This window comes from Gorilla gorilla, chromosome 14 (genome assembly GCF_029281585.2).
Source record: "Gorilla gorilla gorilla isolate KB3781 chromosome 14, NHGRI_mGorGor1-v2.1_pri, whole genome shotgun sequence".
NCBI classification, from domain to species: Eukaryota; Metazoa; Chordata; class Mammalia; order Primates; family Hominidae; genus Gorilla; species Gorilla gorilla.
In genome coordinates, this window is record NC_073238.2 from 69,519,598 (window position 1) to 69,663,776 (window position 144,179).

A 144,179-nucleotide genomic window follows, 5' to 3' on the forward strand; every position below is an offset into this window, starting at 1 on the left:
CTGCATTTAGATTTTAATGTAAATTAAAATCATTTTTAAATCATTGGTTTTAAAGTAATTTGATTATGATTTGAATTAATTTTTTTCTTTCATTTCTTGTTCTCAGAGTTTTTCAATATTTTTGAATCTCTGAGGTAATACTTGTCATTTAATGTGGCAATTTTCCAGCAAGTATTTTCTTAAAAAAAAGTTTGCTTTCTCTACCACATCACTCTCTGCTATGATGACTAATAAATCACAATTTTACTAAGACTTTTCTGGTTTTGAACCTAGAAGTCCCACATCAGTGGAAATTCCATTCTTGGCAAGACTAGATAGTGTAGTCACTCTATGCTTTCTTCTTTCCTTTGGGACATTCTACATACATTAGACTATTGTATTTTTTTCATGGCACACTGATGCTGTTTTCAAATTTTAAAAAAGTATTTTTTCTTTTTATTTTTCCTTTTGCATGGGTTTTAATGCTATGTCATCAAATTTATTAATATTTTCTTCTGCAATTTCTAGTCTGCTATTAATACAAATCATTATATATTTCACTTCAGATAGTGCATTTTTCATATCTAGAAGTTTGGTTTCATTCTGCTTTTATATCTCCCATGTTTCTAAATAGCTTTTCAACATATGGAACACAATTATAATACATTTTTAATTGCTTTGTATGGTAGTTCTAACATCTGTGTTAATTCTTGGGAAGTTTCAATTGATTATCTCCTCATTGGGTTGTAGTTTCCCATTTCTTTTCATGACTGTTAATTTTCTATTGGATCCCAGATGCTGTGAATTTTACCTTGTTGGATTCTGGATATGGATGTTTTACAATCTTATGTATATTCTTGAAATTTATTGTGAGATAAAATACTTGACTTGGAAACATCTTTTATCCTTTCAGGTGTTGCTTTTATTTTTTTCTATTGGAATGAAGCAGTGTTCTGTCTAAAACAAATTATATCTCACTACTGAGGCAGAAGTTTTCTGTTTACTCTACCCAATGTCCCATGAATAATGAGATTTTACAGGCTGACTGATGGGAACAAGCATGATTTCCAGCTCCGTGTGAGTGCTGTACACTGTTAGCTTTAGTCTTTATAATTGTTCTTTCCTTGGCCTTGGATTGTTTCCTCGTGTTCATGAGCTCATTGGTATTCATCTGAATACTTAAGAGGGATCTTCTGAAAATCTTTGGAGATTTTTCTCCTTCCTAGTCTCTCATTTGTTATACTCAGTTCTGCAAATTCTAGATCTCTTGTTATTCCTGCATCCGCAGTTTGTCTCCTCAACTTAGGGAGTCCACTGGTCTATGCCTGTCTTTCCTCCTTGCCATGTGGCTTGGAAGTTCTTTCAAGTCTGTGGCTTAGTTCATCACAGTGCTCATTTCCTTTGGTTTTTACTTCTCAAGAACCAGTGCGTTTCAAAGCCTTATGTTCGGTATCCTGCAAACCCTTGTTTTATATATTTGGCTATTTATTTTCATTGTTTTATCTGGAAAAGTAAATCTGGGTCCTGTCTTTTTCATTTTGATCAGAAGTAGAAGTCATATATGTATAATTTTAATTGTTTGTTTTATTAATTCTGCAAACCAAGGAGTAGTTTAAAAGGTCATACTAGGCCGGGCACGATGGCTCAGGCCTGTAATCCCAGCATTTTGGGAGGCCGAGGCAGATGAATCACCTGAGGTCAGGAGTTTGAGACCAGCCTGACCAACGTGGAGAAACCCCATCTCTACTGAAAATACAAAATTAGCTGGGCGTAATGGCACATGGCTATAATCCTAGCTGCTTGGGAGACTGAGGCAGGAGAATCACTTGAACCTGGGAGGTGGAGGTTGCAGTGCCCCGAGATCATGCCATTGCACTCCAGCCTGGGCAACAAGAGTGAAACTCCATCTCAAAAAAAAAAAAAAAAGGTCATACTAACTATATTACACAAATCGTGATCAAAGTTAATTTATATATACTTCATCAAATGAACTAAAATGCCAATCTGTATATATCACTTTTAATGTGTTACTTATTAGTATATGCTTAATGTTATGTCATATATGTATATTTGTATACATACATATACTTCTAATTATTGTTATGTATATATATACTGAATGACAGCTGTGTGCTTAGGTTTATGTCCTGAGAATACAAAAACCAACAGGCTTGTGATCAGTCAACTTTGTAATCTGCACAATTTTTATGGAAAGCGGTCTTGTTACATAAAAGTTAAATAACTTGAAGAGCAAGGTAAATGAGTAGTAATGAGAAAGAGAGATGAATACTTTTTGCAGAAGTTCTGAAGACAAATTATGAGAAATTATTAATGGATTTAATCCTTTATGCTGTTCTTTTTTGCTTGAAAATATTTATGTTCATGTATATATTTTTCATTTAGTAACACATTAGTGTAAGTAAGTGCAGGGATAAGGGATGGAGGATTGTCTGTGATATTTCTTCTCCTTTCGTACTTAGTAATTTTACCTCAATTTTTAGGTGATCAGCAACAGTTCAAAATAGAGACTACATTGCTCTATCATCCTTGAAGCTAAGTGTGATCATTTGACTAAAGTTAATTCAAGTTAAATATAAGTGAAAAGTGATATGGTAATTTCCATGAATGATCCGTAAGAGATAGTTGGAGCCTAAGCTGAGCCCACACTTATTTGTTTCTGCTTTCATCCTCTTTACTTGGATATGAATCCCACCAAGTTATCTTTCAAATCCTAAAGGTGGCAGATTGGTTAAGTGAAAGGAGTCAGGATTTCCAAGGATATTGTACCATTGCTGCTTACTTAATGACATTGATCTCAGAGAAGAATCAACTTCTATCTTGTTTAAGCTGTTGCATTTTTTGTCTCTGTAATTATCAGCTAAACTAATTTTTACTGATATACTGTTACCAGCTTATACTTAATTGATTAATGTTTCTTATCTAGATTATAAAAGTCTTTTTAACCAGTAAAATCTGTCCTTACAGTCAAACATTGCATATTTTAAAAGTCCCATCATTGATGATTAAATACTTAATATATTTAAGACTCTTTCTGGGGTTCTAGAAGAAAAAATACAAAGTTGACCAGCTGAGGGAATCACTGGGCATGAGGAAAGAGTTCTCTTTTTTGTGTATAATAAAGATTTCACTTGTAAGGCATCACTAAATTACAACATGTATGGGCATTAGCCTGGAAAAGCAAATGATTTGTCCACAGTTCCTCTGGCTTATAATTTACCTGGAGCAACCATTAGGTAGATGCCGGACATTGTTTATTCTTTACTTCTGGTGTTCAATGACTATAACAATGAGGCTAATACATCTCTGATCACAAATTAATCACTTTACAAATCACTTTTGAGAGAAAGGAGTTTTCCTCTGGGCTATACTAGAAAGTTAACTTTGTTAGTCAATTAGTTTTGTGCATTTTCACAGTGTGGGGAAAAAAAGTTGGTAGATATATTTCTAGACAGGATTATTTTCCTATAGTTCAGAGTTATTTTGTTATTCACTCATTAATATTTAAAACCATCACAATCACATAGACAAAAAAGATTTGATACAATTTTCAGAAAAAAACACTAACAGTAAGCATAATAAATAAACTAAATGAAAAAAGGAACAATATCAGAATTTAGTAATCTTTCTCTTCTCAGGTTGAAAAGAGGTTACAGGCTCTTATCTTCAAATTTTAGCCCCCCTCAGTATTCAAGAAGAAATTCTAAGATTTTTTTGATAAAATAAAAAACCTCCCACCACCACAGTTTGTATAGAGAATAATCCTTGGATGCTTTAATATAGAATGTTTCCTTACATAAAATGTTTATCCTATAATAGATTGCTTGTCCTACCCTGACTCTGAAATTCAACTCTAAAGCAAATTTTGTTATGCAGGACTCTCACACAAAACTGCTTACACATCTGTCATTGTCCTCTGCAAGGCAAGCTTTGAGTCTGTACTATATTTATTATGCAAATTTCTTTGAAATCTGTGTGCAGGTGTCTTTTGCCTTTCAAAATTAGTTTGCATATTAAATGTTGCATAGAAAATGATGGCCCACAAACTCTCACAGTTTTGATCTTAATGAGAGACTGTAGAATAAAATGTATTGGATATTCAGGGTAATTCACACACAGTGGAAACAATGAAAAATACTCTAGCAAGTCCTCTGTTTCACGCTATACAAGTTGAAGAAAGCAGATATTACTCAACATGTTTTTCTCAATTATTGCATTTTATTTGTAAAATATCTGAATAAGCAGAAATAGTACAATCCTTGCTAGAAGCATTTTTGTACGATTGTTTTTGTTTTTTCTCCAAATTTACTTTTTTTCCAAGTGGCAAAATTGCTTCAAGATGTCAAATATACTTATGAACGTACTTTAAAAATGACTAAATCCTTTATAAAACATTTATAAGAACAATAAAGCATTGGAGCATTGTTGTAATAAAAGATTTTAAAGAAATAAGGTATAAGTCAGCAAATAAATTAATATATAATTTTAAACATTACAGAAATGAACTAATCACCCTAGTCCTTTTTTCTTTGATAAAACCTGAATTACATGATCATGAGTAAAAAATACATTTTTTTAAATACTTGTATGTAATATTTAAATACCATTTAAAAAGCAATTCAGGACTTTCTGTTTTAGCTCCAACATGTAAAATGCTTGGAAGTGAGCTCTCCCATTCTTTCAATAAGAAAAAATGATGAATACATTGGAAATGAATTTTCTTGGGTCCATTAAAGAAAATAACTGAGATTTCAGGGCAAATCACCACCTGAGAATCTGAAGAGACAGGCAAATTCACAGAGTGACAATTCAGATCAGGTTACTTGGAGCAGGAACTGCTGGAGCCATTAACTGCTAGGAACAATTAAATGATATTGTTGACAAATTGCTGGAGGCTGAGTGTAGACTAGTATGAGAGTAAAAAACTACTGTAGGGAGCAAAAAGTTGGGGAGAGTCCACACTTTTGTAGGTTTAACCTCCAGGAACCCCACCATGTTCAAGTGCAAATTGGACAAAGATCCCATCTTGGCTCTTGCAAGGCAAGTGGAAAAGGTATCATTGTGAAATACACATATAATGTTCTTCAAAACAAAGACCTACTGTCCAGGGAAAAAGGCTCTACCTGGTCCTTAACATACTTGGGTGAAAGTCATTTCTTTGTCCCTAGCCCTCTCTAGCTTACTTCAACCTAAGGAGATTGGAGCGATTTGGGTAACAAACAAAAAACTTGTTCAGGTCATAGTTGAGGGGCACAGGATCACTAAACAATTAACATTAAATCATAAGATTATATAATGCTTCACTTCTCCAATATTTTAGCCCCATATCAATAGAGTTCCTATATAAAAACAGTGGACTACAACTAAAAGAACCGGAAGAATCAGACTCAATCTAAGAGTTCTTAGGGAAACCTACAGTAACAGTGGAGGCAAAAACAAGGATTCCAGCAGCATCAGATACCTCTGACTCCTACAGTTATAGGAAGAATTAATCATAGCAGAATGCGTACTCAGAACAACCTAAACCTCACACTAAAGAACCTGCTAACTCATTTTGCACTATTTAATACATAATAATAATTATTATAATTGTTAGTATAATTATTACAAATACTTGCAAAGCATCTAAAAGACAAGGAAATGACATACAGTTTGAAGGGACAAGACAGGCATCAGAATTAGCCTTAGATATTCTACAGATTTTAAAATTGACAGGAAGCTGAAATAACTATGATTAATATGTTAAAAACTCTAATGGCACATAAGTAGACAGTAGGCAAGAATAAACAAATAATGTAAGTAGAGAAGTGAAAAATCTTAAAAAGAATCAAAAGTGAAATACACGAAGAATGAAAAAAACGAAGAGAAATGAAAATTGCCTATGATAGATTTATCAGTAGACTGGAAATAGATAAGGCAAGAATTTGTGAGCTGGAAGGTAAAATTGAAATTTTGCAAATGGAATTGCAGGAAGAAAATATAAGGTAGAATTCTGAACAGAATATCCAAGTACCAAGAACAGTGGTATAGTTTCAAAAGGTATAGCATACATGCGATGGGGATACCTGAAGGAGAAAAAAGTAATACAGAAAAAGAAATAATATGTATAGTAATAATGGCTGAAAACTTTTGAAAATTAATGACAGAAATTAAAACATAGATCCAAGAAACTCAGCAAACCCAAAGCAGGATAAATAACAAAAAATATACTCCTAGGCATATCATTTTCAAACTGAAGAAAATGAAAGACCAACAGTACATCTCAAAAGAAGCTGTGGGGTAAGGAGCATTACCCAAACAGTAACAAGAGTAAGAATTATTGTGAACTTTATGTCAGAATCCATGCAGTAATAAGACAGTTCAGTGAAATATTTTAAATGCTGAATGAAAAAAATAACATCAATGTAGAATAATAAATCCAGTGAAATTATCCTTGTTTACTCATGAACAAGAAATGAACTTTCTCAGATAAGCCATAATGGTGGAAATTTATCAATAGACCTTCCTATTAAGAATTTTAAATACTTTTCTTTAGGCAGAGGAAAATTACGTAGTTCTTGGATGTACATTAGAGAGAGAGAGAGTGAGAGAGAGAAAGCGAGAAAGGAAAAGGGGAAGAGAACATTGGAGAAGTAAATGAAGGCAAATAATTATTTAAAATTCCTAATTAACTTAAGAATAATACTGTTCCTTTAATTGATAATATAATAATATACTGGAAGATTATAGCATATGGATAATTTAGATGAATGACAGGAATGTCATAAATGATGGTAGGAAGGAATTGGAACTACTCTGTTAAAAGATACCTGCACTACTCATAAAGTGAATAGTATTATCTGAAGATAGACATAAATTAGTTAAAATTGTATATTGCAAGCTATATAGGGCAAACAGGAAAATAAATTAAAAAATAACTCATTGATATGCTAAGGCAAAAGTTAAAAGCAAATCATAAAATTCTCAATTAAAACCAGAGAAGAAAGAAAAATACTAGGAATTAAAATGAAGCACAGAACACATTCAACGAATAGAAAACTGTTACAAATATGAAAGGTATTAATCCAACTCTACCAATTATCACTTTAAATAGGAATCATGAAAATATACCAACTAAAAGAGAAAGCTTTTCAGAATAATAAAAAAAGTCTCTATTATATGTTGTCTAAAGGAAATCTACATTAAATATCAACGCAGCTTAAAAGTAACGGTTTAGAGAAAGATACCACTTCAATACTAATCAGAAGAGACCCAGAGCAGCTCTATTAATTTCAGACAATGCATACTCCAGAACATTGAAAAAATATCCTATTCAAACGAGGAATGGAAAAAATTATCAGTTTAAAAGGTATTATAAAATAATGACAAAAGGGTCAATTCTCTAAGGTATCATGACAATCTTTAATATGTATGCGCCTAATAGCAAGACATTAAATTATAAATGGCAAAACTCATAGAAATTCAAACAGAAATAGACAATACTACCATTATAGTTGGAAACTTTAACAATTTTTCTTTTAAAAATTGATAAATCAAGGAAGTAAAAAAATAAGAATAGAATATAATTGAATGAAAAACACCATTAATTAATTTCATCTAATTGACATTATACCACATCCAATGACATCAGAGTACATATTCTTAAGCTTGTATGCAAGATTTAGACTACATTCTGGGCCAGAAAAACATGCCTTAACAAGTTTCAAAAAGCAGAAATCATAGAAGACAGATTTCCAGATAGCAATACAATTAACAAGATATAAATAAAAGGAATAGAGCTGGAAAATGCCCTAATGTTTGGAAATTAAATAAAACATTTCCAAATAACATCTGGATCAAAAAATTCTCAAGATAAATTTTAAAATGTATTGAAGTAAAAGAAAATGTATCAAAATTTGTGGGATGCAACAAAAACAGTGCGTAGAGAGAAAATAGAGGCATAAAATGTATATGTAAGAAAAGAAAAATTAAAAATCAATAATTTGTACGCTTACCTTAGAAAACTAGAGAAATAAGATAAATTTAAGTCTACAGCATGCAGGAAAAAATGAATATTAGAGCAGAAATTAATAACATTGCAAATAGGAAAACAATAGAGAAAAAGAAATAAAAAAACAAAAGCTATATTTTTAAATCAATAACTAATAAACTTCTCCCAAAAGTTCAAGACCCAGATGACTTCACTACTGAATTCTATATAACAATTAAGATAAAAATAATATCAATTCTCTAGAATATTTTCTAGATAATGAAGCAAAGGGAAAAATTCTCTGATTTTAGGATATTTTATCACCCAAATATTCAAATCAGAAAAAGTCATTACGAGAAAAAAAAAGATTATGGTAATGTCTCTCGTTAATGTAGATGCAAAAATCTTGAACAAAATATTAGAAAATTGAGCCTAATCCTACAATGGAATCGAACACAACAATCAATATGCATTTATTCCAGGTATGCAAGGCTGGTTAAATATGAAAAATATCTTAAATTTTATTAAACCTTAAATTCAACCAATGTAATCCCCCACATCAGTATGCTTAAAAAGAAAAATTATACTATCACATCAATTCATGCAAAAAAGAATTTGACAAAATTTTACAATAATATATGATAAAATTCTCAACAAAGTAAGAGTAGATGGGAACTTTAACTTGATAAAGAACATCTACGAATAACCTACATTTAACATTAATGGTAAGAAACTAGATATTTTCCCATTAAGATCAGGAAAAAGCCAAGATTTTGTCTACTCATCATCATACTAAAAATTCTAGGCTATGCAGTAAAAATAAAAAAAGTAACTAAAAATAGAGTTCAAAAAGGATGAAATAAACTGTCTTTGTTTGCAGATTACATGACTATCAAAATAGAAAATCATACTCATGTAACAAACCTGCACATGGACCCCCATATCTAAAATAAGTGTTGAAATGAAATAAAAATTATAAACAAAATCAAAGGAATAGAACAAATTGACATTAATAGATGAGCACTTTAAGGTCATAGGATACTGTGTTAATGTACAAAAATAAACTGTTATTCTCTACAACAGAAATGAACAATTGAAAGTAGAAATTAAAAGAAATTAATAGCTTCCAAACATGAAACACTTAAGTAACAATTTAATAAAATATATAAAAGTTCTACATGTATCAAAAACTACAAATATTGTGTGACAAAAGTAAAAGAAGATATAAATAAACACAGGCATATTTATAATATGTATTGAAAGACTAATCTATTGTGAAGCTGTCAGTTCTTAACTTGACATTCAGATTTAATTTAATCCCAAATAAAAACCTTGCAAGCTATTTTGTAGATATTTGCAAATTCTAAAATTTGTCAAGGTGAAAGACCTAGAATAGCCAACAAAATATTGAAGAGAAGGCATCTTCCCCTCCCCCCTTTTCCCTTATCCCTTCGCTTTCACCTAAAAAAAAAAAATACTGAAGAGAAGAAAAATGTTGGAGGATTCCCACTACCTGCTTTTGGCAATTATGAAGCTATTGTAATCTAGACAGTGTGGTATTAATGAAAGAAGAGATATATGAAGTTATAGTAATCCAGACAGTGTGATAGTGGTGGAAGAATAGAAATATGGATCACTGATAAAATATGGAGAGCCTAGGAATAGAATTATGCAAATATAGTCAGTGGAGTTTTTACCAAGTGGTAAAATCTTCCCAATCAATGAAGCTAGGACAACTGGATATCCAAATGCACAAAAAATTAACTTAGACACAAATTTTACATTTACCACAAAAATTAACTCAAAATGAATTGTAGACCTAAATATGAAATACACAACTATGAAACTTGTAGAAGTAAACATAAGAAAAATCTATAAGGCCTTGGGTTAGTGATGAGTTTTTAGATACAATATAGAAATTATATCATGATTCATGAAAGAAAAAAATTGCTGAGTTAGACTGTATTAAAATTTAAAACTTGTTGAAGAGACACTGTTATAAAATGAACAACAACACTAAAAGCTAGCCACAGAATGAGATAACATGTTGGCAAACATTTCTGATATAGGACTTGTATCACAAATATACAAATCTTTAAAACTGAGGAGTAAGAAATCAAAAAAGCAAGTGTATTATTTTATTCAAAATTTACATATATCTAATCTTAGCAGAAACTAGAATAAGGCTTGAAAAAGGATCTATCTTATCAAGCTCATGTTATTCAAATTTATTTCTAATTGCATTTTAGATAAAACAAAAATATAGGCAGACAAGGCTAGCTATAAGGAGGGAATGGGAAAGATGAATTTAGAATTACAGATTTTGTTTCATCAATTTAGAATAATGAGATCATCAGCTAATTTCATGAAGAACAAGAAGTTCATGTATAGCAAGAGAATTCCTGACCTATTGCTATCTAATTATTTTAAAAATTGTATTTTAAAATATTTGTGTATGAAAAGATGCTTCACATCATATAGAGAAATATAAATTAAAAGAATGAGAACCTATACGCCTGTTAAAATGGCCAAATCCAGAACACTTAACAGCATCAATTCCTGGGAATAATGTGGAGCAATAGGAATTAATTCACTGCTGGTGGAAATGCAAGATGATCCAGGTACTCGGAAAAACAATTGGGCAGTTTCTTGCAAAATTATACATACTCTCACCATACGATCCAGCATTTGCGCTCAAAATGAATTGAAAACTCACACAAAAGTCTGCACACAGAAATTTTAAAGATCTCTTTATTTTTATTTACCGTGTCATTTTTATTATGTTTGATTTATTCCAAAAGTCAGTGTCTCTTTCCTCTTAGCCATATCAACCTTTTTTTTTTTTTTTTTTTCTGAGGCGGAGTTTCGCTCTTGTTGCCCAGGGTGGAATGCAACAGCGCGATCTCGGCTCACTGCAACCTTTGCCTCCCCAGTTCAAGCTATTCTCCTATCTCAGCCTCCTGAGTAGCTGGGATTATAGGCGCCTGCCACTATGCCTGGCTAATTTTTGGTATTTTTAGTAGAGACGGGGTTTCACCATGTTGGCCAGGCTGGTCTCGAACTCCTGACCTCAGTTGATCCGCCCGCCTTGGCCTCCCAAAGTTCTGGGATTACAGGCGTGAGCCACTACGCCCAGCCTATAGTTTTTAGAAAGTTTGACCTACACATCCCCTCCCCTCCCTTTTTTTTTCTTCTTATTTTTCCCTCCTTTTAATTTTATGGAATTGTCCTCTTTTTGCATTCCTCTTGCTCTCTGATTATCCTTCTCTATTTTTGCTTAGTATTTTGATTCCAACATGCTGCATGTTAACGTTTCCCTGGCTTCTCTTTTCTACCATCTTGCCTAACTGATTCTGTATTGATGATGTTAAGCACGTTATAGCTTTATCTGTTTTCTTTCTGCATATGATTCTTTCCTTCTAGAATGTAAGCTTCACCAGGGCGCTTGTTTTTTCCATTTGTTTGTTTGTTTTTTTTCCTCCACTCATGTTTTCCAATAACAGTGGCTGCCACTGTTATAATAGGCAATCAGCAAGTAATTGCTCATGGAATCACTTCCAAATGTACACTCCCAATGAATCTCAAAACTTAACATGCATCAGAATCACCTAGGGTGTATGCTTCAGATGCATACTTCCGAGTCCCATACTAAAGGATTCCTGTTCAGTGGTGCAAACAGGAAATCTTCATTTTTAACAAAGTTGCTTGGTAACAGATGCTGTTCTTGCTTTGAGAAACACTGGATTAGATATGTATTTTTAACTGCTATTAACCCAACATCTTTGGCTCAATATACTTTTAATACTTTAAAATAAATATTTGTAAATCCACACTTTTTATTTCATAAATATTTGCCTTTTTGTTTCTATGAGTGTAGTCTGTCTCACTTTTCTCCCATATTAAAAAAAGGCCTCCATTTTTCTGTATACATTTAAGATTTTGTCACTATCTCTTCCTTCCTTTGGGTATTTATTTGCCTCCACTGCCATTTTATTATTTTAGAAACTCATAGAATTTTAGAATGTTATAACTGAAGATATTATTACTACATAGACAATTTTATGTTCTTGAAGAATTTGAAAATAAAGATTAAAATAACTCACCGTAAATTTAGAACAGGAGGCTAAAACTAGAAATATGTAAACATTCCCTAAGTGAACAAATTAATTATTAGACTTTGGTTCCTGACCTAAAATTTTTATTTATATTATATTTAGTATTATATTACATTATATTGCACTAAATTATAGTGTATTTTATTGTTTCTATTTTGAATTTAGTCATATTACTTTTAAAATTTATTTTTAAGAAGAAAATATATACACAAGATAGTATTTTAAGTACTTTGGGGGTTATGTGGATAAAATCAGCAAAAAGATCATATATTCATGTACTTTATAGACTTAAAGAAAAGGGAAACATAGGGAGACAACTCTGTTAAAGAGAAGAATGCTTTAAGTATTACAAAAAAAGAATAAAAAGTTCAACTTTTGTGTTTGTATGTGTATGTGTTATGTGTATATATGACATTACACATTTGTGAAAGCATATGTTCACTGATTAACTCAATTAACAATTTGGAATAAAGAAAAAATAATCATTTAATTTCTGACAATATAATGCCTGCCTGTCATTATGGCAAATGAAACATTAAACTTATTTTTAAATTTTGAATACTCTCCTTTACTTTTTCTCTGTAGAAATATGAAAAATATCTCTTCTACTTAAACAAAAAGCTTTGCACAAAATGAACAGACATGTATGTTAAATGGAGACGATGCTAGAAAAAATCAATCAATAGGAATGGAATAGCAGTAGATATTTATAGTAAAGCAGTAAAAAGATAAATTCAAATATTCTTTAACTTTAGCTCCCTTGAAGACTACTTCTATTATGAATAGCAATATATTCAGCTTAAATATGAAAAAAATGCTCAGTATGTATATCTATTTAGTTTGATTCTTACTCTGAAGCACTAGGTGCATAAGATAAAATTTTAAAATTCAAATTTTACATGATTTTAGTAATGACCAACTGTTTTGCTTTTCCATTATGCTAACTCCATTTGTCAGTTTTACCTTTGAATGGTGGAGGAAAATAAGTAAATGGTGATTTAATAGAAAATCACCTTGAAAGTGTAATAAAGTAATGTTTTTAGTCAATTTATTTTAATTTACATTTTCCTTTTCAGATATGGCTTTCTCTCTGGACATTCTAAGACATTCATCTGCCCTGCTGGGGATGTGGGAAATGAGCAGTTTGAATAAATCTGATGTAGCAGATGTGAAATAAGGCATTCATATTTTAATCACGAAATGTACATCTTTATTGAAACAGTAGTTTTAAATCCAGTTTTTGTTAGGAAAGAAAATAATTTCTAAACTTTCTAACTTCCTTGAATGCTAGTAAACATATTATAATTAGGTCTGGTGGACTCAATCACACAGGTTTTTATAGAACATAGAGTGTAGGCTGGGCGCAGTGGCTCACGCCAGTAATCCCAGCACTTTGGGAGGCCAAGGAGGGCAGATCACAAGGTCAGGAGATCAAAACCATCCTGGCTAACACGGTGAAACCCTGTCTCTACTAAAAATACAAAAAATTAGCCGGGCTTTGTGGTGGGCACCCATAGTCCCAGCCATTCCAGAGGATGAGGCAAGAGAATCATTTGAACCCGGGAGGTGGAGGTTGCAGCGAACCGAGATCACGCCACTGCACTGCAGCCAGGGCGAGAGAGCAATACTCTGTCTTAAAAAAAAAAAAAAAAAAAGGAACATAGAGTGTATATTTTCTGCAATTTCCCAAAGTAGTCAATAGACTTCAGATTTACAAACTTTTCTAAGTACTACCTTGCTTGTTTAATTTTAACTGTCTCTGTGGCATAATGTTCTATTTGTTATGGTGTTGTCCATTTCTTTATCGCTAAAAAGGCCTGACTTGAAGCTTAGTTCAGTGAGACCGAACTCAATCTTTTAGTGAAATTTGATGTCACAGCATATGTATATAACCTGCCCTTTCTGATGCAGCTTATTATGGAGTATATCTGAAAGATAGAAATAGAATAAGAACATATTGAGACACATGTTTTGCAGCCCTCTCATTCTGTATACTTCCTAGAGAGAAGTGTTTAAAAAATTGAGAGTAATTCTAGGAAAAATGTTTGAGACACAGGAAATGAACAAATGCCAACTTGGGATTAAAATAAACTTAGCAGAAGAGCATGTTTAGGTCTTTATTTTCCCCTAGCTGCCAATGCTTGGTTTCTGGGTGTGTGAACTCCCATAGGCCCTTAGGGAGTTTATGTGAAAGTTGGTTGGGCTTGACTGATAATCTTTTCAGAAGGTGTCAAAGTGTTGCAGTGGTAATAGAACTTAAAGGCAAGCCAACTGGATGGAGAAAAATGTGAATTATATCCGAGGTGTGGGAAACTCCAGGAGCTGACATGGAGTTTCAGGGAAAATTGTTGGGCATGACTCCATTGAGAGGGAATAGACCCATGAGAATCAGATACACAGTCTTAAATCTCCAAGTTCCAGAAAGATGAACAGTGGAAGGTGGAAAAGGACCATTGCTGGAGAAATCATACAAGTTCATGGACAATATAAGCATCTAATATGGATTTAATATAGGAGGTTATATCTTTACCACCCCTACGAGCTCATGCAAGATCTTCTTCATACATGAAAACATCAGTAACAGGGAGAAAGAGAAGGAAAGCCTGGATATTTAAACAAAACAGGCTGAAGTACCCAAAGAGAAAATTTAGATCTTTGAAATAAACCGTGAATGTTGGACTGATCTCAATTTATTTATTTTTTATTCTTATACTGCTCAGTAGGGTGAGGACCTCAAAAGGAGAACCAAATTGATTATAGAAAAAAAAGTGTTACAGTTTATTTTTTGTATTTTTAAATGTACTGTAATTGGATTTACAATGTTGGCATATAGTACATTCTTAACATGCATGTCTATAACCAAATCTGTGTCTATCTATCTATCTATCTATTAATCCATCCATTCATCCATCCATCCATCCATCCATTCATTTATCTATATTTCTCTTATAACTATATGTCACTTGGGAAGAATTGGACATTTTATATGTAATGTCAATGATTTTTCTTAGGTTAAAATAAAAGCTAGAATTAAAAACCTAAATAGGTCAAAATTCAAATACTGAAAACGATAAAATTAATACATTACATTTATATATTGGAAAGCCCCTTTATTTTATTTAAAACATATTCAAACTCTATACCTCAACATTATTAACTCTTTGTTCTTCTTACAGTATATCATTATTTAGAAAATTATTTTAATAATTAAAAAATACATTTATAACAATTTTATTTAGAAAAATTGGTTCTTTCGCAGAACACTCTGGATGGTTTATAAAAAATTCTTTATTTTCCTGTAGACAAAATGTTTTAATGCTCTGTATAAAACAAACTAAATAATATAAAAATATAATTTCCTACAAAAATTTATTGCAACATACAATCAGGTTTTATATATGTAGCATGAATGACTTACATTAGCTATAATCCACTGTCTTTTGATATTGTGCTTTTCCATATTTTACTTTAGACAAATATTGACATATTCAATATCATCTCTCATTTTAGGGAATAATCATCTATATTTTGTGGTTTCTGTGTTTTATTAATCCCTTCTTGTTTATAAACTAAAAAGTCAGAATGTCTCTTGATATTATAAAATTATTAATAACTAGTAAGAGAAGACTTTTTAATAGGATTTCATTTTTCAAAGTAATAAAATGCTTAATTTACTACTCTTGAATAATGATCTTTTGGAAAGTCATGTAGACAATGGGGTTTCATGTGTTAATTATTAAAACATAATTGCAATTAAAATTATTGTTACATTTGAACATTGTATTTATTTGTTATGTGAGAATTTTAAATAAGACTTGACGTTTAATAGTTCCTGGCTATAAAACAAAGAAACAATGAATTTTAAAAATAGAATTCTAATTAATGTGTCTTGAAATTCAGAGGTCTGAAAATTAACATCAACAGACTTTACTTTCAAAGAAAATAAGAACTTTAACTTTCCACCATTAGTTAATTTCAAAATTCAAAGAAAGGTGTATTTGATATAGCATATATACCTAATTTAAGATGTGTTCACTATTCTTTAAATGTTGTAATAAAGTATTTCTTTTATGGAAGGAAATTCTACATATATACTGAGGAGTTAGCAGAATATGTTCTTAGACGGACAGGGACTTCAGTATGCAATGATACTTCCTTTCTTAGCACTGGTTCATTATTCTCAGATGGCACAGACAGACACTCGGAAGACTTTAGTTCTTTGCCCAAAGTCACACAACTGCTGTCAAAAAGAACAGAAGAGCCCAGAGCCTGGGCTTCTAACCACTGTATCTGATGATCTCCCCTTGATATCTCTTCTTTACAGAAAGAAAATGTCTACTTCCTGAGAAAGACTGCTAAGAATCTACAAGGCATAATTTTCTCATAAAAGGGTAAGCATGAGCCAAACATGAAAACAGTTCCTCAATGAGGAGATAGCTAACTAATAGGGAACTTGATGTGGCAATAGTTGACATCACTGAGATTATAGAGGACATGAGTCTTACTAACTAGAAATTGTCATTTTTATGGAGGATGAATTAGAAGCAGAAGAGAAACATTCTTGGACATGAATCACAGTTCATGTTCTCAAGAATTGTTAAGAGGCTATAACGGTGAAATTCTTGAGTCTTAGGTTTTGTATATAGTTGATTTTATTACATAATCAAATTGTTTAATATATTAATCTCACTAATTTTCACATTAGTAGATAAATGTAAACATTGCTCTATATTCCCGTTATTCCTTGACTTCATAAATTTTTACATTTTGTGTCATGTAAAAGGGTATAATTTTTAAACAAGTATCTATCGAGGTTTTTTGTCCATTTTACTACTGTGGTACTTCCCTTATTCTTCTTTTCCCCTGGAGATTTTTTAAAATGTTGATTATTAATTACTTTTCAGTTATCTATTAAATAAGTGGCTTCTACCGTTTAGGGATAGCTGTTTCACTGTTCTATGGGGTCTATTTACTTTATTAAAAAAAGTTAATCGATTTTAATTTAATAAGACTTATTTAACTTTGTTAATACTTAGATATAATGTACTTTGTAGAAAAATTAAGACCGGGCAATCGGAAGCTCCCATCAAAAAGGTACAAAACAGTGTGCAAATCCTGCACCAGCAATCGAGGTATCCAGATTGTGTCATTGGGACTGACTAGGTAGCTGGCATGACCACGGTCCACCTAAGAGCCACACAGGGCAGGGAAGCCCCCACCCCCAGCCAAGAGAGGTGGTGAGTGAGTGTGCTACCCAGCCTGGGAAACCATGCTTTTTTCATGGAACTGTACAACCCATGGATTGGAAGATCCCACTCATGAGCCCATGACGCTAGGGTCTTGGGTTCCAAACACAAAGCCACACAGATTCTCAACAGCCAGCCACTGGCTAGAATCGGCCTAAGCCTGCCATATTACCAGGGAGAGGGGAGGCCATCACCACTGCTGCCGCTGCCTGCTGTCTAAGCCTTCTGAGCTCCTTGTGGGAGGGGCAGCAGCCAACACTGTGGTTGCAGGGTCTCCCTGTAGGAACTCCAAATCTAGCCAGGGTCTCAGGAACAGAATTCCACCAGAAGTACAAAGAGGAGCTGGTACCCCTCCTTCTGAAACTATTCCAAGCAATTGAAAAGGAGGGACTCCTCCCTAATTCATTTTATGAGGCCAGTATCATCCTGATACCAAAACCTAACAGAGACACAACAAAAAAAGAAAACTTCAGGCCAAAATCCCTGATGAACATTGATGGAAAAATCTTCAATAAAATACTGGCAAACTGAATCCAGCAGCACAGCCAAAAGCTTATCAGCCACAATCAAGATGGCTTCATCCCTGGGATGCAAGGCAGATTCAATATATGCAAATCAGTAAAAGTAATCCATCACATATACAGAACCAACGACAAAAAACACATGATTATTTCAATAGATGCAAAAAAAGCCTTTGATAAAATTCAACTTCCCTTCATGTTAAAAACTCTCAATAAACTAGATATTGATGGACCATATCTCAAAATAGTAAGAGCTATTTATGACAAACCCACAACTAATACCATACTGAATGGGAGAAAGCTGGAAGCATTCCCTTTGAAAACTGCCATAAGATAAGGATGCCCTCTTTCACCACTCCTATTCAACATAGTATTGAAAGTTCTGGCCGGGCAGTCAGGCAAGAAAAATAAAAATAAAAGGTATTTAAATAGTAAGAGAGGAATTCAGATTGTCTCTGTTTGCAGATGACATGATCCTATATTTAGAAAACCCCATGTCTCAGCCTCAAAACTCCTTAAGCTGACAAGCAACTTCAGCAACGTCTCAGGATACAAAACCAATGTGCAAAAAATCACAAGCATTCCTATATACCAACAATAGACAAGCAAGAGAGCCAAATCATGAATGAACTCCCATTCACAATTGCTACAAAGAGAATAAAATACCTACGAGTACAGCTAACAAGGGATGCGAACGACCTCTTCAAGAAGCACTACAAACCACTCTTCAAGGAAATAAGAGACAGCACAAACAAATGGAAAAACATTCCATCCTCATGGATAGGAAGAATCAATATAGTGAAAATGGCCATAATGCCCAAAGTAATTTATAGATTCAATGCTATTCCCATCAAACCACCATTGACATTCTTCACAGAAGTAGAAAAAAACTACTTTAAAATTCATATGGAACCAAAAAGGAGCCCACATAGCCAAGACAATTCTAAGCAAAAAGAACAAAGCTGAAGGCATCACGCTACCTGACTTGAAACTATACTACAAGGCTACAGTAACCAAAACAACATGGTACTGGTACCAAAACAGACATATAGACCAATGGAACAGAATAGAGAACTCGCAAATAAGACCACACATTTAAAACCACCTGATCTTTGACATACCTGGCAAAAACAAGCAATGGGGAAAGGATTCCCTACTTAATAAGTGATGCTGGAAAAACTGGCTAGCCATTTGCAGAAAACTGAATCTGGTGCTGTTCCTCACACCTTATACAAAAATTAACTCAAGATGGATCAAAGACTTAAATGTAAAACCCCAAACCATAAACATTCTTGAAGAAAACCTAGGCAATACCATTCAGGACACAGGCATGGGCAAAGATTTTATGATGAAATCATCAAAAGCTATTGCAACAAAAGCTAAAATTGACAAATGGCATCTAATTAAACTAAAGAGCTTCTGCACAGCAAAAGAAACTATCATCAGAGTGAACAGACAGCCTACAGAATGGGAGAAAAATTTTGCAATCTACCCATCTGACAAAGGTGTAATATTCAGAATTTACAAGGAACTTAAAAAATTTACAAGAAAAAACAAACAACTCCGTCAAAAAGTGGGCAAATGATATGAATAGACACTTTTCAAAAGAAGACATTTCTGGGGCCAATAAACATGAAAAAAAACTCAACATCACTGATTATTAGATAAATGCAAATCAAAACTACGATGAAATACCATCTCAAACCAGTTGGAATGGTGATTATTAAAAAGCCAAGAAACAACAGATGCTGGTGAGGCTGTGGAGAAGTAGGAACACTTTTACAATGTTGGTGGGAATGTAAATTAGTTCAACCATTGTGGAAGACAGTGTGGTGATTCCTCAAGGATCTAGAACAGGAAATACCAACTGACCCAGCAATCCCATTACTGGGTATATACCTAAAGGAATATAAATTTTTCTGTTATAAAGACATATGCTTCTGTATGTTCATTGCAGCAGTATGCACAGTAGCAAAGACATGGAACCAACCTGAATGCCCATCTATGATAGGCTGGATAAAGAAAATGTGGTACATATACCCTGTGGAATACTATGCAGCCACAAAAAGGAATGAGATCATGCTCTTTGCAGGGACATGGATGAAGTTGGAAGCCATCAGCCTCAGAAAAATAACCAAAGAAACAAAAACCAAACACCACATGTTCTCAATTATAAGTGAGAGTTGAACAATGAGAACACGTGGACACAGGGAGGGGAGCAACACACACTAGGGCCTGTTGGTGGGTGTCAAAGGGAGGGGGAGCATCAGGACAAATAGCTAATGCATGAGCTGCTTAAAACCTAGGTGACTGGTTGATAGGTGCAGCTAACCACCGTGGCACATGTTTACCTATATAACAAACCTGCAAGTTCTGCACATGTATCTCACAACTTAAAGTAAAAAAATTAAGACCCAGGTTTTAGACATGGTCTAAAGTTATTCCTTAAGTCAAATTTATACAGTTATTCTTCTACAATGTTTTCTAAATATTTGATAGCTCTTTTTTTTTTTGGTAATGATAATCAAAATTAACAAACCATTAGCTATACTAATTTAAAAAAGAGAGAAGACCAGCTGGGCACAGTGGCTCACACCTGTAATCCCAGCATTTTGGGAGGTTGAGGCAGGTGGATCACCTGAGGTTGGGAGTTCAAGACAAGCCTGACAAACATGGAGAAACCCCATCTCTACTAAAAAAATACCAAAAAGTTAGCCGGGTGTGGTGGTGCATGCCTGTAATCCCAGCTACAAGGGAGCTGAGGCAGGGGAATCACTTGAACCCAGGAGGCGGGGGTTGCAGTGAGTTGAGATTGTGCCATTGCACTCCAGCCTGGGCAGCAAGAGTGAAACTCCATCTCAAAAAAAAAAAAAAAAAAAAAACAAAGAAAGCCAAAATAAATAAAACCAGAAAAAAAAAAAGGGAGCCATTATAACGGACATGAGAGAAATACAAAGGATCATTAGCTCCTACTGTAAACAACTATATGTCAATAAGTTAGAAAACCTAGAGGAAACGGATGAATTCCTGGACACAAATAACCTACCAAGATTGAAGCAGGGAGAAATATAAAACTTGAGCACTCAATAAGGAGCAATAAGTTTGAATCAGTAATAAAAGTCTCCCAACAAATAAAAGCCCAGAACTGGATGGCTTTACTGATGAATTTGACTAAACATTTAAGGAAGAATTAACAAATTAACAAATCTTCTCAAATTATTCCTAGACATTTAAGAGAAATTAATTCTTCCTAACTCATTTTATAAGGCCAACACTGACCTGGCACCGAAACCAAAGACAACAAAAAGAAATCTACAGGCCATATCCATGATGAATCCAGATACAAAAATTCTCAGGAAAACACCTCAGCAAACCAAATGTAACAATACATCCAGAAGATAATTAACTGCAAACCAATCAGATTTATTTTAGTCATTCAAAGATGGTTCAGTATTTGCAATCAATCACTGTGATACATCACATCAAGAGAATGAAGGGAAAAAAACATGATCATCTCCATAGATGCAAAAAAAAATCATTTTATAAAATTCAACATCCTTTCATGATAAAAATTCTTAACAAATTAGGTGTAGAAGAAACATCCCTCAAAACCATAAATGACAAACCTATCACTTACATGATACTAAATTATGAAAAGCTGAAACTCTTTTCTCTAATAATTGGACCTAATCAAAGATTTCCACTTTCACCAATTTTATTCAACATAGTACTGGAATTACTAGCAAGAGCAATTAGGCAAGAGACAGAAATAAAGGGCATTCAAATTGAAAGAGAGGAAGACAAATTGTTCTTTGCAGATAACATAATATTACATGTAGAAATACCTAAAGACTCCAGCAAAAAATGCTTGGAACAGATTAACAAATTCAGTCAAGTTTTAGGACAGAAAATCAACATACAAAAATAAGTAGCATTTCTAAATATGGCTAATGAATTTGCTGAAAAAGGAATCAATAAAACAATCCCATTACAATAGTTACAAAAAATCAAAATAAAATACCTAGGAGTAAATTTAACCAAGAAAACAAAAGGTCTCTATAATGAAAAATTAAAAACACTGATAAGAGAAATAGGAGGAGACCCCCAAAATGGAAAGACATTCTGGGTTCACAAGTTGGAAGAATTAATATTGTTAAAATAATCATATTATCCAAAGCAATCTACAAATTCAATGCAATACCTATCAAAAAGCCAATAACATTCTTTAAATAAAAAGAAAAATAATCCTAAAATTTATCTGGAACCACAAAAGACTCCAAATAGCCAAAGCAATTCTGAGTAAAAGAACAAAGCTGGAGGTATCACACTACCCAACTTCAAAATATACTACAAAGATATGATAACCAAAACAGCAAGGTATCAGTCTAAAAAAAGAACCAAAGATCAGTAGGACAGAGTACAGAACCCAGAAATAAATCCATACATTTACAGGCAACTGATTTTCAACAGGCAATTGATTTTCAACAAAGGTGCCAGAAACATACATTGGTGAAAGAACAGTCTCTTCAGTAAATGGTGCTGGGAAAACTGGACATGCATATGCAGAACAATAAAACTAAACCCTTTCTCAAACCACATACACAAATAAACCTCAAATGGATTAACTACTTAAACATAAGTCCCCAAATTATAAAACCAACAGAAAAAAAAGAAAAGAAAAAACACAGGAAAATGCTTCAGGACATTGGTGTAGGCAAATGTTTTATGACTAAGACTTAAAAGAACCAGTAACAAAAACAAACATAGACAAATGGAGCTGTATTAAACTAAAAAGCTTCTGTACAGCAAAGAAACCAATCAACAGAGTTAAGAGACAACATGTAGAATGGGTTGGAAGAATTAATACTGTTAATTAGTAATTAATGATGAACTAGCTAAAAAAGGAGACAATAAAACAATTTCATGTGCTGGCCGGGCATGGTGGCTTATGCCTGTAATCCCAGCATTTTGGGAGGCTGAGGTGGGCAGATCACAAGGTCAGGAGTTCAAGACCAACCTGGCCAGCATGGTGAAACCCCATCTCTACAAAAAAAGTACAAGAAGTTAGCCGGGCATGGTGGCATGTGCCTGTAATCCCAGCTACTCGGTAGGCTGAGGCAGGAGAATTGCTTGAACCCAGGAGGCAGAGATTGCAGTGAGCCGAGATCGTGCCACGTCACTCCAGCCTGGGCGACAGAGCAAGACTGTCTCAAAAGAAAAAGAAAAACAATCCCATTTGCAATATCTAAAAAAATAGTTAATTTGCAAACTATTCATCTAACTAGGGACTAATATCCAAAATATACAAGAAATTCAAACTCAACAGCAAAACATATCAAATAATCCCATTAAAAAGTGGGCAAAGGATTTGATTAGACATTTCTCAAAAACAAAACATACAAATGGCCAATAGGTATATGAAAAATGCTCAACATCACTAATCATCAGAGAAATGCAAATCAAATCCACAATGAGATATCATCTTATCTCAGTTAGAATGACTATCATTAATAAGATAAAAAATAACAGATGCTGGCAAGGATGTGGAGAAAAGGGAATACTTACACACTGTTGGTGAGAATGTAAATTAGCACAATCATTATGAAAAACAGTATAAAATTTAAACAAAAATAAAAAGAAAACAACCAAAAGTAGAACTATCATAAGAGCTACTGATTATTCATTCAAAGGAAAGGAAATCAGTATATTGAAGGGATCCCTGCACCCTCATTGTTATTGCAGCTATACTCACAATAGCCAAGACAGGAAATCAATCTAAGTGTTCATCAACAGATGAGTGGATACAAAAAGTGGTATATATACACTATGAAATACTATTTGTCCAGAAAAAAAGAATAAAATCTTCTCATTTGCAGCAGCATGGATAGCACTGAGGTCATTATGTTAAGTGAAATAAGCCAGGCCTAGAAAGGCCAATATCATATATTTTCACTCATATTTGGGAGCTAAAAAGGTTGATCTCATGGAGGTAGAGAGTAGAATGATGGTTATCAGAGGCTGGAAAGGGTGGAGGGATAGGGGAAGGTTGCTTAATGGGTACGAATATATAGTTAGATAGAAGGGATAAGTTCTAGTATTCAATAGCACGGTAGGGTGAATATGGTTAACAATAATTTTAGTGTATGTTTTCAGAAAAGTAGAAGAGAAGATTCTGAATAGTCATAACACTAAGAAGTAATAAATGTTTAAGGTGATTGGTATGCTAATTACACTGATTTGATTGTTACATATAGAATACATGTATCAAGATATCACTCTGTATTCCATAAATATGTACAATTATTAAATATTAACTAAAAATAAAAGAAAAAATAATGGTTATATTTAATCTTGTGGTTTGAGTGAGATATTCAGTAGTTAAAATTTTCAAAAATCTTTTAAAATTATTATTTGACAGATTATAATTAAAAATAATTTAATTAATAGCAAATTATAGACAGAAAAATCAACTCTTTAAATTTATAATACCTATGTTCATAAGATTCTAACAATAGACACACAGCTTCAATATTTCAGTATAATACTTATATAGATATGTTTGTGTGTAAATGTGTATGTGTGTGATGCCTAAATTAAAATATAAAAGTAAAAAATTAATTCAACAGACACTTAATGAACATATATGTTTCAGAATCTGAGTTTGCCATCACCTGGTTTGGAACAGATAAAAATATGTACCTCTTGACCTTAAATATTTCCAAAGTTAATGGAGGGAAATTGATTCAATATGATGAGTTCACTGGCTATTCTGTGATGTAACACATGCTAAAATAAAGGTATAAACAAAATGTTTTAGAAGTATCAAGAATGGAATGATTACATGCCAACTCAGAAGATTATATTTAAAATTCATAAAATATATGTCAAAGCTATTTATATAAAAGTGACTAAAAATCCAGGAATTTTGCACTTAAGTCAAAAGATAATGATTACATTTTTTGAATATTCTAGTCTAATATTTTTCAGAAAGTCTTTCTAGCTTTAGACCCATTCAGGTATTAAAATGGAAATTTTAGCTATTGCTCAGAAATTTAACTTAGAAGAGATTTCAAATTCTTATAATTTTGCTGAATATAACATTTGTTCTGAACACCTTCTAACAGAAAGCCTTCTTCATTTATACTTTATTTACCACACAGGGAATTTGTTTTATAAAACACATATACACACATGTAAATGATTTACATATAGTCATGCATATATACAAATAAAATTATTTTCTTTTGCCTCACACATAAATAGAAAATATGATTTAATAAATAATACAAAGCTCTGAGGATTTATCTTGAAAATAAATAAAATGATAGTTTAATAAATTATTAAATAAATAATAAACAATAATATAATTATTATTTATAATTAATAAATAGGATAATTAATAAATAATAATCATTTAATTAATATATATTAATATAGGAACCATGGTGCATATAAAAGTAAACCCAGACATCTTATTTACTAGGAATATAATATTACTGCTATATTTATGATTATATTTAAAAATAATCACTATATGCCAAATACCATATGAATAATGTAGATTTTCATGAAATCAAAGAGGATGAGTTGGTTTGTGATTGGGAGTAAGAGAAAGTTCATATACTGGAGCAAAGCCTTAGAAGGTAGATAAGACCTTTCTACAGATTGGCTGCCTAGGTAAGTAGATTGTAAGATGGATACCTGCAAGAAGAATTTTAGGGACTGCTATTGGAATTATTATTAAGGAAGCAGGGTTACACAGTGGGAGAATTAAGGCTGCCACATTTCAAGAAACCATCAACCAAAGTCAAGGAGATCTTTGGGGCTGGTATAGCCCTTCATATTTTTTGCTGTTGTTGTTTTGAGACAGAACTTTGCTCTTGTCGCCCAGGCCGGAGCTCAGTGGCGCAGTCTTGGTTCACTGCATCCACTGCCTCCTGAGTTCAAGCAATTCTCCTGCCTCAGCCTCCCAAGTAGCTGGGATTACAGGAGCCCACCACCACGTCCAGCTGAACTTTGGGAGGCAGAGGCGGGCGGATCATTTGAGGTCAGGAGTTCCAGACCATCCTGGCCAACATACTGAAAGCCCTTCACTGTTATCATGAGATGAGGCAATAAGCCAGAGAATTTACACTTACTTGTTGATGAGTTCCTGGATGTGGGCTACCCCAAGAAGGAGTCGTAATCATGGGCATGGCAACTCAGACAATTATGATGGCTTACAGCTTCTGTTATCTTACTTTCAACAGCTAGGGCAATACATACTTTAGTCCAAAGAGGGAATATGGATGGCACACATAAGAGCAGCCATTGTAGACTTTAACAACCAGAAATAGTAGGAAACGCAATGCCAGTAAATGCAAACAGCATTAACGTATGTTTCATATATGTAGGAAAGTGCAGATTAGTTTCTGGTTTCCCCTTAGCTTAGAAAGGAGTAAAGAGAATAAAAGGCTAGAAAAGTAATTTTGACCACATTGAGACCCTGGAATATTATTTTTAGGTCTTTGAATCTTGTTTTGAAGACACTTTGTTAGTATAACATTTGCATGGTCATTTAGAGAAGTTGATGAATGGGAGCTAGAATGAGAACTTGAAATGGACACAAAGTGCCTATGGTATTGAAGTATTCCAGGTGGGAGGTAATGAGAATACTTTGTGTATTATCAGTAGATAAGAATGGAAAGTAGCTGATTCCAAATAAAATTCATAAATAATACCAGCAAAAAATTCATAAGAGGTTACTGGATACTAAGCATTTTACATGAATCATTTTATTTGCGCTTCATAATAATGCCAAAAGAAAAATGCTATTATTATTGTTCACATTTTACGGAAGAGAATTCTGAAAAACAGGCTGTTTAAGCAACACAAAGTAAGGTCACATAATTTGTAAGTGGTTGTACCTGCATTCAAACATAGGTGATTGACTCCAGAGTTAGTGTACTTACCGTGTGTGTGTGTGTGTGTGTGTGTGTGTGTGTGTGTTGACGAATTCTCAGACTTGGTAACTAATAGAGTAATAATAATGTGGGAAAAATAAAGAAGTTTCCTTAAGTTCCACACTAGAGTGGCAAATGATATTGTTAAGAAAATTAAAATTATAAGAATAAGACAAGGTTTAAGGATAAAAGTATGAGTTTTGTTTTGATCACATACATATGATCTAAACATATATATATAATATACATATTTGAGAATTCATCTAGGTAAAAAAGAAATATAATACAAAAGAGGAGTTGAGATTACAGTGTAAATTTTCAAAGTTTGCTTATCAGAGATACACTGTCGGCGTTAAGATACTACAGAACACGAATAATTTTACATACAGTCCTGGAAATTTGATCAGTCATAATATTCCAAAATAAATAAATATTAGCATCCCTAGATGCTAATTTACTACTGTTTCATGTGCTATGTTTTCTTTCATTTTATTTTCAGAATTATCTTACCTGTACTACTTGATTCATGATATCTTCTAATTAGACAAGTAATCATCTATTCTGATTTTACTTTGCTTGGCCACCTTTTACATTAGGGGGTATACATTGCTCACTTACAGCTTTCAGAAGCTTCAGGAATGAACATGACCACATTTTCCCTGTATACTTATACTCTCAAGTAATAAAGATATGTAAACCTTTGAGAGTTATGCAGGAAGAAAGGAATAACCTGATTTTTACCCACACCCACCATGATTTGTTCATAGTTGCTCCTCATGTTTTCACCTGATTAATACCTATTATTTGCTTCTTCAGGAGTGCAAATATAACCCGCATAACAATTTGGTGCTTAGGTATTAATTTTTTCATAGAATTGTTTATTGCCTTTAAGAGATAGTAATTTAAAAGCAAACACATTTAATTTGAAGAAGTTTTACTTTATTAAGAGAGAAATTTTGTTGGAATGCTTGCAACTGGACACTTAGCAGTATCAGACAAGCTTGCATGACTGTAAACTGCAGAATTTATACAAAAAAGCCATTAAGTTTATATGAATTATGACATGGATTCTAACCATGCAGAATAAGGAAGAAAACTCTTGTTGAGGCTCAGGAGTAAGAGGAAAGGATTAGAGATCAGAAGTGATTGTTTCACTTTTCTCCTGTCAAAACCCCAGTGAGATGGAGATAGAAACTCAGTTTGGCATAGAGGAATCTGGCCACATTGTGCTTGGTGCTCTTCTCCTCCAGCATATCCTGTGGGTTCTAAAATATTTCAGATGATCAATGCGTTGGTCAGAGTGTCATGTCCAACATAACATAAGAATCCATTATAGTATAAGCACAATAGCAAAAGTAAGGTGATTAAGCATATTGAATGAGCAGGGTGGGTGATAAAAGGTGAATGTTAAATTTCTTGTAAAATTTTGACTTTATTACTATAGAGGCAATGAGAAGTTAAAGTCTGTATATACAGTAGTCTTATGATCTATTTTACTTCCTATACAAAGCACTCTAGTGGCTATAGACAGAAACTATGGAGATGGGAGTGGAGACTGAGACTTGTAAAGGGGAGACTAGCTACTCGTCTGCCACAGTAGTTCATGCCAAAAATGAGAATAGCTTTAACTAGGTTTGAATAAAGACATTGTGGGAGGTAATCAGATACATGAATTATTTTACAGGTAAAATTTAAAAGACAAGTAATGAAATTGTGGTGAGCTATAGAGAAAAGAAGGAAGGTAGATCATATCAAAGTTTTAAGTCCAAGCTTCTGAGTGGGTGGTAGTAAAATGTGTTGAGATGGATTCATAAAGGTATCAGAGTTTACGCTACTAAATATCTAAATTCAATAACTCATCTCTTTGCCTTATTTTCGTGCCTATCCAGCTATCTCCTAGTGATCATTTTTCTTCCCGTGTAGCTTGTCTATAGGGGAAATAAATTAATGGTTAGACAAACACAAAAGTCTGACCTACCTCCCGTAATATCTCTCACTGCAAATTAATTAATTGCCTCTCTGGACTACATACTTTGTGTTTTGTGAGTTAATCAGTGAAGGTTATCTTTTAAAATTCTAATCAACAGTGTGAACTAACAAGTCTTATAGTATAGACTCCTTAGATAATACAGAAAATTTAAAAATACCTTGATGAACTAACTACTGAGTGGAAAAACCCTACACTACCATTCTCTTTCCATTCAATTTTCCATATCCGCCTATCTTCAGTAGACTATACAAGAAATATTAAATTCATATTGAGAACCTTTAACATCCTTTTGCAGAAACTAATGCAGAGTGCACTCAACTGACACAACGAATATAACATTTGGAAAGAAATATCAAAATAAATCTGAATTTCCCCAAGGTCTATAAATTCTTGATGACACATTGCACTATTTTATTCCACTGGAGAATTAGTTGTCTTACACTCAGACCCATTATGTCTCCTCTTTCTCTCTTACTTTTCTCCACTCTGTCCCCTTCCTGAAACGTTTCTGGAATGAATCAGTTTGCCGGCAAATTCTCTTCTTAATCCCTGAAGGCACTGAAGTTTTTCCAGAGATGATTGTTAGTCCAAGCATATAAAAAGGTTTGCTCTTTGGGAGATTCCCATTATTTGTTATTTTGAAAACCAGCTAAAGCTCCATTGCTCCAGTAAAGCAGAAAACATTTGTCAATCATCCGTGGAAATCCCTTATCGGCAGTTTCCTGTCTATAGTTTAAAGGAAAAAAAAATCATGGCTCTTACCATAATACAGTAAAAAGCAGCTCTTTAAGCAAACCTATTGAGCCCACCTCAATTTTCTACAGAAAACATTGTAAAGAGAGGTTGAAATATTTTTATTTTCACTTTTCTGAAGAAAATTTATTAGAGATTGAAAATGGTACTATCATTTTTTTTTTTGTCACATAGCTGTGACTCTATACTTAATACCTTTGACCATGTGTGTACTCTAATTAGCAATACACACCCAGACATAGTTTTAATATTTGAGAAACTAAGGAGTAGTTTATGGTTTTGAACATTAACAGAATGCCATAAGTAAGTCATTATGAATGGAATTATTTATTAACATATATAGATTGAATAAAAATATTGTATAGGCATCCATGAAGTTACACGAATATTATATAAGAAAGTAATAACCCCAACAGTTTAACACACTCTAGCGGTGCCTGAGGGGCTGACAACCTCATTCAATCCTATGTCCCAGCACTAAGTTAAGCATTTACATCCTAATTTGACTAGCGAGATAGCTAAATGATACAACAAAAACAATGACTGTTTTCTTCAATTGCTGGAAAAGGTCTGTTTATATGGTGAAACTTGGTCTTAGATTTACTTCATTGTTTCAAACAGGTAGTGAGACTGTGGAGGTGGGAGACACAAGCCTGATATTCCTCTAAATCTGGAGGCTACAAAAATCAAGTAGGGACATAGAAAGAGGAAGCAAAATTACATTTCTTTGGCATATACTAAGGATCAGACTTTAGATTAGGTGAGTGCTTCTCACACATTAGGCAGCATGTGAGTCGTGTGTTACAGTGCAGATTCTCACTCAGTAGGCTTGGGCTCTGGCCTAATATACTCTCAGTGGAGTGCCTGTGCTGCTCCTCACCTGAAAGCAAGACGTAGGTACAATTTTTTAAAAATAATATATATATATATTTATATATTGTAAGTGCTGCCGTACTGATAAAAATTTTCAGTTAAAAAAAGTAAAATTGTGGCTGGGCACGGTGGCTCATGCCTGTAGTCTCAGCACTTTGGGAGGCCGAGGGGGGCAGATTAACTGAGGTCAGGAGTTCAAGACCAGCCTGGCCAATATGCTGAAACCCCATTTCTACTAAAAATACAAAAATTAGCGAGGCATGGTGGCACGCGCCTGTAGTCCCAGCTACTCGGGGGGCTGAGGCAGGATAATAACTGGAATCCCCGAGGTGCAGGTTGCAGTGAGCCAGATCGTGCCACTTCACACCAGCCTGGGTAACAGAGTGAGACTGTCTCAAAAAAAAAAAAAAAAAAAAAAAGAGAGAGAGAGAAAATGATTAAGAAAGAAAACAGTTTTCTTTTTTAGTACACTACATATAAAACAATGGGATATTTTATAGATTTCCTGCATAATCCTGTGGTAAATATTTCTATTTGAACTTGAAAATGATCGTTTTTAGTTGATTACTGAGTTCTTTTCCTCTTGATTTAGTTCTGGTGCCTTCCAGATGCAAAAGTACACTTCTATTGCTCTAAGTTGACAATGACTCCTACCAATATCAACAGTTATTTTATAGTACAATCTTAGATTTGCGACTTCCTTTATTAGCTTCTATAATGGCAGATTCATTTCCTTTTCATGTAGATATCATGGAAAGGTTCATGAAAAGGAATTTTTTAAATATTTGCCTGTCGTTACTTGGTACAATTTTCTAATTTTTTTATATAGAAAAATATTAATATAATTTAATTTTTTTATAATTTTATAAATCTAAAGCCCAATGTATTGTTTAACACCAAATAGATAACTATCCACCAGGCTTTCTGTTTTACACAATTTATTGAATTGAGTTGAATTCAATTCAATTCAATTCAACTCAATAAAGCAATTATTAAATGTTTATGTTGTATCAGGTACCATCCTAGGAACTATTGATAACTATAGTGATTAAGCATGTTTTTAAGTAACACACAGGATAATAAATTAATCAAATAAACAACCAATGTAACAGAAATTATTTATAGGTACAATAAGATTTTGAGCAAATAAAAATAATGAGAGATAGCTCAATGTTAAATATTTACTCTAATATGTAAAGTAGGAGTTATTTTGTGTGGATGGAGTTAGCAGATGGAAAGTAATTTTTCAAGACTTCAAAAACATGACCATTGAGTTGGACATTGAGGATGGATAAAGCTGTACCCAGTGGATGAGGGTTTACACTGCTTTGGGCAAAAAGAAAAACCTAAGTCAAGTGAGGAGGCAGGGAGTGAAGAAATGATTCAGAGAAGATCAAGAAGCCAAAAATGACTAACATTGTCGGCCAATGGTTAGGCATGTTTAAAAGGCAGTAGGAGATATAACTTTTAGAAAGTATTTAGATAGAATTTTGAGGGCTATTGAATACAAGGTAAATAAGAAGTGCCATGCTTTATTATTTTCCTTTACATATTGGTGATATCTTTATGAAATTCATTGGATGATTCTTATTCACAAGAATCATTTATTCATTTTGCTTAATAAGCAACTGATAAATATAAAACAAATATCTTTTCATTTTCCTATATTCCTAACCAAGGCAGTCTCTTAACTATTAGAAGTGCATATTACCTTTGATTCCTGATTAAATTATTTTCTATATTTAATTATTATAGATATATTCATTAAACTTCCCACAGGACTGGAACATGATTATGCAATATACAGCTTTTAAAACAAATTCTTTTGTAGAAAACAACCACAGAGTAATATGATATTTTAAACACCAACATGCATTTTCAACAGAAATTAAATTTCCTGAAAGAAAATACTTTCACTTTAAACATTGGGAACTTAAAATTGAAGATATTGATAGTACATGTAATTGTCATTATACTAATTTACCTCTATTTTATTATTCAGTTTTAAACATATTTTGATAAGATATTATCTTCAACTTTGTTTCAGAAAGCCAGCCTTCTTTGACCCACAAAATGAGCTAAAAAGTAGGTAGAGTGAGAAAATAAAAATAACAGTGGGAAAAAGCTAAGACATGAATAAGGTTAAACTTATTAACTATAATGGTTTCATATATACTAAATTTGGGTTTGTTAATTAAGTTAATTGCTCCTCCTTCTAATACTGGTATTCTGGCCTGTGCTTTCAAAAATTGTTTGCATTTTTCTCTCTGCCTTTGTCTATCTATTAATTTAATTATTTTATCACTTCTGAGCAACGTATGCTCCAGTGCGGAAGGAGTTTTTTTCTGATAATAGATAACCTTATTCCATTTGTATGGAATAAAAATGTAATAGTTTTAAGTCTGACACTTCTTTTTATAGTATGCTTTCTATTTGATAGATTTCTTTCTATTTTTTATTACACTATATTATTTCCTGAATCAATTAGGGTAGACTAAACTGTTTTAACAAATTGATTAAAAAATGTGGCCCTTTATATAAAGCTTATTTTTTGCTGATCTAAAATCATTACATTTGTTATTTTCTTACAGGTCTTATATCTCCTCAAATAGTCTGCAACTTTCATAAAAGCAAACATTTTTAATGTCCTCAAAATCTTTTATTAGAGACATATTATAGCATTTGTTTGTGTTTTCTTGCCAAATCTTGCATGTTCTAGTTTTAGTGAATAGGTTAAAATATATCTCTTTCTCTTCATTTGTCCATTTATGTTGCTTTCTTTATACCTTGTTTGGCTAATTGATATCATCAGAATTTCATTGTTGATGTCATTTGTTTTTTTTAATTTCTGCTTTAATATATATTTTTCTAGCTAGTCAAGTATTCCCTATTTTAAGCTTCAATAATATTTTGTGCAAAAGTCTCTCTTGCAAAATTAATACTGTTAATATATTGATTCCTTATGAATAGTGTTTTGCCCTCATGGAGTCCTGAAATAGGAGAGAATACAGACTACACACTATTTTGACTGAAATCCTGGCTGTTTTTTAACTCCATGAGGTGTTCAGCTTCAGAGGAAAATACAATAGAGGTTCTAAAATTAGGCCAAAGTTGTATTTTGACCAAGACTTAACATGGGCTAAAAGACTAAATGGCCTGCAACCTATCGCTAAATCTCTGACTCATTTTCTAAATTTCTTCCCATTATTCACTTGTCTCCAGCCATTCTAGTCTTATTGCTTTTCCCCAAAACATGCCAAACTCACTCTCATTCCACAGTATTTGTACTTAATGTTATCTCTGCTTGTAATGATTTTGAAAAAAAAATGTTCAGTTAGCTTGCTTCTCCACTTCATTCAGACCTCTGTTCAAATGTCATGTCATCAGAGAGATTTTCTCTAATAATCTTTCTTAGGCATCCTCCACTGTATCAATCTTTATCATTCATCTGGTTTTACTCATCATCGTAGCACTTATTATTAGAAGTAAATTAATTTTTTTATTGTTTGCTCTACAAAAACATAAGCTCTATGAGAGTTTTATGTATGTTTTGTAAACTTCTGTTTTCTAGGATCTAGGTCAATACCCACCCAGTAAGCTTTGGTTGTTTGAATGAACCAAAAATGTGTCAGTAATAAATGGATGTTCAACAAATTGCAGTTGATAATCCTCAGCCAAATACTCCAAGTGCTTATACAGATGAATATTTAATACTATATGGACAGTTTATTATATTTAAATTCATAATTCCCAGATTGAGTTGATAATTTAAGAACAAACATGTTTTTAATACCTTCTCATGCCTTGATGTAAAATATCATAAAGTTCTGAGATCCTAAACATGAGTAAAGCACAGCTCTGTATTTAAGATATGCACAATCTAAGAAAATAGGTTACTAGGTGCACTTATATTCCAAACTGTATAAAATCTCATGCCAGATGACAGTACGTTTGAGGTCTGAGATTATATATATTTTTTTCATACCACATTTCCTTAATCTAGTACAAAAAGCCCTCACCATTGTTGAGTTGTATTTTCTCCTTATTTGTTGTCATGTTTCTTTTTATTTTGATAGATTACATCTGGCTATAATCACCCACCATGGGCAAACTTCTCTGTCCAAGTAGTAGCTCTACAAAAAGGAAATTAAAATTCTATCCCATGCTGATCATACCAGTGGTTTCTGCCTATTTATATATAGCTTTCTTTAAATAGAAAATAAAGAGATTTTTTGTTCTGCATTCTCCAATCTGGGTATTTTGCTCTCAATCCTTGTTATTTGTCCAATTTTCTCAAAGTACATTTTGGAAATAAGACAAAATTTAGGCAACAATTTATTTTAAAATCCATTAGAGTTATTTGTTTACATTTAAATAAGTTTAAAATTATGTGGTTTTAACTTCATTTCACTCATCTCTAAGGGCAACATTTATTATAATGCAAATTGCCACTGTTGAGATACATCTTTTCATCTTTATAAAGTAAAAATTATTAAGTATTCATTTGTAAAATGCATTATCTTTGTGCCAGTCATTCAAGTAATACCAGTGCTAGATCACTAATACTGCTAGATTTACCGTAATTGAATTTCTCTAAAATAGCAAGCTGTTAGGACTATTAAGTGCCCAGTCAAAAATTTCCCATATGTCTCAATTAAAATGTGTCAGCTACACAGGATAGATAAACATATGAAACTTGAAGTCATGTGAAACTCCAAACTTCTGTTTTCAAATGAGTAATTTAAAACATCTAACTCTTTATTTAAAAATGTGCATGAATATATCTTTTCCTTGCAAAATATCCATTATTATCTCATTTAGTCTCTTGGGGCAAAGCCAAGTAAAACTCATAGGGTAGGAGATCTTTTTCTTTTATCAGTTGTTTATAGAGATTTTCAAACATTACGTGCCTTGGAATAAAGTTACATCATAATTATGATTCATTACAGTGCTACCAAATAGGTGCAAAATCAAATTATAAGTCGTAATTATCTAATAGCTCTTAGGGTTGGTTTGATTGCTTCAAGGAGCAAGTTAGTTATCACTTGCAGCTAAGGTATTTTTCATTGTTTGAGTTTCATATTTCTTGAATCATTTGTCTTTTCACTGGTTTTAAGTTTTTATTCTCCTTGATATCCTAACAAAATGGAAATTTCTCCTGAACAAAGACTGTGACTTTATACACATTGACTATAACTGTGAATATATGCATGTGTATCTGTGTGTGCATTTTTAAGTTTCTTTAGAATATCTAATTTACAAGCACACCTACTGCTTTTAATATGTGCATGTGTATATAAAAGCATATACATGTGTATGTAAGAGCTGCATGTAAAATGAGTATCATAGGTATTTTCTAATATTAGGATTTACCAAAGCATCAGTAATGCACTTTTAAAAAATAAAATCTGCCATAATTAGAGATTCAGTTGTTCTTTTATAATTAAAAAAACACTAAAACAAAATTCACAAACATTGATAATAATCACTGTCTATGAAAATTAGAATTTTTGGCAATTTTATTTTTGAAGGAACTAAGAAAACATGCATTTAAACACATTGATGGGGTGTGTCAATAGAGCATACATATTTTTGTTTAGACCCCATAGATTCATGTTGCAGAATTTAATCACAAATATCTCTAACCTAATGCATAATCAATGAAATATTAGACATGTGTGTATATTTTTAAATTCTAAGAATCTTAAAGTTGTAAGAACATCAGAATATTTGTGTGGGAATGTTTCTCACTTTTGTATCAAACCACTTTCCCATTTAGGAGTTTTTTACGCGGTTATCAGTCAAAAGTGCGTTTTGATCTGTTATGTCATCTGGGAGAACAAAACAATCTCATACCTACGATGGCATTACAGCAATTTCTCAGTGCTGTGCCTTTTTAACTTTTACTGTGTTTTGATTGTTTGTTTGTTTGTTTTTGTTTTTGTTTTCTCTTTTTTTCTCAAGTTAACCTTGAAGTCAGAAAATGTCCAAATGGTCAGGGATTATTCTGTCTTGAAATTAAATGTATGCCTCCCCTAAAATTTCCTGGCAATTGTACTATTTGCTCTAATATTTTTCAAAATCACAATGCACTTAGTTTTCTCTGTGATAAATGTATTAATCTCTCATTAATTTTGTGTGTTTAGATGTATTTCATATATTTATTTTTAAAAAAATAGGCCAGGCACGGTGGCTCACACCCATAATCCAGCACTTTAGGAGGCCAAGGTGAAAGGATTGCTTGAGCCCAGGAGTTCAAGATCAGCCTGGGCAACATAGAGAGACCCAGCTCTACAAAAAATAATGAAAAGAAAAAAAATAGCCCAGTGTGGTGGTGCATACCTGTTGTCTCAGCTACTCAGGAGGCTGAGGTGGGAGGATCACTTGAGCCCAAGAGATCAAGGATGCAGTGAGCAGTGATCATGCCACTACACTCCAGCCTGGGCAACAGAATGAGACTCTGCCTCCAAAAGGATAAAAATAAAATAGAAAAAAATACTATTGTGTGCACACTATGTGTCAGTTTCTAAGACTGCAAACACCTGTGCTTGTGAAGTTTGCAATACAGTAAAGAAGACGAGCAAATAAGAAAGCAAGCAAGGTGCATTGCTGGAGACAAAAAGCCAAGAGGAAGCAGAAAATGTAGGTTATGGGACTTAGAGTGGGTCATCAGGATCAGCTTCTTTGAGGTGGCTTTAGGTCAAAACCAGAAAGATCATGGTTTTTAGCTTGTGGGAAAAGCAAAAGGAATGAAACTTCAGGCAGAAACAGGAGCAGAAATGAGAATATTCTCGACAGAAAGGAGCATTTTACTTTCTGCTTTTGGCATTCAAATAAAATTTCAATATAAGCAAACTACAGCAATTCCATGGATCATTGCCCGCAGGATGATGCTCATTGCAAAACAGGCATTCAATAAAGATTTGTTGAATAAACTTTGCATGTATTGAGAAATACATCAATGCTCATAACCATGACTACTGCTTTAACATTTGGAAAGAATAGAAAATTTTCAAATTTGGGATATTTACTTATTTTATTGTTTTAATTTTAGAATTGAGTAAAATGTATTCTTAACTTCATGAAAATTGTCAATAGTTTTGAAAAGAAACATATTCCAACATGTATATATGTCTATTTATTGATGTATACTTACTAATCTAAATTTTTTACACCATTCTCCTTGCCACAAGCAATCATAGTTATTTTCATCTGTTTTTGGTGCATACATTTTAATTTTGTTATTATACATTATTTGTTATTTTGAAATTGATTTTAATTTCTATGGATACTACATTGTTATAGGGTTCTTTCTGCTTCTCCACTTACAAACTTAGTCTATATTTCAAACAGATTTATTGAGGTATATATGATGTATAATAAACTGCATATACATATATATATATATAGCGTACAATCAAATGAGTCTTAGCATATGTATATACCTTGGAAACCATTACTACAAGAATATAAGCATATCCATCAGCCTCAGAAGTTTCCTTGTGTCCCATGGTAACCCAATTGCTCTCTCCTCCATTCTTCCATCCATGGGCTTTGATTTGTTTCCTGTCAGAATAGATTAGCTTGTACTTCTAGAATTTTATTTAAATGAACTCGTAAGTATAAACTTGTTTTTTTTCCTTGCTACTTTCACACAACATAATTATTTTGAAATGCGTGCATATTGTTACATGTCCCAATAGTTCATTTGTTTCACTGATGGTAGTATTCTTTTGTATGGCTATACCACAGTTTGTTCATCTATTCATCAGTTGGTGAACATATGAGTTATTTTCAATATTGATTAATATAAATTGTGTATGTGCACATAAAACTTTTATTTTTCTTCAATAAATATCTTGGAGAAAAGTGGATGGGTTGTATGACAGATGTATGTTTAATTTTTAAGAAAACTGTTAAACTATTTACTCAAGTAGTTGTTTCCCTATTATAAACTGATAAGCAGTGCTTGTGAATTCTGGTTCCTCTGCCTTCTTCCCATAACTTGGTATGGTCAATCTGTTAAATTTTAGCTGTTTGTAGTGTGTGTGTAATGAGCTTTCACAGTGGTTGTAATTTCAATTTCCCTAACGGTTGATAATGTTAACATCTTGCACATTTTGTATCCTTGTCTTTATCAAAGTATCTCTTCAAATTTATGCTGTTTTTGTGTGTGTGTTACTGTTGATGTTTTGCTCATTTTTAAATTGGGCTTTTTGTCTTAATAGCCCAGTTGGGTGGAAGGTTTTTTACACATGAGAGATATAAGTTCTTTGTTGGATATATGTTCTGAGAATTTTTCATGGTATATTTTGATGAACAAAAGTTCGATTTTGATGAAGTCAAATTTACTGATTTTCAATAACTTACTTTTTGTGTACTATTAAAAATCTTTTCCAAGTCCTATCTCACTGTGATTTTCTCCTATGTTTACTTATACAAGCATAAATTTTACTTCTAGCATTTATTGTTATGATCCATTTCAATTTAATTTTGATTGTGATAAAGGACAAGATGGGTTCATTATTTTGCTTATGGTTATCCAATTTTTCTGGCCCAATTTGTTTTAAAGTTTATCCTTTCTCCATTGAACTGTCTTGGTAACTTTGTTGAAAAGCAACTGCCAATATATACACGTGGGTTTACTTCTGTGCTCTCTATTCTGTTTCATTCTTAAAGGATATGCTTATCTTCACATCCAAACTCACTGTCTAGGTAACCATGGCTCTATGATGTCTTCAAATCTGGTAATACAAGTCTTCCAGTTTTTTTCTTCTTTTGAAAGTTGTTTAAGCTATTATAATTCTTTGCAATTTGATACAATCTTAGAATTAGCTTCTCAATTTCTACCAAATAATCATTTTTCATCTTCACTCTGCAATGTTTCTCTGCTTCTAGAAGGCCATCCCATACCCAGATCACTGTCTATCTGCTTTCATGTGTCTTGTTTAGTTTCTTTTTGAAATACAATTCATCAAGGTTTCCTTGGATCCAACACTCTTGGCTAGTTCCGTAGAAAACTATGATTACCATATTTTTGTATTTCTTGTTACCACAAGAAAACAAGGTGCTTTGCATGACTGTAAAAACATTTGGGCCCTAGAGTTTTGAATATAGCTTAAACTTTCTTTCATGCCTATTGGCTTACACAATTTTCTATCATTTCTTATGCCAATTATAGCTTTTTATGTTTTTCAGAAATTTGTCTGTTATTTTTCCAAATATTCAAACTGATGAGCAGATACAGAGATAATAGTCCTTATCTGTGTGGTTCTATATGCACACCTTTTAGTTCCCAAAGTTTAGTTAAATAACACCAGTCCCCCATCTACCATGGTTCACATTTCGGTTACCATGACTGAAATAACTGTAAATAATCACATATAGTCAGAACTTTGCTGCTAACTCTTCAATCTACAAATCACTGTATAAATAATAAATGTATACCATAATTAGTGACCAATCGTCACATTCCTTGTCTGCAGTGAATGGTGACTGTACATATATTATTTATTTCAAAAATAGACAACAAAGAATGTTGTTGTGTTGCCGCCTTGGCCCCCAGTGATAAGCCCAAATGATCGTTTACAAAACAGATAATCCAAAGACAGAGTTTCCCAACAAAGGTACAAGTGTCACAAAAACACAGAACATGAAATTTGAATGGAATGTAAACATAGTTATAAAACAAATAGCTGATCATGAGAATGTTGATACCTTCACCTTTCCAGAGACTCCAGATATGCAGACACAGGAACTTAGCGAAAGTAAATCTACCAATATAAATTAGGAAAGGAAGTCTGTCCAAAAGGATGAGGATGCTGAAGAAGAAGTGACACCAGGGAAATCCTTATTTTAAAGGGACTCAGAGATACTCCACAATATTCCAAATGTGATAAAATGCTGAAGCAGATCCAAACTTATAAATGAACAAGTCAATTCCTAATGTATAGAAGATAAATGTTCCCTTCTCATAATAAGCTATATCATGAGAATTAGAAAGAGAGCAATGTTCCAAGTTCTTTTCATAATTTTTTTTTACAAAGAAATATAACATATTGATGCTTGGTGTTTCTAATGTTTTAAATTAGTGTGTAAAAAATAGTTTCATGATTTAAAAATTTTCTTGTACATTGTTAACTAACCATAAGATAGATTTTAATGTGACAAGTTAAAGTAAAGATCTTAGAACAATTGTAATTTTCTCAATTGATTACTCAGATTGCTTTGCATGGTTTTGGCTTGCTGGGGTTCAGCTTGTATAGTCATTTCTATGGTTCCACACTGCCACGCTCAAGTGGGGATCACCTGAATTTGTTCATGACAAGCCATTATGCTTTTAAAACTCTGTTATCTATAGCTATTTGCCATTTTTTTCTGTATGCCATTTTTGCATTTTTTCCTGATAAGTATTTTCAAATATCTAGCTTATAATTTTTTACAAAGGCGCAACTGCTAGTCTTGTTTATAGTCTCTATTTTTTTGTGTTTGTTTCCAGTTTCTATAATTACTTTTATTGTTTTATTATTTTGTTATTTTTTTCTACTTATGTGCTTTCTCCATTACTCTTTTGACATAAAAGAAGTATTTGTAGAACTCATATGCATTCAGTTTTTCTTATTTCCTAATAAAGCATCTGTTAAAGTGCCTCTCCCCTGGTAGAAATGTAATATTTTAATATTAATATTATTTTAATATTAAATAAGTTAATGAATTTTAATGCTCTTTGCCAGTCCCTTCCACTTTTTCAGCTAAAATGAGCTGAAACTCCTAAAGTTGGGGATTTTTGTGGAGTTAATAGTGAGATTTAAGAAAAGCCAGAATGTACATTTTATTCACGCTTGTGACACTAACCATATAATATTGAGCCAATCCTACTACCCTCTAGATCAGTTTATTCATGGATTTAAATAACTTTATACTGTAATTCTTTCCCTCTGAAATGGCATGATTATAAGTTTTGGGACAAGCACCTTGCTATATCTTTAAACCACATATAAAATTTTTGTAGTTACATGGAAAATTTTTTTCCCTGGAACATAACTGATTCTCCATACCTTTTACTGTTTCATTCCTTCTTCAAAGACATATATCTGCTGTCTTTAATTTTCTCTTTATGCCTAAATATCTTTAGGAAGTGATTCTAAATTAAATGTACTCTCCATTAGTAGGTTTGCAGTCAGGATTTAATAAAATAAACCACTTTAGGTGTTCCCCATGAAAGGAATTTAATACAGGGGACTTAGAAATATTGCAAGTATGGATGAGAGAAACTCAGGGTTCACTGCAACTGTTACTGCACTTCCGAGATGAGGATCCTACTTTAGTTTCCACAGTCCCCACAGCCAAGTCTGCCTACAGATTCTCACACATATGTTGTTAGAGCCTGAAATGCTGAGTCTAGATGCCTTTAAGCATCCTAAAGCACCTACTTTTTGTGGCTTCTTTCTAGCTGAAACAACAAGGTGGCTTTTGCTTTACTTCTGCCTTCTATAACTCGAAGAAGTAAATTAATTCATTCATACCTATCATCCCAGTTGCAACAGAGATTACAGAATGTAGTTTGAACTTCTTATCTTCTTTAAATTGCAAAAATTGGAATGGTAAAACCGAATGTGTTTACTACACAGTTACAGCTAACAAGACTGTAAAATAAATACCTGTAATGGGTAGAGCTGGGTTTTTCTCATTGCATATTGCTAATTTGTTTGAAAATCTCAGGAAAGTATGCATCTCATTAAAAAAACAAACAGATTTCAAAGACTAAAAGAGTTTTTTTAAAGACTGCCTCAATGAATAGATTAACATCAAACTTTAAAAAATGTACAGGAATTATACAGATCAGTGTACTTTTCAAATGATTGACAGGCAGTGGTTTTAAGCTTAACGGTACTATTTTACAGTTATCCACAAAACTCTAGTGGCTGGATGCAGCTCAGAATTTACTACTTAGGGCTTGTATCAATAGCAATGTCACTGCAAGGATTTTTGCTGAAACTTATTTAACTCATCTAATATGATTAGAATTTGAAAAGAAAAATTTGTAATTTTCTCAACTAGATTGGCTATTTATAGTGTCGAACTTCAAAACCATGCAGAAAAATGTCTTAAACATAATCTGAGTAATCAGTGGGCATTATGTTTTGGGTTTGGGAACTGGGAGCATAGCCAATTGGGGTGGAATTTTAATAACTGCTTTGCTACTTTTACTGTTTGCTTTAAGCAAATTTTTCTTAAAAAGAACTGTATTGACAGTCTCAGAGATCAAAGTTCTCTTTTTATCAGCTGAACAGATATAGCACAGGGAGTACAAATTTCCCATCTGCTCAAACCACTGCTCTGGAGATTTTACCTACAAAGGATGGGAGGATTTTTCAAGCTCTTTACCTTTGTCTTTCTCTTGAGAGGATTTCTCATTCAGTGGCACTCTCACATAGGCTACAATGTTTTTTTTTGAATTAACAAAGCTACATAAATTTCACTGGCTTTAGGCATCTTTCCACTAATACTTAACATATCATATTTGGATATTATTTTGGAATCTACCATACATTTTAAACCTAATAAAATGTTTGCAGCTTGTATTACCATTTTGCTAATTAATAAAGTGAATCAAGATAATTAAGTTACTTCTCTAAAACCATGTGGCAAATTAAAAGTAGTGCTTGAGTAAATATTCATAGATTCTGAACATAAAATGCAACAGTAAGCAAAAGAATTGGCAATGGATTTGTGGGATACTATCATGCATGTAAACCACATTTAATATGATCATCAAAACTACTAGAATAAGAGCCTAACTGAAAGTGAATCAGAAAAGAAACTAACATAAGAAAGCTCTAGGGAACCATGCTATATATTTTACATATATTACTATTCAACAAATATGCAAAATATTTGTCATTTTTAGGAAGCATCTCTGAAATTAGAGTGTATCTTACTATTGAAGATTTGTCACAATTGTTAGTATTTATTATAGCTTCTTAGTGGTAAATAAACAGTGATATTCTTTACAATAAAAGGTATTTTAGATTAGATGAAATTCAATAATGATGATTATCTTCACTCTAGAGAGAAGGAAAATGAAGATCATAGAAGGGAAGTAAAATTTTTCAAGTAATTTTTGGAAACTGGTAGCCTGAATCTGAAACTGTTAATGTTATTCTGAGTCCTACCCTTATATACACATGACGTGTTAACAGAGAGTAGTGTATATGACAGTAAAGGCAAATTGAATTGGAGATTTTCAGAAGATGTTTAATTACCTTGCCTCATGTTGTAGATAAATCTGCCTGAGTTCAGACAAAATGATTGATTTTTAAAGTTTGTAGATATGGTTTAAGTCTATACAATCATTAACAGTAAGTATGTATTGAAAGGTGATTTCTTTCTTTAATCAGGATATCATAGAGTCAGGTATTCACTATTTAAAACCTGGCACTAATACTTTCAGGACAAAAGTTTAGACAGATGTTGCAGCATTTCTAATATACATTGGAATTGCTATGCTGAAAAACCATTTAGGGATGATGGATATATCCTTTACCGAGTCTTTTGGACTTGTCAAAATATGTGTTTGCAGTTTCAAAGATACGATACTGAACAAGTGTTAGTAACGAAGGATGAATGGTAGAGAGCACAAGAAATACAAAATATCCTACTTTCTACACAATATAAATCAGGTTTAAAATATTACTATTTCTACTCTGAGGAATAATATTAGAATAGCTAATGCATTGAGTACAATAATGCAAAGATGGGAGTCTGGAGAATCCATATTTATTATTATTATTATTACTTTTTCGAAGACAAGAGCTAGCTCTGTGGTTCAGGCTGGAGTGAAGTGGCACAATCATAGCTCACTGCAACATGGAACCCCTGGGCTCAAGTGATCCTTCCACCTCAGCCTCCCAAGTGCCAGGTCCACAAGTGCCGGTCAGTGTGTGTGGCTAATTTTTTAAATTTATTTTTGAGATGGGGTCTCACTATGTTGCCCCGGCTGGTATCAAACTCCTGGGCTCAAGCAACTCTCCTACCTCAATCTCCCAAAGTGCTGACAGTACAGGCTTAAGCCATCACACCTGTCCATATTTCATTATGAAATTTGGAAGGTCACCATCTCTATGAAGGCAGGATGGTGCCAATTATTTTAATATGCACTGTAACTCTAATCCTCATTGGAGCTCTTACACCTGGCAGTGTGACTGCCACAGTTGTTCCTACTAAGTATTGTTATCAAATGGATTAATTAATCCAGCAAAATAATTTTGAGACTCTAGTGTTACGCGTAGAAAGAGAAGCCACTCCCAGGTTATTTAAAAAAAAACAAAAACAAACAAAAAAAACACACACACACGTTGTGCAGACAATTTGCAGCATACTTTGGAACCATTAACTCCCTTGAGTAATTCTGTTAAATGTCAGAGATTTCAAAATACGAGCCTCAGTGACAATGAAGGTGCCTGTGGCTCATTCCTATGGTTTAAATATGTAATAAAAAAAGTTCTGTTGAGATAAATGCATATCTTAAATTACCTCCTAATCAAATAAATATTGATTGACTACATAATATGTGACAGGCACTATGCAACATTTTGGTGATACAGAATATACCCACATTTACACAAACACATGCACACAGACCAAATATGAAAATAGAATTATAAGCCATCTAGATTAGTTAAATACTCTGTAATTTCATGATACAAGAAGAGGCACATGGCATAATAAACATGATTAATGGATAAATTAACCCTACAATTAAATCACGTAATGCTTTTTGAGAAACAAATTTGCCTAGTGACTTTAAAGATATGCTTCCATTCTTTAAGTATTCAGAGGGATAATTTCTAGATTATTGATTGAGCAGTTTGATAGGTTAGAATATATGCGTGTGGGCCAAGCACAGTGGCTCACGCCTGTAATCCCAGCACTTTGGGAGGTCGAGGTGGGTTGGTCACTTGAGGTCATGGTTCGAGACCAGCCTGGCCAACATGGTGAAACTCTGCCTCTACTGAAAAAAAAAAAAAAATTAGCTGGGCGTAGTGGCGGGCACCTGTAATCCCAGCTACTCGGGAGGCTGAGGCAGGAGAATTGCTTGGATCCATGAGGCAGAGGTTGCAGTGAGCCAAGACTGCACTACAGCCTGGGTGACGGAGTAAAACTCCATCTCAAAAAAAAAAACAAAACAAAAATGGAAAGAAAAGAAAAGAATATATGTGTGTGTGTGTGTGTATGTGTATATATACGCACCTTCTTTTTTTTTTTTTTCTTTTTGAGACGGAGTCTTGCTCTGTCACCCAGGCTTGAGTGAAGTGGCACTATCTTGGCTTACTGCAACCTCCACCTCCTGGGTTCAAGCAATTCTCCTGCCTCAGCCTCCCGTGTAGCTGGGATTACAGGCACCCGCCACCACACCTGGCTAATTTTTGTATTTTTAGTAGAGGTGGAGTTTCACCATGTTGTCCAGGCTGGTCTCAAACTCCTGACCTCAGGTAATCCGCCCGCCTCTGCCTCCTGAAGTGTTGGGATTACAGGTGTGAGCCACAGCGCCAGGCCTATATACGCACCTTCTATATACCTTCAAAACTCTCATTGTACTAGGCATGTTTCCTTCCTTCCTTTCTTTCTTCCTTCCTTCCTTCCTTCCTTTCTTCCTTCCTAACTATTCCCTTTTTGAGAAAGGGGTGCTTTTAAATCTTTGTTTAAAATACTGTCTTTAACTACTGTCTTTAACTACTTAGGACATCAGTTTTCATAAAAATATTTTATTTTTTCTTTTTTTATATTTCAAATATATGTTTAATTTATTTTCAAATCATGTATACATTTGAAAATTGTGTTGTACAAATATAAAATATTACTGTCAATTTTCTGATTTTTTTATTATACTTTAAGGTCTAGGGTACATGTGCACAACATGCAGGTTTGTTACATATGTATACATGTGCCATGTTGGTGTGCTGCACCCATTAACTCATCATTTACATCAGGTATATCTCCTAATGCTATCCCTCCCCGCTACCCCCACCCCACAACAGGCCCCAGTGTGATGTTCCCTGCCCTGTGTCCAAGTGTTCTCATTGTTCAATTCCCACCTATGAGTGAGAACATGTGGTGTTTGGTTTTCTGTCCTTGCGATAATTTGCTGAGAATGATGGTTTTCAGCATCATCCCTGTCCTTACAAAGGACATGAATTCATCCTTTTTTATGGCTGCATAGTATTCCATGGTGTATATGTGCCACATTTTCTTAATCCAGTCTATCATTGATGGACATTTGGGTTGGTTCCAAGTCTTTGCTATTGTGAATAGTGCCACAGTAAACATACGTGTGCATGTGTCTTTATAGCAGCATGATTTATAATCCTTTGGGTACATACCCAGCAATGGGGTGGCTGGGTCAAATGGTATTTCTAGTTCTAGATCTTTGAGGAATCACCACACTATCTTCCACAATGGTTGAACTAGTTTACAGTCCCATCAACAGTGTAAAAGTGTTCCTATTTCTCCACATCCTCTCCAGCACCTGTTGTTTCCTGACTTTTTGATGATCGCCATTCAAACTGGTGTGAGATGGTATCTCATTGTGGTTTTGATTTGCATTTCTCTGATGGCCAGTGATGATGAGCATTTTTTCATGTGTCTCCTGGCTGCATAAATGTCTTCCTTTGGGAAGTGTCTGTTCATATTGTTTGCCCACTTTTTGATGGGGTTGTTTAATCTTTTTCTTGTAAATTTGTTTAAGTTCTTTGTAGATTCTGGATATTAGCCCTTTGTCAGATGGGTAGATTGTAAAAATTTTTTTCTCATTCTGTAGGTTGCCTGTTCAATCTGATGGTAGTTTCTTTTGCTGTGCAGAAGCTGGTTAGTTTAATTAGATCCCATTTATCTATTTTGGCTTTTGTTGCCATTGCTTTTCGTATTTTAGTCAATGAAGTCCTTGCCCTTGCCTATGTCCTGAATGGTATTGCCTAGGTTTTCTTCTAGGGTTTTTATGGTTTTAGGTCTAACATGTAAGTCTTTAATCCATCTTCAATTAATTTTTGTGTATGGTGTAAGGAAGGGATCCAGTTTCAGCTTGTACATATGGCTAGCCAGTTTTCCCAGCACCATTTGTTAAATAGGGAATCCTTTCCCCATTTCTTGTTTTTGTCAGGTTTGTCAAAGATCAGATGGTTGCAGTTGTGTGGTATTATTTCTGAGGTCTCTGTTCTGTTCCATTGGTCTATATCTCTGTTTTGGTGCCACTATCATGCTGTTTTGGGTACTGTAGCCTTGTAGTATAGTTTGAAGTCAGGTAGCATGATGCCTCCAGCTTTGTTCTTTTGGCTTAGGATTGTCTTGGCAATGCGGGCTCTTTTTTGGTTCCATATGAACTTTAAAGTAGTTTTTTCCAATTCTGTGAAGAAAGCCATTGGTAGCTTGATGGGGATGGCATTGAATCTATGAATTACCTTGGGCAGTATGGCCATTTTCACCATATTGAATTTTTCTATCCATGAGCATGGAATGTTCTTCCATTTGTTTGTGTCGTTTTTTATTTTGTTGAGCAGTGGTTTGTAGTTCTCCTTGAAGAGGTCCTTCACATCCCTTGTAAGTTGGATTCCTGGGTATTTTATTCTGTTTGAAGCAATTGTGAATGGGAGTTCACTCATGATTTGGCTCTCTGTCTGTTATTTGTGTATAGGAATGCTTGTGATTTTTGCACATTGATTTTGTATCCTGAGACTTTGCTGAAGTTGCTTATCCCCTTAAGGAGATTTTGGACTGAGATGATGGGGTTTCCTAAATATACAATCATATCATCTGCAAACAGGGACAATTTGACTTCCTCTTTTCCTAATTGAATACTCTTTATTTCTTTCTCCTGCCTGGTTGCCCTGGCCAGAACTTCAAACGCTACATTGAATAGGAGTGGTGAGAGAGGGCATCCCTGTCTTGTGCTAGTTTTCAAAGGGAATGCTTCCAGTTTTTGCCCATTCAGCATGATATTGGCTATGGGTTTGTCATAAACAGCTCTTATTATTTTGAGATACGTCCAATCAGTACCTAGTTTATTGAGAGTTTTTAGCATGAAGGGCTGTTGAATTTTGTTGAAGGCCTTTTCTGCATCTATTGAGATAATCATGTGGTTTTTTTCTTTGGTTTTGTTTATATGATGGATTACATTTATTGATTTGCGTATTTTGAACCAGCCTTGCATCCCAGGGATGAAACCAACTTGATCATGGTGGATAAGCTTTTTGAGGTGCTGCTGGATTTGGCTTGCCAGTACTTCATTGAGGATTTTTGCATCGATGTTCATCAGGGATATTGGTCTAAAATTCTCTTTTTTTTGGTGTGTCTCTGCCAGGCTTTGGTATCAGGATGATGCTGGCCTCATAAAATGAGTTAGGGAGGATTCCCTCTTTTTCCATGGATTGGAATAGTTTCAGAAGGAATAGTAGCAGCTCCTCTTTGCACCTCTGGTAGAATTCGGCTGTGAATCTGTCTGGCCCTGGACTTTTTTTGGTTGGTAGGCTATTAATTATTGCCTCAGTTTTGGAGCCTGTTATTGGTCTATTCAGGGATTCAACTTCTTCCTAGTTTAGTCTTGGGAGGGTGTATGTGTCCAGGAATTTATCCATTTCTTCTAGATTTTCTAGTTTATTTGCGTAGAGATGTTTATAGTATTCTCTGATGGTAGTTTTTATTTCTATGGGATCGGTGGTGATATCCCCTTTATCATTTTTTATTGCGTCTATTTGATTCTTCTCTCTTTTCTTCATTATTAGTCTTGCTAGAGGTCCATCAATTTTGTTGATCTTTTCAAAAAACCAGCTCCTGGATTCATTGATTTTTTGAATAATAATGGGAGACTAACACTCCACTGTCAACATTAGACAGATCAACGAGACAGAAAGTTAACAAGGATTTCCAGGAATTGAACTCAGCTCTGCAGCAAGTGGACCTAATAGACATCTACAGAACTCTCCACCCCAAATCAATAGAATATACATTCTTCTCAGCACCACATCACACTTATTCCAAAATTGACCACATAGTTGGAAGTAAAACACTCCTCAGCAAATGTAAAAGAACAGAAATTGTAACAAACTGTCTCTCGGACCACAGTACAATCAAACTAGAACTCAGGATTTAGAAACTCGCTCAAAACCTCTCAACTACATGGAAACTGAACAACCTGCTCCTGAATGACTACTAGGTACATAACGAAATGAAGGCAGAAATAAAGATGTTCTTTGAAACCAATGAGGACAAAGACACAACATACCAGAAACTCTGGGACACATTTAAAGCAGTGTGTAGAGGGAATTTTATGGCACTAAATGCCCACAAGGGAAAGCAGGAAAGATCTAAAATTGACACCCTAACATCACAATTAAGAGAACTAGAAAAGCAAGAGCAAACACATTCAAAAGCTAGCAGAAGGCAAGAAATAACAAAGATCAGAGCAGAACTGAAGGAGATAGAGATTATCTTTTATTTTCTCTTTGCTAATTTAGACACAAATTTTGTCCCCTGTGTTTGACTTATGAGTAACACGCAACCTGCTATTACAGAAAAAACACTGCATGAAAGTTAGGAGAATCAGGTTCTGTTGTCAACTTTACCACCAGTTCAATATCTGTCAGGAGCATAGCTTCACACCTAATATTGGTTCTAGCCTTTGTTCTCCTTTAAAATAATGTGGCCAAACTCCATGATCCCCAAGATTATGTGCAGATTCAAGATTGTACAATTTTAGGAATCTATCACTCTAATTTACTTTGGTCTGTTTATTTGACCTTACATATATTCACTTATCTATACTCACTTTTGACAAAAAAGAAAACTTCTGAAGTCATGGCAAAATGTACAATAGGAAAATCTGATTGAAAATAACAGCAAAATGGTAAAACCAAAATTTATTTTTCATTTTAGAGGCTTAAACGTTTCTGCATTGACTGTATTTTCAAATCACAAGAAGAAAAACTCAGAAATCAGTTAATTCTAATAGTTCTTGTAGCATGTTTTTGTCTACATTTTTCACCTTGTAGTCAATTTTCGTTGTGGATTTTCTTTTTACTTATATGTTTTATATTCTTACCTTAAATACTTTATTGTTCTGGAAAAGCAATTATCTAAGTAGTTTTGTTTGAAGTATTACAATGCTACATGTTTTGATATATAGTAGAGATATTTCTTCCAACACATCTTTTGTTTTCATCAGTGCCAGGTGTAATGAATGAATCCATTTGAAAACCCCAGTAATTAGAATCCTTTACTAGGTGTTAACTCTTGCCCAGATACTTTTTTATTCTGATTTTCTTTTTCTTCTCTGACATGGGAGTATATATATGAGTAGTCATTTTCTTACTCTGTCATATTTATATTGTTGTAAAGAATGATTACATCTTTGTTTTTGAAGAGACTCTATTTTGCTGTTTATCACAGTTTTTTAAAGAAATAAAATTAGCTCTAGGAAAGTTAATATATTTGTGGGATTACAGATCATTATATCATATTTAGAAACTTTAGGCCAATGCTTATTGTTCCTTTACATTTTTTAATGCAAAAATGCAAATTTTAAACTACTGAAAGAATCTGATGGATTTAACTTTTGTATACACATAGCTTTTCTGTTCACTCTACACAATTAAATAGTTTTGAATCCCATAGAGAGAATTTCAGTGATTTTTTATTAATTCAACAAATATTTATTGATTATATACTATGTTCTAAGCTCTAAGTTGGATACTAAGGATGCAGTCAATATATGCATAATAAGTTGCCAAGAGTAAGCAGAGAACAGCTAAATTATTTGGATGTCTCTGAGGGAGACACTGAGTAAGAGAGCCTTCTAGGGAGAATTAAGATGTTAAAGCTTGAATAGCGATATGATTTGGATCTGTGTCCCCACCAAATCTCATGTCAAAGTGTAACCCCCTGGGGCGTGGTGGGAGGAGATTGGATTATGGAGGCAGAGTTCTCATGAATGGGTTAGCACCATCTTCTCAGTGCTGGTCTCCTGATGGTGAGTCAGTGAGTTACCCTGAGATCTGGTTGTTTAAAAGTGTGTAGCATCTCTCCCGGTCTCTTTCTCCTACTCCTGCCATGTGAAGTGGCTCACTCCCCCTTTGCCTTCCACCATGATTGCGTGTTTCCTAAGGCCTCCTCAGAAGCTGAGCAGATGCTGTCATGCTTCCTGTACAGCCTGTGGAACTGTGAGCCAATTAAACCCCTTTTCTTTAGAAATTACGCAGCCTCAGATATTTCTATATAGCAGTGCGTGAACAGACTAATATAAAGAGTAAACTGGAATTATCCAGATGTGGCAAATAGGGGTCAGGTGGTGGGTTTATAACTGAAACTTTCCTTTTCTATAGCAATGCTCTCCTCCCCAGGATCATGGATACCAGAAGTACTAGAGGAGTTAACCTCCTCTCATGGATATCATCAAACCACACTTCCATCACTCTTTCCTAACAACCCCTCCTCCTAGAACACACTTAATATGGGGTATGTTAACCTCTCCCCATGCTCACTATCATCACCTATTAATCCTTAGGGCAGTCTTTGATATGCTTTGGAATATTTAAGTACTTTACATCTGGCAATTATTTTCTCTGCCCTTGATCCTATCATAATTCTCAGGAACTTAATGCTTAGTAAGTATTCTTGAACTGGCCTTACAAATCTTGATTCTCAAAATTAATACCTTTCTATTATATCTAATTTTAGTCCCATCTTTCCCCTCAACGGTGCATAAGTATGGTTTCTTAAAAAACCAAAGTTTTCATTATCACATGACTTTAACGACACTTGGGATTACATAACCTCTTCATATTTCCTATGATCTCTTCTTTTCTCTTTTCTTGCCTCCATTCCCAGGATGCCCATAATCAAAGATGTTATTTATCACAGACAGAGAATATTTCCTGTTGTACTGCTGAGATAGGCCAGTTCCAGGGATTGCCATCTCAGGAGCTGAAGGTAATCTCTATCAAGGATATCAAAGAGAATTTGGGAATAAATACAAAATGAGTCCTTGGAAAGTGCTGTAGGTCTACACTGAAGAAATAAAATATGTCCATCATATCCAAAGGAGAGTCACTAGGTATATATAAGTGTTACAGCAAGGTATTAATATATGAATATATAATAAACAAAAAGAAAGCTATTATCCTCAGAAAAGCAAGAAAAAAACTGAAATATTAACATGAAACAGATCAGAAGTCTCTTTAATTAACATTTATTTCAATTTAGCTGCATGTTATATGGGAGTGAAAGGAGGCCTGAAGTTTAAGTTTGGGTCAAACCCTAGATTTTCTAAATGTTTTGATTTTCTGATCTACTTATTATATTAGTCTCATGGGTAAATAACCTGTGGAATTATTGTTACTCATTTTTCCCACTAGTGCTCATTTTACTCTAAGTAAAAGTAAAAAGTAAAAGAATTACTTTTCTTTTCATATACCTAAAATGTATTTTATTTTTTACTCAGAATTTATTCATCTCCTCTAATCTTTTTTTGGTTCTTGTTGTTTTACTTTCAGGGAATACCTTTGCAGATTTGATACATGGGTATATTATGTAATGGTGGAGTTTGGGCTTGTAGTGTACCCATCACCCAAATAGTGAATATTTTATCTAAATGGTAATTTTTCAACTCTCACCCTCTGTTGCCCTTTTTTCTTTTGGAGTACTCTGTGTCTATTATTTCCAACTTTATGTCTATGTGTACTCATTTTTTTAGCTCCCACATATAACTGAGAACATGCGATATTTGATTTTCTGTTTCTGGGTTGTTTCGTCTAGGATAACATCCTCCAGCTCCACCCATGTTGCTACAAAGGACATGATTTTCTTTATTTTTGTGACTGCATAGTATTCTATGGCATATATGTGTGTGTGTATATATATATTATAATATATATAAAATATGTGTATATAACAATATATAACGTGTGTGTATATGTATATTTTATATATATTACATTTTCTTTATCCAATCAACCATTGATGAACATGTAGCTTGATTCCATGACTTTGCTATTGTGAATAGTTCTATGATAAACATTCAACTGCAGGTGTCTTTCTAATAAAGTGATTTCCTTTGCATAGATACTCAGTAGTGAGATTGTAGTGAGCTTGTACATTTCAACCAAGTAGTGAGCTTTGTTGAATAGTAGTTCTATTTTTAGTTCTTTGAGAAATCTCCATACTGTTTTCCATAGAGGTTGAAATAATTTACATTCTCACCCAAAGTATATGTGCTCCATTTTCTCCATACTTATGGCAACATCTGTTCTCTTTTGACTTTTTAATAATAGTCATTCTGTCTGTGTAAGTTGATATTGTAGTTTTAATTTGCATTTCTCTAATAATTAGTTATATTGAGCATTTTTTCCTTGTATGTCTTCTTTTCAGAAATGTCTGTTCATGTCCTTTGCCAACTTTTTAAAGGGGTCATCTGATTTTTTTCTTTTTGAGTTGTTAGAGTTTCTTGTGGATTCTGGATATTAGTCCTTTGTCAGAGGCATTTGCACATGTTTTCTCCTATTCTTGGTTATTTGTTTTCTCCTATTTCTCAGTTGTTTGTTCGCTCTGTTTATTACTTTAGGTCTGCAGAAGATTTTTAGCTTAATTAAGTCTTACTTGTGTATATTTGTTTTTGTTTCATTTGCTTTTGGAGTCTTTGTAATAAATTAGTTGCCTAAGCCAGTGTCCAGAAGAGTTTTTCCTAGGTTTTCTTCTAGAATTTTTATAGTTTCAGGTCTTATATGTAGGTATTTAATTTATCTTGAGTTGAGTTTGGTGTATAATGAGAAATCAGGATCCAGTTTTATTCTTCTGCAAATGGCTATTAAATTTTCCCATTTATTGAATAGGGTGTCCTTTCCTCATTTTTTACTTTTGTCAACTTTGTTGAAGGTCAGTTGATTGAACATGCTGAAACTCCATCTCTACTAAAAATACAAAAGTTAGGTGGGATTGGTGGCATGGGTGTGGTGGCTGCACCTGTAATCCCTGCTACTGCGGAGGCTGAGACATGAGAATCGCTTGAACCTGGGAGGTGGAGGTTTCAGTGAGCCAAGATCGTGCCACTGCACTCCAGCCTGGGAGACAGAGTGAGAAAGGGTCTCAAAAAAAAAATCACTTAGTTGTAGGTATGTGGCTTTATATCTGGGTTTTCTATTCTGTTCCATTGAACTATTATTGTACCAGTAACATGCTGTTTCTGTCATGGTAGCCTTGTAGTATAATTTGAAGCCAGGTAATGTGATGCCTCTGGCTTTGTTCTTTTTGTGTACGATTACTTTGGTAACTTGGGCTCTTTTTGGTTTCATATGAACTTTAGAACTGTTTTTCTAATTATGGAAAAACTACATTTGGGATTTGATGAGAATTGCATTGAATCTGTAGATTGATTTGGGCAATATGGTCATTTTAACAATATTAATTATTCCAATTCATGAGCCTGAGATGTATTTGCATTTCTTTATATCATCTATAATTTTTTTTTTTCTTTTTGAGATGGAGTCTCGCTCTGTCGCTCAGGCTGGAGTGCAGTGGCATGATCTGGGCTCACTGCAAGCTCTGCCTCCCGGGTTCACATCATTCTCCTGCCTCAGCCTCCTGAATAGCTGGGACTACAGGTGCCCACCACCACGTCAGGCTAATTTTTTTTGTATTTTTAGTAGAAACGGAGTTTCACTATGTTAGCCAGGATGGTCTCGATCTCTTTTTAAAACAGTGTTTTGTTATTCTCTTTGTTAAGATCTTTCATCTCCTTTGTTAAATATATTCCAAGGTGTTTAATTTTTTGTGGCTATTGCAAATGAGATTGCATTCTTCATTTGGCTCTCAGCTTGAATGTTAATATAAAAATGTTACTGATTTTTGTACATTGGCCTTGTATTCTGAAACTTTATTGAAGTAACATTTATCAAGTCTAGAGGTCCATTGGAGGAGACTTTATGATTATCTAGGTGTACAATTATGTCATTAGTGAACAGAGATGATTGGACTTCTTGTTTTCCAATTTGGATGACTTTTTTTTTTTTTTTTTTTTTTTTTTTGCCTGAATGCCCTGGGAAGGACTTCCAGCACTATGTTGAATAGGAGTGGTAAGCCTAGACATCCTTGTCTTGTTCCAGTTCTTAGAGGGAATACTTTAAACATTTTCATTCAGTATGATGTTGGCTGTGGGTTTTTGATAGATGGCTCTTATTATTTTGAGTTATGTTCCTTTGATTCTTAGTGTGTTGAGGGTTTTTACAATGAAGCATTCATGGATACTATTGAATGCTTTTTCTTCATCTATTGAGATGATCATATGGTTTTTGTTTTTAATTCTCTTTACATGGTGAATCACATTTATTGATTTGTGAATGTGGAACTTTTCTTGCATCACTGGAATATAATCCGACTGATTGTGATACATTATGTTTTTGATGTGCTATTTTGATTCAGTCTGCTAGTATTTTGTTGGAGATTTTTGCATCTATGTTCAACAGGGATAATGGTCTGTAGTTTTCTTTTTTTTTTGTTTTGTCTTTGCCTGATTTTGGCATCAGGTTGACACTGGTTTTCACTGGTTTCATAGAATGAGTTAGGAAGGACTCTCTTTTCTTCAATTGTTTTTGGAATAGTTTTAGTAAGATTGGTACTAGCTCTGCTTTGTAGGTCTGGTAGAATTTGTGGTGATGTCCCAGTATAAACATTTCCGAAAAATTCCTAGGTGATACTGCTGCTGCTGGTTCATGAAGCATACATTGAGAACCATTGCTTTAATCTCTTCAGATAAATCGTTATCTTGAAGTTTTTAATTCTGCTAATGACATTTTTTTGTAATTAATCATTGCCTACAAATTAAAGTTGAAGTTACATGGTGTGATGGTTAATATTAGGTCTCAACTTGATTGAAGGATGCCTAGATGGCTGTTAACATGTTGTTTCTGAGTGTGTTTGTGAAGATGTTGCCAGAGGGGACTGACATTTGAGTTGGTGGACTGGGAGAGGAAGACCCACCCTCACTGGGAGTGGGCCCCATCCAATCAGCTGCCAGTGTGGCTAGGTCAAAACAGGTGGAAGAAGGCAGGATGAGTTTATTTGCTGGGTCTTCTGACTCACTTTCTTCTTTCTGTGCTAGACACTTACTTCCAGTCCTCCTGTCTTTGGACTTCAAACTCTAGGTTCTTCGGCTTTTGAACTCTAGGACTTGCACCAGCAACTTCCCAAGGGCTCTCTGGCCTTCGGCCACAGACTGATGGCCTCACTGTCAATTTCCCTGGTTTTGAGGACTTCAGATTTGGACTGAGTGACTATCAGTTTTTCTCTTTCCCCAGCTTGCAGATGGCTTATTGTGGGACTTCACCTGTTAATCATGTGAGCCAACTCTTTCTAATAAACTCCCTCTTATATATACATATATCCTATTGGTTCTGTCCCTCTGGAGAACTCTGAGTAATACAAATGGTAAAGATTTCAAAACCTTTGTTGATCAGGTTCTGATTCCTCAGAAATACCATATGAAGTTACCACTCTCAAAACATATTTGACCTTCTAAGAGTGACTAATCCTTTAAAAAATTTTTTCTTTCTGTGATATATTACTTCTTCTAAGAGAAACTCTCCAAATATAATCAAAGTAGAGAAGAAAAAAACTAAAAAAAAAAAATACATAAATCCTTTAAATACCCTGAATTTCAACCTTCCATTTCTATTTATATTTTTGGACATTTCTACCTGGATATCCTGCTAGCTAACAACTCAGATTTAACAAAACAATAAATGTTAAGATATCAGCCACAATGTACTCATCTGTTTTTCTCATAGCACTTAACCCACTGTTTTAATTAATATGTATTAACAAATTTTTGACAATAATAAATGTCTCAAATTAAATATAAACAGATACTATTTGTATATCATAGGCCTATAGACATTGTGCCAAAATTTAAATCTAGGTCAGGTATGTGGAGAACGAATGTCAGCTTCAGTCTTAAGTATTGTATATTATGGGATGTATTCTAGATGAATAAAATTACTATTTCCCACATTTGGCTAGATACTTCTATGTGTATGGCCATGAATTATTATTTAAAGCCTCTAACAGAAGAGAAGTGAGTGACTCTTTTTATTATTATTATTATTATTTCTTTTTAATTTGAGATAGAGTCTTACTCTGTCACCCAGGCTGGAGAGCAGAGGTGCAGTCTTGGCCCACTGCAAACTCCGCCCCCTGGGTTCAAGTGATTCTTCTGCCTCAGCCTCCCAAGTAGCTGGGACTACAGGCATGCGCCACCATGCCCGGTTAATTTTGTATTTTTAGTAGATACGGGGTTTCACCATATTGGCTAGGCTGGTCTTGAACTCCTGACCTCGTGATCCACCTGCCTCGGCCTCCCAAAGTGATGGGATTACAGGTGTGAGCCGCCGCGCCCGGCCTGGAGACTCTTTTTTTTTTTTTTTTTCTCTGTGTGTGTGTGTGTGGTGTGTGTCTGTATGTGTGTGTGACAGGGTCTTGCTCTATGACCCAGGCTGGAATGCAGTGGTGCAATCTCTGCTCACTGGAGCACTGACCTCCTGGGCTCAAGCGATTCTCTTGCGTCAGCCTTCCAAGTAACTGGGACTACAGACATGCACCACCACACCTGGCCAATTTTGTTCATTTTTTGTAGAGATGCTGTCTCACTGTGTTACCCGGCTGATCTCAAACTCCTGGAGTCAAGCCATCCTCCTGCCTCAGCCCCCACAAAGTGCTGGGATTATAGGAATGAGCCACTGCAGCTGGCCTGAATGACTCTTATTGAAAAAAAAAACAATATTTATTATACTTATTAAGATAGTAAGGCAAATTTTATTCAGGACTATTTCAATAGTTATGGGGACAACGTCAACGAGGTTTTGCAGTACAAGACACAAACTGGGCTCAATTTAATACAGACAAATGCAGGTTGATAGTCAAGAAGCAGGGTGTGGAACAGTGAAGGAAACATTACTGTGATAAAACATCAAGGGTAGGGAGATTCTCGCTAGACTCACTCACAGGATTTTTGCTGAATATAGTCTAGTGTGATACGATATACAGGGTGAGGGATGAGAAACTTCATCTGATATCAAGGCTGGAGGATTTTCACCAGACTGCCCCAGAAGAATTCTTGTGAAAGTGCACTAAATAGGCCAAGGACAGAGCCTAAGGCAGGGGCCTTGAGGGCTTAGAAGAGCGTGACTCTAGTTAGATCAAAGAGAGAGTCTTTGTCATTCTCAGACTTAAACATGATCTCTTTTATAATAAACAATATTTAAGCAGGAGGGTATATTCCTATACAAATGGGGGGCAAAATAAACTGGTATTACAGTACATTGTGCTCTTCTCCTAAGCACAATTCCTCTAAAGCATGGGAATTTAGAGTTGCTGAGGGAGAATTAGGAGACGTTCTGTCTACCGTCAAAGAACATGTTTACACACCAAGAAAGCTGAACCATGAATACAAATTGCTCTGAACAAGGAAATTACTGATCTTACACTAATTAGTAATACCTTCTCTAGGAAGAAAATCACTCTGGAGGTTTAGCAAATGGTAAATGCCAATGAGCTACTCACAGGCTTGTCTCAAAGAATAGCCCACTTCCAGATACAAACATACTTGCTTTTTTTTTGTTTGTTTTTCTTTTCTTCACCAGTCTCTGAACAAGTTACTTGATATTGAAAATGGTTTCATGTCCAGTTCTATTCTCCAGAATGGAAATGATCTTGCTTTTATTTTTTCTATCTCTCAGTTGTCTTTTATTACAAAAGAAAAGAGGGAACATTTTGCATGCTCTTCTACAGAAATCATTCTTTTGAGAGCTTTCTTTATTCTGATTTCTGTTAGTTTTTCCATATCATCCTGTTGGATCTTATAAATGTCAAGAGTGTCAACTACCTGAATGCCTTTGAACTCCCTCAGAACTTCCTTCCTTATAGTTATTCTCTGATTGTTAAGCTAGCTTTCCATTGATCTGTTTTCCTCCCTCCCTCTTTTAAGCTTCTTCCTATGTTAGTCACTACTTCTGTTTACCCACTCAGATACTAACTCCCATTCACTTTAAACCACTTTTTATTAGAAGTCATGCTGACTCTGCCATGCTCTCATGCTGTCTCTTGGCAGCTGTCCTCTCAAAGCTTTAGATTATTGATCATCCTGCAGATGATAAATTAAGCTGAAATTCCTCTCCTTCACTTCTGATGTTATCCATTTTTAAGTTTGAAATCAGCATTTCCAATATGCTTTACTTTATAGAAAGTATTATATGCATTAGTTGATGGATTGTTTATTAGTAACTAATATATTCAAAAAGAACCTATAGAAATTGAGAGCTCCAATGACCTTGAATTTATTTTGTGTATAACTTAAATATGAGGTAGATGAGACTTAGAAACATTGTGATATGAAATAGGTTTAAGTTGTTAAGTTAGTAAAAAACTAGAAAAATAGATTCCACTTTATTAGTATGAATAGCTTATTAATATATGTAAATATTAACAGCATTACTTCATAATATAGATCATTAAAACCTTTATATATATACTATATATTGTTTGCTTAAATATATAAATAGAAAAATACTCCATTTCTTGTATTTTGTTATTCTCCATTAGTCCTGTGAGAAAATGGGAACCAGATTTTTACTCTCAAGTGACATCTCAAAGCCAAATATATTAGTAGATTACCAATTAATTAGATATTGACAAGTTACCAATATTTAAACATGGTCATCTACTCTTTTAATTTTACAATTTTTCTTTTCGTTTCTTCTTCAACCAGAAAAGTCACCAATAACTTCTTTGAAATAGTACAAATATTTTGTTTCATATTTTTTTTCAGTTTTCCTTCATTGCTTGTGTAGAGGAAAAAGGTTTTCCTCAACCCTATTAGAGTCACTGCCTAGTTCTGCAAATAAAATTGGCAAAGATAAATAGGAGAAAAGTGTATGAATTTATTTAATAGATTTCACATGATACAGGAACTTTCATAAGGAAATGAATATCCCAAGGAACAGGAGATATCTGAGTGTTTTTAGCTAGGTTTAATAAATAAATGAATGGTTGTGAAGTATGATTGGCCAAAGGGGATATAATCTAATGATATCAAGCTGCGAGGAACTTAGGCCTATTTGTTCAAGTTCTTCTCTGTGTCTCTGTGTCTTCAGAGATAAGGACATTCCTTCTTTTTGGGTATGGGTAGGCACCTTTCACATGGCCCTTATGACCTGCTTTAAAGGGAAACTGGAGCTTGTTTTTCTTTATGGCTTGCTTTATAGAAGGCCAGATAGTCCTTTCTAGGTTTTAAACCCTGCTTCAGGGAAGAAGGCTGGGAGAAGGTCATAGAAATTTTTTTTGCTTCTGTTATGTTCTTAATTTATTTCAACCTAAAATACTCAGTATGAGAAGGTGCCATATTTTGGGGTAGCATGTCCTGAGCCCCCCTCACTTGAAAAAAAACTTGATATGAAGCTTCTTGGTTTGAAAAATTAGTTATAGAAATTGACTAGTAGTGAAAGAATAAATAATCGGAAACACTAAAATGCTGCTCCAGAGGTTCCAGTTGATTTCAAAACCCCAAAGTCCTCATGTTGTAACAGTGGATTCATTTGTCTTTCACCTTAAGATCTAATCTGCTTTCAAAGACCAATATTGATTTTAGAGGAAGAAAATTACACTTACCAATGGTTATATATTTTTTATAATTATATAACTTTGAATTCAGGATTATATTTACTAGAGGAATTTTTATTCAATTCTAAAACAAACTCACTATTAGCTCCCCAGGAGTGAAAAATGCCTCCCTGTGATTATGTTATTTTATTGATTATTTGTCTTTCCATATTTCTAGGCCTGACTTGCTGAATCATTCTAGACCAATTGTTAGGTGCTCAAATCATATCATTTTGCTTCAGCTACCTCTCAGTTTACAGCTCTCTAGTTTGTAGTTATAATATTCCTGTATGAAAAATTCCATACTCTTGCCATAGAGTTCCACAGAGAAGGAACTCTATGATAGCAGGAGCATGGCTGCTGCCATTGGCCCTGCTTTAAAATAGTGCACAATTCAGGAGTGGACTCTCTACTACAAGCTTTTTTAGTTGGAAGTACATTTTCCAAGTTCCAGATCGTAGCATTCTAAATGTTCTCCATCTCTTTGATCTCAAGTGAAATTGAACAATAACAGATGCTATTAAATGTCCCATGAAATTTTGAATTTTATTTAAAATGTTTATTTTTTTTTACTTAATAGATATGATGTACATTATTCAAGTGATGGATATTCAAAAAGGCCTGACTTTACCATTCACAATCTATGCATGTAATTGGTTAATCGAACAGACCCTTCTTGGCCAAGGTGATCGCTGAGAAACCTGAAAACCTAAATTCCCAGCCATGATTGGAAGGGAGATCAGATACACTTCATTGCACCCCCTCCCTTTTGGAATTTAGGCACAATAGCACTAAGGTTAAAATACACATCATAAGACTGACAAAATACTCTTTGTGGCAATAAGATATCAGATTATAAACAAGACTTAAGGCTATGCAAGGCAAGAGTTAAGATACACCCTATTCACCATAAAATCTTCTTAAATTTGTAAAAATTAACCTGGTGTAATGTGGCTTGCTTTTTAACCCGATTCTGGTATAGCAATCATATGACAGGTAGCATATGCTGAAGGAAATTAAAATGTTTTACCCTAAAATCTATTTCTTTGACATATTTTGAAATGGCCCTTCAAAGCTGTCTTTTGTGGGGGAAATTTGCATCTGTAGAAAATTTTCATTAATGCAGCCAGACCCTCCTTTTCTAGGCCTTTCCTACATCTAGGAGAAATAAACTGAGTCTGACACCTTTAAAGTTCTGAAAAGAGACATTTACTATTTTCTCTGAAGACTACCTATGAGGCTTCATCTACATACCAAAGGCCTTGGCTGTCTCTCTCCCCATCCTAATTCAAGCATTCCGGTCTACTAACTTCAAGTCTTTAGGCAATAGCTTAATTTTCTAATCCCATTGTTAACTAAAGAATCCCTAAAACCCACCTATGACTTATAAACCCCCACTTCAAGGTAGTTCACCTTTTTGGGACAAACCAGTGTACACCTTTCTCATATTGATTTATGTCTTTGCTTATAATTGCTGTCTCCCTAAAATGTATACAATGAAACTGACCCCACCAACTTGGGGCCACTTATTCAAGGCTTCTTGTGTTTGTGTTTTCTCTGGGCCGTGATTACCCATATTGGCTCAAGATAAATCTCTTTAAAATACTTATAGTTTGGGTTTTCCATTAACAAATGGGTTGACATATACAAGTAGAAAAGGTAAAAAGAGGGAGGTCGATGCAGGAGGATCACTTGAGGTCAGAAGTTTGAGACCAGCCTGGCCAACATGGTGAAAACCCATCTCTACTAAAAATACAAAAATTAGCTGAGCATGGTGGCACACACCTGTAATCCCAGCTACTTAGGAGACTGAGGCAGGAGAATGGCTTGAACCTGGGAGGCAGAGGTTGCAGTGAGACAAGATCTTGCCATTGCACTCCAGGCTGGGCGACAAAGAGAGACTCCGTCACAAAAAAAAAAAAAGAAAGAAAAAAAAAAGGCAAAAGGGAAAAAAACGAAACACTTATAGGACAACTGGAAAATGTAAACACTGGGTATTTGTTAAGGTTAAAGGATGATGGTATTGTTATTATCTTTAAGATGAGTTCTTGTTTTTTAGAGATACTTATTGAGATATTTATACATAAAATAGCATGCCTGGGATCTGCTTCAAAATAATCAGGGCAGAATATAGAAGTACAAGTGGCCACAAATTGATATTTGTTGAGGAAGGATAATGAATGCTTGGGAATTCACTGTACTCATTTCTCTGCTTTGGTATGTTGAAAACATCAATTTTCCCAGTCTTTTAAATTCCTGGGAAAAATTATAAATAAATAAATAAATAAATAAAAGCAAAATAAACATTGAGAAAGAAAAGTGTTTACTTTTTAAATGTATTTTTTTAAATAACCAACCAGGCTTTGAATAGAATAAACACACACACACACACACAAACCACACATACACATACTAAATTTTTAGTCTGATATTTAAGTGTAGAGGGATCAACTGAGTCAAATGTTCTAAAAGTAAGCTGTGTTTATGTAACCACATTTGCAGTTATTGTATTATTAGAACATAATATTACAGTTGTGAATGTAAAGTTTCCCCTTTGGGATAGCTAAACAACTACAGAATCATGCATAATAAACTTGAAACTTGCAAATTATAATTTGATTACAAAATTATATTTGGCATTATTATGAACTTTAAAAAAATTGAAAAGAAACAAGCTATATTTTATTTTCTGTTTTGTTCTTTCTTATATATGAATTAATTTGTTCAAAGATGAGAAATAAGAACTAAAGTACCATTATTTATATTTAAATCGGTGAATATTCCTCAAAGTGTAGTCCCTGGACTAGCATCATCAGTGTCATAGAGGAATCATGGAAATTTTCTGGTCCTAACCCAAGACCTATTGGATTAAAAACTGGTGCTAGGACCCAACACTGTTTTACCAAGCCCAACAGGTGATTCTGTTGCAGCACAATTTAAGAGCCACTGGCTTAAATTGAAAGAAAAAAACAAAAACAAAAACAACACAAAAACAGCTCTTAATTAGAAAGTAAGCTATTCTTAAATAGTAAAAACCAATGAAAACTTTATTTAAAATGCAAACTGAGGTTTACAGAATAAAATTAAAATAAAAGCAAACATTAAATAATAGATGAGTAGGTCTTTATTGTTCATAAATTTTTTTTTAGAAATTCTAAAATGTGTTTGCTTTTCATAATCTTAGAAAGAATTAGATATTCTAATGAAATTTATTATATGAATTTTAATATTGCATATGATACTCTATGCTTGTTGAATATGATGACTTCATTCATAGGGTCAGGTTATACATAATTGTCAATGGCCAGTTTGCTACTCACATGTAAAACGATATAATTTTAAAACCATAGAAGTGAATGTTTAGTAATTAGCTTCTTAATGAAGAATTTGGAAGTGAGCCTATTTTTTTGGCTTTGTTAACAATGAGTTTATTAGCCCTGCTCTAATGAAACTCACATTTTTCTCTCTCTGCTTACTGAATGAGCTGTTTAAAGGCAAAGATCAAGAGCTTTGCTTAGTAAACAAAAATTAACAAACTCACAGCAGGTGTTGTCAGCCTGATATTCGAGTTTCATAGGGAAGTAATTTAAACACATAAATGAAAGCAAGACTGTAGAAACTATTAGTTTAAATTTATTATCTTTTATGGCTATTTCTTAAGAAATTCATAGTCTTTTGAGGGTAATTTTAATAATTTGCCATCTATTTTGCCCATAAATCTATTTTTTCAAATTTAGGGCTAATATTGCTTCACTAGGTGCTGAGGAACCCATATAAAGGATAGATGTATTTAATTCAATGCTTTCTTGTAATAAATTGTTAAGAGCAGTTATTAGAGTTGACCATCAAACTGATATAAACCTCTATGAGCAGTGAAGAAAATTGCAGTGTGGGGTACACTAGTATAGGAGTTTAAGTTTTTATTTAGCAAACATTTATTGACCACTTTTTGTATGCTAGAGCAGTGGTTCTCAAAGTGTAGTTCCAATGCAGGCAACATTACCATTATCTGGAAACTTATTAGACATGATAACCCAAAGGTATGCAACCCTAGATCTATTGAATTGTAAAGTCCGAGTCTGGGAGCAACAATCTGCACTTGTTAAAATTATGTCCACATGTTTCTAAAACCCATTAACATTATGAAACCACTATCCCAGTGAAGCAGTATAGTATTTACTGACTATATAAATATGGAAAGATACAAAAGAAGGAAGGGGATGAGAGAAAAAAGAGAAGGAGAATAAAAGATGTATGGATGTTTAGATAAAGCACAATTTCTACTTTAAATTTGTTCACAGTCTAGGAGAGAAGAGAGCTATATCAGTAATAAATGTAAGTGAATAGGCTTCAAGAAAGATATGTGCTGGGTTCTTTGACAACATTATAGGACTGGTTAATACCTAAGAGTTAGTGGAGAAAGCTATACCTGAGAAGTTATGAAGGGGATTGGTAGATAAGTTTCAGATAAGAGTCTGTCTGTATTATACTTCACCTCTTTCCTTCTCTGCCTCATGTTTAGATTATGTTTCCATGTTTGGTTTAGTAAATCAATTATTATTACTGATTATTTATACTGAAAACAGTGTTTGTCATAATTAGATTAGTAATAAATATAATTAAAGGCAATTGGGTGGCTATTCTACATTACAAAGCATTTATTTATTCATCACTTCAATTTAGTTTTAAAAGATAGTTCTATGCATTAAAGAGATTAGTTATAATTTTGCTTTGTCAAATAAGGAACTGAAGCATGGAACGATTGACTTGTTACCTCTGGGTGTTGAAGCTACTTAAGGGGAGAGATAAGACTCAATATGTTATCTCACCATGATCCTTAGGGTCTTCCCTTCATCCACATTGTTTTTCTCTGCACAACTTAAAATAAGCACAAATTAACTCAAATTTTGGCCACCTTGCCAAGCACCATGGCTCATGCCTGTAATCCTAGCACTTTGGAAAGCCAATGTGGGTAGATCTCTTGAGACCAGAAGTTCGAGACCAGCCTGGGCAACGAGGTGAAACCCCATCTCTACAAAAAATACAAAAATTAGCTGGGCATGGTTGTGTGCACCTACAGTCCCAGCCACTCTGGAGGCTGAGGTGGGAGAAGCGCTTGAGCCCAGGAGGTCACAGCTGCAGTGAGCTGTGATGGCACCACTGCACTCCAACCTCGGCAACAGAGTGAGACACTGTCTCAAAAAAAAAAAAAAAAATACAACCAAAAAACAACAATAACAACAAAAACTGGCCATCAATGAGGAGTTTATGTTCTATTTGTCTCAAAAAATGGCATGTAAAGTAAAATATGTCATGCAAAAACATTTTCAAAGTATATATGAAACAAAAATAAAATAATTTATAATTAAATAGTTATGAAGGTACAGAACAACTCACAAAGGCCAATATTTCTCTGTATGAAGCAGTCAACAAAAACATATATGGGCTCTGCAACCCGATTGTTAAATAGTTAAATCTTAGGTTGACTATGTCTTTCATGGTGCTTAACCATGCAGACTGATAGTTAAATCCTGAATTTTGTTATTATTAAGTTTTTAATGTTATAACTTTAAAATGAAACTCAGTCAAGTTAAAAAAAAAGAAGTGAACAATATCTACAAAAGCCTAACAAATATATTTCCTAAATGATGCAACATCAGAAAGCTGTCGTTTTTTACTTAAAGTAGATAGAAAGTTTATTGTTTACCTTCTTAGTATACTCTGAATAGTTATTAAATTAATTATGTGTTACAGATATTTCTATACATTCTAATATAATTTGCAATAATATTGATGAATAAATTTTCTATTTTCAGTATATAACATTAACTGTTTATTATTTTAGATGTTTGAAATTAAATGGACAGAATTTTCATTTGTAAATGAATTTTGTCAAAATTAAAGTTTGTTTCAACAGCAAATTACATATAGAAACTTGAAATAAATTTTGAAAACTGAATGATTTTCTCTAATTTTATAAACGTTAAGATGATGTTTATTCAGCATTAACTCAGCATTTCACCATATCCCATGTAGGTTTTATAAATATTGAATAATTATACAGGTTCTATTTAAATAATCAGTATAGGACTACACATTATTTGATCAACCACATGCTCAAAGATGTTAAAACAATTATTTGCAAGTGTATGAATCAAAAATGCATTTATTTTGCATTATCAAAATATCTGTTGATTGCTGTAGTTTTAAGTAATTGTTTTCCAGAATTTAAGGTAATTTTAATAATGAAGTTTTCACATTCAGAATAAAGTTAGAAGTTAACTATCAGTAAGAATTTTTAAATCATAACAGTGTCCTGCAATCAGTGGAAGCATGTTACAGATAAGTGCATGTATATGTGTACAGGAATGGTTATCCCTTCTATTTCTAGTTCAAAATTGATAAAATCTTGAGAATTTTCTATAAGTTACTGAAGCCTAGCAAATTAACTTTAGCCATTACTTTTGTGATAGTGACATCTAAAATAGGCAACAAAAAGTTTTCCAGTTTTCCACCAGGAACTTGAAAACGTTGACAATCTTGCAATTAAAAAACATTTAAATGCATATCGTATTGTTTTTTACTTGAAGAATCCATCTGGATTCTCTCTTTTCTAAGTCCATTTGTTTAAGTCTTCTTTTCAAAAGGTCAAAGTCCATGTATTAATTTTATATTATTCTCTATTACAAGTAAACAGCAAAACAAAACAAAAAATAGAAAATATTTTAGTTTCCTTAGTAAGCTTAATATTATTATTTCCTTAGCTTACATTTGGTTTCATGCTTTGCTGTTGACATGTTGGAATTCTTAAGAATTGAGTGAAAAGCCCAATATTCTTATTTTGCATTGAGTCCCCCAAATTATGGAGCTGGTACTATTAATAATCTTTACAGTTCTGACATGTTACCAAGTTCTAATATTGCAAAGATATCTGTTAGGGTATTTCTTTTATTACTTGTCCCTCTAAATCTCAATTTCCTGGATTCTATTGTTATATTGTTTCTTGATGCTGACTGTTGGTGGAATCACAGTTTTCTGCATCTTCTCAAATTACTGGACTTGAAAGTCTGCCAGTATCCACTTATTATCTTTGTCTGGAGTTCCATAATACTCCTACTATCTGAATACTTCTATCCTTCACTCACAGTTACACTATCCTAATGCTGAAATGTTCCGCTGCTTCAGATTTTATTTGCTCTCTCATACCCAATTCTACTTGAAACTAATATCCTGTTGATATGGTTTGGATCTGTGTCCCCAACCAAGTATCATGTTCAATTGTAATCCCCAATGTTGGATGTGGAGCTGGTGGGAGGTGATTGAATCAAGGAGGTGCATCCTTCATGAATGGTTTAGAACCATCCCTTTGGTGCTGTTTTTGTGATAGAATTCTCAAAATATCTGGTTAAAAGTGTATGGAACCTCCCCACCTTTGTCTTTCTCCCACCATGTAAGACACCTCAGTCTCCCTTGGCCTTCTGTCATAATTGTAAGTTTCCTGAGGCCTCCCAGAAGCTGAGCAGTTACCAGAATCATGCTTTCTGTACAGCTGCAGAACCAGCAGCCAATTAAACCTCTTTTCTTTGTAAATTACCCAGTCTCAGGTATTTCTTTATAACAGTATGGCAACGGACTAATACAGAAAATTGATACTGAGATGTGGGGCATTGCTCTAAAGATACCTGAAAATGTGGAAGCCACTTTGGAACTGGGTAATGGACAAAGGTTGGAAGAGTTTGGAGGGCTCAAAAGAAATCAGAAATATGAGAAAAAATTTAGAACTTCCTAGAGACTTGTTGAATAGTTGTGACCCAAATGCTGATAGTGATATGGACAGGGAAGGCAAGGCTGATGAAGTCTTAGACAGAGATGAGGAACTTATTGGAAATTGTGGCAAAGGTCGCTTTTGTTATGCTTTAGCTTAGAACCTTAGTACATTTTGTCCCTGCCCTAGGGAATTTTGAATTTCAGAGAGCTGATTTATGGTATCTGGCAGAAGAAAATTTTAAGCAGGAAAGCATTGAAGATGTGACCTGGGTGCTTCTAACAACACATGCTTATATGCATGAGCAAAGAAAGGACCAGATATTGGAACTAATATTTAAAAGGGATGCAGAGCATAAAAGTTTGGAAACACTGCAATCTGGCCAGGTGGTAGAAAGAAAAGCTCATTTTTGGGGAGGAATTCAAGCAGGTTGCAGAAATTTGCATAACTGAAAGGAAGGCAAATGCTGATAACCAAGATGATGGGACAAAGGTCTTGAAGGTATTTTAGAGTCCTTCATGGTAGCCCCTCCCATCACAGGCCCATAGGCCTAGGAGGTCCGAATAGTTTCCTGAGACAAGACCAGGCCTCTGTTGCCCTGCTTAGCCTCGGGGCACTGATTCTTGCATCCCAGCCACTCCAGTTCCAACTGTGTCTAAAAGGGGCTAATGTACAGCTTGGGCTGATGCTTCAGAGAGTGCAAGCCATAAGCCTTGGAGACTTCCATGTGGTGTTAAGCCTGCGCTTGCACACAGTACAAGATTTGAGGCTTGGGAGCCTCCACCTAGATTTCAGAGGTTGTATGGAAAAGCCTAGATATCCAGGAATAAGCCTATTGCAGGATTGGAGCCCTCACAGAGAACCTATACTAGGCCAGTGTGGGGAGAAATGTGGGGTTGGAGCCCTCACACAGAGTCCCCACTGGGATACTGCTGTGAGAAGAGGACCACTGTCCTCTTGTGGAGCTGCAAGAAAAGGGCCACTGTCCTCCAGACCCTAGAATGTAGATACACTAGCAGCTTGCACCTTGCATCTGTACAAACTACAGGCACTAAACAGGAAGCCTTGAGAGCAGCCATGAGGGCTGAATCTTGCAAAGCTGTAGAGACGGGCCTGCCCATGGCTTTGAGAGCTCACTCTTTGCACCAGTGTGCCCTGGATGTAGACATAGAGTCAAAGTAAATTATTTTGGAGCATTAAGATGTAATGACTGCCCTGCTGGGCTTCGGACTTGCATGAGGTCTGGAGCCCCTTTCTTTTGGCTGATTTCCCCCTTTTTGTATGGGAGTATTTACCCATTGCCTATATCCACATTGTATCTTGCAAGTAAATTACTTGTTTTTGATTTTACAGGTTCATAGGTGGAAGGGACTATCCTTTTCTCAGATAAGACTTTGGACTTTGGAGTTTTGAGTTAAGGCTGGAATGACTTAAGACATTGCGGGACTGTTGGGAAGGCATGACTTTATTTTGCAATGTGTGAAGGACATAAAGTTTGGGAGGGGTCAGAGGTGAAATGATGTGGTTTGGATCTATGTCCCCACCCAATTGTCATATTCGATTGTAATCCCCAGTGTTGGAGGTGAGGCCTGGTGGGAGGTGATTAGATTCATCATGGGCATGCATCCTTCATGAGTAACTTAGAACCATCCCTTTGGTGTTGTTTTTGTGATAGAGTTCTCATGAGATCTGGTTGTTTAAAAGTGTTTGGCACCTCCCCACTTCCTCCTGCTGCCATCATGTGAAACACCTTGCTCTCCCTTTGCCTTCCATCATGATTGGTTCCTGAGGCCTTCCTAGGAGCCAAGCAGATGCCAGAATCATGCATTCTGTATAGCCTATGGAACCATTAGCCTATGACTAAACCTATTTTCTGTACAAATTACCCAGTCACAGGTATTTCTTTATAGCAGCATGAGAATGGGCTAATAGACTTGCCTTAGAATATAGACAGATACATGGTACATTGCATCACTAGTATGACTTTTCTACCACTGACCAGGGAAGACAGTCATGCACTTAAGCATTACAACACAGCTTTCCTCAAGTTTATTTTATATCTTAAATAAGGATACTGTGTGTGTTATAGCTACATGACAGGAGGCAGTTTGTAATTTAGTTTAAAGCTGACCAATTAGGAAATGTGGTGATCTTACTTCACATCTCAGTTATGCAGTTAACTACACATGAGACCTCTGCATATCTCCTTCTTCCTCTTTCTCAGCCTATAAGTTAGAGAGACCATACAAATGGCCTGTTAGTTCCCCTCCAACACAGGCTTTTTTTTTTTTTTTTTGAACTATGCCAACAAGCATAGTTCAGTAGGTCATGTTATAAAGAAAAAATACACAATTTTTCTCCTAATAGTGCACTGTGGATTCAAGGCAATGTGACTTGCAGTCACATGTGGCATGCTGTCTCCATGCTGTATGCAGTCATGCTAAATAAAAGTTAATTTTAACTGAAAGACAAACTGTGTTTGTTCTGCCTGACAGGAAACTAGTGCTAGCTTCCCAGTATTCACACAAGCAAACTGATATTAAAATGTGCTACTGTGCTGGGGTTTGACTACTCAATTCCTGCAGAAAGGGGAGATCCAAGTTGAGAGAAAAATGATGAAAATAAGAAGAGGAACAAATAGTAGCATGAGAGTGGTTGAAGATGAAATTGACAAAATGTTTTTTAGACAGTTTACCCCAAGCCACTGCATCTTTTGGGTGTTAAGAAAGGCTATAAAACGTGTTGCTATAACAACACTAATTAATTATGGTGGAATTTCATGCACTGTAGCTTAGAGCCAATTTATGATGCTCTTATTATATGTCACACAAAATGTGGCAAAAATGATTACATTGAAGTGTTTTGAAATATGAGATGATATGCAGGACCACTTTTATTATTTTATTATATTATTATAATAGAGACACTTTTAACCTATGCCTGGGTTATGTCCATAATATCATTTTGATTATAAACATATGCCAACGCCATCAGAGTTAATTGAGCTTAGAGTATACAGACACCATGGATATTCTTTGAAGTTAAAGGTAAATTGAGATAAAGGGAAAGATTTGTGGAGCCCAGGTTACCACTAGTACTAACATAAAGGCCTAAAAAAAGCCATGGCTCTCAATGTGCTTGTTGCAATTAGTCCCAGGGATTCCACAATGGCTTCAGTAACCATCTAACAGGCAGATGAAATCCAATGTATGCAAGAAACAATCTGATATATATATATATATATATATATATATATATATATAGAATATGTTCAAAACAGTAAATAAAATTCGAGTACCCAGATGTCTAAGTAGTACCTGGACATTATAAAATGTCGTTGTCAATGTTGTAGTTACTGAATTTATATCTTCTTTTCCCTCCCACAAATGACACATTTTCTGTAGTTTTATGCAATAATTGCTACTACAAAAAACAACTGTATTAAAATCCAAATAATTTATTTCTCTTGAGGATTTATTTCTATAACATACCTCAAGCAATTACGAATTCTGAAGAAAGGTTAAAATCAACTCTTAGCTTAATATCTGATTTAAAATCTTTAGCTAATTCATTTGGAGAGATGCCTATTTGTTCCTAAGGTGGAGATAGCTGTTAATATTAGATCACAGACCACTAAGTAACTTACTAGGTGAGGAGAAATTTGAACTCTCAGCAGTGATTAAAATAATAAAAACACAGCAACAATCAACTGTCTCATAATGTAGATTGAGGAAAAGCAGACATTTAGAAGACAAGGTGGACACTTCCCATTTAGCAATGTCGAACCTGATTCTCGTGTTCCTGCATTGGGCTGCCAGCTGTGTAAGGGGCTGCCAAAGACTGTGATTCCCCTGCAGACATAACAACAGCTGTAATGCCACCTGTGTAAGGAGATGTGCTTGAGAGACGAGAGAATTACATTGACCTCAGGCTAGTTTTGTCTTTCTCTAATTTCTGCACCACTGTCAGATTTGAGAAAGTAAATCACCATCTTCTGATATTGTTTCATCAGACCCCCACCACACAGTGCTCTCTGTAGGGCACTGGGTAGCAATCGTAAGCATATAAATATAAAATCCATCAGAGAAAAGGACCTGAGCTCTCTGGTCCTTTTTGATAAATCTAAATTAAATGGAGGATGAAGGATTGATTCAATGTAGAGTTGTGATAACAAGGAGTAAAAACGACTAAGTGTCTAATGGTGGAGTTCATCATCATCTAACCTTAGGGAATCTGTGGTTATTAGTCAAGAGTTCCCAGGAGAGGTCTGTTTTCAGCCAAAAAGGAAAGAACTGCAAGTGATTTATTTTCTGGATGTGAAATAGAATGTTGGTGCAGTACTATGAGGAATTAGAAAAGAACGTTCAAAAAATTACATACATATAAAATGTATATGTATGTACATTTATGTTTATAGTGTCTATGTATATTAAAGTTAAAATAAACTAATGTTAATCTAATCAGAATAAAAGAGTGAAGGAGAAAGTATAATAATGAAGTAATGGATTAAGGCAATATTGTGATAAGTATTTTGAAGATCAGCTATGAACTAACTAGTAGAACAAAGGAAAATGAAATGAAAATAAAAAGAATTGTCTTACACTGTGTGGATCATCATGCAGTCATTGTTACAGACAAATTCTCACTGATTTCAGTTGGGGCTTTGGACAAAACAAGAAGACATGTGCTTTGGTATATTACCTAGAACTACAATGTTTATTTTAGCTGCATATTCATTAGTAATACATTTTGTAAAATTAAAGAGAAGATATTACTTGACAAATGTAAAAAAAAGTCTTACCTATATTTTTAAGAAGGATAGCAACTTTAAAAAAATACAAAAGGATTATGCTTCCGAATTACTTAAATTAATCACATTAATATGTACCAGTGACTTTTATCAATTAACCAGAAATCTGGGTCTATTAGCAGAATTTATCCATCCATCTTTGCTGTGAAACTGGTAACGAATTTGTTTAAATTATTGGCCTTTTAATTTACCTCATTTCGTCTCCTGTCTGAGAAGCCTGTTTATTTTCAGGCAGCTGCATATGTTGGCATGATTGATGAGATCTGCTACAGTCAAGCAAGCAGCCCTGGGTGACCAGTTTACCCTTCCCTGTGAGGGTTCCAGCTGCCAGTTGCCCCCATTCTGTGACAGCTTCTCCTTCTCCTCACCTTGTCATCCAGCCAAGATTGTACACTGTAGGAGTACAGGTGAGCATCTGCCTCCATAATCATTGCCAACAGCCCTCCATTATCAACTGCCAGGGGTGCTTCAAAGCAATGTGGAGTTCTTTCTCTTGACACAGGGACCAAGTGTATTTATGCCTGAAACAAACTCTGCCTTTGCTGACTAGGGAAACTCACAGGTAAAATGGTTTTTTTTTTAATTGCATCACAAATCACTACAGTGTTATAAAACAGGTCGTAGCATCCTCCAGCCCTCACCACCACGACCCCCAGCAGGTATTCTACATTAGACTATATAAAGACCTTTCACTTAAAAATAGTGATTTTCTCCCTGGTTATTATATTCTCATATAAAAGAAAAAATAAAAAGCTCTGTCAAACATTTTCACTCCAGCGTCGTGTAAATTAAATCTACCTATAAAGGTGAATTATCTTGCAACATCTGTCCTTCTGTTTGTACAGCCACACCATGTGTGGATCAGAAATAAACAAGACAGAGAATTTGTGTATAGCAATATTAAAGTGAATTCTACTGTTTTGGTTTTTAACTGCATGATGTTAAAATTTTTATTGTTAAATGATCTATGGTTGTAATTTAATATTTAATGAGAGTCCACAGTAATCTAGGAACTACATGGACTATAAATAAGATGTAACTCCTGCTTTTAAATGAACTAAATTTCTATTGTAATATATATTATGAATTATATTTATGCATTTACTTTGTATAGAGAATATGATGCATAATTTTGACAGTGATATGTGTCTGTCAGAATAACAATGCAATTGCCTCAAAATAGTCAAAAGAGACATTGTTATACAATGCTTATTAAGATCAAAGGCTTTTTAAGAGAAATATTATATTTTAAATCTGGGCTGCTACATACCAGCTGCAAGATCTTGGACAAGTTATTTAACTTCACAGAATGTTAAGTTTCCTTATCTTCAAATGGAGATAATAAAATTTACCTTGTCTGGTAGTTCTAAGAATTGAGTATGAAAATATATGTAAACATATGTAAAGCTCTTAGTGCAATGCTTGACACATGGATCTTATTATTACTAAAGCAGTAAATGAAGAACATAAGGATTGCTTATTGATAGCTTCTGATACAGCCATGATCCCCACTCCAAGAACCTTGTATCAGTTGAAGTTCATTAATATACCTATATATAAAAATAGACATGGTATATAAATATAGTGGTGGAAGAAGTTTTTTTTATTGAATTATTGTCCCATATAGAGATATTTAATCTGAATTAACAAGTAAGAGAAACTATTCTGAATTGTCTCCTCTATAAAGACAGGGTATTCAAGGCATATTAAGTCTTCTAATTATGTGCTAACTTGCACTTTTGTAAGCTTGACACATAGTTGGTCTCTTTAACTTTTGGAGTCTATTTCTCACATGTAAAATGATCCACTTAATAATTTACAGTGTACACCTGCCTTTCCCTAGCTTCATATCTCCTGTCTTTAAGCAATAATGGAATGTCTTTTTGTGGAATTGTTAAAAAATTTAGCTAATGACAGTACTTCTCATTGTACATAACAATTATGAACAATTAATATATCTAATTCTCAGTTTCTTTATAAATAGCATAGTAATGAGTATCAATGAAATAATTATGGAAAAGAGTATTGTGCTTCATGTATTTTTTGTTTATAATTAATAGTATTCTTGTTATTTTTTTTATATTTAACTAAAATTAGGAAATTGAATTTTGTGGTCACATCTAACTCAATTTAGACTACTAATGCTATTGATTCCTAGATCACGAATGGAGGCTTGAGGTGAAAAAGTTTTGCATACTCTGCAGCTTATGTTTCCCTTATTCTAAGCCTCAGAATATGGAGAGAGACTTGTGTTTGTACATTTGGTCTGAAATCCTCACCAGGGGCTATAGTTCCCCCTAATTAATCCACATGTACTTGTAGCTCTCCAGGAAATGCCCATCAGGATGTGCATGTGATCACAGCTGACAGCAAAAAAGCAAAATATGCTCAGTGTAGGAAAATTCTTTTCTTTTCTTTTCTTTTCTTTCTTTTCTCTTTTCTTTTTTCTTTCTTTCCTTCCTTCCTTCCTTCCTTCTTTCATTTCTTTCTTTCTTTCTTTCTTTCTTTCTTTCTTTCTTTCTTTCTTTCTTTCTTTCTTTCTTTCTTTCTTTCTTTCTTTTTTCCTTCCTTTCTTTCTTTCTTTCCTCTGTCTTTTTGTCTTGGAAAGAACACAAATGACTATCATGACTATGATTATTAGTCACATTGGATTAGAAGTACTCTATTAACAATATGATTACTAAAATAGCATTCTGACCACAAATAATATTGACTTTAATTATATTTTAGTTGTTATTCATGCTCTAATGTTGGCAGAAAAAGGAAGACAGAAACAAAAGAAATATGGATGAACACAAAACAGCTAGGTTACTTTGCATCATAACCTCAAGGTGGAGAGGTCTTTGGGTACTCACAGCAGGGAATAGGCCAGTATCTTGCAGCATAACAAATGGATGTCACACATGAATGAGAAGGCAGAAGGGCAGTATTCAGACTAAATTTGCTGGACATTTTATCCTAGTAGGTGAGCACTGAAGCAGTGCATATGCCAGGGCTCTTGGGTTAATATAGAAGGATATGGATAATATTTTGTAAGTAAAAAATGACTGAGAAGGAGTGAAACATTTGATGCACTAAAGCATGAAAATGGCAGATGGAATAAAAGGATATATTAAAAATGTTCATGTATATTCAACTGGCCTAAGAGAAAATTATTCTTTATTTCATATTCTCCTATTTTTGGTAAACTATGACCTAAAAATCATTTCTATGTTTCACACACACACTGGAATATATCTATTTTACCATGGAAATTGAGATAAAAATTAGCATCAAATGATATATAACATAGTAATATTATGATTAGTATCTATTGCCTTGCATGCTGTGGTCAAACTTATAACAATTCATATGAATGTAGAATATATAAATATATGTATTGTAATTTATGTAATATGATGAGTGCTGCCTGACAAATTAATATATTTAAAACATTAAATATAGTAACTGCTTTGATGGCTCCTTTCTGAGAAAGCCAGTATCTGTTATGCTAAGTTTTTGTTATCCTGAATTATTTGGGAGGTCATACAACTTTCATTCCTGGAAATTCAAATGTGTCCTACAGCCGTGAAACAATCCCAAAAATGTAGGCTTAAGGTAATACATTTGTAAAATATTGAATTGCCTTTTTTCATATAATAATAAATGTGGGATCTCTTGCTCCTGCTCTTGCTATGTGACATGCCTGATCTAGCTTTCCCTTTCACCATGAGTAAAAGCTTCATGAGGCCTCCCCAGAATCTGAGCAGATACCAGTATCATGCTTGTTCAGCCTGCAGAACCAACTCTTAGGTATATTCAGCCAATACGGTCAACTAGACATAGCCAGCAAGAACATCTCCCATTGAGACTGGGACATTGGGAAGACTGACACACTACTGGCAGATCTTTGTAAGGAGGGCATTGAGAGTGGGCAGGGGAGGATACTAGGCTGAAGAGGGACGAAGTTGGGAACCCTGGACAGGGCTGCCAAGCACTGGGACTTGTTCTTGGCCCCCAGAAACTCTTGGGGAAGGGGTAAATTGAACAGGTAAAGAATGGACCACTCTTGCCACAGGCCTCTTGAATCCTGGTAGCAAGAGACCCCAAGAACCTCACAGACACTTAAGCTGGCAGGCAGAGCTCCTTAGAGGGGAGGCGAGGGCAGAACTCCAGCCTGTGTGGAGCCTAGAGGTTTTGGCAGAGGAATGGCTACAGTGGAGCATGGCCAGGGTCGCCAAACCCCCAAGGCTTGCCATCTTTCTCTTAAAGACTTTAGCCTGGGAGACTGTCAGACCTGCACAGAGTAGGAGCTTGTGTGCTTTTCAGGGAACTTAATCACAGCTCCTTCACCAGCAGACTACACCTGTCTGTCAGATAGCTCCAGTAGTCCAGCCTCTGCTGACATACACCAGCCCACCTGCAGCCTCCCCCCACTGCAGACTCCCTCTGCCACTTTGCCAGCATGCACTCACCCATGATTGCACTTCACCTATTTACTGGTGTGCAGGTGTGGGAGGACTTTGTCTCCTCTTTCCTGCTGCCATTTCATGTGTGCATATATCCCACCACCACATTATTGCCAGCATGAGTGCACTCCACTGCCCTGCTGCTGCTGATGTGGTGGGCACACCACCATGCACCTGCTGCTGGTGTGAACACACACTCAAATGCCACCTGCTGCACTCCACCAGTGCCATGCCCATAGTGATGTGTGGGTAACCTGCCATACTCCTGCCACTGCCAGTGCAAGTGCAAACACAAACACCAGCTGCTCCACCCCTACTGGTGCCCTGCCCCTGCTGCGCCACAACAGCTGCTAGCATGTGGAAGCAAGAATGTATCTCACTGCCACTGCCCCAACACAGTGCTTTGGCTGGCACCTCTCATCAGATTGTTGTGGCCAGCAGACTAGGAATATCTTGCCTTTCTAGCACAAGAGATTACTAACTTTGAGGGGCCAGAGAACAAAGCTGGTGGCCTGGTACCAGCCCTCCAGAATTAGAACACACAGTCCAGAAGTGCTGAGCTGACCCTTGGACCCCTAAAATCCTCCAGAAACAGATCCAGTTGGCTGAACCCACCTTATACCACAATTGAACTCCCAGGTATATCAAAGAAGATAAAAGAAAAAAAATGTTATCCAAAGGACAGCAACATCCTTTGAGAATAAAGGAATTTCAGCCCACACAGATGAGAAAGAATCATTGCAAGAGCCCTGGAAACTCAAAATGACAGCATCTTCTTACCTCCAAATGATTGTATTAGTTCCCTAGCAATGGTTCTTAGCCAGATGAAACAGCTGAAATGACAGAAATAGAATTCAGAATATCGATAGAAATAAAAATCAAGAATCAGGATATTTTGGGAGGCCGAGGCAGGTGGATCGTGAGGTCAAGAGATCAAGACCATCCTGACTAACCTGGTGAAACCCCATCCCTACTAAAAATACAAAAATTAGCTGAGCATGGTGGTATGCTCCTGTAGTCCCAGCTACTTAGGAGGCTGAGGCAGGAGAATCACTTGAACCCAGGAGGCAGAGGTTGCAGTGAGCTGAGATCGTGCCACTGCACTAAAGCCTGGTGATAGAGTGAGACTCCATCTAAAGAAAGAAAAAAGAAAAAGAATCAGGAGAAAGTCTAACCTAATCCATGGAATCTGAGAGATACAATAAGGTTACACAGGAGCTGAAAGATATACCGGCCATTTTATGAAAAGAGCAAACTCACCTTGTAGAGCTAAAAATACACAACAAGAATTTCATAATAAAATTGCAATCATTAACAGTGGAATAGATCAAGCTGAAAAAAGACTCTTAGAGCCTGAAGACCACTTCTCCTGGTTAATTCAGTCAGAAAAAATAAAGAATAAAGAAGAATGAATAAAGCCTCCAAGAAATATGAGATTATGTAAAGAACCAAATGAATGACTCATTGATATTCCTGAATGAGAGAGACAGAAAGCAAGCAACTTGGAAAAAATATTCTGATATATTGTCCATGAAAATTTTCCAGACTTAGCTAGAGAGGCCAACATTCAAATACAAGAAATGCAGAGAAAGCCTGAGAGATACAGTATAACATGAGCATTGCCAAGACACATAGTCATCAGATTTTCCAAGGTCAAAATGCAATAAAAAATATGAAAGACACTGAGACAGAGGGGACAGGTCACCTGTCAAGCTAACAGTGAACTTTTCTACAAAAAAATACTACAGACCAGAAGAAATTGGGGACCTATATTAAGTATCTTCGAAGGAAAGAAATTATAAGAATTTCAGATCCAGCCAAACTAAACTTTGTAATCAAAGGATAAATAAGATGCTTTTCAGACAAGCAAATGCTAAAGGAATTCATCACCACCAGACCTGGCTTACAAGAGATACTTAAGGGGCTGCTAAATATGAAAACAAAAACCATTACCAGTCACAACAAAAACACACTACAGTATATAGACCACTGATATTATAAAACGACCACACAATTAAGCCTGCTTAGTAACCAGCTAAAAACATGATGAGGGGTCCAAATCCACACATATCTATATTAATGCTCAATGTAATGGGACTAAATGCCCCAATTAAAAGGCACAGAGTGGCAAGATAGATAAAGAAGCAAGACCCAATGGAATGCTGTCTTCAAGAGACCCACCTCAAATGTAAAGACACCCATAGGCTCAAAGTAAAGGGATGAAGAAAAATCTACCAAGGAAATGGAAAATGGAGAAAAAGCATGGGTTGGTATTCTAATTTCAGGCAAAACAGACTTTAAACCAACAATGACTAAAAAAGAGAAAGAAGGGCATTACATAATGTTAAAAGGGTCAATTAAAAAAGAAAACCTAATGATCTTAAATATATATGTATCCAATAGAGGAGCACCCAGATTCATGGAAAAAGTGCTTAGAGATCAATGAAGAGTCTTAGATGAACAATAATAGCAAGAGACTTTAATATCACACTGATAGTATCAGACAGATCATTCAGGTATAAAACTAACAAAGATATTAGGGACCTAATCTTGACACTTGACCTCATGTACCTAACAGACATCTATAGAAAACTCCACCCAACAAAAGCAGAATATACCTTCTTCTTATCCTTACACAGCACCTACTCAAAAACTGAATACAAATGCAGCTGTAATGCAATTCTCAACAAATTTTAAGACAATTATACCAACCACATTTTTGGACCACAGTGCAATGAAAAGAAAAACCAACACCCAAATCTCTCAAAACCATATAATTACGTGGAAATTAAACAATCTGTTTCAGAATGACTTTTGGGTAAACAATAAAATTGAGTCAGAAGTAAAAAACATTTTTGAAACTAATGAGAACAAAGATAAATCATATCAGAATCTATGAAACACAGCTAAAACAGTGTTGAGAGGAAAGTTTATAGCACTAAATGAACACATCAAAAAGGTAGAAAGACCACAAATTAACAATCTAACATCACACCTAGAGGAACTAGATAAACAAGAGCAAATCAACACCAAAGCTGTCAGCAGAAAAGAAATAACCAATAATAAGAGCTGAACTGAATGAAATTGAGATGTGAAAAACCACATAAAAATCAACATATCTAGAAGTTTGTTCTCTGAAAGAATAAATAAGATTGATAGACCACTAGCTAGACTAACATTGAAAAAAAGAGAAGAACTAAATAAACAAAATCAGAAATGACAAAGGTGATAACACCACTGACCCCAGAGAAATACAAAAACCCTCAGGGACTATTATGAACACCTTTATGTACACAGATTAGAAAACCTACAAGAAATGAATAAATTTCTGGAAACATACAACCTCTGTCGATTAAACAAGGAAGAAATTGAAACCTTGAACAGACCAATAATGAGTTCCAAAGCTGAATCAGTAATAAAAAGCCTACCAATTAGAAAGAGCCCAGGACCTGATGGATTCATAGCCAAATTCTAGCAAATATATAAAGAAGCAATGGTACCATACCTAATAAAACTATTCTAAACAATTGAGAAGGGGTGATTCCTCCCTAACTCATTCTACGAGGACAGCATCATTCTGACACCAAACCTGGCAGAGACACAACAAAAAAGTAAACTTTAGGCCAATATCATTGATCAACATGAATGCAAGGATCCTCAACAAAATATTAGCAAACCAAATCCAGTAGCATATCAAAAAAATGAATCTACCACAATCCAGTAGGCTTTATCCCTGGGATGCAAAGTTAGTTCAACCTACATAAATCAGTACATGTGGTTAATTACATAAACAGAAGTAAAAACAAACACCAAATGATCATCTCTATGGATGTAGAAGAGGCTTTCAATAAAATCCAGCATCCCGTCATCATAAAAACTCTCAAAAAACTAGATATCAAAAGAATGTACCTTAAAATAATGAGCTATTTATGGCAAACCCATAGCCAACATCATACTAAATGGAATGAAACTGGACACATTCCCTTTGAGAACTGGAACAACACAAGGATGTTCACTCTCACCACTCGTATTCAACATCATACTGAAACTTCTAACCAAGGGAATAAGATAAAAAAAAAATCCAAATAAGAAAGGAGAAAGTAAAACTATTGTTTGTAGACAATATGATTCTATATGTGCAAAATCTCTGCCAAATAATCTCTATCAAATCCCATAATCTCTGCCAAAAATCTCCTAGGTCTGATAAACAACTTAAGCAAATTTTAGAATACAAAGTCAAAGTACAAAAATCAGTAGTATTCCCATATAGAAACAACATTCAAGCTTAGAGCCAAATCAAGAATGTAATACCATTCACAATAGACACAAAAAGAATAAAATATCTGGGAATATGGTTAACCAGGGAAGTGAAAAATCTCTACAATGAGAATAACAAAACACTGCTGAAACAAATCAGAGATGCTGCAAACAAATGGAAAATTATTTTATGTTCATGCATAAATGAATATCATTAAAAAGGCCATACTGCCCAAAGCAATTTATGGATTCAATGTTATTCCCATCAAACTACCTATAGCAGCCTTCACAGAATTAGAAAATACAATTTTAAAATTCAAATGAAACCAAAAAAGAGCCTGAATATCCAAGAAAATCCTAAGCAGAAAGAACAGAGCTAGAGTCTATCTGAATTCAAACTGTACTACAAGGCTACAGTAACCCAAACAGCATAGTACTGGTACAAGGGAACAGAACTGAGAGCCCAGAAATAATGCCACACACCTACAACCATCTGATCTTCAACAAAGTTGACAAAAACAAGTAATCAGGAAAGGACTTCCTAGTCAATAAATGATGATGGGATAACTGGCTAACCATATGCAGAATACTGATACTGTTTCACTTATACCACATAAGAAAATAAACTCAAGATGAATTAAGGACTTAAAAATATGACCTACAACTATAAAAATCCTGGAGGATAACCTAGGAAATACCATTTTGGGCACAGGCCCTGACACAGGTTCTATAATGAAGATGTCAAAAACAACTGCAACAAAAACAAAAATTGACAGATGGACCTAGTTAAACTAAAAAGCTTCTGCACAAAAAATGAAATTGTCAGCAGAGTAAACAGACAGTCTACAAAATGGGAGAAAATATTTGCAAGCTATGCATCCAATAAAGGCCTAATATCCACAATCCATAAGGAATTTAAACAAATTTACAGGCAAGAAAACAAACAACCCCATTAAAAAGTGAGCAAATGATATGAACAGACACTTTTCAAAAGAAGACACAGATGTATGAAAAAATGCTCAAACCACTAATCATTAGAGAAGTATAAATCAAAACCCCAATGAGATACCATCTTACACCAGTCAGAACAGCCATTATTAAAAACTAAAAAAATAAGAGATGCTGGTGAGGTTGTAAAGAAAAGGGAATGCTTATAAACTGTTGGGGGCAATGTGAGTTGGGTTAACCATTATGGAAAGCAGTTTGATGATTTCTGAAAGAACTTAAAGAAGAATTACCATTTGACCCAGCAATCCCATGAGTGGGTATATACCCAAAGGAATATAAATTATTCTACCAGAAGGATACATGGATGTGAATGTTCATCACAGCACTATTCACAATTGCAAAGACATGGAATCAACCTAAATGCCCATCAGTGGTAGAATGGATAAGGAAAATAGGATACATATATCATGGAATACTATGCAGACATAAAAAGGAAAAACACCATGTCCTTTGCAGCAACGTGGATAAAGCTGGAGGCCATTAACTTAAGTGAACTAATGCAAGAACAGAAAACCAAATACCATGTGTCTCTCTTATATAGCAGGAATATGCATTGAGTGCACAGGGACACAAAGAAGAGAACAATAGACATCAGAGCCTACTTGAGAGTAGAGGGTTGTAGGAGGGTGATGATTGAAAAATTACCTATTAAGTACTTTACTTATTACCAGGATGATGAAATACATCATTGAACACTTGATAAACTCCTGCTGATATGGCTAATGCTTTTCTTCTCCATACTGTAAAGATCCCCAGAAGTCAGTTGCTTTTACCTAGCTGTGCTAACAGTAAACCTTCATAGCCTTGTTTCAGGGTTGTATCATTTTTTTTTCTTCTAGATATGATCTGATTTGCAGAGAGTTTGATCGTCATGACATTCCACAAAGCCCCAGTCTTGTCCACTACATTGATGACATTGAGTTTATTGAATCTGATGTGTAAGAGGTAGCAATTACTATGACATAGTTTAGTAAGGTAAATTCTAGCCAGAATCTGGGCAGTAATTCCACAAAAATGCATGGATCCACCTCTTCATTAAAGTTTCGTGGTTTCAAATGTCTGGAATATGTCTGTACTTGCCTCGAAGGTAGCAAATATATTTTTTCATCTTGCACTGTCACAAAAAAAATGTAAAGGCTCAATGCATGGCAGGGTTTTCAAGATTTTGGAGACAACATACCACAGTTGAGAGTGCTTCTTCAGCATATTTACCAAATCATATATTAAGGCTGCCTATATCTTTGAGAGCTATAGTAAGAGGTGACTTTTCAATAAATACAGGCCAAAGTACAAGATGCTCTTCTCCATGGCCTAATGATTCAGTAAATCCATTGATATTCAAAGTATCTGTGGTAAATAGAGATGCTTTATAGGCCATTCTGATAGACACTAATAGAAGAACCACAAGGACAACTTCTAGGATTTTGGAGTAAATCAATGTTCTCTTCTGAAAGTAAATTTCCTACTTCTTGAGAATTAGCTTCTGACTTACTATTAGCCCTTAGAAGAGAACAAACTGAAGATGACATCAGGTGACCATACAGTCTGCATTTTCCAAGTCAAACGCATCTATTAATAAAGTTGGATATGTGCAGCACCAATCTATCATTGAGTAAAAATGATATGTAAGAAAATGAGTTTGGGCAGGGCTAGGTGATAGAGTGTCTTTTGACACTGCTTCTTTCTGCATTGCTTCCCTTCTATCCATTCACACCTACGGCTTTATGGGAGTTTCATTCAACTAGTTGACTAGAAATAAAACACTTCAGTCTGTTTTACAGTTTGTTCTTCAGGATATGCTGGTATTGCCAATGCAGTTTCTATTTCCTTAATAGTTATTAATTGATACTTATTCTTAAGGAACAGATTATATAAGCAACCTTGATTCAGTAATTTTCTAACATACTATTCTTGGTTTTATTTCTGTCATATAAACTATGTATTTTTCCAATAGCTTAAAGCCAAGTTTATCTTTTAATTTCTCTATAAGTTTCAATCAAACTAATCCAATTGTCAACATTGTATCAGTTAATTCTTTTAGGTTATTATTTTTATAAGGTCTTCCACAAATTTAAAAGCATGAATATTTTGCTTTTTTTTAAAAAAAATAAACTTACATTATTCTGTTTTTGACTTATTGTAATGCCTGAGTATAGTATTGAGAAAAATATTACTTACTTTTTCTTTAATTTATTTGGAATCATTCCAATATTTTATTATAAACATTAGATTTCTACTGCTTATCCTTTGCATGCAAACATACAAAGTCTAGGGGATTTTTTAGCCACTTTTGGCCACTTAACAACAACAAAAACAAAACAAAGACATCTTAGTGCTTTTCTTTTTTTCATACAATTTTATATAGCTACAATTTTTTAAAGTTCTACCACTTAGTAGGTTAAAATAAATTTATAGAAAAATAAATGGGAGATCAAATATTCATACTTTAACATAAGAACTATGAAGATACTAGAAGGCATGAGTGATCTTATACATAAATAAGAGTTATATTCCACAAATCATAAAGGAAATATTGATATATTTAACCACATTTTAAAGGGGCTACACTTACATCATAAACAAAGTAAATGAAGAAATAAATAATGGGGAAATGGGATTTTTAACTTATAAGACAACTTTGTGATTAATTTTATATTCTAAATGTATAAAAATGCCATACAAATCAATACCAATGGTGTAAAGAAGCTTAAAATATAATAAAGTCAGACCTAAAAAACTATACAAATTGCTTATAAAGATGTAATAATATTTAGAATCACTTGTCAGATACATATGAAGTAAAATATGCAATTTTACACTGAGATTGGATTGGAAAATCACTATTTTTTGTATTATATAGTTTTGTAAGCTATTGTATGGGAAATAAGATTTCTCATATAACTAGATAATATAAATTAGAGGAGAACTTTGCAATCATTATTTATTTGTAATATTACATGTTCTTGCAGATAATAAATAATCACTTAGGAATTTTGCCTACAATTTTGCATCTCAATAGAAAGCTATAAGAACACAGATATTCTTGATGCATTGTTGGTAAAAGCAGAAGAGTGGTGGAAAACAATTGTATACCCACATTTAATGCAAACATAATAAATTTATGACTTATCTCATTATGTTATTTCCCAATTGGATTTTTTCATAAGTTTCTTCTGATAAACACAAAGGATACCGGGAATTCACTCTATATTACTGCTGTCCAATAGATCGTTCAATAAGGAAGAAAATCTTGTTTATTTGTGCTTTCCAATATGGTAGCCACAAGCCACATGAAGCTATTGAGTACTTAAAATTGACTATTGCTACTGAGATATAATTTTTTTTTTTTTTAGAGATGGGGGTCTCAAATTCTTGCCTCAATCTCCTGAGTTGCTGAGACTCAGGATTCCTTCATGCCAGCTCAGGAATTAAATTTACCTATTAATCAATATAAAGTAAAAGTGAATAACCACATGGGGCTCAGGAATATCTTATTGGGCAGTGCAGTTTGAGGTAAATGTTGCTTCTTTAGCCAGTGTATTAGTTCATTCTCACATTGCTATAAAAAATGCCTGAGACTGGGTAATTTATTAAAAAAAAAAAGAGATTTAATTGGTTTATGGTTGTGAAGGTTGTATGTAGGAAGTATGACAGCATCTGCTTGGTTTCTAGGGAGTCCTTAAGAAATTTACAACCATGGTGGGTGGCAAACAAGGAGTCAGCACTTCACATGGCTGAAGCAGAAGGAAGAGAGAGAGGGGAGTGGTGCCACACACTTTTAAAACAACCAGACCTTGTGATAACTGACTCACTATCAGAGAACGGCACTGAGGCAGTGGTGCCTAACCATTTTTGGGAACTCTACCCTCATGATCCAGTCACTTCCCAATGGGCACCCCTCTCTAAGACTGGGGATTATAATTTGACATGAGATTTGGTAAACCTTGGTGACTAATTAGAGTCTGGCTGATATGGTTTGACACAGAGCTAAATCATATGAAACAGACTCTAATTAGTCAACAATTTCTGTTAAAAATTATCCCTCAAATATCTTCCAAATCAGCCTTCTCTTTCTTATACTGATGAATGCTTCCTTTAATTAAATTTTTATTTTTTTCACCTGTATTACTGTACCATCTTTCTAAATGAACTCTTGTCATTTAAAACCAACCCTAAATTCATCTCCTGAGATGTCTGTAAAATGTAGATCTTCGTCACTTCTATATTTGCAAACTTTCAGCTCCCACAAGTTGTTAATATTTTGGCCCCAGATTCTCCCTTTAGCCTCACATGGCTGCCAAATCTTCAAAACTCATTTACCTTCCAGACATAAAGCTTCTTCTAAAATTCTCTTTATAAAACATCATGCATTTTCATGTTTCCAAAGCTTTACACATTTGAATTCATCTTTCTGGAATGCTTTCCTCAATGTTTTCACTTTTGTTTCTTCATTTATTCTTCAAAGGCTAAGCTCACTTGTAACCTGCTGATAATTAACTATCCCCAGTTCTACAAGCATATTTGTTAGGGATGTCTCTTCACTGTTTATATAATATCCAGTCTTACTACCCCAGTGATAACTAATGATTCGACGAATAAATATGGTGAAAACTAAAAGCTCAGTAGCCAAGAACTAACAACGTAGAATAAATATTCTTCAATGTAAAAGGCAGAGTAGGAGAGAATCCCTGAAAATGGCAAGAATTGCTAGACATTAAATAAGATAGTAAATTTGATGGTTTGAGTTATTTTTTTCTTGTGATCGTCTTATTTTCACAGCCTATCAACATTTCTTCTTAGAAAAAAAGTAATGTTAGCATAAAAAAATTTTAAGTAGGAGTGATTATAGCTATTGGGGACATAATTAATGAGATACCCCTCTTCTACTAGTCTATCTTTGAGTCATGCCTTTCTACTTATAATAGTAAGCTGACATCAGTTATAATAGGGAAATTATCTTCTCTCCTGGTTCTGCTAGTGTCTGTAGAAAAGATGCAAAATTTCACCTACTATAGACATATCCCAAAGACATACCCAATGCTGCCTACATGTTTCTCTAAAAACCCATCTTTTACTCATTGTCACTACATTTCCGGTCCACCTACCAAGTCTGCATTAACTAATTAAACAAACAAGCACTGTTTGAGAGTCTATAGAATTACAAGAAACCTAAGCATTCACAATGTTTCTAGTTCATCAGGAAGCTCAGATTTTGTTCTATCTTTGGTTGTTAATTTTTCTGTCACTCCAATCATATTATTTGTTCTGTTGTAGTGCATCTATTGCAGGTCCCATTGAAACTCAAGTATGGCTTATCACACTGATCTTCAAACCCAGTGCATATATCAGTAATCATACAAATAATAATAATGTTGACACATTACATTTATTACATATTTACTATATGTAATTTACTATTCTGAGCACTCCTTTACGTTATGTGGTTTGGAGATTTATAGTACTCACTAGTAACTTACTCAAGGGATATTGAAAGAGTCATACTGAGTAAATGCTATTAAGTATTCTATGATACCAGAAACAACCTTAGTATTGCAACCTTTCAAATATAAAGATATGTGAGTCAATCTGAGCTGTGGGTGGACACACTCTAGTGTAACCCCCAGGAAGTCACCTATTGTATAATACCATACCCTTGAATGTGGGCAAAACTGGAACTTGCATTTAATGGAATATGACAAAACGTGCTGGGGTATCTCTGCAGTGATTAGATTACAATACACTTATAAGACTTCATTTTAATAAATTGTTGTATAGCTCTTCTCTTGCTGACCTTAAAGAACAAAACAGAGAGGTTGTGAAAATTTCTACAGAAAGGGCTTCATGGCAGGGAAGTGCAGGCAGCCTTCTGGACATGAGCATGTACCTGGAATCCTAACCTATGGAAACTGAAAAAATGAATAGGTATTGTTTTAAGTCACTAAGTTTGTGACAATTTGTTGTGTAGAAATAGAAAATTAATGTAAGGGCTATCCTAAAAGGAAAAAGAATTTAACTTTGGGCCTTTTAACATGTTCAGTCTCTTTAATAAAAAGTGGCTGGTTTTACTGTTACAAATTCTCAAATGTATATTTTCACAATTTGTAAGTATATTGATAATTATGTATTATACATTTAGACTCTCAATGAATTTTAATTAAACTGAAAATGTTTTCTCACTTCCCTTCAATAATAAATAGTTGTTTATTTGAAAATGTCTTCTACCATGTCTTAATTTACAGTACCATCAAATATATAATTGAAGGGTAAGAAAATTCTTAAATTATACAATATTAACCAACACGTCCCATTTAACAGAACATGGCAATAATGTTTATCTCTTTTTGTTTAATTTAAAAAGTGTTTGTGAGAAGATGGCATAATGGAGAGCAATGAAATTACTCAGAAAGTGGTTTCTTTGGGACTTTATGTTAACATCTTATTTTTCCCTCAGGTGTCAGAGATGTAATGTTAATATTAAAATTCTCATTGTCTTAAAGTTTCCTGAATAATAAACATTCAGGATGGAAACAAGATGGAAACGACAAACCACACTCCTTAATAATATATAATCTATAATAGGGAGCAGCTTAGTCATTGGCTTAAATTAAATATTCATTCATTGATAAAATATTTCTGTTCCTATTTATATCATAAAATAATCAATACTCTTTAAAATTTTTATTAATGTGTGATATGGTTTGACTGTGTCCCCAACCAAATCTCATCTTGAATTGTAGTTCCCATAATCCCCACATATCATGGAGGAACCCAATGTGAGGTAATTGAATCATGGAGGCAGTTACCCCCATACTGTTCTCATGATAGGAAGTTCTCATGAGATCTGATGGTTTTCTTAGGGGCTTTTCCCCCTTTGGCTCAGCACTTCTCCTTCCTGCTATCATATGAAGAACATGTGTGCTTCCTCTTCCATCATAATTGTAAGTTTCCCAAGGCCTCCCAAGCCATGTGGAACTGTGAGTCAATTAAACCTCTTTTCTTTACGAATTACCCAGTATTGGGTATGTCTTTATTAGCAGCACGAGAACAGACTAATATAGTAAATTGGTACCACAGAGAGTGGGTGCTGTTATAAGGATGACTGAAAATGTGGAAGCAATTTTGGAACTGGACAATAGACAGAGGTTGAAATAGTTTGGAGGAATCAGAAGAAGACAAGAAAATGTGGGAAAATTTGGAATGTCCAAGAGACATGGAGGTCTCAGAAGACAGGAAGATGTGGGAAAGTTTGGAACTTCCTAGAGACTTGTTGAATGGCTTTGACCAAAATGCTGATAGTGATAAAGACAATGAAGTCTAGGTTTAAGGGGTTTCAGATGGAGATGACAAACTTGTTGGGAACTGAAGTAAAGGCTACCTTGCTATATTCTAGCAAAGATACTGGTGGCAGTTTGCCTCTGCCCTACAGGTCTGCGAAACTTTAAACTTGAGAGAGATGATTTAGGGTATCTGTTGGAATAAATTTCTAAGCAGCAAAGCATTCAAGAGGAAGCAGACCATAAAAGTTTGGAAAATTTGCCACCTGATGATGCAACAGATAAGACAAACTCATTTTCTGGGAAGAAATTCAAGATTGCTTCAGAAGTTTGCATAAATAACAGGGAGCCAAATGTAAATCACCAAGACAATGGTGAAAATGTCTCCAGGGCATATCAGAGACCCTTCCTGGCAGCACCTCCCATCACAGGCCTAGAGGCCTAGGAGAAAAAATGGTTCTGTGGTCTGGGTCCAGGACCCCTGCTCTGTGCAGCCTCGGGACATAGTGTCCTGCATCCCAGCTGCTTTAGCTCCAGCTGTGGCTAAATGGGGCCAAGATACAACTCAAGCCATTGCTTCAGAGGGTGCAAGCCCCAAGCCTTCGTGGTTTCCATGTGGTGTTGAGCCTACTGGTGCACAGAAGTCAAGAATTAGTGTTTGGGAACATCCACCTGGATTTCAGAGGATGTATGGAAACACCTGGATGTCCAGGCAAAAGTTTGCTGCAGGGGTAGAGCCCTCATGGAGAATCTCTGCTAGGGCAGTGCAGAGGGATATATATAAGGTCAGAACCTCAACACAGAGTCCCCACTGGGGCACTGCTTAGTGGAGCTGTGAGAAGCGGGCCACCATCCTGCAGACCCCAGAATAGTAGATCCACTGACAGCTTACACTGTGCACCTGGAAAAGCTGCAGACACTCAACACCAGCCTGTGAAAGCAGCCAGTAGCAGAGATGTGCCCTGCAATGCCACAGGGGCAGAGCCACCCAAGGCCATGGGAGCCCACTTCTTGCATCAGCATGCCTTGGATTTGAGACATGCAGTCAAAGGCGATCATTTTGGAACTTTAAGATTTAATGACTGCCCTATTGGATTTCAGACTTGCATGGGGCCTGTAGGTTCTTGGTTTTGACCAGTTTCTCCCAATTGGAATGCCTGTGTCCCCATTGTATCTAGGAAGTAACTAACTTGCTTTTGATTTTACAGGCTCATAGACAGAAGAGATTTGCCTTGTCTCAGATGAGACTTTGGACTTGGACTTTTGAGTTAATGCTGGAATGAGGTAAGACTTTGGGGGACTGTTGAAAGGTTATAATTGTGTTTTAAAATGTGAGAACATGAAATTTGGGAGGGGCCAAAGGTTGAATGATAGGGTTTGGCTGTGTCTCGACCCAAATTTCATCTTGACTTGTACTTCTCATAATCCCCATATATCATGGAGGGACCCAGTGGGAGGTAATTGAATCATGGGGGAAGTTACCCTCATACTGTTCTTGTGATAGTGAGTTCTCATGAGAGTGGATGGTTTTCTTAAGGGCTTTTCCCCTTTAGGCTCTGCCCTTCTTCTTCCTGCCACCATGTGAAGGACATGTTTGCTTCTCCTTCTGCCATAATTGTTTCTTGAGGCCTCCCAGCCATGCTGAACTGTGAGTCAAACCTCTTTCCCTTATAAATTACCCAGTCTTAGGTACGTCTGTATTGGCAATGTGAGAACAGACTAATACAATGTGTTATCTATTCTTATTGAGAATCTCATTCTTGGTACACTTTGCATGCATGTCTATTTTACACATATTTTTCTTGCTATCTCACTATCTTGAGTCATAAAAGTGTTCATAATGGGAATAATTACTTTAAAGCTTGTGTGTCCTTCATTTCACAGTACATTTAAAATATCCAGTCTATAAAAGGTTCAGAGTAACTTCCCTTTTTTCCTGAAATAACTACCAATTCAACAAGGTGTTTATTGGTGGCAGCATGGTCCATTAACACAATCCATCAGGACTTGCACTGCTATGATGAACAGATTCTGCTATGGAAGTAACATCCCTGGCAATAAAAATATACTCTCTTTTCAGAGCCATTACCTTCAGCAATTAAATCTCCTAAAAGTGGAAAACATATTCTTGAAAATTGCTGAGAGTAGATTTTGTGTTCTCACCACAAAAAAAGGATAAGTGTGTGAGGTAATGTATATGTTTATTAGCTTGATTTAGCCATTTTACACATCTTTCAAAACAGTCTGTACACAATAGGTATAGGTAATTTCATTTGACAACTAAATATATTATTAAAGTAGAAAACATATTTTTAAGTCTTTTCACTAGGTCATCTCATTGGAAAATAATATTTGTCTTTCTATGCCTGGCTTATTCCACTTAGCATAGTGTATCTCAAGTTCATCATACTGTATGACCTCACTTATATGTGAAATCTAAAAATGTGCAACTTATAAAAGCAGTGTGGAATGGTTGTTGTCGGGAACTGGGGGTCGGAGAAATGGGGAAATGTTTGTTGAAGGCTATAAACTTTCAGTTATAAAATGAATAAGTTCTGAAGACCTAATGTGTAGCATGGTGAATATAGTTAAGAATACTGTTACTTAAATTAGGCTAAGAGAGTAGATCTCACATGTCTTCACCATAGACATACACACATACAAAAATAGTAACTGTGTGTGGTGTTGGATATGTTAATTAATTTGTTTGGGATAATCATTTCACAATGTATACATACATCAAATCATCATGTTGTACACCTTGAATATAAACCGTTTTTGTCAATTATACCTCACTAAAATTGGAGAAAAATGAAGTGTAAATAAGGCAGTGACAGTGGGATATTTTTGCTTCCTTACAAATAACTTTCTAATCTGACTTGCACTTTGAAGTTAGGTTGTTCCACCAAAGTAATTTTGTTCTTTTAAGAATTCCCTAATATTAACATTTTCAGTTTTAAAATGCTTGTTTTGTAATTTAAAAAACCCATTTATTACTTCTGTTGATAATACTGTATAAAACTGCATGTCTCACCATAGCTGCCATCAGTAAAAATTAAACTTCTTCAGGTTAACTGCTGAGAGGTCACAAAAGTAAAGATTTGATAGAATACAAAGAGAGAGTTAAAGGAGAAATTATGGGAAAACATAAGGTTGTGGCATGATGGCCACCTGCGGTGCAATGGACAGAGACAAAACCTAGATTCTTTCCAAGATGAAATTTAACAAACGATATAGCCCCTCACCCTTACACCCACAACACATACACACACACACACACACACACACACACACACACACACAGATACATACACACACACAGTGCTGTAATCAATATGGTCTACAAAATAAAAGTGGGCAAAAAATAAACTATTTTTCAAGGAGAAGACATAACAAAACCTGTGTATTTGACTTTTTAGTACTGAGAAGGGGGAGAAAAGAAATACATTCACCTTGAGATTGTGTAATACCTAGTGGACCATATATGATTTTTGTAGTCCAAAATTTCTAGACTTTGTAGAAAAAAATGTACATACCCAGAAAAATCTAAATAAACCCAAACTTATAAAAATACAATTATTTTCAAGGTGAAAATTTAATTGCAGTTCTCTAAAGCAATACTACTCTTGAATAACTAATGGTTACAAAGACAAATCCTCTCTGAAAGAATGTAACTTAACTCTTGTATCACAGTAATTCCAAAAATTCCAAGAAAACAAGTTATGTAAAATAAAAAACAAAATCATAAACCATGTAGAATAATGTACCAAAAATGAAGATCAGGGCAAAAAAAAAAGGCAATAAGTTGAGTCAAAATTGTTCGACACTAAAATAATCAGATATAAAGTACATATATTTAATACATATAAAGATAACAGAACATAATATAAGCTAAGAAGAGAATTCTACATGAAAAGTGGTAAAATACTTTGGGGGAAGAAACCCAATTTAGAAAAGAAAATATAGTGATTCGATAATCATGCAATTGGTGGATCATACAGTCGAAATTAAAACGTGTAATAACATTCTATGTTGTTAAAAGCATGTAATTGAGGGATTGGAATATACATAAGAAAAGGGACAATGGTAACTAGGAAACTGGTGGGCTAAAGCTGAAGGGGGGATGATGTCGAGATCTGAAGAAATTATCTTTTATGCCACTCAGAGAGGAAAAAAAGAGAAGACAATATGAATAATAATATGAAAAAGAGATGGTGAAATGAAAGCTAGAATGGGAAGATGTAATATATAATTTATTGAAGTTGTATACAAACAAAAGTAAGAATGGGAAAGTAGAAATATCTAATGAGATAATAATAAGAATTTGACAAGATTATTCAAAGATGTCATAGACCTAAGAATTTTATCAAAACTTATAGGATAAGCAAATATCCTATAAGTTGTTTAAAATATAGATACATCATTGAAACTAAATAATATAAAGAGAATAAGATATTAAAATCAGTTAAAGTGGGAACAATGATCTACAATGGGTTTACAATTAAAATTATAACACATTTTTTAACAGCACAATAGAGGCCAGAAGACAAAAAATAATGTTTGAAGTTCTAAGAGAAAATGGTCTCCAATTTTCAATTTTATAGAGGGCTAAACTATCCTATCTGGTCTGGTGCAGTGGTTCACGCCTGTGGTCTCAGCACTTTGGGAGGCCAAGGCAAGCAGATCATTTGAGGTCAGGAGTTCAAGACCACCCTGGCCAACATGATGAACACTGTTTACTAAAAATACAGTAAATAGCCCCCCGTAGTGATATGTGCCTGTAGTTCCAGGTACTTGGGAGGCTGAGGCAGGAGAATTGCTTGAACCCGGGAGGCAGAGGTTACAGTGAGCAGAGATTGCACCACTGCACTCCAGCCTGGATGACGAAGCAAGACTTCATTTCAAAAAAAAAAAAAAAAAAAATTTCACACCTATAGTATTTTCAGAAGTTAGTAGAAACATAGGACATATTTCTAATAGAGTCTCCAGTAGACTAGCTTTTAAAAGGTGTGCTTTACATAAGAGAAAAATAGTTGTCAGTGGAAATCTAAAGGGAAAAATTTAATATTAAGTGAAGACATTATAAAATAGTTTCATGAAATAAGATAAATGTTGATTCCATAGAATTCTAATTTTTGAAGAAAAACAAGATAGAACTAAAATACTGGGACAAAAGGGCACGTGAGTTGGAAAATAGTTTATTGGAGTTTAAATGTTTTAACATCTGTGTACATTTTAGGATAAGATAAAGATTTTGAATAACTTTAGATATGGTTGAATATGCATATTTATATAGGTATGTTAATCACTAAAAAATAATTAATACGGCCGGGCACAGTGGCTCATGCCTGTAATCCCAGCACTTTAGGAGGCTGAGGAGGGTGGATCATGAGGTCAAGAGATTGAGACCACCCTGGCCAACATGGTGAATCCCTGTCTCTACTAAAAAAAATAGAAAAATTAGCTGGGCATGGTGGCACATGCCTGTAATCCCAACTACTTGGGATGCTGAGGCAGGAGAATCACTTGAACCTGGAAGGCAGAGGTTGCAGTAAGTCGTGATCATGCCACTGCACTCCAGCCTGGCAACAGAGAGAGGCTCCGTATCAAAAAAAAAACAAAAAAAAACCACACACACACACACACAAAACAATAATTAATATAACCTCAAAAGAAATTGAAGACAAATGAAATAAGAAAAAGAAGCAAGAAACCCAAAACAAATAAGATCCAGAAAAGAAGAAAATATATATGTTTTTAAAGAGTGGTAAATAGAAAGCATAAGACTGAAAAACAAATTGAATTAAGAACTCTCCTTTCAAATCATATAAATGTTTAGTGTAAACAAAGTACAAAATCTAGTTATATTTTGCTGAAAAAAGGACACATCTAAGTTAAAAAGAATGAGTTACGTTGAAATTATAAAATACAAATTAGTTTTACCCAGCAAATTTAAGCAAATAAAACTGATACACAATTTCAAGCAGGTAAATTTTAAAAGAAAAATATTATAGAACTAAAGAATGTAACAACATGAAAAACTCAATTTACAAGGAATATATAAAAATTATAAATATATGAGTAAGAAATAACCTTAAATATGAAAAGCAAATTTGTAGCTCTTTTATATGAGAAATTGACAAATACAGCAAAAAAAACAAACATTTAAAACACTTCCATGTTATATTGATTGATGCTCAAAACAAAAACAAGAAAAAATCTATATAGCAGTTTTAAGGAATCTAATTAACAAATCTGATCTCTGAAACATGTATCATCAAACAATTAGAGAACATACTTATACATTTTCAGGCACATATAGAATATTTATAGAAATGAGTCCATATGCTAAGTCGTAAAACTGAGCCTAACAAATTTCAGATGATTACTGTTATTGAGTCTATGTTGTAACTGGGTTAGAAAGTTATGATTTAAAAATACATTTGGAAATTACAAAACCTCATGTAAATAATGCATTAATAAATTGAAGTACATAATTAAAATAAAGCAAATTGGGCAGGATGATGGTAAAGTGATATTTTTAGTGAAATGCAAATAGAAGCCACGATGCAATACCACCTTACTCTTGCAAAAATGGCCATAATCGAAAAAGCAAAAAAACAGTGATGGTGGCGTGGATACGGTCATCAGAACCCTTCTACACTGCGGTGGAAATGTAAACTAGTACAACCACTATGGAAAACAGTGTGGCTATTCCTTACAGAACTAAAAGTAGAACTACCATTTGATCCAGCAATCACACTACTGGGTATCCACTCAGAGGAAAAGAAGTCATTATTTGAAAAAGATATTTGCACACACGTGTTTATGGCGGCACAGTTCACAATAGCAAAATTGTGGAACCAACCCAAATGCCCATCAATCAATGAGTGGATAAAGAAACTGTGATATATATATATATATATATATATACACACACACACACACACACATACCTATATGTATAGGTATATGTATATGTATAGGTATACATACATACCTATATGATGTACATATATATATGATATATATACATATATAAATATGTGTATATCATATATATGATGAAATACTGTGCAGCCATAGAAATGAATGAATTAACAGCATTTGCAGTTAAGTGGATGAGATTGAAGACTTATTCTAACTGAAGTAATTCAGGAGTGGAAAACCAAACATCATATGTTCCCATTGATATGTGGAAGCTAAGCTATGAGGATGCAAAGGCATAAGCATCATACAATAGATTTGGGGGACTTGAGGGGAGGAACAGGAGGGAGCAAGGGATAAAAGACTACAAATATGGTGCAGTGTATACTGCTCTGGTGATAATTGCATGGAAATCTCACAAATCACCACTAATGAACTAACTCACGTAACCAAATACCACCTGTACCCCAATAACTTATGGACAATTTTTTTAAAGTTATCCAAACTTGTACTGTGAAGTCATGGGTGTAATCCCATTGTAATTTCTGGAGTAGAACAGGGACTACCACCATTAAGATTCATCTCCTCTACCAATCTCAAAGGAAAAAAAGCATTATTCTGCAAGGGAAAGTGTATTCAAGTGGTAGTTGGAGGGCACTGGTGGAAAGCCACTAGAGCTAAGGGAGGAAGCAGAAGAAAAAAAATTTACACAGTACACATTGGGGGAAGGACAAGCATATAGGTTAGGCCCTGAATTATGTCTGAAGATTTGGAAGAAATATTTGTGAAGTTAACTTCTAAAACCTAGGCTTATAGTGCATGGGTTAGACTGAGTCGACTTAAAGATCAAAAATAGTTGCCCACTTTCTCACCTTCCCCTATCACATGAATGTGCATTGAGTAAAAATAATGATAGAGTACAATTGGAAGAGTTATAAAAGGCATCCTCTCTCTGGAGACCATCACAAAGTGAGATCCAAAGCCAAATGGGGCTGATAAAAACAAGGTATCACTAGAAAATTTGAAGTCTCTAATGTCCATAGCAAAAGCAAATTTCAAATATGTCAATAATAGCAACAACATCTTAAACACTGAAGCTCAATTTCTGACAAGGTTAATACAAACCTACAAACTAAAGACCCAGTAGAAGGAAAGGGTTACCTTTAAGGGTTTAAAACAAACAAATAAACTTTTGGTTTTACATATCCTATTCAGCATTTCTAGCATTCATAAAAAAATTACAATTCATAAAAAAGAAAAAAAGCAGTCTGAAAAGACAATCATAACCAGACTCAAATATGACACTGATGTTAAAAATATCAGACAAGAGATTTGAAATAACCATGATTAATGTGTTAGAGATTATAATGGAAAAGATAGACAAAATGCAAGATCAGATAATTTTAGCAGAGGTATGAAAATTAAGAAAAAGAATGAAAAATGATGGAAATCAGTAGAACAGTTAGAGAAATAAAGATTGATTACCTTTGATGTGCTCATCAGTATCCAAGATGAACCTGAAGAAATTATTTATAAGCTTGAAAATAGGTCAATATAAAATATGAAATGTAAGCTTTCTTTTTAAAACTCAAGTTGAAATTAATCTTTGACATTTTCAGGTACTTTTAATATCTTCAGTTAAAATGTCAAGAGTGAGTCTAATAAAAAACCACTTATTCTTGTTGGTATATTTAATTATTTTAAATGAAATCAATTGCCCTTTACTCTGACATATGATCTTGAAACAAGTTTTGAAAGAAGTGGTTTCTCTGAAGCTCAATTAAATCATAGTATTATCAAGCTTGGTAATATAAATATAAGTATCCAGTTTAGATGCACTGGGAGTGGGTTTCATGGCTATAAATAATTACTAGCCTACATTCTCATCACTACTTCAGTAGAGCCATTCCATAATTATCCCTACCATTCTTTTAGCATTCATTCCATCTATGTGCCTAGCATAGTTAGGTAGTATTTACATTATTCTTTATTTTTACTCTCAGCAAATACGAAATATTTTTCAGAAGAGAAAATTGCAGTACTATAACATACAGTTGCAAATAGCTAAGCCAGGGTTTGATAGTTGTCTGAGAGTTCAATAACTATTTCCCTAACAATACTTTCGAGATAGAAACTAAATCTAGTCTAAAATGATGAACCAGAATATATGTTAGTTAATTATTTTTGTCAAAGTTCTAGTCAAGACAATTGTAATAAATGGATTGCCTCTGTTTTAGTTGCATTTATTCAGCACACACAGATTTAGTTAAATAGAATGTAAACTAACTGTGTTCTAGTTCATTAGAAATATAATTAGGAGAAGGAGCATATGGGGGAAAATGAAAGGAACAAACACTGGTAGTTAAAAGCTAAAAAATAAGTGAGACATCCCTAAAAGATGAATTAAAACAGAGATAATCATTTTAAAGGTTGAATAAACTATAAATATTTTCATCATTTTCAATAAGCAGTGGTAAGGAAGAAAATGTATTTTTTATTTTCAGAAATATCTAGAAATTCAAACTAATTAGAGGCAGCATTCATTTTTCCTTTTAGTAATTCACCTATAAAAGTAATAGTATGGTATTTTGAAAAGATGATCAGTTTTGGAATTAAATCTATCTCTGCTTACATCCCAACTGTGCCATTTATTGTTTTAGCTGTGGGATAGACAGTGAGCTAGCTATTTAAGCATTTGTAGCATAAGTTTAATCATCTTTGAAACGGGCATAATATCAGCTCCATTAATGTCATCCCATCTCCAGTAGATTTGTTGTGAGATTAAATGAGGTATTAGATGCATGGAAATCACCTGACTTCAGACCTGTCTCTTCTTAATTAATTAATGTTATCACACTTACGGCTCAAAATAACTTGTATGGTAAAAATTCTTAAAAATTTTATGATTATAAATTTAATATTTTAAAATATATTAAAATTACTTCCAAAATATTTTTTGTCAGAACTGTGCATGCATTTCAATACTTGTAACAGTGCAAATGTACTTATCACTATTTACTCCCATGTAATTTATGAGAATTGTTTACACAATTTAGGAAAAAATATCTTTATTCCACAAAAGGCAAACGTGTATTAGTTTTCTTTAATAGAATGGAGTATGGATTAAGAATTAAGTGAAATATGTGTGTGTATATATATATGTATCTATAAAACTTTAATTTCTTGAAAGTCTAACCCAGGCATGAGAGATACAAATCATAATACAACATGATGTTCGAGGTGGTAATAACACTTTAAAGAGCCATTTGTAAGTATATTTCAAATGTACTTCGGATTGACTTAATTTATAATTACTGATTATTACTCTAATTTATCTATAATTGCTATAATTACTTTATCATAATTAGGGCACCAAAGGCCCAATTAAAGTCCCAATTAAGGGCTAAGATTGGATGACTCCCAAATTTTTATTTGAGACTGAAGAAAAGGGCTAAAAGTAGGCAACTTAAAATGGTTGCTATGACATCAAGGGCTTCTTCAGGTTAAAATAATAAAGAGCGTAAATAAATTTAGCAATAATTCAAGTAGAATTACAATGGCATCATATTTACCTTTCTGTTTTATGGCATAGATATCTTAAAAGTAACAATTTTCTATTTTTTTCTCTGTTCTGTTTCATTAATTGGAAAATATTTAACAAAGCGATATTTACTTATTTTGATTTCTTAACATTCTCAGGCGTACTTATAGGCTTTCTTAACTTTTCTCTTAAGTCATACTCTTAGTGGCTTTGTGTTAGTATAACTGTTATTCTTCCAAATATGATTTATTTTATGATTTAAAGTTCCAAATAATGGAATCCATCTATTTGAATTTTACTTTGTTTCTGTAAATTTGCTCCAATCATTAGAGGTATTCTCTACTATGTGCCAGGTTACAAGGGGCACTGAAATTTTAAAATAACTGAATGAAACCAAAATATCCTTCTTTGTCAGTTTTTAGTGGTCCTTATCAACAAAATTAAAATTAAGAATAAATGTAAAGTCAGTATTTACTACAGTGTACTTCTATTGCTGCAAGCTGTTTCCAGTAGCCTTACTTGTAGAAACCTCTGAAACAGAGCATTATCTAATTATCAAAAAAAAAAAAATTGGACAGCCCAGGATTTGATGACAGAATCAGAGCCTTTCCCCCACTGCTTTTTAAAAACTGTAGATAAGCTCATTTTGTGAATAAAGAAGATAATAAAACTGAGCTCAAATTGGTCACTAATCGAATGCCTTATAGAAAAGGGATAACACACCTGCATCTTTTTAACTAGTTTAAATGTAGCATATTCAATTTAACTGGATTTCATCACCATAAGTGGAAATCACATGTGAGCTTAAGAGGAATTCACTTGGCTCACACCAAAGCATTCATCCACAATGAGGACTGAATCAAGTGCTGAGTAACTGATCTTTGTTCCATTTCTCATATTCAGGCTGTCAGGTTCCAGTCTTATAAGCTAGGAAGATTCACATAACTGATCTGATTCACATTAATGATCTGGTACCCGATTCCATTTTTAGCAGTGATAATATATATATTTCATCAGTGAATATCTGAGCCCAAGGCCATGCTTATCATTATGTTTTCACTAGCGGATAAAAAATGAATGAATTTAACCATGGCAAATTTAAGTTCCATAATTCATTGTAACTAATTTACTCATTTTATTAACGAATGGAATTTTGAGTAGTAGAATATAATGTTTCAGATGCTAGCTGCTGGACTCAAACTCCCTTGGTTTGAAGATAATTAAAAATTATAAAACATTAGAAAAGTACTTTAATTACTGTGTTCTACAAATTCATTTGCAAATAGGAGTAAAATTAGCACTCACTTCCTAATTATTTTGTATAATAAATATTACATATATGTAAAACACTTAAAACTGCCTGAAATTTTGCACATTATATATAATGATTACTGTTTCTCCTATTTATTATTATAATTAACACTGCATATAAATACACTTTTAGAGGTGTTTGAATTCTAATGCCAAGTATATGGTGGATGAAAGAAGAGATAGTTGATGTAATAATAAATGATGAAGTTCATGAAAGGAACAAAACTTGTGTCCAACACTACATAGTCATCCTGCTCTAAGAGGTGTTTTGTATTAGCAAATAAATTTGAGGAAAAGAAAAGTGAGCTAAGCACACAAATAATATTTTTCTTAACATGACTATTATAAAGTTAGAAGTGAATTGTGGCTCAATTCTGGGAAGCAAGAAAGAGGTGTGAGCAAGAAAGCTAAAAGGATTCAACCAACAATAATTTCCAAGGGTTCATACTGAAAAATATAAGCCAGCAACATCCCCTGTCTTTACACAGATTCTATATGAAAAGAGTTAAGATATTAAGAACTGTCCAGCAAGATGTTATGTTTGCATAAAAAATTATATTGCTTGAATTCCCAAGTACATGTATTACAAAAAAAATTACAGTAAAATAAAATCTATCTAAATACAGAATTCAAAAATAATAATAGATAATTGTTTTCAAGTCTATATTTTTGTTAAGGACTGTGATAAGCATGTTACATGCATTAACTCACTTATTTATCTCTAAAAGCCTGTGCAGTAGATTACCAAAATTAGTCTTGAATCAAATTTATTGACACGATTTACATATGATAAAATTCCCTATTTTAAGTTCAGAGTTCAATGAAATATAAAAAGTATATACATTTAACTGACCAACACTACTAAGATATTGTACTTTAATATACTAGCAATAAAATATAAAATTTAAATTTAAAAATAAACAGCATTCAAAGTATAAAATATTTAGTGATAACTAAATATGCATACTCAGTACAACAAAAATTACAAAACATTGCTACAAAAACAAAAGCAAGCATAATAATAAATTAAGTTATATATACCACGCTCATGGACCAGAGAAATCCATATTGTTACACTCCTGTGCTTAAATCTGACAAACTAGTACCATTTTGGTCAAAGGTATAAATGAATCATTAAAAAGAAATTATTACTGTATAGATGGAATGGGCCCCTGTGCCTAAATGGCCCCATTGATTGATCAATATTTTTATATAATTTCAGGCAGCTTTAGGATAATTTTCTAGCACTGTACTGTCCAATATTTTAGCCTCATTGAGACACAGTTATTATTTTCTATCAGTGCCTTAGATAGTACATGGTAAATGTCACTTTGAAGAACTTGGTTAGAACTTCAGGCCACTAATCCACGTCATTTGCACTTCTGCTGCAGTTCTGAGAGCTATAACCACACCTTTAAAAATGAGTCCCAAAGATAACATACCTCATTTGATGCCTACTATACCACAAAAGCAGATAGCTGCTTTGTTACTGGTTACTGGTGAAATATTAAATTGCTGAGCAAGCCTAATTTTAACATATATTTATTGCAATGGTTAAGAAGTCTTATTTTTATTAAAAGCAAAATTTTAATCTAATACTAAAATTGATTTTTGAGTATGAACCTAAAGCAGACTTAACAAGATTCCATTTAATGTGCAGCAATAATATCTAAATGTTACACATAGTTTTTTCATATTGTAGGAAATGCACGAAAAATTATTAGTGATAGGAAAAAAGACCTCTGGGACTTTATATGTCAGTTATAAAAGACAGATTGTTATAACTATAAATTTGTCTCTCGTGGAACTGACATCCAAGGTCCCAGAGCCTTTTTCCCTTCACTGAGGATTTTTTACGTAATTCCTACAGCATACTGTATTCCATCCTTTACAAGAAATGTTCAACCATTCACATAAGAGAGCCAGCCAGACACCTTGCCTACTACCAACAAATAAGAGAAATTAGATGTGAAGTCATAAAGTAATACATCTTTGGATTTTTTTAAGGACTTAATTACAAAGAAACTCATTTGTTATGTTAATGCATGAAAGACTGGGAACTTGCCATATATCTCATTAAAAAAAATAATGCAATGATTTAAAATGATTTTTGTTTAGCAAAACTCACATGAGCTAGTTAGCTCTTAATAATTTCAATAAATATTTTATGGTTTTGTACTGATAATCAATAAATTAAAATTTTGAAGTTTAAATATGATTAATACAACTATAGGTCTCCACGATGATATAACAGATAAAATCAGCAATGATTTTTAATTTTTATTATAATCATCACCACTGAAGATTTGTCAACCAATTTCGGTAGGGAAATTCACCATTAGGGTACTCAGTATTGTATTCTTTTCATTTAATAAAATATGGTATTTAATTCTCCATTGAGATGATCCAACATTTGCATTGTGTATTTATGGGCAGCCCTGGGCTTATTCACTAAGGAAGTTTTTGACATGGAGAATACACATAGCTTTAAAAGTCATATTCATTAATTATAATAAAATATGCTTAATGTCTTCTTTGCATATTTATCTGTGGTTTTATACGATATCTGGAATATTTCAGAAGTATTTTATTCTGACTACTGAAGTCTAAACTCTGTTGATTTTAGTCCTATCATTCTGATATTTTAGTTTCATGCCCCTAAAGCAAATTCTCTTTTTCTTACTCCTGTGCTCAAAAAAAAAAAAAACACAACCCTGAAAACCTGAACTTTAATGGGGTACATGCAAATGATCTGTCCCTCAATCCAAAATATATTTCAAAGTGGCAAGGTGTATACTTACTTTGCATGTGACCTTTTTCTAATGAAAAGTATTGACTGTTATTTCTTCCAATTTTATCTATTGTTTCATAGGAGAATGATTTGTTGAGTAAATCTTCTTGTCTCTAATGGTAACACTGAAAAACAGCAGACATTTAACACACAGAAAAAAACTACTAAGCACTATAATTTCTAGTGTTTTCATGAGGAGAAAATCTCACTTTTAATACAGGTACAGCAGGTCCTTGAATAACATTGTTTTCTTATAATGTTGATGAAAAAAATCAACCTCTATCTGTGGTCACTGCTTGTGTGAAGTTTGCACATTGTTGGCACGTTTGGCTGTGCACAGTGGCAGGACTCCATGCTTGCTCTCTCGCTCACACAACCCTCTGCACTCTGCTCACTTTACTTTTTCAAAGTAAAGATGAAATAAATTATATACACCATTAGCAGATTAATGCATATAAGATGCTGTACTCTTAGGTGTGCTTCAATCCGTTTTCTCGTATTATTTTCCTAAATATCCTCAAGTTCCAGACACTTTTACAAATTATGATGAGGTTTGGTTTCATGGTCTTTGTGACATGCTTGAATTATATTTTTGATCACATTTTCATTTTCTATCATAACAAGATATGTATGTCAGGGTCTTCTGCACCTACCCTCTCTCAGACTGGACTAAGCCATTTTCCCAGGATATTTGGTATAATCACTCACTTTTCAAGCAAGTATTTTGGGCCAGGTGCTGTGATTCATGCCTGTAATTGGAGCACTTTAGGAGGCTGAGGCAGGCGGATCCCTTGAGGCCAGGAGTTCAAGACCAACCTGGGAAACATTGCCAGACCTAATCTCTACCCAAAATAATAATAATAATAAATATTTTGGTCACAATAATTTTTCAAACCAGCATTTATTTGTGGGTAATAATATCCCACCCAGACAGAATGGAGGATGGTATAATAAAATAACATAATTAATGAGGTTTGTCTTACATGATAGAATAATACAATGACATGAAAGTCTCCTAAAACTGGAATTTTAACTCTATGGGCAAAGTGAGTACCAAGAGATGATCAATAGCTCCAGATACAAAAATTCAACTTGATGGTTCTAATTTAGAATTGAAAGGTGGGTAAATTTTCTTCTGATTTGTAGGATAAAAGGAATTAATAAAAATTTGATTAACAGGTTATGAGTTGGGAACAATTTTATATAATGCTGTTATTCTTTTTGACTCCCCTTAATTAAATTGCACTTCTAAATTTGGAAACTTCTGATTGCACAAATATTGCTAGAAGGCAGAACTTGTGTCCCATAAATAGGTTGAACATGTCAAATATTCATGACATTGATGATCAAAATAATAACTTTATGATAATGATAATCTCGTTAAGAAACTAATACTAATTTAGCTCTTCTTGTCAGCACTTGTCTAAGAATTTTATGATAATTAACTAATTGAATCTTCCATACAAGATTTTTAGGTAAGTACAGTACTATTATTTCCATTTTTGTGGTGAATAAAGTAAGGCATAACGAGTAACTAACTCTCCCAAGACACAGAGCTTATAAACAGTAAATCCAAGATCTCAGGAAAATCTCTTAATTTGTGGGCATTGCTGTTATCAAAAAATTACTTTTTTACCTCTTTACAACTAGGATGTTGGCTCCACCAATCAGATATTAATCATGGATTTTTATTTAGAAGTTAGTGAGAAAGGGAAACAGAATAATAACAAATATTCTCTGTTGAAGGATGGTTAAGTTCCCAGGACAGAAGTGGCTCTGGTGGCAGTGCCATGATAAGTAAAATGGTTTGATTCATAAACGTATCTTTTAGAGATAAAAGTATTTATGGAATATTAAATAATAAAATTGTGTATGGTATACTAAAGTCTAACTTGATTTATATAAATGCAATCATTCTTGATCTGGAAAACCATATTCAAATTTTATACACTATTATAAGGTGACAGTACTTTGCCAAACTCCAGACATCATTAATAGATTCCCAGCCCCTAAAAATGGAAGGACAAATACCCTTGAGGAAGGCATGTAAAGTTGGTCATTAGCACAATCTGTGAATCATCTATTAGCTTTCCTCAAAGGGATCTACATCAGAAAAAGAAAAATAGCCAGACCTTATGAAGGTTTTTGTAAAACACTTCCCATGGATCTTGAATGCCACTGCAGTTCATCGGGAGGAGCAGTCTTTGATGGAGAGCAGGTGATAAATAGACTTTTAACATAAGTTCTACTTTAGGTAAGATACCATGAGAGACACACGATGTAGTCATTTCTGAAGTTCTTGTGTGTGCTATTAGATGAAGTATACTCAGAAACTACTACAACTCCTGTATTGGTGTCCATTTTGCCCAGAACAATTTTTTAAAAAGACTTTTCTTTCTTCTTTGACTTACCTTTGCACCTCTCCCGAGGATCAACTTACTATATTTGTGTGAGACTAAATTTTATTACTTTGGTTTATAGTGAGGTTTGAAGTCAGGTAGTCTGTATCCTCCAACTTTATTGTTCTTCAGTATTGTATTGATACTTCTAAGTCTTTTGCTGTCCCCCACAAACATTAGAATCAGTTTGTCAATATCTTTAAAATAGCTTACAGGGATTTTGATTGAAGTGACATTGAGTCAATAAAGTGGAAAAGAATGACATCTTAAAAATATGTAGCCTTCCAATTTACGAACATAGACTATCTCTCCATTTATTTGACCTTTTTTTCAAGATTTGTAGTGTTCAGTCTACAGATTTTATATGCATTTGACTAGATTTATAACTAAGTATTTTATATTTTGATGCTAATCAAATATTTTAAAATTTTTATTTTCCGAATGTTTATTACCGGTTTGTAGAAAAGTAATTCACTTTTGTATATTAGCCTTATGATTTCTGACTTTGCTATTCTTGCTTCTTTGTTCTAGAAGATTTTCTTTTTCATTATTCTTTGAGATTTTTCTACATAGATAATCATTTCACCTGTTAATAGAAACAGTTTTATTGCTTCCTTTTTAATCTCTTGGTTTCCTTTTCTAGTCTTATTGGACTGGCTAGTACTTCCAATTCAGTGTTGAATAGGAATGATGAGAAATGTATTTTTACATTGTTTCTGATCTTAGGGAAATGCATTCTTCTTTTCACCTTTACGTATCAAGTTAGTGTGGGTTCCTACAGATGTTATCTATCAAATTGAATAATTTCCCCTATATTCCTAGTGTGAAACTCCTAGAGAGTTTGTTTTATTTCTTTCTGAAGGGGTTTTGGAATTGATTAACTGCTTCATAGGCATCAATTGATATGGTCATATAATTATGCCGGTATGGCAAATGACATGGATTGACTGTTCCATAATGAACCAGCCATCCATAAGTTGGACAATGCCCATTGGATTGTTATATATAATTATTTTTATACATTGCTTGATTCTATTAGTTAATGTTTTGTTGACTTTTTTCCACATCTAAACTCAAGACATGTGGGTTGTAGTTTTCCTTCCTTGTAATGTCTTTACCTTATTTAGGTATTAGAGTAATATTATAGTAATGCTGGTAACATAGAACAAGCTAAAAAGAGTTCCTTTTGCTTTTATTTTGTGAAAACAATTGTAGAGTATTAGTATTACTTAGTTCTTAAATGTTTCATAGAATTTACCAGTAAAACCATCTGAAAATGATATTTTCTTTTACAGAGATTATTCTTGACTCAATATTTTTAAAAACATATGCCTATTAATATAATGATTTTCCTTGTGTACATTTTGATAGTGTTATCTTTGAGGAGTTTGCTCATGTTTTCCTAAGTTATCAAATTTGAAGGCATGCAATAGTTTATACTGTTCCTTTAATATTCCCGTAATGTCCATGGGATCAGTAGTGATGACGCTTTACAATTTCTGCTATTAGTAAATAAGATCCTCATTTTTTTGTTAATCTAACTAAAGGTTTAGCAATTTTAGTCATCTTCTCAAGGGACTGGTTCTTTGTTTTGCAATTTTTCTCTATTGTTTTGTTCATTTCAAATTTTATTAGTCTACTCATATTTATAATTTCTTTTCCTCTACATGTTTTAGATTTATATTTCTCTTCTTTCTCTAGTGTTCTAAAATAGAAGCTTAAGTAATTGATTTTAGGTCTTTCTTATTTTGCAAGGTATGCATTTAATGCTATACATTTCCCTCTGGGTACTGCTTTAGCTGCATACAAGTAGTTTTACAATTTGTATTTTTAATTTTATTTAGTTAAAATATTTTTAACTTTCTTGTGGGACTTCTTTAACTTATAAGTTATTTATTAGGCTTCTATCAATTTTCCAAATAGTTTGAGATTTCCAACTATCTTTTGTTATTGAATTCTAAATTTAGTTTTATAAAGATTTGAGAATATGCTTTTCTCTTTTCCTTTTTAAACCTAGCTAGTGACCTATCAATCGTGTTTATCCTTTCAAACAACCCCTTTTCATTTTCTTGATACTGTGTATTTTTTGTTGTTTTTGTCTCAGTTTCATTTAGAACTGCTCTGATTTTAGTTATTTGTTTTATTCTGCTAACTTTGGGTTTGTTCTTATTTTTCTAATTCCTTTTGATGCAGTGTCAAGTTGTTAATTTGAGATTTTTCTAACCCCTTGATGTAGGTGTTTAACCCTATGAATTTTTCTCTTAACACTGCTTTGCAGTATCCCAGAGGTTTGGGTATGTTGTGTCCTTATTTTCATTTGTTTCAAATTATTTTTTGGTTTGTTTTAATTTTGTTGTTTATCCAAAAGTCATTCAGGGGTAAATTGTTTGCTTTTTATAAGTGGTTTTGGGAGTTCTTTTTTCTATTAATTTCTATTTTAATTCCACTGTGGTTAAGAAGGTACTTGGTATGATTTCAATATTTAAACATTTACTAAGACTTGCTTTATGACCAAACACGTGGTAAACCTTGGAGTATGTTCTACGTGCATACGAGAAGAATGTATCTTGCATAGTTACTGAGTGGAGTATTCCATAGATATCCATTAAGACCATTGGTCAGGTGTTCAATATAAGTCCAGAATTTCTTTATTAGATTTCTTTCTTGAGGATTTGTTTAACGCTGTAAGTTGGGTTTTGAAGTACTCCATTATTATTGTGTGACTGTCTTTTTCTTAGGTCTAGTAGTAATTTTTTAATAAATATAGTTGCTCCAATGTTGGTTGCACATATATTTAGATTGGTTAAATCTTGCTGAATTTACCCCTTTATCATTATGAAATATGATTCTTTGTGCTTTTTTTACTTTTGTTGTTTTAAAATCTGTTATATCTGATACAAGAAAATTGGCCTCTACTCTTTTTGTTTGTTTTCCATTTGCATGATAATCATTTTCTATCTCTTTACTTTGAGCCTATGAGTGTCATTACATGTGAACTGGGTCACTTGAAGACAGCAAAGGTTGGGGCTTATTTTTTTTAAAACCAGTTTGCCCCTCTGTCTTTTAATTGGAATATTTCTGCTATTTATGTTCAGTATTAATACTGATATTTGAAGTTTAGTTTCTGTTATAGTGTTGTTAACTAGTTACACTGTAGTCTTTATTACGTAGTTGCTTTACAGGATCTGTGGGCTTTGTACTTAATGTGCTTTGTGGTAGAAAGTATTGTTTCATTTCTACATTTATAACTTCTTTGAGCATTTCTTGTAGGTCTGGTTTGGTGGTAATTCACTTACTTAGTGTTTACTTGTCTGGGAAAGACTTTATTTCTCCTTCGTTTACGAACCTTACTTTGGCAGGATAAAAAATTCTTGGCTGGCATTTTTTCTCTTTCAAAGGCTAAACATAGGCTCCCCATCTCTTCTGGCTTGTAAGGTTTCTGCTGAGAAATCCACTGTTAGTCTGATGGGATTCCCTTTATAGGTAATTCGGCCCTTTCTCCTAACCGCTTTTAAGATTTTTTTTTTTCGTGTTGACCTTGGGTAGTCTGATTACTGTGTCTTGAGAATCATCATCCTGTACAGAATCTTGCAGCAGTTCTCTGAATTTCTTGTCCTGTATGTCAACCTCTCTAGCAAGATCAAATAAATTTTCCTGAAGTATACACTCACACATGCTTTTCTAAGTTGTCTACTTTTTCTTCTTTCTCAGGAATACCAAAATGCCGTAAGTTTGGTCTCTTTACATAATCCCATATTTCTCAAAGGTTTTGTTTTCTAAAATTATTTTTTCTTTGTTTTTATTTGATGGTGTTAATTCAAAAGACTTGTCTTTTAGCTCTGAAATTCTTTCTTTTGCTTGGTTGTGTCTATTATTAACATTTCCAATTGTATTTTGAAATCCCATAGTGAAATTTTCAATTCCAGAAATTCTGTCTGTTTCTTTGTTAATATGGTTATGTCATCTTTCATATCCTGGATTGTTTTTCTCACTTCTTTATATTGGATTTCAACTTTCTCTTGAATCTCATTGAGTTTCTTTGTCATTCACATTCTGAGTTCTATGTCTCTCATTTCAGACATTTCCATTTGGTTAGCACCCATTCCTAAAGAGTTAATGTGATCCTTTGGAAAAGATTAAACACCCTGGATTTTTGTACTGCCAGAGTTCTTGTGCTAATTTCTTCTCTTCCAATGAAGCTGACAATTTCCTATCATTTGAATGAAGCTTTTTATTATTTTTTTCTTTTTTCCCTTAAATTCATGACTATGTATGTTGTATATGATTGACTGGCTTGTTTCTGGGGGCTTTCAGAGGTCAAAGTTCTGTATTGATTCCTTTGTTCAGAAAGTTTCATAAGGTGACTTTTTCACATGCTTCTCATTGTAAGGATGTATTTTTGTTTGATGGTACAATTCAGGATGAAGTCCAGCAGATGGTGCTTGAGCATAAGTGCTGGCCAGTAAGCTGGTGCCCCAGTGGATGCACTCTCCCTAACATTTGGTGACAGAAAGAGAATGTGATATTCTGAAGCCTCAGTTGAAGGAATGAGGGTGTGCATCAGCTCCTCCTCCAGACCCAGAAGAGCATAATTCACTTTCCTATCATGCCCCTGTTGCAGGGGTCATGACATTTCCATTTATAAAAGCTTTGTCTTTTGGTTCCCGGCCAGAGTATGGCTGTGGGCCATGTTCTCACTTCTCTGACAGCTACCAGTAGGATGAGGGTTGGGGACACAGCCTCTTTCCCTAGTTTGGGTCAGGCAGCTCCATGGATTGTACTTCATTGCCAGGATACTATTGCTCAGTTTAGGGAGGAGGAGTTGGACCCCACCCTGTGTAATTTCAACAGGGATGGAGCCACTGGAAAAGCCCTAAAGTGCTTTCTTTCAGTATCTTTAGTGGTTGTGGAGCCACCAGAGAAGCGTAAAAAGCACTTTCTTTCAGTGCATGCTCACTTTCAGTGAGGTGCATCACTGAAAGTGATGCATCACTTTGCCATCAGAAAAGTCAAAAAGTGCTTTCTTTCTGTGCATGCTCATAGGGATGCAGTGGCAAGAACTGCTGCTGCAGCTAAAACAGTGCAAGGGAGGGTGAGAGGCAAGAGATGATCCCCTCTCTATGTTTTTGCTTGGGTACTTGTGGTTCCTCCTCTAGCAGTTGGCACCACACCCATGTTTTCTTTGTCCCAAGAGGTGCTTTGGTGGGCTGTACTCCTTTCTCCTTAGGGGTGATCTACACTGAGGGTTACATACCCAGGGGTCCATACCCAGGGGTCCCACAACTACCCAGGGAACTAACAATCCCTGTGCTTGCCAAAGTTAGAGTAGGTTGTGGGGTTTGTTTGTATATGGTTTGGTGGTGCAGTGGCTTAAGAGCAGAGGATTTCCAAGCTGGGCAGTGGCATCTCAGGTGCACTATCAGTGTGGTGACTACCATCTCAACTTGGGTCTGAGGGAGGGGTAGCATGCCTGCTTGAGCGGGCCACCAGGTTCTCTGGTCCCAGAAAGCTCTCTTATCACCAACCTTTGTGTTCACCTGGCTCATGAGGGTGGAGAGACTCCCCAGTAGCAATGATCAGATTGTCAGAGGGGTGAGGGAAGACAAGAAGTACTCCCACCAATCCTTTCCACTGAGCTATGACTTCCTCTGGAGTTAGTCTCAGCCAGACTTTTGCTGCTTTCTTTCTTTGCTCCCTAGCCTCTTCCCATAAGCTCTCTGAGAGTTCCTGGCTGCCTTCTCTCCATTTTTCATTCAAATCCTGACCATTCACTGGCAACTTTGGTCTTTCTTCTGAGGAGTACAGGCATGCAATGTCCCTACTCATCAATTTTGAATTTAAAAAAAATAAGCTGTTCCCTTACTTTTAATAACTGTCCTTTCATTTTAATCCAACTGTTAAGTTTGTATAACAAATATCATACTGAAAATTTTCCTTTTTTTTGCACTATTGAATCTATATGACCAACATTTTAAATAATGATTTCCATTCACAGATGATCAGCATATTCCCTGATTACAGTCCTGTTTTGATATATTCTTATCAAATGAAGTTTGTTTGAAGTTGGTTTCTCTTTCCATGTGTTTGTTTAGATCGTCACCACAAGGGTAAGGCACATTATTACTATTAGCGCAATGACAGTCAACAATTTTTCATCTAAAAAGCATTTTACCAATATTGACTTTGGAAGTCTTAATTACTAAGATTATTTATTCATATATATCTGAACATAACTTGTGGGGTACAAGGAGAACTGATACGAACTTGAAGCTCATCCGTCTGTTATACCATGAGTCTTTTGTCCCTGGCCCAGGTGTTGCAGCTTCTGTCAACATCTATGAAACAGTGGCTGGCTAAATTGTGAGCTTGCAAGCAGAATAAAATCTCAGACTCTTTGCAATTCCTGAAAACTGTAAACAGATATATTCATAGAATATCTTCTGGCCGGGCACGGTGACTCATGCCTGTAATCCCAGCACTTTGGGAGGCCGACGGGTGGATCACAAAGTCAAGAGATCGAGACCATCCTGGCTAACATGGTAAAACCCCGTTTCTATCAAAAATACAAAAATTAGCTGGGCATGGTGGCGCCTGTAGTCCCAGCTACTCGGGAGGCTGAGGCAGGAGAATTGTTTAAACCCGGAAGGCAGAGGTTGCAGTGAGCAGAGATCGTGCCACTGCACTCCAGCTTGGTGACAGAGCAAGACTCCGTCAAAAAAAAAAAAAAAAAAAAGAGAAGAAAAGAAAAAAAAAGAATATCTTCTACTATACTCATAATTAATGTATCTTCACGGAACTGTTTTGTAGAAGCCAAATTAGGTTGTGAATAGAAATAAGCTAAGTTGTTCATTTAAAAAAGAGAAGAGAGATAAAGACAAAGAGAGAAAAGAGGAGAGAAAGAAAGAGAGAGACAAAGAAAGAAAAAGAGAGAGAAAAGAACAACTGACTTTTCCTTTGCTATTTAATCATTAAACAGATACAACGAGTGTGTACTCTATCCCATTCATACTTTAAGATAATACAGCAGAGAACAGAGTGGACATGGTACCACTTTTATGGAATACATCTTTTAGTTATATATAAGGAACAATATTACAGATAATGATATATAACGTAAAAGAAGTGAACATTCTTGGGATAAGTGTAATTAACAGACAGCTACATTAGACAGGGTGTTAAAAATTCCTTCTTAACTCTGAACCTGGGAGCACGGTTTAGTGAAAGAAGTCCTGAATTCCAGTGATAGGCCTGATACCTATTCATTCTGAGGAATTTGCAAGTAGGTAATCACACGTTTTCTGTCATACTGATGGATATATTTTCTAATAATAATACCAACATACTGTAAGTATATTTTGGCATTGTGGAACACAAAATAAAGGTTAAATGTGATTAGTAGTAGCAATTGAACTACCAGAGTTCTTGTTAACCAATGTCTTTTCTGCTAAAGTAAAAGTTGACATGACTATCTTTTGTTTTTGACTTTATAATATGGATATTTTTTATAAGCATTAGTATCCTTATGAAGTATTGTGGTAAAAGTCAAGCTGTCTTTGATAAAAGCTCATAAAAATATGTCTGGATTGTCATTTTATACATGCTATCACAGTCATTCTGCAGATGTAATTGTAGGAGTTGAGCTTCAATGAACACTACCCTATGATAAATCTAGGAAGCTAGATAGACTTCCTTTTTTAGCTTAGGCTTATTTTTCTCTTTTATATTTTTTCTTCTTCCTGATTAAAAAAAAAAGTATCTAATTTTAGCTGAACGGAATCTGGGCTAATCAGAAATCTTTTTTTCTGTAGCATACTATAAATTAGAACTTTTGAAATAAGTGTTTCTATTTTAATAATTCTAAAAGGTCTTATCATTACTTTTAATCTCCCCAAATCACAAGACTACAAATGCATAGTCCTCATAGTTTTACATTCAACTCTAGGAAATTCAGGGACATATTTCTTGTAGACAAAATACAACTTGAAATCACATCCTTTATAGTAAAAAAGATCAGGAAGAGGAAAAGATTGTATGTTAATTTTGTGTTTAATGGACAATGTTATGTGATAGATTAGGTTAAAAATTGAAAGCTTAATTAGAATTTATTTTGTGTTGAAAATTCATATTTGATTTATTCTTTCATATTACAAGGAAGAAGAATACACTCAGGAAAAAAGAATTTTCTCATGATGACAAGACCAGTGAAATTAAAGTACATTTTACATTGTACTTTATTGTACTTTAATTTCACTGGTCCTGTCATCATGAGAAAATTCTCCTTCTCTTTCCTTGTCACAGGCCCTACTGACTATTCTATATTTCAAAGGTGTGATCCTTGGATTACATACATCAGCATCACCTCTGTCTTGTGACTGTTTAATAATCAGATTTCTACACCCCCAAGCAGACTTGCAGATATTGAATTGGATGATGAGGCTTAGAAACAAGAATTTTGATAAGCTTTTAGGACTTTTTGTGTACTTGAGAGATATATAACCCTTGAATTATATAAGTCAATAAAATTAAAACAAAATGTCTGACTGGAGTGGTAAAGTTATCTGTTATAATTTATACCAGTGGAACTATCAAATACATAAACAATTGAGCTTTCTTCAGAATCTTATGGTACACTTATTTTTCCCTTTAATGAAATTTTATTTTTCATCAGTAATTATGCTGCCACAGTCTATAAAAATGCTGTGAATAAAATATGTATATATACATCCTTAAAGAGCTCAAATGATATAATTCTAAATAAGTAGTAGTTTTAATAATAACTAAAACGTTTTAAATAGTGAATAATTACAATAAAGAAATGTAATTGGAGATAATTTATATATGAGTTATACTGACGCTTATCATTTATTATATTTTAGTCCTTTAGCTTCATTTAATCACGTCTCATATTTGATTTTATTTAAAATCAAAGCCAAGAGTTTAAGTTTTGGTTCCCCCAAAGTCTTCATTTTACTCTCTTCTCTAGGGCAATGACTGTGAGTCTTTTTTAAAATTGAGTTCTAATTTATATGTCATCATTTGCAAAACAAAATTGTATGTTTGCAACTGGATATATTAGTGTAGTTAAATGGTGAAACTGCTGCTAGAACTATTGAGAAGGAAAGTTTATCAGATAATATTTTAAAACAATATCCTGGTTTATAAGAAACAAGACATAGCTTCGTTAAGAAAAATGATTACATTTCTGACAGTTATAATAGCAAAATCATGTGAAAAAAGAATAATATGTTGTTATAGTGTGAACTTAAATACAAGAATCAGCAAAAGAACAGCCCAAGAGTAGTTGACAAAGCTGAGCTAGCAAGTGAAGCTCAGATACTATCTTGGAAAAGGGAGCTGAGAGCTATAGTTCTGGGACACAGTCATGTTACTTAGTCACTCTAAGTCAATTTTACAACTGCAAATTGGGATGGTTTCATAACAGTATTCAAGAAGTATTTATTTGGCCTATATGTTAGATGCTGTACTTTTTGTTAGGGATAGACTACAGGAAAAAATAATGGATATAAAGTCCTTAGAAATTTCTGGTATACAAATGACACATACTCTAATATTGACCACAGAGTTGGAAATAAAACAATCCTCAGCAAAATCAAAAGAACCAAAATCATAACAACACATTCTCAGTCTACAGTGCAGTAAAGAAATCACCACTAAAAACATCACTCAAAACCGCACAATTACATGAAAATTAAACAACATACTCCTGAATTATTTTTGAGTAAATAATGAAATTAACACAGAAATAAAGAAGTTATTTGAAACTAATGAGAGCAAAGATACGACATACCAAAATGCATGAGACACAGCTAAGGCAATGTCGAGTGGAAAATTTATAGCACTAAAAGCACACATCAAAAAGTTAGAAAGATCTCAAATTAATGACCCAACATCACAACCTAAAGAATTAGAGAAGCAAAACAACCCCAAATCTAGCAGAATACAAGAAATAACCAAAATCAGAGCTGAGTTGAAGGAGATTGTGATACAAAAATAATCATTCAAATGATCAACAAATCCAAGAGTTGTTTTTTTGAAAAAAAATAGTAAGATAGATAGGCTGTTAGCTAGATTCATAAAGAAGAAAAGAGAGAAGACCCAAATAAATACAATTAGAAATGACATAGGGAACGTTACCATCGAGTCCACTGAGAAATACAAATAGCCATCAGAGACTACTATGAACACCTCTATACAAACAAACTAGAAAACCTGGAAGAGATGAATAAATTCCTGGAATCTGAAGTTGAATAAGTAGTAAATTGCCTGCCAGCCACAAAAATCCCAAGACTAGGTAGATTCACAGTCAAATTCTACCAGATGTACAAAGAAAAGCTGGTACAAATACTCCTGAAACTATTCCAAAAAATTGAGAAGGAGACTTATCTCCAACTCGTTATCTGAGACCAGCATCATCCTCATACCCAAACTTGGCAGAGACACAACAAAAAAAGAAAACTTCAGGCCATTATTTTTGATGAACATTGATGCGAAAATTCTCAACAAAATACTTGAAAACCGAATCCAGCATCACATCAAAAAGCTATTCCAACATGATCAAGTAAGTTCTATTCCTGAGATGCAAAGTTGGTTCAACATATGTCAATCAATAAATTTGATTCATCACATAAACATAACTAAAGAAATAACTACATGATAATGTCAATAAATGCAGAAAAGGTTTTCAAAAGTTCAAAATTCATTCATATGAAAACTCTCAATAAACTAGGTATTGAAGGAACATACCTGAAAATAAGAGCCATCTATGATAAATGCACGGCCAACATCATACTTAATGGGAAAAAGCTCAGAGCATTCCCCTTGAAAGCAGCACAAGATAAAGATGCCCTTTCTCACCACTCCTATATATTCCAATATAGTATTGGAAATCATGGCCAGGGCAATCACACAACAGAAAGAAATAAAGGACATCCAAATAAGAAGAGAGGAAGTCCATTTATTCTTGTTTGGAGATGACATGATTCTATATGTATAATAGAAAATCCCTTCGTTCCCACACCTAAAAAACTACTTCTGCTGATAAAAACTTCAGTAAAGTTTCAGAATACAAAATGAATGTACGAAAATGGCTAGTATTCGTATTCAGCAACAATATCCAAGTTGAGATCCAAACCAGGAACACAATCCCATTCACAACTGCACAAAAAGAATAAAATACCTAGGAATACAGCTAGCCAAGGAGGTAAAATTCTCTACAATGAGAATTATAAAACGCTCCAGAGATAACATAAACAAATGGAAATCATTCCGTCTCATGGAAGAATCAATATCATTAAAATTGTCATATTGCCCAAACTAATTTACAGATTCAATGCTATCCCTACAAAACTGCCAATGACATTTTTCACAGAACTAGAAAAATCTTTTTGAAAATTGATATGGAACCAAAAGGGAGCCCAAATTGCCAGTGTGATCCTAAGCAAAAAGAACAAAGCTGTAAGCATCATGTTACCCCATTTCAAACTATACTACAGGGCTACTGTAACCAAAACAGCATATTACTGTTACAAAAACAGACACATAGACCAAGGAAACAGAATAGAGAAACCAGAAATAAGGCCATACACCTATATGTATCTGATCTTTGAGAAAACCGATAAAACAAGCAATAGGAAAAAAATTCCCTATTCAATAAATGGTGCTGGAATAACTGGCTAGCCAAATATGCACAGGACTAAAACCGAATCCCTTCCTTACACCTTATTAAAAAATCAACTCAAGATGGATTAAAGACTTAAAGGTAAAACCCAAAACTCTGAAAACAACATGTTCAATACCATTTTAGACATAGGAGTGTGTGAAGATTTCACTATTAAGAACTAAAAGCAATCCCAAGCAAAAACTGACAAATGGAATCTAATTAAACTTAAGAGCTTCTGCACAGCAAAAGAAACTATCAACAGAGTAAACAGACAATCAAAAAATTTGGAGAAAGTATTTGCAAACTATGCATCTGAAAGAGATCTAATATCCAACATCTCTAAGGAACTTAAACATACGAATAAGCAAAAAGACAAAGAACCCCATAAAACATGGGCAAAAGACATGAACAGATACTTTTCCAAAGAAGACATACATGTGGCCAATAATCATATGAGAAAACTCAGTATCACTGATTATTAGAGAAATGCAAATCAAAACCATACTGAGATACCATCTCACACCAGTCAGAATGGCTATTATTAAAAAGTGAAAAAAATAAGAGATGCTTGTGAAATTGTGGAGGAAAAGGAACACTTAACACACAGTTGGTGGGAATGTAAATTAGTTCAGCCACTATGAAAAACAGTGTGGTGATTCCTCAAGGGGGTAAAAACAGAACTACCATTCAACCCAGCAATCCTGTTTCTGGCTATGTACCCAAAAGAATATGAATTGTTCTCCGTAAAGATACATGCATGTGCAATTTCAATGCAGCATTAGTCTCAATAATAAGGATCTGGAATCAGCCTAAATGCTCATCAATGACAGACTGGATAAAGAAAATTTGGTATATATACACCATGGAATACTATGCAGCCATATAAAAGGACTAGATCATGCCTTTTGCAGGAACATGGGTGGAGCTGGAGGCCATCATCTTTAGCAAACTAACACAGAAACAGAAAGTCAAATACTGCAATTTCTCACCTATAAGTGGGAACTAAATGATAAGAACACATGGATACAAGAGGGGAACAACAGACACTGGGGCCTACTTAAGGGTGGAGCATGGGAAGAAACAGAAGAAACAAGAAACAAGCAAACAAAAAACAACTATTGGGTGCTTGGCTTGTTACCTGAATGATGAAGTAATCTGTACACCAAATTTCCACCATGCAAGTTTACCTATATTACAAACTTGCAGATGTACCTCTGAATCTAAAATAAAAGTTAAAAAAAGAAATTACTGGCATATAGAAAACACACAGTAAATCATGTTAGATGAGATTATGCAGAACACATATTAAAATAAATTATGTGTACATAGTAAGAAAGGGCTACAGCAGAGTTTAAAATGCAGGGAAAAAGGGACAGGATGCACTGAAATGGGGTTCTGAGAAATAGATATTATTTTCTAAGGACCTCTGATATTATGTATAGGGCAGAATGAGGGAGAGAAATAAGGCAAATGAGATCTAGCCCTTCTTATAGATTCTAATTAAAGCTATCACAGGCTGAAATGTATTTATGTTTGCATACGAATATCTGTATATCTGTGTGGCGAAAGATTCAAGGTAGACCAAAATTCAGGAATAGGCTGCAATTATAGAAGAAGACTGGGCCAAGGTAGGGTAAACAGTCAATTCCTCCATCTCCCGTTTCCTCCAAAGTCCATGTGAGACTAAGTGCTCCTCGAATACTCTGAAAATCAAGCTAGCATTTATCACAGAATATTATCCAAACATCTTACTTGTCTGCACTCTAGAAAATCTATCAGAACAGGAACTGTGTGTGTCACTTTTTTTCATGTATCCCTGGTGCCTAGTGCAGTGCCTTGAAACAGAAAAGAGGCTCAGTGAATATTTTTTCATTGTCGAATCTCATCTCAACTTATTCAACAATAGACATTTTTCTCTTCAATTGCTATTTTCATGTTTAATCTGTGCATATTCTCCTTGTAAAGGGAGGGAAGAAATAGGAGGAGAGAAATATGTTTGAATCAAACATTTCTCTTTTCCTGCCTCAGAGGTTCTGAAGCTAGAGGTTCTTGAACCTCACATTGCTTTTCTAAGAATGTTACTTGTCCTGTCCTCCACAAAATCACAAATTTCACCTAATAATTCCAACGTGATGGTGCATGTTTGGATGTCGCCTCCAGGTTAAGCATCTTGACATCAATGTGGTACACTGTAATGTTTTTAAGTTCTCTTCTTCTCCTGGAATTTCTAAAATTTATTCTTCTGTATATCTGCCAAACACTATATAGATGGGATAGTTTATAGAAGTTTCCCTAGTTATAAAGTTTTTATTAGCGCTAATAATCTATCAAGACTGAATACCAAAGAACATTTCATCTGCGGGAGAGGAATCTTTCACATTCTTTTCTACACTCTAAAAATATCAACTTAAGCTGTGATGGAATAATTATGTGTACTGTAGCACTTTGTGTATTACTATTCTGGGATATGTGCACATTTGCCTGAGGGTGTATATAAGATGGATAGTATAAAAACATAAACAAAGTGGGTGGGTGCTAGCGAAGCATAAAAGAGGAAACATTTGATGGACTGTTTTGTACTTGGTATTCTGCTTCTATTGCTCTGCTTACGTGGCAATCACAGAACTTGAATTCAGGATACAATAATATTTTTCTGGCAGCAAATTCCAGAAGTAACTGTGTAGGCTGTTTTAGAACTGCTGCTAAGTCACTTTTCTCATTAGCCTACTGATGAGATGCCTCAGGTACCTTGTTCTTCCCTGCAGTCCATTTCCTTTTTTTTTTTTTTTTTTTTTTTGCAACTGAGTCTCTTTCTGTCACCCGTGCTGGAGTGCAGTGGCACAATCTGGGCTCACTGCAAACTCCGCCCAAGCAATTCTCTTCCCTCAGCCTCCCGAGTAGCTGGGACTACAGGCGTGCGACACCACACCTGGCTAATTTTTGTATTTTTAGTAGAGACAGGTTTCACTATGTTGGCCAGGCTTGTCTCGACCTCCTGACCTCGTAATCTGCCCACCTCGGCCTCCCAAAGTGCTGGGATTACAGGTGTGAGCCACCGTGCCTGGCCGCCATTTCCTTTTAATTTCAATTTCAGTCCAGAGACATATATAGGATGGCCTAGAAAGCTCAACTTGTTCTGGCCCTTACTGCCCCTCTTACCTCATTTCATGCCACAAGAAAAACAGAAGAAATACAGGGTGAGTTCCACAAGAGTTATGTGAAGAACTCTATGAACTGACTCTATGTAGCGGCCATTTGTGGCCCTCTAGGATAGCACAAAGAGTCAATAAATGAGACAACAAATAGCCAAAACAGAAATCGACTTGGGTATTAGTATTTCAAGAATCTCAGTGTATGCCCCAATATTATATACAGTTTTGATACGTTGATTAACCTAAAGTAGCAGTTTTCCTGATTCTTTGCATAGTGTTCAAGAATAGTGATGGCATCAGTGAGACTACGGTATCGTCATTTTCAGGAGAGGTAAATTTCTAACATAGTAAGCATTCAATAAATATTCGTTAAAATTGAATAAATAAAAATTGACGAAAAATTATTGTCCCCACTTGAAATAATTACAGTTAACTTTCGTGATTACAACATTAATATTCAATAGCAATTTAAATTTGATATGACTTACATGATGGGCTTGAACCCAGTTTGGAATGTTGTTTGTCAATTTTCACCATCTTAGAAATAAGTACTATGCATACTTTGGGGTCTAATTTTAAATAAAAAATATTGATGGGAATGCTCTGAAAATTACAACAAATTATCAAAATTAGATCGAATTCTTTACAAAATAAATATAGTAACTTGCCTTTTAGATTTAAAAAAAATACTTCTTAGTAGAATCTCACTTTGTAAGAAAAGACTTGCTTAAAGTTAATATATCCAGATTTTTTTTCTTTCCTTTATATAAAATTATTTTACTTTGATGTGAGGTTATAAAGTAAAGTTGGGATTAGGAATGTAATCATGCATGCAGAGACACCATCAGTACAATCATCCCATAGGTAACACTGATAGGTAGAAAGAAGGGTGTATCAGCCATTTTACCTCAAACCTCAGTATCACACAATATACCCATGTAACAAACCTGCCATCTATTTCCTGAATCTAGAATAAAAATTGAAATTAAAAAAGAGTGAATAAATAACATTTCTTCATTTGAAACTGCCTATTTTCTCAAACTATTTAATCGAGAATACAACAAATTATTTTAAAGACATTATTTTTACTTAAAGAGAAATTTTTTTGTGATTTGTGTTTGTTACTAAATTAACTGTCAAATATAGTAACTAAATGGAAGGTAATGCCGAATTAATGCGAATGAAATTTGTTTAGAAGGTGAAAAAAGGGACAGAAAAGATAAACAGCATCTAAAATGAATGGCAGTGTGAATAAGGATTTTTTTTGCTTATTTGTTTAGCTAGGAAAACATCTACATGGCATATTAGTAAAGCTTTAGATTCATCTTATATAACAAATATTAATTTCACATTATCATAAAGTTTATCGTAACTTTTATACCTTTCAAATGAATGTATTTTAAACTCTTATGTAGTTAAAATTAACTGTCTGGTTACATTTTATTATCTTAACGTTGCTAAATGCTACTAATATTTTAGAATATTTACTAAGAGTTCATATTTTACTCTTTATGATGCAGATTAGAAAAAGAGTTATAGTGTGATAATATAATGAGCTTGGATATTTATTCAACAGTTCAGTTTACAGATGACTGTTCACATATACATACCATTCTATTTCAGAATGCTTTTTACATTTTGCAGAAAAGAAAACTGAATAGTATAACAAGTAATAAGAGAAGGAACTACATATAAAATTGAGGTCCTCTGGCTTTGTAGGTCATGAATATTCAAATACAGCCAGTTGGAAGGAGCCTTTAACACCCATGACCTTGATGGTCAACAAATTGGAGTTTTAGTGCATACTTTTACCACAAATTAACTGTTAATTAACCTGCTTAGACAGTACATTCCTTGTTTGTGAAATAATGATTGATATAAACATTGATTCTCATTCCTACTAGCTCTAAAATTATTCTTTGTAGCTGGAGCCCTACCATCTTCCTGCACATGTGTTACGGTATGAATATGTTCAATGTAACAGCACATTTCCCTACTTAAGTTCTGAACCAACTCATTCAAGTAGAATAAATGAAGAACATAAATATCATCTTTATTACTAATACAGCTTGTATAGGATAACTTGCTCCACCACTGATAAGGAAAGGTAAATTGTAAGAGAAAAGCCAGAGATCCTATGATAATTTATTAATATAGTCCTCTTCTTGAACTACCAAGAGTGAAATGTGTTTATCTCTTATTATTTTGTTAGATTATACACTTAACTCAAACCTAAATAATCCTACTGGAACTGCCAAAAGAGCGAATAAAAACGACTGAGTTTCTTAAAAAACTGAATACATGTACACATTTATTCTATTTACTTCTTTCTTGTTTGCCTTTTTTTTAAACTACTTATTTCAGTCAAAGGTTACAATACCAAAGAACCTTTTTTTTTTTTTTGGTTTGAAATGCATTTATTTATTCACATTAAAGACCAACCTCTCTATATTCACTGGAAATAGGCAATTTTTTAAATTTATATTATTCAAATATCTGTTTACTGAAAGATAGATTAACTAGATATTTTAGATTTTCTAAATGAGATATCTAGATTTAGATATCTAGATATTTTAAAAAGTAAAAATATTAGTGGCAAAAAAGTTAAAAAAAGAAAATGGAGTAAATAAGAATAAACACATTTTAAATCTAAGAATGGACAGTAAGAAAATGAAAAATCACAAAGATATAATTTACAATATATTTTTGTAATAAAATACTTATTGAACATGTATAATATATGTAATATATTATATATATTAAATACATGTATAATGTATTAATCACTGTCCCAGGCACCTTGTGTAAAAGGTGGTATCTAACTTCAATGAAGAGGAGACTGACACTTAAGGTAACAATTTACTACAGTTAGCTCAAATCGCTAACAAGTTTATGCATATGCAACACTGCATAACTAGTGGTAAAACTCAGATAGAGTATATTTAACATCAGATATTAAAATAAATAAGGCCTACGTATTTAAGATAAATAAGACGTTAAAATAAACAAGGCCTATTTGTTAGAATTCTGTGTTTCACAAAGGGGAAAAATAAACATAACATCAGTCACATTTGGCCACCTATTTTCCCATGCCATTGAGCCATTCTACTGCATTATGGAATGGCTAGTAATTGATTTGATGTTAATGATCCTTTTGAGGCCGTAATTTTTGTTATTGAGAGAGAAAGCCAAAGTTACAGAGATTTTCTCTTCTGCTTTCTTTTATAAACTGTATGGTTTTAGATTTTAATTTTAAATCTTTGGGGCATTTAGAGATTTATTTTTTGAGTAAGGATGTGAAGGATTGGTTAATGTCTCTCTCCTCGTCTTTTTATATAGCAGATACCTGGTTGTTCCAGCATCATTTCTTAAAAAGGCTTCCCTTTTCCATTTGAATTTCTTTAGTACTTTTATTAAAAATCATCTGAAAATATGTAATTGGTATGTTTCTATACTTTCTATTTTGTTCCACTGACCTATATGTCAGTCTTTTTGCCAATAACATGTTGTCTTGATTAATGTAGCATTGTAATAACTCTTGAAATTAAAAGGTATTAAATATATAAACTTTATTCTTTATAATTTCTTTCTCTAACCTAATTACTTATACTTCTACAAAAATTATGTGTTTATTTATTTAACTTTTAAGTTTAGGGGTACAAGCTCAGGCTTGTTACTTAGGTAAACTTGTGTCATATAGGTTTGTTGTACAGATAATTTCATCAACGAAGTACTAAGCCTAGTACTCATTACTTATTTTTCCTGATCCTCTTCCTCCTCCCACCTTTCATCCTCTGAAATGGACCAGTGTGTGTTGTTCCACTCTATGTGTCCAAATTTATAATTAGCTTGTCAGTTACTACATTAAATAAATACCTGCCCAAAATTTTATTGTAATTTCACTGAATCTATAGATATTTGGGAAAATTGATGTCTTAAAAAGCATTGAGTTTCCAAATCATTAAATATGGTATATTTCTCCACTTAATTCTTCAATAATTTTTCAGCAATATTTGTAGGTTTAGTATAGCAGATTCAACATCTTTTTTGTTTAGTTAACTCCAAGTACTTTTTCCTGAAAATTAGATACCTCAATTACTGTATCACTACAAACTTAAACTGCTTTTACATTACAGACTCATTCTCTTTTATCATATATATATGTGTGTGTGTGTGTGTGTGTATATATAAATGTAAATTCTAATTAAAGCTCCTGAAACTATATTAAGATGTTTGCATATAAATGCAATACAATATTATTTTTAAATAAGCCAATTTCTAACAAAATGTATAACTAAAACTAGATCAAAATGTCTAAATGTATTTAAGAATCTATGAATGGACCACAACTAAATCATGATAGGACACTGTTGAAAGAAGAAAGAAATCAAGTAATATATTCCTGTAACCTTACAGTTATTACCAAGATATACCTGTAAAAATCAATTATTTTTATAAAGCCATTGAAAGAAATATAACAGATTATAAAATAAACATTGTCTTTTTTCATTTTAAAAGTTTTAAGTGGCTTAATGATATTTTACTTCCTTTGGTTACCATTTAGTGTTTAAGGAGTTTTATACCGGAAATATTAGCATTTCTAAACGTTCAAACTTCACATAAAGCAGTTGTCATTTTAAAATCAATTACTGTGCTTTCTATCTCTCACATAAAATTGTTTTTTATTATATCACTCAATTAAATTTAGAAGTACCCACTCTTAAGACCATTTGAATCAAAAGTACTAACCTTTTCTCTTGGTTTCTTTTATTTTTTTTCATCCTCTTTTCAGACAGGCAGTCGAAAGCATTATGGTAAAAGAAGGGAAATTTCACATTTTAACATGGCCCATCAAATAGCTAACATTTTAGCTTTATGTATGAAACAGAAGGTTTTTAAAGTAACTTAAATGAATGGACTAGATAAAAATTATACAGTATAATAACCATAAAGCCAGATTTTATACAGAGATAACAATACATACACACAAAAAAACATATTTGCTCTCTTTCACACACACATACACACACACATCATCATCATCATTATCACCACAACCACTACGGCCAACATTTATTTTTAGAAATATAAATTCAGCTCAGTAATCTAGATATTTAATCATTAAAAAAATAAGTTTGGTTAAATATTGTATTTAATTCTGCTTATCTTAGAGAACACAGTTTCTGAAGAAAAGGAATAGCCAAAGTTAGCAGCCTGCTACTGTTTCATCTTTAAATCAGACTGTGGACTTCCCTCTACATGCCTGACCTTTTGTCTCATACATTACATCTACAATTAATGTGGTTCAGTGACCCTCTTGTCAGTAGCTGCTAATGAGATTTAAAGCCGTCTTTAAAACCAGCTTCAACAGCCTTAGTGTTATTTGACAGCATTTTTTGATCTGCTTTAGTATTAGGCATGTAAAAGGAACACACAAATTGATGTTTGGCAGAGATGTCAATCAGGCATCTGATATATTCTTCCTGTTAAATTTAAATGTATTTTGATAGGATTTATGGCTGATGAAGATTCCTTAGTCTAGGAGTTTTCTTTTTATGATCACCTTTATGTTTGTTTATTTGTTTTTTGGTGTTTGCTTCAGTCTCATTCATAAAACTTAAAGATAAAGTGACTTAGAGTGAGTGTCAAAATAATTTTGAACAATCCCTAAACAAAATACAGTAGCAGTATAAAACTACATACTGTCTGTCAGGTACTTTAAATTTTTAGGATTCTTAATGTATTAACATGTTTGTAGACTTACCAGACCAATATAAGCTTATAGTATTCTACAATTTTTAAAATATAATGCGTGCATAATTTGTTGAAATTGTAAAGGTCCTTTTGGATATATAAAAAATATATCTTTAGAAAAGAAAAAAAATATTCGATTTTTTCAAGCATTCAGTAAATACAAAAATGATATACAATATTTTCTTATCAGATTGGAAAAAAGAATGCAAAGGCACAATTCTATTATCCAATTTTAATGAGAACATAATTAGTATATAGATTTTTGAATGGTAAATTTTAATAAGTATGAGAAAAATTGAAAGTTTTGTTAGTCTTTCAATCATATACTCCTCTCCAATGAATACATACTAAATAAATAACCCAGTTAAAGCAGAAGATTTATGTATATATCCATGTATTACATTATATTGCAGTTATTTTAAACAACAATATATTAGAAATTAACATTTTGTTCAAAAATAAGGTTGTAGTTATATACTACTGTACATGTATAAGAGATATAATACATAGATAAGAAAGTATGATGCAGTATTTATAAATAAAAGTAAATGTTTAAATATTGGAAAGTGAAAATAAATTCTTTCAAAACTATAAAGTTAGTGTAATCAGAATACTTGGAGAAATGTTAGATAGCTAGACAGGTAAGTAACAAACAGTTAAAACTACCATTAACTGTGTTATTTGTCACTATTGGAATTATGAAGAATTTTCATTTTTACACAGTTTTTATGTATAAATTTTCTTTACTATGTATGCATGTCTTCAACAATCAGAAAAATAATGTATATTAGACTCAAATCAAACAAATGTGAAACTTACTACCTGACTCTCCCATGTCTAGAGCCAGTTCTTCTATGGTTATTGGATCTTTCTTGCTGTCATTATCTGCCCTGGGTGAAGCAACTGGTGCTAAAATGAATTTTTGTGTGTTAAGACATGATTATGATACCATCACTTCTTAAAGCCTATGTAGAATACATATCCCATCTTATAAGCTATCTCTTGTTGTTATTGTTGTTGTTGTTTTCCATAGTCAACATTTCAGGAATGAATCTGTAATGTGATTCATTTGTATACAGACTAAGCCTCACAAAGATATAATACTACAAGGATTTACCGCCTGTGATTTTTCTTTTAAAACATCTAAGAACCACAGTTGTCAAAAATAAGCAGGTGTCATCCATCCAATAGAAGCATTTTTGCATAACAAATATAAACTGGTATTAAATTGGATGATATAACTATGACAAAGGTTTTTCCTGGATAATGCAACCCATATATACCTTTTTAATCTAAATGATAATACCTCCTGAAGCAGGAGTCAGTAAAGTATACCCTATATGCTATACATGGCTTATCTCCTGTTTTTGCAGAGCCCAGGAGATAAAAATGGTCTTACATTTTTACGTTCTTGAAAAGAAATTAAGGCAATAATTATCTTGTAACATATGAAAATTATATGAAGTTTAAATTTCAGCATTCACAAAGTTTTATTGAAATATAGCCACACTCAATATCTGCACATTGTCTATGACTGCTTTCACTGTACAACTGCAGAGTTGAGTAGTTAACACAGAGACCATATGTCCTGAAAAGTTGACAATGTTCACTCTCTGATCCTTTTTACAGAAAAATTTATCGATGCCTACATTAAAGTAGATTGCTTGTGGAATTGATTCTGAGTCCACAAGAAATGCATAATGATTCTGGCTACAGAATATTTATTCTTGGTACCCCACCTTGACTTTTTACATGACATCTACATGGGTGATTTGAAGTTTTTATTACGTCTTTTAGTCTTTTTAATACACTTATTATGATGCAATGTATTTAAGAAAACACACATTTTCTTTTGTTCCTTGAGAGAGTGGTACACTCCTGGCTCAGACTCTGTGATGTTGCAGTCTTATATTTTTCTAAATGAAGCCCTCTATCCAAAGTAGTGTTATTTTCACAGCTGTGTTTTTCTGGCTACAATAGCTTCTGACTGCTCAATTGCAATAGGAGATGAGTTTTTAAGTATCTAGAATAAAATGAGTCTTTCTGTTTGGCATATTAATTTCTAACTATTCACTGTCCTATGACATCTCAGTGTACTATAAAAAGTCCCCTTGGAAACACAGCAAATGAGCATTATTCTTTGACCTGCACATGACTAATACTGTTGTTTTTTCTGTTACATAAATCCAATTTGATTTTTTTCACAAACACTGGTTTCAGGAAAATAACTACAACCAGACATATTACCACACTTTTCTAGAGCCTTAAAAGCAAAACTCAACGACAAGTAGTGCAAGATATGATCAAATGTTGATAGAAGTATCTAGATATGCAAGTTTCTACAGAAGGATCAATGTACATTTATTATCTGCACTCACAATCTTCTACGAAACTTCAGGAATTTGACCATTTTCTTTTTTAGCTACAATGTATAAATGTGTATTTGTCACACACATAATCAATATCCAAACTTTTATACAAGTCAAAGTGAACATATTGTTATTTTCTTATTGACTGATGAAGTTATTAACATGAAAAGTCAATGTGACAGAAAAGTTATTGATATCTGAGACATTTGATGATTAACTGATTTCTACCCAAACTAATTCTGTGACTCATTTTACATTTTAGAAAATACTTCACTATTAATTTTCCTATAGTAAACTTTCTATGGCATCGAAGACATACTTTAACTTTGCTCTATTTTAAATATAATTTTTTTCAAACAAAATAATTGCATGATATATTTAAAAATTTGTTTGGAAGGACTTCTTATAATTTTTTTTGTTAGGAAATTAAGATGTAACCAGACCCATTTACTGTTTCTAATTTCATCATCTGCGTATGTTTTCATTAATGGAAATTCATGTGGTTCCAGTACTCGAGAACTTAGGAGATGAGGAGGGACACAGTGGCAAGTCCCCTGGATTTTCTTTTTGTGTCCCTTAACCCAGACTGGAGACAACAGAAATTATAAATACAGAAACTCCATGGGCATAGTGATAATAAATTTCCAGTCTTCTAGGAAAAGGCAACCAAGCAACACAGAAAACCTACCACAAGTACCTCTGTATATCAGTAAAACAACATGGAAAAAAATTGCATTCCTACCTCAATTAGCAAAAGCAGAGAGGAAAAACTGGACATCCACCCTTGCCAGGCTTAAATTAGGCATGCTGATCTGTCCTCCAGTGTATGTCAGAGAAGCACAATTGAAGAACCAAGACTTTCATTTTTTTTTTATATTAAGGAGATTGTCTTTTCACAGTGTCAGTGTAGACCATGTGGAGAGACTGTAATTTTACCTGCAGCAGTGGTAACAAAGCACCTGTCCCCATCCCACGAGGGTGGGGTCAAAGGGGGGCTAGTGGAGAGTCAGATCCTTCACCATCACCCAGCAGTAACAAGGCCACTTCCTATCATATCGTATTGGAAATTAAAACTAACAACACTTAAAAAGCATTTATGAGTTAATTTAACTATAAAATATGACCATTACTTGTTAAATAAAGAATATATTTTAACATAAGTATGTATTCAAAGTCACATAAATGTAGTGACAAATGTGTCCTTTAGTTATATTTACAGAACTTCCTTAATATTAGGTTGGTGCAAAAGTAATTGAGGTTTTTGCCATTACTTTAAATGGCAAAACCCACAGTTACTAACATCTCATAATTGTTTCTGCTTGTAATCACTTGTGCTGTATTATTTTAAATGAAGCACATGAATCAGACATTATAAGTGTATTCATTTACATACATATAAATACATACATAAAATTGGAAAGAATATTTTAGTAACCTTTCTGTGGCTTTAATGTTACATCAAACTTGATAAAGGCTGATTGTGATATTGGATTAAAAATCCATATAACAGAAGCTTTTTATACACTGTTGCATTAAAACCCATTAGTTTGCCTTGATTATTTTTAAAGCAGAGTTGAGGTCGTGGACAATTTGTGTGTTTCTCAATGCTCCCAATGCCCTATAATCTAATCTCCAAGATCAGAAGAAAATATCAATTCTCCTTAGCACTTGAGAATGCAAACACCCCACGCATCTGTCATATTCTAATACCATCTAATTAAAGAAGGCCTTCATCACATGGTCTGCCCCTTAGTCGGGGATTTCATACAGAACTGCATTTGTAGAAAAAGAAAGGAATCATTTGTGAATCCTCAAAAAGTGGGAGTACTGATGACCTGGGCAGTACACACAGCGCTGTCACCTGACTTGCCCCCCACTGTGTGATGCTGCTATGCGTTTCTGCTTTTCTTCCTATTGTTTTTGCATAGTAAAGGGGAGTCCTGGTTGACTTGGATGCCAAGTCACATATCTCTATGCATTCTATTCTTTAAATAAAGAGATTAAGTTGACTGGAGAGACTAGTGAAAAATGGAGATCTTTCATCCAAAAATATGAAAGATACTAAAATTAGTCAATCATACAAATTTTAAAGTAGTGAAAAGCCAGAGATCACAAACAGTGTCTGAAATGTTTGCCAAAGCCAAAAGGTTAGGAACTGACACTGAAGGCCAGATTAAAGTACCAGATATTTGTATGCCTATGGGGGCATAGTCTGCGAGAGGGTTGGCTTCATATGATGGAATAAAGGTAGGATAGATATCTTAGGTGAAAATACATATAAGAACATGCATTTCTAGACTCAGTGCTCTAGATATGATAACCGTGGTGAGTACTAACAAAATGTAGTTAGTCATTTACGTATTACTTATGTTCAGCCAAACTGATAACGTTTTTTAAAGAGTTACATCAAACAATAACTCCCGAAAAGCATGTCATCTCTATCTACTCCCCTCCCCCATATATTGTCAGATATTTTTCACAGTGATATTTTTGACATAGGTCTTTTATTTTTTTAATTTTGTTTTAATTTATATAGTGTATTTGTGAATTTAGATCAAATAATGTAATCTCTCTTTTTCTTTATTGTTATTTGTTTTTTGCTCACTTTCTATAATATTAAATCTCTGACTTACTGCAGTGCTGACAAATAAGATAAGAGCTTTAAAGAGTTTTAAAGGTAGAACTATTTTTCTTTCCTTAGATCAAATAATATATTTTGCAGGGTTTTGCAAATATTGCTGGGGATTGTCCTCCAGCTTTTCTGATGTAAGTCATTAAATTGACCTCAAGAAAAGAGAATTTGTTCTTTTATTCTGGAAGCCGTTTCAGTATTTTGATAGACAAATAAAGTCTTTGTATATTTTTAGAATTCTGGTCTATTTCCATATACTCAGGTGTTAATGAATTGAGATAATTGTGTTACTTCAGCTGTGGCCACAGTTCTTATCCTGTGCTGTGTTTTGTGTTAGCAACTAGCAAGACTAAGCTCCAGTTACCCACAGTGGTTTGGTGATTTGCTTGACGATGCATCCTTTATTGATGGGGGCTTACTTCCAATTTTACTCATCTACTCCTCTAATGATGTTTCCTGATTTTCTTCCCAAATATACTACTTGTGTTTGTATGCTTGTTTTAACATCTGCATCTGAGAGGTGAAAACTAAACCTGCCACCTTTTTCAAATTTTTATGTGGCAATAACTCAATAGCCCTAGTACTTTATTTTCATGGTTCTCACCTAGGAGATTATCCAATTAGAACGTTGTAAATTCATTAAAATCCAAAAGCGAATGGAAATGGTCAGTGTAGACAGCACACTGTTGCCTATAGGCAGGAGTATTTGCAAGGACATAGAGAAAATCCTATGAGAAGAGGAATATACATCTCATTCAGATGCACAATTCATATACACAAATGGTATATGGGTGGATGAAACTAGCCTTGACCTGCCATCATCATCCTTTAAAGTAGTTAACAGAGTAGGAGAGAAACTCATAGCATTATACTGGAAGAAACATTTACCTCTCAAATATAGTCTGGTTCAAATATTGTCTGACCCAGTAGAGACTTATTAGAATATATCACCTGATTTTGTAAGCCCCACTATAGATTAAATTTATCACCAAGTGGACCTAGAATAACTTTAGCCCTAGGTAGCATCCACTTAAGAGGGGTCTGAGTATAGGGGGGTCAGGAATGACATGTGATCTGGCTCTGCAACACTGCTAAATACCATGCATTCATAGGTACTGTCTCTGCTAGAAAGAGAACAGTGAGTCTCTCAAGAACAACAGACACCCAACTTAGCATCTTTGTAAATATGTACCTCACTAGCTTTCATTATAGTGAAAGTTTATACATACATACACATGCATATGTGTTGTGTGTGTATTTTGAAAGATCTACATGTTCACTAATTGCTAAAGCTAATTAAATGCATAGTTGTTATTAATTAGCAAAATCTTTCTTTTTTTTTTGAATGATGTTTTATGTGAGAATAACATGAATTTTGGAGGATGAGGGGCAGCATGCTATAGTTTGAGTATTTGTTTTCTTGTTGTTGTTGTTGTTGTTGTTGTTTTTTAATTATACTTTAAGTTTTAGGGTACATGTGCACATTGTGCAGGTTAGTTACATATGTATACATGTGCCATGCTGGTGCGCTGCACGCACTAACTCGTCATCTAGCATTAGGTATATCTCCCAATGCTATCCCTCCCCTCTCCCCCCACCCCACAACAGTCCCCAGAGTGTGATATTCCCTTTCCTGTGTCCATGTGATCTCATTGTTCAATTCCCACCTATGAGTGACAATATGCAGTGTTTGGTTTTTTGTTCTTTTTTTTTTTTTTTTTTTGAGACGGAGTCTCGCTTTGTCGCCCAGGCTGGAGTGCAGTGGCGCGATCTCGGCTCACTGCAAGCTCCACCTCCCGGGTTCACGCCATTCTCCTGCCTCAGCCTCCCGAGTAGCTGGGACTACAGGCGCCCACTACCACGCCCGGCTAATTTTTTTGTATTTTTAGTAGAGACGGGGTTTCACCGTGTTAGCCAGGATGGTCTCGATCTCCTGACCTCGTGATCCGCCCGCCTCGGCCTCCCAAAGTGCTGGGATTACAGGCGTGAGCCACCACGCCCGGCCGGTTTTTTGTTCTTGCGATAGTTTACTGAGAATGATGATTTCCAATTTCATCCATGTCCCTACAAAGGATATGAACTCATCATTTTTTACGGCTGCATAGTATTCCATGGTGTATATGTGCCACATTTTCTTAATCCAGTCTATCAGTGTTGGACATTTGGGTTGGTTCCAAGTCTTTGCTATTGTGAATAATGCCACAATAAACATACGTGTGCATGTGTCTTTATAGCAGCATGATTTATAGTCCTTTGGGTATATACCCAGTAATGGGATGGCTGGGTCAAATGGTATTTCTAGTTCTAGATCCCTGAGGAATCGCCACACTGACTTCCACAATGGTTGAACTAGTTTACAGTCCCAGCAACAGTGTCAAAGTGTTCCTATTTCTCCACATCCTCTCCAGCACCTGTTGTTTCCTGACTTTTTAATGGTTGCCATTCTAACTGGTGTGAGATGGTATCTCATTGTGGTTTTGATTTGCATTTCTCTGATGGCCAGTGATGGTGAGCATTTTTTCATGTGTTTTTTGGCTGCATAAATGTCTTCTTTTGAGAAGTGTCTGTTCATGTCCTTTGCCCACTTTTTGATGGGGTTGTTTGTTTTTTTCTTGTAAATTTGTTTGAGTTCATTGTAGATTCTGGATATTAGCCCTTTGTCAGATGAGTAGGTTGAGAAAATTTTCTCCCATTTTGTAGGTTGCCTGTTCACTCTGATGGTGGTTTCTTTTGCTGTGCAGAAGCTCTTTAGTTTAATTAGATCCCATTTGTCAATTTTGGCTTTTGTTGCCATTGCTTTTGGTGTTTTAGACATGAAGTCCTTGCCCATGCCTATGTCCTGAATGGTAATGCCTAGGTTTTGTTCTAGGGTTTTTATGGTTTTAGGTCTAATGTTTAAGTCTTTAATCCATCTTGAATTGATTTTTGTATAGGGTGTAAGGAAGGGATCCAGTTTCAGCTTTCTACATATGGCTAGCCAGTTTTCCCAGCACCATTTATTAAATAGGGAATCCTTTCCCCATTGCTTGTTTTTCTCAGGTTTGTCGAAGATCAGATAGTTGTAGATATGCAGCGTTATTTCTGAGGGCTCTGTTCTGTTCCATTGATCTATATCTCTGTTTTGGTACAAGTACCATGCTGTTTTGGTTACTGTAGCCTTGTAGTATAGTTTGAAGTCAGGTAGTGTGATGCCTCCAGCTTTTTTCTTTTGGCTTAGGATTGACTTGGTGATGTGGGCTCTTTTTTGGTTCCATATGAACTTTAAAGTAGTTTTTTCCAATTCTGTGAAGAAAGTCATTGGTAGCTTGATGGGGATGGCATTGAATCTGTAAATTACCTTGGGCAGTATGGCCATTTTCACCATATTGATTCTTCCTACCCATGAGCATGGAATGTTCTTCCATTTGTTTGTATCCTCTTTTATTTCCTTGAGCAGTGGTTTGTAGTTCTCCTTGAAGAGGTCCTTCACATCCCTTGTAAGTTGGATTCCTAGGTATTTTATTCTGTTTGAAGCAATTGTGAATGGGAGTTCACTCATGATTTGGCTCTCTGTCTGTTGTTGGTGTATAAGAATTCTTGTGATTTTTGTACATTGATTTGAGGGAAATTTATAGCACTAAATGCCCACAAGAGAAAGCAGGAAAGATCCAAAATTGACACCCTAACATCACAATTAAAAGAACTAGAAAAGCAAGAGCAAACACATTCAAAAGCTAGCAGAAGGCAAGAAATAACTAAAATCAGAGCAGAACTGAAGGAAATAGAGACACAAAAAACCCTTCAAAAAATTAATGAATCCAGGAGCTGGTTTTTTGAAAGGATCAACAAAATTGATAGACAGCTAGCAAGACTAATAAAGAAAAAAAGAGAAAAGAATCAAATAGACGCAATAAAAAATGATAAAGGGGATATCACCACCGATCCCACAGAAATACAAACTACCATCAGGGAATACTACAAACACCTCTATGCAAATAAACTAGAAAATCTAGAAGAAATGGATAAATTCCTTGACACATACACTCTCCCAAGACTAAACCAGGAAGAAGTTGAATCTCTGAATAGACCAGTAACAGGATCTGAAATTGTGGCAATAATCAATAGCTTACCAACCAAAAAGAGTCCAGGACCAGATGGATTCACAGCCGAATTCTACCAGAGGTACAAGGAGGAACTGGTACCATTCCTTCTGAAACTATTCCAATCAATAGAAAAAGAGGGAATCCTCCCTAACTCATTTTATGAGGCCAGCATCATTCTGATACCAAAGCCGGGCAGAGACACAACCAAAAAAGAGAATTTTAGACCAATATCCTTGATGAACATTGATGCAAAAATCCTCAATAAAATACTGGCAAAACGAATCCAGCAGCACATCAAAAAGCTTATCCACCATGATCAAGTGGGCTTCATCCCTGGGATGCAAGGCTGGTTCAATATACACAAATCAATAAATGTAATCCAGCATATAAACAGAGCCAAAGACAAAAACCATATTATTATCTCAATAGATGCAGAAAAGGCCTTTGACAAAATTCAACAACCCTTCATGCTAAAAATTCTCAATAAATTAGGTATTGATGGGACGTATTTCAAAACAATAAGAGCTATCTATGACAGACCCACAGCCAATATCATACTGAATGGGCAAAAACTGGAAGCATTCCCTTTGAAAACTGGCACAAGACAGGGATGCCCTCTCTCACCACTCCTATTCAACATGGTGTTGGAAGTTCTGGCCAGGGCAATTAGGCAGGAGAAGGAAATAAAGGGTATTCAATTAGGAAAAGAGGAAGTCAAATTGCCTCTGTTTGCAGATGACATGATTGTATATCTAGAAAACCCCATTGTCTCAGCCCAAAATCTCCTTAAGCTGATAAGCAACTTCAGCAAAGTCTCAGGATACAAAATCTTACTTTCACAGATCAAAAAACCAAGGGTGAAAAGGGTAAAAATGTGGCCTAAAGTCTAACCTGCTCGCTCACTGCGCTATATATCCTCTTGGGACTTCTGTCTGTATTTTCAAATCTCAATACTCATATAAACTTCCAAAATGTACATACAACAAGGAAGTTCAAAGATTTCTAACTTTAAATCAGCATCTCAATGCAAAACAAATTTCTGCAATAATTTAACTGATAATAAAACAATAACAAGAATGCATCCCAAAAAGATGTAGTAATTAGTATTAGTGTACCCAAAGAGCCATGTGAATTATTCTATATGATGAATGTTATCCTACAAAACACAAACAAGGTAATTTGGGAACTTTAGCAATAACCAAGACAAAGCAATGAAGAATATGTTGACTTTTTATTTTTCACTTTTTTTTTGTAGAATCAGTCATCTGCTTATTTTTTTCTTTCTATTTGAAGTAAAATAAATACTTTTCTAGTTCAGTCTCACATTACTTCCATTCAGAGTTTCAGAGATAGTTCAATCTGAAAGTGGCCTTTGAAGAAACCACATATCTAGTGAAATGCTCCAGCCCTTTTCAGAAATAGTCTCAGAGTCTTTGTAAATGTCAAAGGAGAGCCAGAAATCTCAAACAGTTGCCAAAACCAGAATATCTCTGAATGTCACAATGATGCTTGGTACATGTCTACCATACAGGGCTTTTTTTGTGGGTGTCAAATTCTGTCAGGTTCATCTCAAAGAAGCATAACATTTTAGAAGAGGATTTAAGAGGTTTAGGGTAAAATAATACTTATGTTTTGCATGGGTCAACAGTTACTGCAGTTGAACATGATCAGGTTGAATAGAGGCATGTTGGCGCATTTCAGTTGCAGATAAGTTTTCAAATGATTTTATTTTTTCCCCATAAAGCTATGATTAATCATGTTTTCATGCTGTCTACTTAAGTAACAAGAAAGTAACTATTTCCATTTTTAATTCTAAGTCATTGGTGAGTTTTTGACATTTTATTTAGTGACATGGGTTAATTTCATACTCACCAAGATAGCTTCATAATTGAGACACATTGGGTTACTATAGCAGCAAGGTAGTATTTTTAATAAAAACTAGGGACCCTACTGTTACTCCCTATCATGAGATAACAAATTTAACCCGTGACACTATTTTATCATGTGATTTACAAAGTTTCACAGAGAAATATAGATATCTGCTCTAATGGCTTGTTATTTGAATAACACAAAATATAAATGCTTGAAACATTTTTAAATTTGTTTTTAACTGAGGTATTACTTTGAGTTGTAAACATTTTTTCTTTTAGGTTTTATTTAGCTGTTTTTGTGTGTGAGTCTATTGCTTTAAGTATTTATTCAAATATATATGTTTTTAAAGGCATTTTTATGAGTGCTATTTTGATTATTTCTTTTGATTCATTGTAGGTTTTGCCTATTACAGGGTATCCTAAATTCATATTCAAGCTTTTAATACTTTATATTGTTTATTTCTTTCACATTTTCTACTTTCTAAAATTTCAACTGAATCCTTTCTAAAATTAAACTGTGTAACACACAGTTTTAAAATAAAAACTTATGTTTTGCCATATCTATTCCATTTCTGATCTTCTTTTCTCTAACAAGGATGTCTTTTAACTCCTCACATTTCTACTTCCCACTATAAAAACCCTTCCTTTTAAAGCTTATTATAATGGTTTTTCCACAAAACTTACTTGATACTTCAGGTTCCATATAACTTTTCCTTTGAAATAAATGTCTATATTGTACAAGTGACCCTTCCTATTACCAATTAGAATGAAATCTGATCCCTCCTTTCCTTGGTAGGGCAGGAACCAATTCTTAAATATCGTCATATCTCACCTTAATGCAGTACCTAATATAGTACCTAATACCAAGGTTAGCATATAACAGATGTTCAATATAATTTTGAAAGAAAGATTGGTTGCCTTCATTTTATGGATATAGTGTTTCCTATTTGGAGACTACATTTTACATTTTTCGTTACAATTGCTTGTGACCGTGTGACTGAATTCTTGCCAATGGATTGGAACAGAATTGCTTTAGAGAATTTCACATTTACTTCTTAAAGAGAAATCCCTCCTTCTGACTATGTCTCATCCTCCCAGGACAGAGAACTAGAATCCCTTGGGGATAATGGAGAAAGTATTAGAAGCAACTGAACAACTAAAAAGTGAAGTCTCTTCTTTTTTTAATTTTATTTTTTAAACTTGCATATAATAAATGTACATATTTATGGAGTACATAGTGAGTTTCATTACATAAAGTGTACAGTGATCAAATTAGGTTAATTAACACATTCATGTTCATCCCCTCAAACATTTATCATTTGTTTGTGTTGGCAGCATTCAAAATTGTCTCTTCTAGCATTTGAAAATATGTAATAAATTTGTTGTTGACTATAGTCACTCTACAGTTGTATAGAATAATAGGAGAGAAACAAAGCCTCTTCTTGGATTTAGAATACATACTTCAGGATTATTGTTTGAAAAACAACAGTAACAAAACCTTATTTTGGCTCATTAACCATTGTTTTATTGGGTCTTTCCCACTCTCTTTCTCTCTCTCTCTTTTTTTTTTTTTTTAACATTAGCCTAGTCTTAACCTAATAAATTTATTTAATAAAATAAATTGATGAATTTGAAGTTTTCGGTAAGTGTTTTACATTTTTTAACATCCATATATGCACTTATTTTATATATCCTGATTTACTATCACACGCTCAGAGGGTCTACATAGAATTATCATTTTGGGTTTGATAACACACATGCACAAGGCATGTTTAAACATCTGTAAAGAAGCCAGAATATTAGGAAATGGAATATTAGGAAACTAAAGAATAGACCATTTTATAGCGTCTTAGTTGGAAATATGGTAATCTTCTTTAAAATTATTCTATAAAACCACTAGAAAACCTGAAATTGTAAATACCCATAAGCTACTAACATAGGAACAATTTTATGTGAGAAAAAGGTCAAAAACTTATTTCTTCAAATATCATTTTTGTTAAAAAGCAGACAATGATTTGGAAAGATTTCTAAAAATCATATATTACATTTGTTTTTCAGCATTTAATATTGCATTTTTACAAAGTCCTGATTTAATGACATATAATCAGCTCAGTGATATTCATCTTTTAAATGCTTTACTAATATTAACAAATTTTCCCTCAGAAGAACACTCTATATAATTATAAGACAATGAAACTAAACAAGCAACCTAATATTTTATTTACCACAAATAAATAATCTTGGGCATGAGTAATAGCTTTTCATCAAGTAACGCCCATGTTATGGAGTGGATATTTGTGTTCCTCCCACCAAAAAAAATTAAAATTTGAAATCCTAATCCCCAATGTGATATTAGGAGGTGGAGCATTTGGGAGGTAATTAGACCCTTTAGGAATGGGATTATGGATCTCATAAAAGAGATCCCAGAAAACTCTCTAGCTGTCTCTTTCCACCATATGAAGACAGGGCAAGAAGTAGAGACTGCTACCCAAAAGAAGACCTCACCAGAGCACAGCCTCGCTGGCACCTGAATCTCAGACTTCCAGCTTCTGGAACTGTGAGAAATCAGTATCTGTGGTTTATAAGCTATTCCGTTTATGATACTTTGGCTAAGCAACCTGAATGGACTAAGAAAATCTACGTTTTAAATAAAATATAACACACAGCAAATTTAATGACGAATTTTTTTTTTTTAGTTTCACATGACTGATATCCGAAATTTCATCAGTTGTCTCTAAAACATTCTTCATCTATTTCTAGGCTGAAAGAAAAGGAAAAAAGAAAGTTAAATTATGAATCATAAACCTATCAGATAAATTTAGTCATAATAGATCATCTTCCTAGATCATACAAGTTTTCATTATTTTATCCAGTACAAGTATGCTTATGTTAATATTAAATGTATATGTGTACTAGACACTCTGTTGCCTGAGTAGTTAGTTTTGCTTGAACTATAATTATATTATAAAGTACATATTTGGTGGTCACATGTATGTGAAGCTGACATAATTATAGAGTACTATCATGGAAATACATAGATCTTAATTTTTGTTTTCTCTGTATACTCTGACACTTTATGTCTTAAATATGGATGTGGAGGCTAAGAGTATTTTCTTTTTTTAATTATTTTATTGATTGATTGATTGATTGATTGATTGAGACGGGATCTCACTCTGTCACCCAGGCTGGAGTGCAGTGGCAGGATCTCAGCTCACTGCAACCTCCGCCTCCCGGGTTCAAGCCATTCTCCTGCCTCAGCTTCCTGAGTAGCTGGGATTACAGGTGTGTGCCACCACGCCCAGCTAAATTCTGTAATTTTTAGTAGAGATGGGGTTTCACCATGTTGGCCAGGTTGGTCTCCAACTCCTGAACTTAAGTGATCTGCCTGTCTCGGCCTCCCAAAGTGCTGGGATTACAGGCATGGGCCATCGCGCACTGCCTTATTTTCCAATATCTTCTTTGAAGTTTTTCTTTGCTTCTTGGTACCTCAGCTGAAACTTCTAGTGTAAGATTTTGTTATATTACAAAGATGTTGTCCCAATAAAGGGAAAGGAACAAAGGATCTGTATAAATCTAATGATATTTATCTAATGAACATTTTGATAAATTATTCAATAGAAAGAAATAAAAAAGAAGAGCCAGAGTGACAGAGGAGTTAGAAAGGAGCAGGAAGACCACTGAATTATTGTTTTTACCTATACTAACTCAACCTTTTATTGTCCCATTCTTAAATAATACTGTAGAAATAAATCAGCAATTGTCTCCCTGATAGATGATTGTCTCAAACGATAATTAGAATGTCTGTTGACATAAGGTCAAATCTAAGAGATGACTCTGAATTAGGCTCATTGAAAGCCAAGTTGACTCATATTTTTAGATTGCAAGAGAAACTCATTTAATGATGGATAAGAAGAACAATACCAGCACACATGTAGATGCACACATACCAACAGATTTCCTTGAGAACTCAGCAAAATAAAGTGGGCAAAGTAGCCAAAAGTATAATAAGCATATCTTTCAGGAAAAAATAATAGTTCTTCATAGATTCCCACTTAAAACATAATAGACATGTATATGATTTTGGTTCCAGACACTAGATCCTCAATTCAAATTGGCTGGGGAAAAATTACTTTTTCATATAAATTATGACCTTTTTGTTTAATGTGGTTAGTTAGCATATTCTCTCAACCAATGGTTCTTGAATCATATTGGAGAATTCTTAAGAGTACTGGGAAGAATTAATCCTTTTCCTTGATTGCCAAGTTGATAAAAACCAATTTAAGCTTCCTGATTACTTGCCAATTGAATGTGAGTTTGTCTCATTTTTTTATGATGTCTATGAGGATGGGATGAAATCACTGAACTGAATGAGGAAGAAGACCAGAAGTTTTGGAATGTTCTAAAACATAAAGCTACTGGTCAAAATCTTAAAATTGTTTTTATAATAAGAATCAAATAAGTGGCTGCCTGTATAAAGTCTTGAGAATTTTCATCTCAAAATCATTTCCCTAATTGGAATAAGTCAGTGAAAGTTCCTATTAAATGAACCTAATATTTAGGATATGATGGTCTTTGAATCTGTCATTTGCTAGGCAACAGTCCTCAGCTGTACAATCAAACACTAATCTAGGTATTGCTCTGAAGGTATTTTGTAGATGTAATTAAAGCTCATAAATAGTAAAGGATTTACTAACTAAGGGAGATTACCCTAGATAATCTAAGTTGGGCTGATTCAATCAGTTAAATGACCTTAAAAGTAGAGCTGAGGCTTCCTCGATGAAAAAGAAACTTTGTTGATGAATAAGGGCTTTAGCCCATGCCCAGGAATTTTGGAATGCCCTTCCTGTTGGTCTGCCCTATGAATATGGAGCTTGCCTAACCAGCCCCTATACTCACATAAGCTAATTCTTTACAATAAACATTTTAATATATCTTCCCTGCTAGTTTTGGTTTTTTTCTGATTGAACACTTGACAGTTACAGGTTTTGGTACCAGCAGTGGTCCTAGAGGAA

The 144,179-nt window shown here is 34.0% G+C and overlaps 1 long non-coding RNA gene across 2 annotated transcripts; it reads left to right on the forward strand.

Moving 5' to 3' along the window:
• Positions 1-16,409: 16,409 nt before the first annotated feature.
• LOC129526270 (uncharacterized) lies at positions 16,410-92,285 on the forward strand. Of its 2 annotated transcripts, none has more exons than XR_010130669.1 (3): positions 16,410-16,472; positions 91,867-91,942; positions 92,212-92,285. It is a non-coding gene; the product is annotated as an uncharacterized lncRNA (long non-coding RNA). The 2 variants fall into 2 exon arrangements; XR_010130670.1 differs by lacking the exon at positions 16,410-16,472 and adding an exon at positions 73,903-74,078.
• Positions 92,286-144,179: the final 51,894 nt, after the last annotated feature.